General features: G+C 38.7%; 1 protein-coding gene and 1 pseudogene across 1 annotated transcript; both read right to left on the bottom strand.

Moving 5' to 3' along the window:
• Positions 1-61,347: 61,347 nt before the first annotated feature.
• ERCC4 (ERCC excision repair 4, endonuclease catalytic subunit) lies at positions 61,348-102,869 on the bottom strand. The gene is made up of 11 exons (XM_036738738.1): positions 102,407-102,869; positions 100,466-100,646; positions 97,970-98,165; positions 97,006-97,213; positions 86,584-86,764; positions 85,456-85,584; positions 80,583-80,693; positions 78,093-78,672; positions 74,926-75,018; positions 65,822-65,934; positions 61,348-65,337 (listed from the first exon to the last, which is right to left on the bottom strand). Exons 1-11 carry the CDS (start codon positions 102,578-102,580, stop codon positions 64,604-64,606), a joined length of 2,700 nt encoding a protein of 899 aa, XP_036594633.1. The 5' UTR covers positions 102,581-102,869; the 3' UTR covers positions 61,348-64,603.
• Positions 102,870-135,940: 33,071 nt separating this feature from the next.
• LOC118831887 lies at positions 135,941-137,144 on the bottom strand (annotated as a pseudogene).
• Positions 137,145-144,179: the final 7,035 nt, after the last annotated feature.

Raw genomic sequence — 144,179 nt, 5'->3', positions numbered from 1 at the left:
ACCCACTATTTAAGATGATCGGGATAGGATAAAATCGAATTGTGATTCCACTCAAAAGGGAATTTTTTCTACCAGTGTGAGCCAGCATCAATAACCCTCTCTATGATTTATAACACTAGAAAGGTACCTAGAGCACTGAGAACGTGTGACTGACCCAGTGTCACACAGCCAGTAAGTCAGAGTCAGAATTTGAACCCACGGCTTCTATAACTCTCTCAGGAGTTACCTGCTTCTACCTCTCAACCCATTCTAATCTAGCTTCTGATCTCACCCAAAACAGTTCACTTAAAAGTTACCTTTCCATCTCTTAGTTACCAAATCTGATGTTGTTTTTTCATCCATCTTTTGGGGTACATTTGCATTATTTGACATCATTGACTACTCTGTCTTCCAGAACATTCTCTCTTTTCTAGGTATTCCTGACACTTATCCCTCCTGGTTCTCCTCCTACCTGTCTGACTGCTCCTTCTCCATCTCCTTTGCAAAGGCTTTTCACTCATATCCTTCTCTCTAGCTGTGTGTGTTTCACAAGTTTCTGTTATGGGTCATTTTTGGTTTTTACACTTAATAGTATTTGTTTTTCTCCAAGTATATGTCAACACAGTTTTCAACATTCATTTTTGTAAGATTTTGAGTTCTAAATTTTTCTCTCTCCCTCCCTTCTCTCCTCCTCCCCAAGACAGAAAGCAATCTGATATAGGTCCTACACGTACAATCATGTTAAACATACTTTTGCATTACTCGTGTTGTGAAAGAAGAATCAGAACAAAAGAGAAAAGCCACAGGAAAGAAAAAACAAAAAGAAAGTGAAAATAGTCTGCTTCAATCTGCATTCAGACTCCATAGTTCTTTCTCTGGAAGTGGACAGCATTTTCCATCATGAGTCTTCTGGAATTGTCTTAGATCCTTGTATTGCTGAGAAGAGCTAAGTCTATCAAAGTTGGTCATTATACAGTGTTGCTGTTATTATAATTGTTATTACAATGTCTTCCTGGTTCTGCTCACTTTACTTAGTATCAATTCATGTAAATTTTTCCAGGTTTTTTCTGAAATAAGCCTGTTCATCATTTCTCATAGAACAATAGTATTCCATTACATTCATATACCACAACTTGTCCAGCCATTCCCCAACTGAGGGGCATCCCCACAATTCTCAGCTCTTTGCCACCACAAAAAGAGCTGCTATAAATATTTTTTTTACATGTGGGTCTTTTCCCCTTTTTTATGATGTCTTTGGGATACAGAGCTAGTAGTGGTATTGCTGGATCAAAGGATATGCACAGTTTTATAGCTCTTTGGACATAGTTCCAAACTGTTTCCCAGAATGGCTGGATCAGTTCACAATTCTACCAACAATGCATTAGTGTTTATGAGCCCTTTTCTATTTCTTCTTTGTAATCTTCTCAGTTCTCATGGGTTTAATTGTCACCTCTGTGCAGGTGACTCCCAGATCTATATATTCAACTCTAATCTCTCTCCTGAACTTCCCATATCACCAATTGCATATTGGATGTTTTAAACTTCATTTCCCAAATACATCTCATCACCTAGTCATGTCGATTTTGAGACTTGTCCCTCAGTTCTGTTAACCTTCACATTTTTCTCAACTCCTCAATCTCCCCTCACCCCCCAAATGCAATTTATTGCCAAACGTTGCTGTTTCTACCTCTATAACATCTTCCTAATCTGAACCTTTCTCTTTTCTCATTTGGCTATCACCTTGGTTTGGGGCCTCATCACTTCTCCCCTAAATTATTACAAAGTCTCCTACTGCCTCCAGAATAAAATATAAACTTGTCTCTTTAGCTTTCGAATCACTTCACAACCTGGCCTGAGCCCATCTTTCTGGCTTCGTTATATATTACTGCCCTTCTTGTATTTAGGGTTCAATCCCCTCATTTTGTAAATGAGGAACTGTGGCCTAAAATAAGTAACTTTTGCATAGTCATAGAGGAATTAAGTGGCAGAGCCAGGATTCAAACAAAGTGCTCGTTGCACTCAATTAAGTATCGTTTCTACCATACCATACTTTGAGGACAGGTCGGGTGAAAGACCAGAGAGGACTGAGCCCCTACCTTCCAAACCCCATAAGAACATTCCCCTAGGCTGTGGGCCTGAAAACTGACAATGATCATCCTGGGATCTGTGCTTTGGCAGATAACCCAGTTGCAGTGAAAAGGAAGTAGTTAAAACCAAATATTTCCTATTGGTCTTTAGGACATTGGCCTTAGTTTCCCTTCCCCTTCTTCCTTATGGAGCCAGAATTATCGCAGCATAATTTTGTCAGTTGAATGCACACTACCTCGTAACCCAATCCTATTAACATAGGTGGCTATTGGTCTGGCCAGTTGATATCTCAGGGGTACTGTGGGAGACACAGAAAACCTGGATCTGATGGCGTTAGCTATAAGACAAATGGGTTTCACTGGGATCCAATGGGAACATGAGAGTGATGCAAGGTCCTAGTGGGAAGAGAGTAGACAATGAAAGGCAGGGCCACCAATAAGAGAGGTGGGTGGGAGGGTAGAAGAACTGACCAGCAGAAGATCCTCTGAGAAACTTAACATCACGTAAGAGAATAGCCTCCAGAGCCTTGCCCCACAAGGGTAACTCTGGCCCCCAGACTGTAGGGAAATATGCTCTGAGTAGGGCCCCACCCTTAGATGACTCCTTGCCCCTGCCTTTCGTTGGCAACTTCCCCCAATATCCTATTCTGACAAACTAGGAAAAAGAACTATTAGGGAGGAATCTGTGGGTGGGGAGTGAATTGAGGCCATTGTACCCTGGAACTAGGCTACCAGCAGAAGGAAGGAAGAACATTGCTCACCACTCCCAAAGCTGTGAGTCTGGGATAGGCCTAGTCAGAGGCAAAATTAGGAAGTGAGCCCAATGCTTCTCATGTGCTGGGACTTTTTTTTTTTGTCTTTACATCCCCCATGCCCTGCACTAACTAGTCACTGACTGATGGTTGAATTGAAATCCCTTCTTTGATGCCACATTATCCCCAGTCAGAACTTGCTTCCCTAGAAAGAGCTGACATCCCTCTTCTAATTCATTCTCCTCCTGGCTCTGCTTCTGACTTTCCTGACTTTGCCACCATGCCTCAGCTACAGTCTCATCCTGGGATTTCCCTCAATCCCTAGGAACGCCTTACCTTGGAATAGCCACCTTCCTCTTAGAGCTTCTCATCTTGGAACATCCATCTGTCATGCTTACCTCCTTTTCCCATTGCTGTATTCCTTCTGAGGCCTCCATTGGGGGAGCCCCGCCCCCCACCCAGTCAACCTTCACTTCCCTCCTGACTCTGCTACTCACTTTCTATAGTTTCTCACCATGTGTGCCCACAACACTGTTACCTTCCCCATTACCCTTTTCCAGTTCTTTTTGTATGCTATCTTCCTCCATTAGAATATAAACTCCTTGAGGCAGGGTTCTTTTTCTTTCTGCCAGTATTTGTATCAGGCACAGTGCCTGAAACACAGAAAATATTTAATAAATGCTTGTTTCCTTGATGCCTAATTCAACTGAACACAGCGATCAAAGTCCAGACTTCTGTGGCAGGCCTCCACTCAGTCCTCCTCTGACATCTAATCAGGACCTGGAGGTAACCTTGGATTACACCACTGAAGCCCAGATTATGGCAAGTCCCACCAAGATAAAAAGGTCTCCTGCAAGGGTCCAGTAACTACTTTTGTAGTTTCAAAACCAGCTCAGCTAAGTTTGCAGTGGGTTGGCCACAGAGTGATGGATTGTCTGGCTACAGAACCTTAATTCTTTTTTATTATAAATTAAATCACCATTAACAAAAGCAAATAAGTGAATGAATGGACAAAAACAAGGATGTAAATCTTATCCTCTCCACCTAAAATACCTGGACTTTAGCAAAGCAGAACCAAAAAACAAACAAAGAAAATGTTTTTATTCAACTCAAACACAGAGAAACAGTATCTCAGGGTGGATAGAGAGCTGGCCTTGGAGCCAAGGAAAAGAAAAGAATTTCATATAGGACATACTATGCAGCGAGCATTGTGCTAAGCACTTTATAAATATTGTCTCATTTGATCCTCACAACAACCCTGAAAAGTAGTTGCTGTTACTACCCCCATCTTACAGTTGAGTAAACTGAGGTAAACAGACATAAAATGATTTGCCCAGAACTTACAGCTACTAAGAGCTACTAAATGCCTAAGGTTGGATTTGAACTCGGGTCTGTCTGACTCCAGGCCCAGCAGCCTATGTACTTCACCACCTAGCTTCCTCAAGGACATCTAAAGTTCTCCTTAAGTATACATATGCCTCTGACATATGCTGGCTGTGTGACCTGGGACAAGACCCTTACCCTCTCATTGCTCCAGGCAGTTCTCTAAGACTTTGAATTTGGGACAAAGAATATCCCAACCTGCATTGGTAGAGGACTTTTTTTCATCCTGATGTTCATTATACCAATAAATTCTTGAAGTCTAATCCCTACCCCAATCCTGAAGGCATTTTATTGAGAGGATTAAGAGGTTGTGATCTTCATTGGTGGAAGAAGAAACCAGAGGATAGAAGTCATAAAGATCTGTCAAATGCTGAAATGTATACAAGATCAGCAGTATAACCAGGGCAGGGCAGTCAAATCTTTGTGCCAAGTTTTGACATGGAAGAGAGGGGAAGCAGAGTTTCTATCCAGCTGGTAGAAAGAGGTGTGTTACAGGGCAGAGAGCACTGGATTATGAGTCAGAGGATCTGGGTTCAAACCTGTCTTGATGCTCACTTCCCCTGTGATGTTGGGCCAATCATTTAACTTCCCCGGGCCTCAGTTTCTTCATCTGTAAAGTGAAGATGTTCTACTAAATGGTTTGAGGTCCCTTCCATCTCTACATCTATGATCCCATGATATATGACCTCTGGAGGAGAGTTGTTGGAGCCAGCCTTCTCTTGAAGTGACTGCACACATGGTCCTACCATTCTATGTAGCTACTAGGTGCCCCACCTCTGTTGTGATCTAGGGGTTCTGGGGACCCCAAGATGCAAGGGAACCCGTGCAAGGCACGGGTCTGCCTTGAAAGAGTTCGACCACTCAAGCCTCCTTTCAGTCCAAGGAACAAGGTTTATTGTGTTACCATCAGATTTTAAGAATCTGAACAATTTAATGGGAGCAAGACGGACACTTTTATACAAAAAGATTGTGGGAAGATCTGGACTGATCAAGGAGCGGCCAATAGCCTGGGGTGGTCCAGAGGTAACAGACAATGAAGGGCTGGGAGGTGGGGGGGGGCACAATGAAAGGACAGTTGAAAGGATTGTTGAGTATCTAGGTGGGGATGTGTGGGAAGGTTCAGGAACTGGGCTGCATTTTGGGGGTCCAGGTCCCATACCCAATCTCCTCCACTCCAGATTAGGTAACACTGTCATCCCACCCCAATTGTTTTTGCCCTCAGGTGAAAAAATTCTGAGTTTGTGTCTATATCAAAGCATTATGCATTCATATTTATGTGTTACCTTTCTCTAGGGCAAGAGTTCTTAATTTTTTTGTGTGTCATGGACACCTTAAGCGGTCTGTTGAAACCTATGGATAGGTTTCAGAATAGTGATAATTTTGCATACATAAGATAAAATACAAAGGATTACAAAGGAAAAAATATTAAATGTTCCAAGTACTTAGACCCCAGGTTAAGAAGCCACTTCTCTAGGGTATTCTAGTCCCCATTTTGTTTTAGCTTTGCTGTGCTCAAGTAGTTTTGATGCTTTCAAAGTACTTTTAATGGGTAAGGCCTTCCAGTAAAAAGTTTTAATAGGGCCTTCTGGGGACACAATGCCTTACCCAAAGAAGTGAGAATTTCAGTCTCTGTGACAGGTCCATGGTGGTAAGCGTTTTGGGGCAAGAGAGAACCCTGTCATGCCCCTTAAATGACACCACAGAGGACTAAGTGTGAGACAACTCTTTTCCACAGGAAAAATAGAGAACTACGAAGGATACCAGAAAGGTATAGACATAGATTAACAAACTAAATCAGGCATCTACAATCCAAGAATGGCTCACATAGTCAGCACTTAAATAACAATAATAAGACTTCTGGTCCCAGGTCTGACACCAATCTTTTCAGCCATCCTCAGGGGACACTGGGAGGATGTTATCTCAACCATAACAAAACAATCCTGCCTGGCCTGGGGCCTAGTGACTGATAACCCACAGACCTAAAAGGCTTTCTCTTCCGAAGACTATCTCCAGAGGATCACATCCCTCAGTCAGCCCTAGGTTTCAGCAGTTTGGGTGATTTCCCTGAACTTTAGCACAATCTCACTCCCTAGCCCCCCACCCCCACCCCTACTGTTGGCATTTGAGTAGTGACTCATCGAGGCAGCCCTTTGGTCAGGAAGAATGAGGTGCCTACACCAGCTGGTGGTAAGAAGAATTGAGAATTATATAAAATCAGCCTGGTTTTTTTTACTCTTCTCCCAACAGCCAACATACCATTCTCAGCATCTACCCCTTTTATGACCTTTTTTTTCCCTTTCTAGGCTGCCTTATTGTTCATTTTAAACTTGATTTACCTGAGTAAAAATATTGTGGGGGAACCATACTGTGTGATTTATCGCAAGACCTGTACTCGACCTGGGTGTGTGTGTGTGTGTGTGTGTGTGTGTGTGTGTATAACTCCAAGGCACTTGGCAAACAATGCTGATATCCATCATAAATATGGAAAAGAATAAAGGGTTTGGGAAAGATTGAGAAATGGATGGAGAGAGGAATCCAATGGGGAGAGGTAGAAAAGGCTGATGTGAAAAAATTATCCAGTAAGTCAATGAGCACTCAAGTTTAGGCCTAAGGGTGAGTGCGAGGAGGGGAGGTTTTCCCTCCCCTTGTGCCCAAATACCGACCCAGTGAGCCCCATCAGAGCCCTGGGGGAGATCCGGTTCGATTTCAATCCTGGCATTATGTCAGCCAGGTCACTCTGCTAGCTGTTGCTTCCAGGAATGCCCAGCTCAGTTGCCTAGGCTCACAAACTGCATAGAACACTGGCCTCCCCCAGCACTGGGGAACATTAGACTCTTTTTACCTGGTAAGGTCACGTGACGCCAGAGAATGGGAGAGGGGAAAGAATGAATAGCTTTGGGGTTCTATCCATCCTCTTGTCCCAGCAATTAGATCCAATTCTACACTACCCTCTGGATAGGAGGCGGTAGCTATGGGTATCCCTTAAATCAGGGCTGTCCAAAATGTGGCCCTCAGGCACACAGCTCACAGTGTGATTTATGTGGCCCACCTCCAAGCATAGAAATTTAGAGCTCTCACTAAAATGGCAAATCAAAATATATTGTCTATTGTTTCAATAAAAACCTAAGGTTGGACAGCCCTGCCTTAAATGATTGTTATTATGATTATTGATAACAATAGTAATAATAAACCAATATGCTTATAGAGGCTTTAGCAAGAATTCCTAAACTGAGATCTTTGCATTTAAAACATGGATATATTTAATATAATTGCTTTCCTTTGTAATCCCATGCATTTATTTTATGATTTTAAAAACAGAATTCTAAGGAGTCCATTGGTTTCACCAGATCGCCAAAGGGATTGGGGATCCTAGGACTACAGGTTACAAAAAACCCAGTAGGGTTGGCGGTGCAGGCATTATTATCAGTATTACACAAACATATGAAGAAATCAAATCTTAGAGTGATTAAGAGACATGCTCAGGGTCACATGTTTAGCAAATAGTAGAGGTATTCCATTAAGCCTAAGTCTTCAGACTCTTAGAGAAACCTTGCTCCTGCTATACTATTCTGAGAGGCTGATCAAAGGACCCTCTGCCTAAAAGTATCTTCCCTGAAGGCTGGCCACAGAGTCAGAAATTACTGCCAAGGGAATCATTCTTGGCCTTTTACCTCAAAGGGCCCTATTGAAATGCACATGTTACCTGAGATTGGGTAACACATTAGCATATGTTATCACATTCTCCTGGGTTAGTTTGTAAAGGCCTTGAAGGAATGGAGAAATAAGCCTGGTAAACTCTGATGGGAGGCTGGGAAAGATTCAAAGCAAAAACCTGTGGGGCTCTCCTCGGGAGCAAAGGCCCAGGGTAGATAAGGCCTAGTGTGGAGACTCAGAGCAGGGTTTCCGGGACCAAAGTCCTTTACAGTTTTGCGTTGTGCAAGGAGGGTCCCTGGCTTTAGAGGGCTTTCTGGGCTGGGGGACCCTTTGTGACCTGGAGCTTGGGCCCTATTTGAATTGGTTGTCATCAAACAAGAGCTGAGCTTGAAAAGAACAATCCCTTATATCCTAGAATGGGGACTGGGGAGATAAACAGCACAGTTCTGCAAAGGGGTGTGCTTTCCTTCCTCTTCACTGGTTCCCCCAGCCTCTGGAGGAATTCAAAGCTATGTCCACACCCAACAAGCCCCTATTCTGCTATAGCACATTCTTGCAGACAGGTCATTTGGGTTCTCATGGAGCAGGTACTCTGCTCTCTGGGAGATTCTAGCACATGGCAAAGGGAGGTTGGCATGAGCAAGAGTGCCAGACTGGGTTCAGATTCCTCAGACCACAATTCTTTTTTTTCTTTGGAAAATAACATTCATTTTACTGAGTTACACCCAGTTGGGTTGTAAACATGATACCATGACAAGCTTTCCTGGGTACCCTCCCCAGCCCCTTTTGTGCACCTTGGGCAGGGACTGCCCTGGCTGTTATGAAATGGGTTGGCTTGGGAAAGGCAATGGGGAGTGGGGAGTGGCAGGCTCCACCAGGAAGGTGCCAAAATGGGCAAGATGGCTTGGGATCCAGAGGGGGTGAGAACCCATAGAGGCCAGCATCATCAAATCCATCTGCCTCATTCCCCTGCCCTCCTGGGCCTTCTCTCACATCATAGCTTCTGGCTGACCCTCCCTTACCTCCTGCTTCCATTTCTTCAGGCCCCGGCTTGCTTCACTCCAAGTCAGACTCTCCCCTGTCCTCCCTCCATCCTAGAAACTTCTTACCAAGGCAGCTGAAGATGGTGTTTGGCCTCCCAGGGACAGTGGCTGAGATGTGGGCAGAGTCCTGACTCTAGTCTTGGCTGCTATGGGCAGGGTCACTGGCTTTCCTGCCTGGGCAATGCCCTTCCCTCAGGAAACTGCTCTCCCTCAATCCTCCTGGTCAGGACTGGAGGCTTGGGCCTCCAGGATAGAGACAGGGCTCAAAAGCCAGGTAAGGGACACATGCAGATGATGGGGGCAGGGGTGGGCTGGAGCCCTAGGCTCTCCAAGTCTAGTTTCTGGGTGCCTCCCTCAAGTCAGATGACAATTCTTAGCTGTGTAAATGCAGGCAAATCACTTAACCTTTCTCGCCTCAGTTTCCTCACCAGTAAAATGGGAATAATACCAAAAATCTCCATCTCACAGAGTTGTTATGAGGATAAAAAGAGATCTAGTGTATACATGAATAAAAGCTACATAAATGTTATGGAACTGTATGTAGCATAATGATTTAACTTCTATTTCTAACTGGCATTGGGAAATTTAGATCAACTTTTTGCATTATCCAAGAAAAAGAAGTTGTTTCCTGACCCTTCTTCTGTTGAAGTCTAGGGGTACTGGGACCCTGAAATTCAAGGGCAACTGCTCTGATATTCTAGAACCAGAGGGTAAAATGGAAATTGAAAGAATCCACCAATCACCTTCTCAAAGAGATCCCAAAATGAAAACTCCCAGGAATATTATAGCCAAATTCCAGGGTTCTCAGGTCAAGGGGAAAATTCTACAAGCAGCCAGAAAGAAGCAATTTAAGTATAGTGGAGCCACAATCAGGATAACAGAAGATTTAGCAGCTTCTACATTAAAGGATTAGAGGGCTTGGAATATGATATTCTGGAGGGCAAAGGAGCCAGGATTAAAACCAAGAATCACCTACCCAGCAAAACTGAATATAATCCTTCAGGGGAAAAATGGACATTCATTGAGATAGAAGACTTTCAAGCACTCTTGATAAAAGACCAGAGCTAAATAGAAAATTGGACTTTCAAATACAAGACTCAAGAGAAGCATGAAAAGGTAAACAGGAAAGAGAAATCATAACGGACTTATTAAAGTTAAATTGTTTACATTCCTACATGGAAAGATGTTATTTGTAACCCATAAAGCCTTTCTCATTATTAGAGTAGTTAGAAGGAGTATATAGTGATAGAGAGCACAGGTGTGAATTGACTATGAAGGGATAATATCTAAAAAATAAAATTAAGGGTTGAGAGAGGAATGTACTGGGAGTAAGAGAAAGGGAGAGGTAGAATGGGGTAAATAATCTCACATAAAAGGAGCAAGAAAAAGCTTTTATGGTGGAGGGAAAGAGGGGGGAGGGGAGGGGGAGTGCGTAAACCTTACTCTCATCAGAATCGACTCAAAGAGGGAATAACATACACACTCAATTGGGTATAGAAATCAATCTTATCCTACAGGAAAGCAGGGGGAAAGGGGATGGGGGGGTGATAGAAGGGAGGGCAAATTCGAGAAGGAGATAGTCAGAAGCAAAACACTTTTAAGGAGGGACAGGGTGAAAGGAGACAGAATAGGATAAATGAGGGTGGGACAGGATGGAGGGAAATACAGTTAGTCTTTCACATCCTGGAGTACTATTGGAGTGTTCTGTGTGACCACACATGTGTAACCTATATCGAATTGTTTGTCTTTTCAATGAGGGGGGTGGGAAGGGAGGAAGAGAGAGAATTTGGAATTCAAAGTTTTAAAAATGAATGTTAAAATTGTTTTTACATGTAACTGGGAAAATGAAATACTAAATAAAAATTTTAAAAACCAGTGAAAAAATGGTCTTTGTCCTGTTAGCATTAAAGCACTGAACTATTGAGTTTCCTCCCCCTACCCATACATCCCAATCTCCCTCTTCTGATGTGCCTTTTGCACCTCCCTCTCCTCCCCCCATTAGGACAATCAGAATCATCTCCCACCTGGGAGTCTTTTCTTTCTCCCTAATCCCTTAGGAGTTAACCAGCCATCAGGGAGAGAGGCACTCATCTCTCCCTGCCAGGAACATGCCTGGTATTTCCATCTCCCTCTCCATTGTCCTGCCATGGCCAGCCCGGGCTGGTTTTGTATGATACCGGGTTTGGTGCACAGTGATTTTTCTTATAATTTAAACAGGCCCAGTGTGGTGGGTTCTATTTAATGGACGCGAGATGATGTTAGAGGTTTTTAAGTGATTAAATGTGCAGACTATGCAAAAAAAAAAGTAGAAATATAAAGCTTTACCTGATATAATTGGAGGATGGCTTGCCATTGGTTGATTAAAGATAAGCCACATCCCTGGTTGCTTGCTAACTTTAGAGATAGTTTTGGTAGCAAACAGCTTCAAGGCCAGTGACCCCTGGCAGCCTAGAAGAAAACTAGCTATGGAGGAAGAGCCTACCTTCTGAGAGGAGGTTCTTTAACCTCTTAAGAACGCACAGAGAGGATTTCTCTTTCTTTCCCCTTCATTAGTCATAACATCTTCCAGTGGAGCTCCTTGCAAATAATCAACCCAGCAAAGAGAGAGTCAAAAGATGCAACTTCCCTACCCCCCACCAGAGAAGAGATAACTATGGATTTAACACAGAATCAAGATTCCAGCTAAGGAAAGTATTAGTATTAGGTTCAGGGACTGAATTGAATGACTGATCCAATAGGGATGTTGTGCCCACTGTGGAACACCATGAGCACGCTACAAGAAGCCAAGGGACACTGGAGCCCTGTAGTACCTGAGATGTGAATTGTCTCAAACAGAGGTGTTCTCTTTGTTTATGCTTCATTACTAGTATACTCTTCCCATAGATGCTTTGTGTAGTTATGGTAGGTTTTTGTTGGGGGCCAGGGGATGTTTGTTATTATTGTTTCTATAATGCCATTTTGGTAAATGCCTTTTCTGTGGGTTAGTTCTATCTACTGAATATTATAAATTTGATGACTTGTGATCTCCAATTTTAGAAGTACATGCCCAAAAAGTACCTTTAAACCTCTAACACCCTTCCTTGTAGCCGTAATATGCACTTGCACATTAGTGTACATGTGAATTGGGGAGATAGGTCCAAAGGGGGTGCTGAATAAATGGACAGATAAATGAATGTACAATATAATAATATCTTTTTGAAATAAAATCTCCTATTTTTCTTGACGTATATCTAGAAGAATATTCTGAATTTATTACAGTATGTATGCAACAACCCCTCTCTTGCTTGGTATTCCCACTCATATTAGTGGGTCTAGACAGACCCCAGAAGGTAAATACTTCTCTTCTCAAGACATTCTGGGAGTAATTCTAGAATGTTGAGGATCATTTTCATTCTGATGCTCACAAAACTCCATAAAGTATGCTCTCTTATTGAATCCCAGTGAGTCAGACCTAATTAACTTTCAGAAAGAAAGACTTCTTGTTGATGAGATCAATACCCCTGACCTGTATAAAGATTGGGGTGGAGTTGGAGAGAGAGGGAGAGGGAGAGAGAGAAAGAAAAGAGAAGAGAGCAGAAGAGAAAAGGGAGAAGGGGAAAGATAGGAGGAGAGAAAAGGAGAAAAAGAGGAAAGGAGAAGAGGAGAGAAGAAAGAGAAGAGAGGAGGTGAGAGGAGAGGGGAGGGGAAGACTTTGGGGAACTTTCCCTTGGGTGAGATCTAGAACTCTCTCTCTCTCTCTCTCAGTTAAGATGAATTACCTTGATATACCATTGGGAGAACTCTTTCACCCTGTATTGTCTGGTATATATTCTCATATGTATACTTTCTCTGATATCTATATTTTGATGATTTAGATAATGGGTTTATTTACCTGCTTTGTGTGCTCATTGTAGAATTGGTATTCAGTGGGCAAAGTGTCAAAAATTGAATATAAAGTTTGGGGTCCTGCTTCCCTCCATTAATGAAACAGTAATCAGAAGTTAACTTGAACTTGGAAACCACATCCCTTAGACTAATAAGATTTAAAGAAGCAGACAGATATAATTCTAGCCTGGTACCCTCTCTCAGAAGAGAACAAAGTAGCCATTCTTTTGGCCTCAACTTCCTGCTTCCCTTCCTGGTAGGGATTAAAGTCTCCCTTGGAGAAGGGTAGGGGGAGAAGAGGCTAGAGATTTCTCTTTTGCCTCCCTTTGAGCCACACAGTGACATCTGCATACTATATGTGGGGGAATAGTCCTTGCAACATTGAAATGATATAGTACTGACAATTAGTATAAGAACATCCTTTCTCAAATTGGAGACACATTCTCCCTTTGCACAGTCAAGGTCCCTGGGGAGAGTGGACTCAAATTTAGCTCATATGTCCAAGAAGTGATTTTAAAGCTCCTGATTATTGGAAGTCCTTTCCCCCCCTAACCCCCACCCCCACTTTTGGAATACCTGTTTTTAAATATTTTGATGATTCATTGCTCCTCTGAGTTGGGTGTAACTCTCTACTTGGCTCTGGGTGTCAGTGTCCTTGTATAGTCCTCAATGTCGAGTTGTCTTTTAGCTCCTGAAGCAGATACTGCTATCAGACTACTACTACTAATGTTCCTGGCACAACACTACCTGACACTCATGAGAAAATCCAAATCTTTCAAGTTTCAGGTCAATGGGGATGGGGGTGGCGAGAGGTGACATACTCTCTCCTCTGCACCCCTACCCCATGTGATTCCCTTTTAGGGACTCGGCTGGAACTGCTCCATTACTAGGCTAGCCTAAACTGGCATTCTCGACAGTGTAGGATTTATTCTACTAAACCAACCAGGAAACATTTTTTGCTTCTGCTTTCATTCAATTTGTACCTAGTTTACACCTTTGGTTGATTTAATATGTATACATGTCTATGAAATGTTCAAACATAGTTTGCACCTTTGATTGAATGATTCTAAAATTCATTCAAGAAGACCTTCTTTCCTGATAAAGGTATGGGGGGGAAAGTATATCTTGATAGTTACCTTAATTGGAGTTGTTGGGTCTAGAATACAGCTCTTGTGTATGAATCCCAAGGTCTGTGAAATGCCTATTTATTATATATGAACTCAACTCACTCATCGAAATCACTAGATCTCTTTTTTATTTGCCCTCGATGACAATGGTAGTTAATTTAATTTTCCCATCCATGCCAGGGCATATACTTTCTGAAGTACATGACAGAGCAATGGACTTGGAGTTGGGAAGCCCAGGTGTTACTCCAGGCTTTTTCACCAAATCTTTGGGTGGCTTTGAAAAAGCGGCTTAACTTCTCTGAATTGTTTTAATCACTGGTAAAAGTGGGGACAATAATACCTGCCCCATGACCTCAAAGAGTTGTCAGAAAGATGAAGTTAAGAGAATATATTGGAAAGCACTAGACGATGTATCTGGAAATTGCTATACATATGCGATATTATTATGAAGAAAGGCAATTTGGTCTATTTCTGAAGATAATTAGGGAAAAAGGAAAAGAACCTATATGTTCTAAAATATTTATAGCAGCTCTCTTTGTGATGGCAAAGAACTGGAAATTGCAGGGATGTCCATCAACTGGGGAATTTCTGAACAAGTTGTGGTATATGATTGCAGCCTTTGACAAGGTCATCATCCTCTTCTCAATACCCTCTTCTTTCTAGGTTTTCATGATATTGTTCTATCCTGGTTCTCGTTTTACTTGCCTGAGTGCTACTCAGTCTCCTTTGCTGGATTTTTGTCCAGGTCACACCTCCTAAGGACACTTGTCCCCTAAGGTTCTGACCTAGGCTCTCCTCTTCTCCCTTTACACAATTTCACTTGGTGATATCATCAGTGATCATATCTGTGCTGATGAATCTCAGATCTACTTTAGCATCTCTAACCTTCTTCCGAATTTCTACACTTGCTTCTCCAACTTCCTATTAGACATCTTGAAGTCCTGTAGACACCTTAAATTCAATCTGTCAAAAACTGAACTCATTCTCTTTCTCCCCTAAACTGTCCTCCCTTCCAAAATTCCCTATTACAGCCAAAAGTACCACCATCCTCCCAGTCACCCAAGCTCAAAACTTAGGTGTTGTTCTTGATAACTCACTCTCTCTCACCTCCCAAATCTAATCTGTTACCAAGTCCTGTGGTTTTTACCTTCATCACATCTCTTGTATGCACCCCCTCTGACATTCTTCTGACACTGGCAGCACTAAGATGCAGGCCTTCATTACCATGTGCCTGGACTACCGCAATAGCCAGCAAGATTGGCCTCCCTGCCATATATTTCTCCTCATTCCAGTCTACCTCCACTCAGCTGTCAAACTGATCTTCCCAAAGCACAGGTCTGATCATGTCAACTCTGCTTTTCAGTAAATTCTAGTGGTACCCTATTACATCCAGGATTAAATATAAAATCCTCTGTTTGGCATTCAGAATGCCACAACCTGGCCCCTTCCTACCTTTCCAATCTTCTCATAACTTACTACCCCTGCGTACTTTAATCCTGTGATACTGGCCTCCTGGCTGCTCATTGGCCACTCCCTCCATGCCTGGAATTCAGTCTCTTTTCATCTCAGTGTCCTGGCTTCCTTCAAGTCACAGATAAAATCCTATCTTCTACAAGAAGCCTTTTTTGATCCACCGAAATGCTAGTGTCTTACCTCTGTTGATTAGCTCCAATTTATCCTGTATATATCTTGTTTATATGACTGTTTCCCTCATTAGACTGTGAGCTTCTTGAGAACAGGGACTATGTTTGCCTTTCTTTATAAACACAGTGCATAGCACAGTGCCAGGCACATTGTAGGCATTTAATAAATGCTTGGCAGCTAGGTGTTTCAGTGGATAGAGTGCTGGGCCTGGAGTCAAGAAGACTTATCTTCCTGAGTTCAAATTTGGCCTCAGATACTTAATAGATGTGTGAATCTGGGCAAGTCACTTAACTCTGTTTGCCTCGTTTCTTCATCTGTCCAATCAGCTGAAGGAAATGGCAAACCAATACAGTACCTTTGCCAAGATGACCCCAAATGGGGTCATGAAGAGCCAGACACGACTGAAACAACTGGACAGCAACAACAACAAATATATGCTTATTTACTTATTTACAAATAAATGCTTATTAAATCTAACATTTACTAGCTGTAAACAACTCGGGCAACTCATTTAACCTGTTTCTTCATATATATTTATATCAATATGATTTATCTGTCTGTCTGTCTGTCTTTCTGTCTATGAAGGGATGGGCTAGGTGTTCTCTGAGATCCCTTCTAGCGCTAAACATATGCCCCTCTGACCCTCACATAGTTCAGACATCTGCCTGAATATTGAAGACACAGACAAAAGTAAAAATACAGATCAATGTTTCAAAATTAAGGATCAAGTAGAAAGAGGCTCATTGAAATTATGGCTTATTACCTTCTTCATGACTACCTTCCTATCAATTTGCTGTTCTACATACACAACATTCCATCTCTTCCCTCCTTGACTTTGCACCACCCCCAACCCGGAATGAAATCCCACCTCAGCTCCACTTGTTGGAATCTGTAGCTCCCTCCAAAGGTCAGTTTGAGTGCCATTTCTTTTCTTTTTAAAATTTTTCTAATAATTAATTAATTAATTAGTTTTTAGTTTTTGACATTCACTTGCATAAGATTTTGAGTTTTAAATTCCCTCCCCCTTTTTTCCTCCTCCCCTCCCCCCCACCCAGAGGGCATGCAATCTGATATTGTGGTGGTGTTGTTACTGTTGTGTTTGTCCTTCGTCCTCAAAGAGGACCATGACATCAGGGAAATGATGTCATGACTTGAAGCTGACTTTGATTTGACTCAGGGAGGGCTGTGCAAGGTCACCAGCCTCACTTTCTCCTCCAGAGCCATCTGGGTCCAATGGTCTGATGTTAACCAGGATGACTGGAGATGGCCCAGGATGCAATGGGAGACCCTGGCCCTTTTAGGCTAAGGTCTTTTCAGGTGCTCACTGTGAGTAAGGTAAAGCCCATTCAGTGAATAGGCTTCTTTTTTTTCAATCTGATATAGACAAAACTTATATATTCATATTAAACATATTTTCACATTAGTCATGATGTAGAGAAGAATTAGAACTAATGGGAGGAACCACAAGAAAGAAGAGACAAAACAAAGTGACAAAAGACAAGGAGAGCAAATAGCATGCTTCCATCTGTATTCAGATTCTATCAGTTCTTTCTCTGGATGTGGATAGCATTTTCCATCATGAGGCTTTTGGAGTTGTCTTGGATCCTTGCATTGCTGAGAAGAGCCAAGTCTATAAAAGTTAGTCATCACACAATGTGGCTGTTACTGTGTGAAGTGCCATTTCTTGTGTGTGTGTGTGTGTGTGTGTGTGTGTGTGTGTGTGTGTATGTGGTCTTTCCTGACCATCCCATCTCACCCCAAACTGCTAGTGCTCACACTCTCCCTGGAAATGGCTTTGTGTTTACTGTGTATGTTGTTGTTCATTTGTTTAGTTGTGTCCAACTGTGTCCTCATAGACCATAGCATACCAGGCCCTTCAGTCCTCCACTATCTCCTGAAATCTGTCCAACCTCATGTTCTTTGCTCTCATGCCACTATCTATCCATTTCATCCTCTGCCTTTCCCTTCTCCTTTTCCCTTCAATCTTTCATCAGGATCTTTTCCAATGAGTCCCATCTTCTCATTATGTGGCCAAAGTACTTAAGCTTGAGCTTCAATATCTGTCCTTCCAATGAGTAGTCTGAATTAACCGAACTGTGTATATAGTTTGCATTTACTTGTATGTGTATGCATGGTTTCTCCAAATAGAGGTCTGTGAGGTCTGGAACTATTTCACTTTAATTTGTGCATTTTCCAGAGCCTAGTCCAGTCCCTGAAATCTAGTAGGGGTTTAATAAATACTTGTCAATTGATTGACAGTTTGTAGACTGTTGATATGTGGATATCAAACTATCAGCAGGATACTAAGAAGGGCTATTGACCAAGAGGGCCTACAATGTACAACACTTGAAATATCAAAGGCAATTTGTGACAAAATAAAATGAAAAAAGAAAACAAACTCAGCCAGAAACACCACACCTTGCTTTCTAGTCTGGTAAGCCCTGCTCAGGTGGAGACATTTGTAGGCAAATGGATAACAACATCAACTAAGATTTCAGGCAGTGAGTCTCTGAGTATCCTTTATATGTACCTTTCGGGATGTATTTAACTTATCCAATAATTTTCATATGTACTATCTCATCCAATTTGGTCCTCACAATAATCCTGTGATTTAGATGGGTCAGCCATCACTACCTGCATTTGACAGCAGAGGAAGATAAGGCAGGCAAAAACACTGTCATACATTTAGTTTAGGGCAGGAGTGACACTGGAATCCAGGTCTCCTGCTGCCTCTCATGGCTTTCTCACTAAGAGAAGCAGGGTAAGCCCCAAAATGAGACCCAGGTGGTTGAGGTGGGGATTTTATTTAAAAAAAAAAAAGATGTCAAGGAAGTCTGCATTTTTAATGATCATGCGAACCATGTTTTAATTATTAACTTGCTGCATTATTGATGGGTTGGCTGTTACTGAAAACAAAGTGTCAGAACTATGCAGTAATCCCTTCCTTGGGAGTCTGGGGGAGGGGGGGTGCTGTGTTCCAAGAAAAGTCTGGGGATCTGATGCTATTCAACAGCAATTACATGCAACTAAATTTGTTAGGCTTGAACTTTGAGTAGCAGTTACCTCCACCCAATCTGAGCTCAAAATGGCGAGTTGAGTCCTCAAGTGGGTGACTGCTACTCAAAGTTCAAAGGATTCGTCAGGTTAGCACTTCAGAAACTACTGCTCCTAAGTTCCCACAGATATGCTTATGTTTAATTAGCTGAAAGTAATTTTTTTTGCCTTTTTTGGGGGGGGCAGGGCAATTGGGGTTAAGTGACTTGCCCAAGGTCACACAGCTAGTACATGTGTCAAGTGTCTGAGATCGGATTCGAACTCAGGTCCTCCTGACTCCAGGGCTGGTGCTTTACTCACTGCGCCACCTAGCTGCCCTGTAAAGTTATTTTCTAAGATGGTATCATAAAAATAATAGTAATAAGACATTCCCTCCCATAGACCACTCTTCCAGAACCACAGGAACAGTCTCAGTGAGAAGAGTGGGTATCTAAAAAGGGTACACTGATAGAGAAGCACACATGGTACTTCAGTGCCCTGATGTCCTTTCTCTTCTCATCGCTTTCTCACACTACTCTCCCCTAGACTTAGAGTCTTTGCTGGGTATCTCACTTATCTGGGCTATCTGAGCTTGCTTCTCTTTGCAGTTCAAATCCTAAATGCCAAGGCTAATTCTCTCTTGAATCCGCAGCTAGCTTTCTTATCCACTGTCAGGTGCCATACTCCTCACTGCTATTTCCTATCTCTATTCTTTTCCCATTCCCGGCTGAATGCAGGCAGTGTCTCCTCAGTGGGGAATAGCTGCACTACAGTTAGTGCTGTGACTAACAAAAGAGAGAAAACCCTCCCCTCCTTCCAAAAGGCAAGAAATAATTTCCCCTCAGGGTCTGAATTCTCCTTCCCTAGCTGGCTGTCTCCTCCTCTGCTGCCAGGGATTATACTGCTTGGAGCTGACTGTTTAGCCAGCCTGTCTTAATTTTTTATTTTTATTTTTGAGAGTTTTAATTTTTTTTAAAGGGCTATTTGAATCTGGTTGGTAAGGAAGAATCTCCTTACAATTAATGCTCTGCAAAAGACAAATAGGCTGCTTTGTAAAGTAGTGAGTTCCCTGTTGGGGCAGAGGTTGGAAGACTGCTTTGTCTAAAATACTGCAGAAGAATATTTTACATAGTCACTTTATATAGGTATTTTTCTATATCTGGAATGCACTCCTTTCTAACCTCTACCTGAGGGATTAGCAAGCTTTTGCTCTCAGCATTATTCTGTATTTATTTACTTGTGCACACTTTGTATTCCTACAGTAGAATGTAAGCTCCTTGAGGACAGGGACTGTTTTATTTTTGCATCTGTATGCTGAACACCTACCATAGTGCCTTGCACATTGTTGGATCCTCACTGTTTGTTGAATTGGATTGAATTGAACTGCAGAAAAGAAGTACAGATTATGGTGCAAGGGATAAGGAGAGCATTTCTAACTTGGGAATAATTAGGGAATGTTTTATGACAGAGAGTATTTGAACTGGACCTTGAAAATATAAATGGGAGGAGGAAAGAACATTCCAGGCATAGGGAAATGCATGAGCAAAAGTCACCCTGGCACTAAGTTAATAGTGCCTCAGCTCTGAAGTCTCACCTGATCTCTGTTGAGAAATAACTCCTTATAGGGTCCCTGGGGGAGTATCAGACCTGTAGGCTCTACAGATTTGACAGCTTTTTGGAGGGATGTGGGGGGAAAGAGCTGTCTTGTAAAGGTCTCTGTGCCAAGTTTGATTTCCCAAGAAGCAAGCCAGACTCCAAACATACCAGGTATTCCCAATGACGTCACAGGCCTGAACCAAGATCAGAAAGCAGTCTTTTCTCAGAGTGGGTGGGTGAGACCTGAATTTGCAATAGAACACTGATGTTTAGCTTCACATTCTCAGGGATTTCAGAATGGGAGGGTGGGAGCTAGGAGTGGGAAAGTGGTCGGCAGATGAAGCTGATATCCTGCCGTAATTTGAGGGATACTACAGAGACTTGCCCCTTGCCCCTGATTCAATCAGAAAGCAAAGCAGATGTTGTCTTAATAGTTTTCCAGTACAATAGCCAAGAGAAAACAAAATATGTCATACATGTGGTTGTGTTTAAAGGAAAGATTACAACACATGCCCAGCAAATGTTGCTTGTTGCAAAGGATTGATTCTATTAGTAATCCTAGCTAAGTTAATTGAATTAACTGCAATAGAAAAGGACTGTTTTCAAGTTCCACCAATATGGTCCCAAGGAATACCCGATATCATAATGGCTTTTAGATGGGAAGCCTGCCCATTCCACTGTTGGAAGGCTAAGGGTGAGGAAAATGCCATTTGTGTCATTTTGTCTGTTGAGTCAAAGGTTAAATTTCCTTCTGTGAGGAAATCATTTTAAAAGAAAGTATTACCTTTGCTTTCTGTTATAACCAGTCCATACCATCTGTAACACTAAAGTCTTCTATCAGCAGGCACAAACTACCAAGTTAACTCTCCTGCCAGGGGACATCCTTTGTACTCCTTCCTTCCAATACCAGCATTGCATTCCTGGTCCTACGGCTGAGCCATAGTCAAGGACTGAGGGTTTTTGCTGTCAAGGCCCTTATACATAAGATACAGAGTAAAACACAGCCCTCTAAAACCTCAGCTGATGTCTCAAGCCAAAAATCAGCCCCTCTTTATCCTAGCAATTCTCAAGGGAGTAGCAGTATGGGATGGGGGAGGGTAGGTTATGAAAGAACCTTAGTTGTGCTGGGTTTTTGATGATCTTGAGTCATCTTTTTTTTTTTTTGAAACTAGAACTACTGGGGGTGTATGGTGGATTAAATTCATTCCATTTAAAAGAGCTCATTCCATATAAGGAGGGACCCACATGTTTTGATGTTCTGTCTAGTGTATTACCCCATACCCCAATTTTCTAATGCATTTGAAGTATTAATCTTATTCAGATCCATATCTTCTTTTCACTACTGACACATTTTCTGGGATATATGAAATAACTACATGTGGAGTACCTGTGTGGCAGTTGGGGGAAATTGAGGCACGAAGTGTCTCCAGTGGTGTGTTAATTTAACAACAACTCTATGGGGGGAAAAGCTGTACCCACAACATACTTATAAATTTCACTGGCATTATCAACATTTTCTCCATCATTTACTTAAGTCTGGACAATCAACAAAGCCATAAATCAACGCCTGATTTGTAACATTTTCTGATTTCCATTGAAAATGTAATAATCTGCTTGCTCTTAGAGCCTGTTTTAGTTTGCTCCAGCACACTCCTGCCTAAATCTTATCTTAGAGATTTTCCTGGACTGAGAATTCCAAGAGAAGGATATGAACCACAAATAAGAAACTCACCCTTTGGGATTTAGTTCCTGATATCTGATCCAGTTCATGTGAGCCCCAAATCTTTGGAGGGGTGGGGCCCTGGGTCACTTGTCACTTCCATTTCTTCAGATCTGATTTTATTCCCTTTGTCCTACCAACACTTCATAGTGCTCATGGCCCCCTGAACTTGAAATAATTAATGTTTTTATTCCTCTCTAGCCCTGCTTTTTCCAAATCCTTTTTCTTTAAACCTTTGTGTGAGTAAAGCCTTCAGGAAAAGTGACCAGTCCCAAAATGAGAGCATGAGGGAAAGTAGAGGACAAAACACCTTACATTTGGATGGCATTTTGCAGCTTAGCAAGGCACCTTCAATAGTATCTCATTTTATCCTCATAACAACATCGTGAGGTAAATGGGGCAGGTATTATTGTAACTACTTTACAGATGAGAAAACTGAGGACCAGAGCAGTAATTCTGTAACTTAGATCTTCAGACCCCCAATACGATGCTTTTCCCACTACACCATAAACAAATAGTTGCTTCAATTCTCTCTTGCTTGGACACAATTCATATACTTCCTTTTAAGGGGCTTGCTTATTCAGACTGGAAGCCCACCTCTCCAACATGGGGAATATCTCTTACTCTTTCTCCCTCATTTTCAGACACAAAAGGTCACATGTAGCTCTACAGTCCCAACCAGGTTGCTTCTTTAGCGTCTCTGAACAACACTTGCCAATCTGGGTTAAACAATCTGGGGTTGTTTATTTTTGGGGGGAAGCGGGGCAAGGACCTCAATAGCTTTTCTATGGGTACAGGAAGAAGCCCTGGGGAAACTCAAATGCCCTAAGTCACATTGTCAAAATAAGACCAACAATAACCGCTGAAACCATTTCCCGCCAGGAGAGAGTTTGAGTGTCAATTAGCTGCTAATTATCTCTGCTCTTCTTTCCCAACTGGCATGAATCAGCTCCAGTCTATTGGTCCAGGCTCTTTGCTCCCTCTCCACAATACCTGGTCCTGCTCTCCTCAGATAAGAAGCCCATAAAAGCCCTCTAGACTTAACTCTTTTTTTTTTTGCATAATTCCATCAAGGGCATTAGCAGGGTTCAGAGACCTGACCTGTTTCTATCCTCTCTGACTGCCCTTCTTTATTCTATGTCCTCTCAATAAAGCTGGCTTTTCTTTTTCAGGCTTGTGGTTTGCTCTGTTTCCTTGTATCGGATTTATTAAACCTGTACTAAGATTGGGGGAGGGGGAAGAGGAAGGGATGAGATTAAAAACCTCCCCCACCCCCAATAATTCCTGTCTTTTTAGGAACATTTGTTCCCTACCGATAGTACCAACTCATTCACTATTCACATTCAGCCTCACCTCACTGACGAACTCCTGGCTAAAACTCCCTTAAACTAAATTTGAACTCCCTTCATTACCTCTTCTTCTGATCTCTTTGAAAAGAGAGTAAAGAGTTTACCAATGATTTTTCTCCCTTTACTGAGCTAAAAAAAGGAAATAAATAAAAAAACCACAGCTGTCATTTTCTGGTTTTATTTATTATTATTTAATATTCCCAGCTGTTGCCCATCAACTCCAGGCGACTCAAAGCATAAAGCTAGGCCACAGAAAGGGCTCAGGGTCCAGAGGGAAAGGGAGAACAAGAGGAAAATCTCTCAATGCAGCCCACTTGCCCCACATTTTTCTTCACACACTATAGTTGGACTTTCTTGCCAGGGTCCTGGCAGATTAGACTCAGGTGCAGGTTAGGTCTTTCTCTCTTGCCAAATGAGGGACTGATATTGCAAGGACAGTTTAGAGAAGAGGTAGTTAAGGCTTTGGGAACAGTGGGCACTCCTGTACACATACAGCACACACAGGCAGTTGGATTAGATTTATGTTTGTGTTGGTAGCCAACCAAGGTAGATGGAAACTGGCTCTCACCTGCATTTGTTGGTGGGGGGAGTTGCTCTCATGGAGAGTAATTATGGTTGTTGAAATGAGGAACACAGGCAGGAAGTAGATTTCTTGGGGGTTCGGGACTTGACATTGTCTACAAATGCCAATTCTCTTCCAGATCTCCAAATGAAACCAGTTATTCCATAATTTTTGTGCTGTGGTGGGGAGGGTATTGGTGTTTTTGGTTTCTTTTCTTTTCTTTTTTGAACCAATGCATTCATTATCTCTGTAGAGTCTTCATCTTGTGTCTTGTTGCCATCTAAGTCTGGGTTATTATTGGGGATTGGGAGAAGAGAAAGAAAGTCTCAGGGCAAGTAATTCATTCCTGAGTCCTCAAAGTTCCTCTTTGAAACTGTGATCTATGCAAGAAAAATGAGAAATGTTTTGAATAAGATGCATATAACTCCACCTGAACAGGAAAAATGTGGCTCAGGTTGCTACAGGCATTCACTCCACTTAAAGTGACAGATTAATCACAACTGTTGGTCCCTCCTTTAATCTAGAAAGCTACACATCAATTTAAAAGATGATTGTCTCTAGAGAGGCTTGTAGTCACATGTCCAGAACTGATTCGTTAACCTCTGACCTTTCTGATCAGGGTTGGGAGGGGCTTTGTTTGAGAGGGGAGCTATGGTAGGCTTATTGTCATTGACTCAATTATTTTCCAGATCCTCATTTGTACGATGTTATTATCTGCAGGACTCTAACTCTAGGTAAGAGTAGTTCCCAACCCACCCAAATGAGTCCTATAGCAAAGGGTCCCAACTCTACCTGAGCATATCATAAGGCTAGGAAAAGAAGTTCAGGATAGAGTTCATATTCTCACATAGTCCAAGCTTCCTGTCCATCCAGTTCCTCTGCTTAGAGAACCAGAGCTTTTCTTGTCATGAGACTAATAAGGATTTACTCCCAGAATTTAGATGGCTGTGCTCTATGTTAGATACCTGGGTGTTACCAGTGGGCCCTAAACTGACTCCTTCCACAGGAATCACAATTATTGAGGGGACCGTACCCTAATTTCAAACCAAGTCTTGGAGATTGGGGTTGTAGGAGGGTAGAAAAATGAGGAGAGAAGGGGAACAAGGGAGAAAGTCAAAAGAGGAGGAGGGAGGGAAGTGGAGAGAGGGAAGAGGCGTGCTGCTTGGCAACGGCACAAGAAAAATGAGAGAATGATTGTACCACTTCTCACTTACTGTGTCAAGTAGAGGAGTTTTAACCCCTGCAACCCCCTCCATGATGTTGATCTTGGAATGAGGACACCTGATTTTCTGGTAGAAAAACCCAGTGATCCTCCTTATACCTCATACATAGCAAAGTGGCCGCTGTCGATGGACTAAGATAGAAGGTGGACCCAGAGCTAAGTACAAAAGGAATTCATTCTCAACGGGTCAGCTGAAAGCATTTTAAAATACTTACTGTCCTTAGAAAGGGGTGTTTCACTGTTAGAGGTCATTTAAGAATATAGTTCAGCTCATGACCTGCTTTCCCCTATGAATATACTCCAGCCCTCTGATGATCAGTTAGTCAATAAACATTTAAGTGCCTACTATGTGCCAGGCACCATACTAAGGGTTTCAAAGACAGTTGCTGCTCTCAAGGAGTTAAAAGTCTACTGGGAGACAATATACAAATAACTATATACTAACAAGCTATATACAAGATAAATTAAAGACAATCCAAGAAGGAAGGCACTAGCATTAAGGGGAATTGGGATCAACTTCTTTCTCCCAAAGAATGAAGTCCAGTCCCTGATTAGGTTCTCTCTCCTCTAAGACTACAATCTAACCCCCTGATCTGTCCTTTTCCTTTCTCCCATCTACTTACCCACCCATCCCTTTCCCCATTTTCCTTCCCAGGACTTTGGATATCCAAATACCAGAAAGGAAAAGGTATCTTGGGACCCTCTCATTTCATTCTGCCTTTAGCCCAAGCTCCTCCAATAGCTGTACCCTACACAGTTCCTTCCCACCAAGAGTTCCACATTGCTTTTCTTTCTTAATTTGATTTTCTCTGGCCCAGGATCAAGATCAAAAGATGAAATTCCATTCAGTCTTTTAGGAATTATTCCCAGACTCTCTCACACTAGAATTGTATATTAAATTACTATAATTATACCAAAACAACACATTGCCTTTGTTGTTTTAGCCACTTTTTCACCTTCATTTGGGGATGGAGCAGGAGCTGAAGGAAAAAGAAAGGGTCCTTAGTAGCACTTTTAAGACTTTGGAGTCCTCACAATGCACCCATTTCTTTGTGGCCAAGAGAACATGGTAGTCTCTTAAGACCATGAAACGTAACACTTGGCAAACCCTAGCTTACACACACACACACACACACACACACACACACACACACACACACACACAATCACACACACAAACATACACACGCAGAGAGCTGTTAGAACCAAGTGCTGACCACAGTACCAGGTCTTTAACAGGTAAGAGGCTATATAAGATTACTTCCTTCCTATGCATGATGGGGAGCTCTGAGGGCCTAGTTGGTTGAGCATCAGACTTTTAACCTGACAGGCCAGAGTTTAGGTGAGTCATTTTGTAGCTGACTAGTTCAGTTGGTTACAGCTTGGTAAGAACCGAAGTCAAGATTAGGAATTTTATCATTAAGTAGGCTTGGTAGCTTTTTCTCTATTCCCAAGTCACAGACCTTGAGAGGAGGGTTTTTCACTTTTTTTTTTTTTGTCATCGTCTCCTTTGGCAGTCTGGTAAATCCTACAGACCTCTTCTCAGAATAAGGTTTTTAAATAAATAAAGTAAAAGCTAAATTTCAGTTAGAGGTTAGTCAAAGTAGAGATGTAATGTTCTTCTCACTCAAGTTGCTGGACTCCCTTAGATTTATCCCATAGACAGAAAAATCTGAGGTAGGATTTGAATTCAGGTCCTCCTGATGACAACTCCAGTACCAAAGCCTGGTTGTGCTCTTTTCACCCCATCAAAACGTCTTTCCATGACCAAGAATCTTTTTTTGAATTTTATCATTTCTATTTAATATTTTAGTTTTCAACATTGATTTCCACAAGATTCTGAGTTACAAATTTTCTCCCCATTTCTACCTTCCCCCCATTCCAAGATGGCACATATTCTGATTGCCTCATTCCCCAGTCAGCCCTCCCTTCTGTCACCCCACTCCCCTCACCCCCATCCTTTTTCCCCTTACTTTCTTGTAGGGCAGGATAGATTTCTATGCGCAATTCCCTATATATCTTGTTTCCCAGCTGCATGCAAAACCAACTTTTTTTTTGAGCATAGGCTTTTAAAACTTTGCATTCCAAATTCTCTCCTCTCTTCCCTTCCCACCCACCCTCCCTAGGAAGGCAAGCAGTTCAACATAGATCACACATGTATTATTATGTAAAACACTTCAACAATACTCATGTTCCTTCCATCCTATCCTGTCCCCCTTTATTCAATTTTCTCCCTTGACCCTATCCCTTTTCAAAAGTGTTTGCTTTTGATTACCTCCTCCCCCTATCTGCCCTCCCTTCTATTGTCCCCCCCTTTTTATCCCCTTCCCCCTACTTTCCTGTGGTGTAAGATACCCGATTAAGCGTGTATGTTATTCCCTCCTCAAGTTGAATCCGATGAGAGCAAGATTCACTCACTCTCTGCCCCCTCTTCCCTTCCCACAGAACTGCTTTTGCTTGCCACTTTTATGTGAGATAATTTACCCCATTCTATTTCTCCCTTTCTCCCTCTCTCAGTACATTCCTCTCTCACTCCTTAAATTTGTTTTATTTTTTTAGATATCATCCCTTCATATTCAACTCACTCTGTGCCCTCTGTCTATATATATATATATATATATATATATATATATATATATGTATATTCCCTTCAACTACCCTGATACTAAGAAAGGTCTTATGAATTACACACATCATCTTTCCACGTAGGAATGTAAACAAAACAGTTCAACTTTAGTAAGTCCCTTATGATTTCTCTTTCTTGTTTACCTTTTCATGCTTCTCTTGATTCTTGTATTTGAAAGTCAAATTTTCTATTCAGCTCTGGTCTTTTCACTGAGAAAGCTTGAAAGTCCTCTTTTATATTGAAAATCCATATTTTGCCTTGGAGCATGATACTCAGTTTTGCTGGGTAGGTGATTCTTGGTTTTAATTCTAGATCCTTTGACCTCCAGAATATCGTATTCCAAGCCCTTCAATCCCTTAATGTAGAAGCTGCTAGATCTTGTGTTATTTTGATTGTGTTTCCACAATATTCAAATTGTTTCTTTCTGGCTGCTTGCAATATTTTCTCCTTGATTTGGGAGCTCTGGAATTTGGCGACAATATTTCTAGGAGTTTTCTTTTTGGGATGTCTTTCAGGAGGGGATCAGTGGATTCTTTCAATTTCTATTTTATCCTCTGGCTCTAGAATATCAGGGCAGTTTTCCTTGATAATTTATTGAAAGGTGATGTCTAGGCTCTTTTTTTGATCATGGCTTTCAGGTAGTCCAATAATTTTTAAATTATCTCTTCTGGATCTATTTTACATGTCAGTGGTTTTTCCAATGAGATATTTGACATTTTCTTCCATTTTTTCATTCCTTTGGTTCTGTTTTATAATATCTTGATTTCTCATAAAGTCACTAGCTTCCACTTGCTCCAATCTAATTTTTAAGGTAGTATTTTCTTCAGTGGTCTTTTGGACCTCCTTTTCCATTTGGCTAATTCTGCCTTTCAAGGCATTCTTCTCCTCATTGGCTTTTTGGAGCTTTTTTGCCATTTGAGTTAGTCTATTTTTTAAGGTATTATTTTCTTCAGTATTTTTTTGGGTTTCCTTTAGCAAGTTGTTGACTTGTTTTTCATGGTTTTCTTGCACCTCTCTCATTTCTCTTCCCAATTTTTCCTCTACTTCTCTTACTTGCTTTTCCAAATCCTTTTTGAGCTTTTCCATGGCCTGAGACCAGTTCATATTTTTCTTGGAGGCTTTTGATGTAGGCTCTTTGACTTTGTTGACTTCTTCTGACTGTATGGTTAGATCTTCTTTGTCACCAAAAAAGGAATCTAGAGTTTGAGTTTGAGTCTGATTTTGAGTCTGAGTTCATTTTCGCTTCCTGTTCATGTTCCCAGCCAACTACTTGACCCTTGAGCTTTTTGTTGGGATATGACTGCTTGTAGAGTAGAGAGTACTTTGTCCCAAGCTTTAGGATCCAAGCATTGCTGTTTTTAGAGCTACTTCTACTCCACTGTCATCCCAGGCCCTGTCACAGCAGCGCTCCTCCTCCCCCAAGAACCGCCAACCAGGACCGCAGTCCAGATACAAGCAGGGCACAGCAAGAGAATCTGCCTTTGTGCCCACAAAGCACTCCTTGAATTCCTGCTCTGATCTGCTGCTAGATTCCTCCCACTGTGTGAGCTGATGCTGGAGCTCAGGAAGCAGCCTCAGGAGCTTCCTGCTGCTGCCACCACTACCGCTGGACCACCTCTGCCACCCCCAGGGCTGGTGGCCAGACTCCTCTGAACTCGATCCCACAGTTTCCCACTAACCTGGTCTTTGGTGTTTGTAGGTTGAGAAGTCTGGTAACTGCCACAGCTCAATGATTCATGGCCCTAGGGCCTGTTCTGCCGGCTGACTCCAGGTCTGGTCTGTCCTGGCAAGGCCCATGCGGGGCTGCGGTCTGCTCCCAGCACCATGCAATAGACCTTTCCTGGTGACCATCCGGGCTCTCCTGGGCTGGAAACCTGCGTCCTTCTGCTATTTTGTGGGTTCTGCACCTCTAGAATTTGTTCAGAGCCATTTTTTACAAGTGTTTGGAAGGATTTGGGGGAGAGCTTAAGCAAGTCCCTGCTTTCCAGCTCCCATCTTGGCTCCGCCCCCCATGACCAAGAATCTTACAAGTGCCTATGTCACAAGGTGGGTATCAGCACTATTAAAGTTCATAGGATTCTGGGCTGAAAGGAACCTTAGATGATCATCTGGTCCAAGTTAGCTCCAGTTCATGTTCGATAGCGCCCCCACTGAATATGAGGAGATTTCAAGGGATGTGTAGCAGCGATTTTTTCAGGAATATTTGATTTGGTTATCGTAGATAAAAGAAAATTTAAAAACAATTTTGCTTAGTACATGTTTTTCTTACCTAACACATGTACTCTAGTATTCACAAAATAAACAAAGCTTGCCTCTTGCATGCATGCCCTAACCTCAAAACATGTCAGCCCTTGAACTCGAAAATAATAAAACCAGCTGCTCTTATTGAAGGAAAACTTCACATGTGAAGAGTATCCCCACTCTCCTGTAGGACTGCCAACTGAAATGTTCAGTGCACTGTGGTTTCTCACAGCAAAGACACTGCTGTGACCAAAAACAGTTTAAGACTGAATTGTGTATAGGTGACTAAAGTTCCTGCAAACTCAGGAGAAGTGAGGAGTGGTGGTGAGAGATGCCTCCTCCCAAGGGTTCCACTCTGGGCTCACATATGGACAAGGATCAGTCTTAGAAGAGTCTGGTCTCAAGAGAAATGTCAGGCTCTTTTTCTTGGGCTCTAGTTCTCTATACTCTCATTCCTGAGTGTCAAGGAAAATCTCTTAAAATTAGCTTAAGTTTCATTTGTATAGGCCTCACCCAAAAGGTGGTAAGAAGGTAGGCAATATACAAGTTAGGTCAGGTATAGGACACTTATTTCTTCCACACAAAGGAAATGTTCAAAACAAAAAAAACTCACACATTTGCACTGACAGACTGAAAATATGAGACAGCTATGATTCCTCTTATACTCTTTGAGAGGTTATTTAAAAGAGAAACATGAAACAGTTTTAGGACTGTTGAACATCTATCTAGTTCACCTTCACCTCTGTTCTGCATTGTTGCAACTCCCTTAAATACAAGTTTTCTGGAAAGCCAGGCCATAGCTTGCTTTCATCCTCCAGGTGGCCATCAACTTTGAGAAGGATGTAATTACTTCTTGCTGCCAGTTAGCCCTGAGAACCCAAGTGTCCCCAACCGCTTAGACTCACATGGTTTCCTCCAAGTCTGGAAACATTCATCTCAGGTTTGCTGATTGATCACCTATGCTCAGGAAAAGAAACCCAAAGCAGAAGAAGGTAGTCAGGCAATTGAGGTCGAGGCTTAGGTATGCCAAGGCAGCACATGAGCCTGATTTTATGTGTGAGTAGCTACCATAATTGCCTGGTGGGAGAAAAGTGTCTTCAAAGAGTCCCCATGTGCTCAGCAGATAGGATAAGAAAGAGTATCAAAGTGGAGTCATTTCTTTTAGTCTCCTGAAGAGGTTTTTCTTCTTGACTTGGTGGTCAGTCCTCTTTGACAAAGTGTCCCAGCATGGGCCATGAGGAAAACATGTGAGGGACTAATCAGGGGATCACTTTGTTGTCCCAAAGTTCAAATCCTTCAGCAGTGGTATACACGGTTCCAGGGCAGCTCTGTGCATGCTCCATAGGATGGTTGTTCAGCCTTGTTGTCATATGATGAGCTCAGGCTCCATGAGGTTTGATGAATCCTTCTTATATCTGTGAATGCCATTACATTAAAACCTTACATACGCTCATGCTTTCATTCCCAGTTTTCACTTCTCAGACATTTCACAACACTGGTGGGCTGCCTGCTGGGTGCAAAGTCTTGTACTAAATACTGTGTGTGTGTGTGTGTGTGTGTGTGTGTGTAAATACGAGATACATTTTAGAGCTAGAAAGGGACCTGGGAGATCACTTCTCCAAATAATCTCCTATCTCTCTCTTTCATCTTCCATTTTCCCATCGGCTCCTTTCTGCAGCCTACAAACACGCCCAGGCCTTCTCCATCTTTAAACCACTTTTGCTTTATCCTGCTGTTCTCTAGAGACATCACTAGCCTAGCTCTCTCCAGGATGTGGGTTAAAATCTCACCTCTGCTGCATACTACCTATCTGACTTTGGACAAGGCATTTAACTTTTCTGGGCTTTGGACTCCTTATCTATATAAAGAGCACAGTAGACTAGGTGACTTTTAAGGTTCTTTCCAGATCCAAATCTATAACTTACGGTCCTATTCTTTCTCACTTTAACAGCCAAACTCTCATGACAGCCTCTGTGCCACTGACTCCTAACTCTCGTCTATATCTATATATAGCTCTATATCTATCTTTATACCTATATTTATGTCTATATGATATTGATAATGCTATATACATATATAATACACATGCACATATACATACTTACATACACACAGTGCTAGTGTCTCTCCTAAGTTTCAGTTTCACAGCTCACCAGCTACTTGTTGGAGATTCCAACAGGGTGTCCTATAGACATCTCACCCAATATAGTTAAAATGGAACTCATTATTCCTGTCTATGCCCTCCCTGTCAAACCCTTTACATTTTCAGACTTTCCTATTTCTTTTGAGGGTATCACTATCCTTCCAGCCCTTCAGGTTTGCAACTTCAGAGTCCTACTTGATTATTCCCTTTTACTCTCCCTGCTCCCAACCCCATATCTAATCATATGCTAAGTCTTGTCAATTGCGCCTCCACAGGAAAATCTTACATCCATTCTCTCCTCTCCACTCATGAGGCCATCAGTCTAGTTCAGGTCTCTATTTCTTCTCATTTGGGATTATTACAACATCCTCCTAATTAGATTCTCAGCTTTTAATCTCATCCTCCTCCAATCATCTTCTGCTCAGCTGTCCAAATAGTCTTTCTAAGACACAAGTCTGACCATGCTCATTTCCTACCCAAGAATCTTCAGTGGCCTTCTATTGCCTCTAAATTAAAATGCAAACTTGGTCTGGCATTAAAAGGCCATCATAATCTGGCTACATTTGTGGTGTAATGGCTCTGGAGTCAGCAGAGATGGGTTCAAAACCCACTGATACTATCTGTGCGACCTTGGGCAAGTCTCTTAACATCCTTGGGTCTCAGTTTCCTCATCAGTAGAAAAAGGACATTGGATTGGATGCCTTCTGAGTTCCCTTCCAATCAGTCAACCAGAATTTAAGTCCCTGTTCCACACCAGGCACTGTGCTAGGCATTAGGATACAAAAACAAAAGAGAAATAGTCCCTCCCCTCCAGAAACTTACATTCTTCCAGATCTTTTCAGGTTTATTGCACATTACTCTTTTCTGGAGCTTTCTGTTCTATACAAATTGGCTACTTTTTGTTCGCCTAATTTGGTACTCTATCACACCTCTGTGCTGTAGCACGGCCGCTCTCCCAAACCTGAGTCAGAACAAACAGAGATGAAGGGGCCCTGGACTCCAAATAGGAGCTGAGCAACTCTTCGGGGAGAGAGCAGGGACCAGCCCACCTGGAATGACCTAGCCACCTTTGCCACACCCTCCACAAAGACTACCCTTAGGGCTCATCATAAGAAATACTTGAAACCTGCTTTGCTGATTGTCTGTGACCAATGTGTGTCAGTCTTTTTGAGGCTATAAATGCACACAGTTCAGGCTTTTCCATCATTTGACTGAACTGCCTTTGGGGATAAAGTTGTTATTTCCAGCTCCTAAAATAGGTATTTCCTTCCATTGACACATTCAGCCCAAATTGGGCAAGTTGATGAGCGAGTCATCCCGTTGCTATCAATTTTCTGCCTTCTTTGTGAGACAGTTTAATGAGCTGGGGACTTACAGAGGTCTTCCTGATGACAATATCAGATGAAAAGTTTCACAGGAAAAAATTTCAGGTTTTCACTGAGATACTGCTGTGGTGTAGGCAGAATAAGCACTGGATTGGGTACCAGGGGGACCTGTGTTTGAACGCCTGTCACTTATGACTGCCTGCATGACTTTGGTCCTGCCTCTGATGTTTACAACTTCTGTAACTGTAGGCAAGTCACTCCATCTTCTTGGGGCCTCAGTTTTCCTCATCTGTAGAATGAGGGCACTAGATGGCCCAGTAGGTACCTTTCAGCTCTAGATCTATGGCCCTGTCCCTTAACCTCTGCGTGCTTGACTTTCCTTCTCTAAAAAAAGATGACAGTAATATCTAATTCAGTAAATGTTTATTATCTAGCCAGTAGAGTTGAGCTACTTACATTATTTAACTCACAATACACTAAAAGCAAGGGTTTTTATGATTTTTCTTTTTGAGGGGGGAAGGCAGGGCAATTGGGGTTAAGTGACTTGCCCAAAGTCACGCAACTAGTAAACGTGTCAAGTGTCTGAGGCTGGATTTGAACTCAGGTCCTCCTGATTCCAGGGGCGGTGCTCTACTCACTGCATGACCTAGCTGCCCCAAAGCAAGGGTTTTTAACTTCAGGTACATAGATACCTGATCTCTGGATAGATTTCAGGAGGTCTGTAAACTTGGATTGGAAAAAAATAACACCTTTATTTCAAGGTAATTGGTTTCTTCTCTAATCCTATGTATTTTTATTTTATGCACTTAAAAGAAGAAGCGATCTAGAAGTTTCACCAAATTGCCAAAGGCATTCATGATACAAAAAGGTTAAGAACTCCCGCACTGAAGCCGTATATAAGTTGTTGTTAATTTAATATTACAATAATTGCATATATGACATATTTGTATATGTGGTTTTTTAAACCAGTTATAGTCCAAATCACGGGCTCAGAATCCTGGGGGCCGATATAAGTTTTGAGAAGTCACCTTGACAATCGCCTGCCTTCCATCAGTGACGTCTAAATGCTCTCAGCAAATTTTTCATGCTTTTGGAGATTCTAAGGGCAATTGGATTTGACTTATGTGAATGTTTTCAGGAATATGAAACTACTGCATGAAGCAAAGTACCCTGGTACTTTTAAAAACATGACCTTCGAAGCAAAGTCCCCTTTCACCCTGGGTCTCTCATAAGGTGGGCTTTTTGTAGCAACCATCTGAGGCTAGGGATAAGGATCATAATGCTCTACTGGGCTGGGCTGGATGAGGTGTAGACAGGTGATGACCAGATGTATTTACTCCCTTGCCTGCCTGTGGGGCCTGAAAGGGAGGAAGTACAAGCAATGACCTGAAAGGAACCTTTCAGCCCCTGGAGCAGAGATGGAGATAAGAGTTGTGAAGCGGGTGCTGCTACAGCCACTTGGGAGTTTATTTTTACCATGTTATCTCCATCCTGAAATGTCAAGATTGGATCCTCCCCTCTCTCCCTGCGCTTGTTGAACGTGGCAAGGCAGCCTGGAGACCAACCCTCCCTCCCTTTCTCTGATTTCTTTGTGTTTCCCTGTTATCATTCTTACACGTCACAGCACTATGGTGACAGAAGCCATAGAAACAGTGAAATCAAGAGTTGAGAGCTGAGACATTTTATTTAGGCCCCAAACAGTCTCACTGCTTTTTGGAGATTCAGGGGAACCACAGAGGGAAAGCTTCAGAACTGCCAAGTACCTGCCACTCAAGAAGGGGTCTATGTGGAACGAAGCCAATTTATTCATTGTTTTCTCTCCTCACTGGCCAGGACAAATGGACAGAAAAGAGTTCAGAGAGAGTAGACAATGGCCATTACTTACTCAGCTGTCTCTCAGCTGTTGAGGCAAAGTGGTACAGTATGTAGAAAGAACACTGGCCTTAGATTTAGAAAGCCTGGATTAAAGTCACAGTTCTAATATTTATGAATGATATGACTCTGTGCAAGTCACTCATCTGAGCCTCAATCTCATGTAAAATGGCGAAAACACTTGGACCACCTACTTCATAAAGTATTCCCCTAGTAGAATGCAAGCTCCTTGAGGATAGGAACCGGTCACTGAATTATCCTTGTATTCCCAATGCCTAATATAATAGGCTCTTAATAAATGTATTGATTGAATTAATTGATTGCACTGGGGTCATGAGAGTGCTTGGTAAACCTTGAATTCCCATATAAACATTATTGATAATGTGAGTTATTCTCAGTATTGATATTTTGATTATCACTGAATGCTAATGGACAGAAGTTGCTGAGAGACACTGACACAAATGACGGAGTGCCACAGAGTTGGCATTTTTCAGGGATGATAGAACCACAGTTCCAGGTCAACAGAAGTTCATCTATTGAACAAACAAAACCTCCTCAGCTAAATCTTAGTGATGGCTCATATTTATGTAACTTTGACTTTCTAGCCACATTATACATTACTGCCTTTCATGCATTCTTTGGTTCAGTCAAAATGACCTTCATGTTGCACAGACGCAACACTCTATGTCCTGTTCCTGTGTCTTTGTACAGCTCCTCATTCCTGGAAATCACTCTCTTCTCGTATCTGCCCCTTAGAATCCCTAATTTCCTTCAAAACTCAGCTCAAATGACACCTCCTACAAAAAGGCCTTCCTAATCTCCCCAGATACTGATGCCTTCCTCCTCCTCCAAATACCTTATATTTATTTTGTATGAATTTGTTTTGTATATAGTTACATTAAAAAAGGGTATACCATATCCCAGTCCCAACTAGCAACATGCTATATGCCCTGCTAACTTTATCAGGTGATAGTGTTTCTTTAATTAAGTTACAAATCAATCCATCAGAGGCATAAATTTGGTGTGAACAATGTAATAGTCCTAGTGGATTGAATTGGAAAAGAATGAAATGCTTTTATCTAATGAAATTGGATGATAAAATATGTTGGGATTGGTTCACATAATCAGAAACATCTGAGGATATATACACACATATACACACACACATATATGTACATATGTGTGTATACACATGTGTTTATGTATGTTTATATAAATATATAGATCTAGATACAGATCTACAGAGAGAGATCTAAATCTCTTTTTATAAAAATCATAGATCCAGATGAATAGCTATAGTTCTATAGATTTAGATCTCTCTCTAGATAGATCTATAGGTCTATATATAGATCTAAATCTAGATCTTGAAGGAGATGCCAGCAGGAACATTCCAGTAAGCTTTCTAGAAGTTAAGCTTTGGGAGTGCTCTGAGATGGTAGGGGGAATGGATTGAGCCCAGAAGGAGTGTCATATTCATCCTTACCTTCCTCCTTCTGCATTCACCATTTGAAAGATGGACCAGTAATAAAAAATGCATCCAGCTGAGATCTGACAGAAGACAAACTAGGCATGTTGAGCTAAGGCAGCTTCAGGGAGCATTACTTCTTCAGATTGGAGGAAAGTGCAGCTTTAGGCCTCTACAAGGGCCCTGACCTTTAGAGCCCAATGAAAGAAAGCTACACACAATTCAAGGGAACTTCATGAAAATCCTAGGAGGAGAGATAACAATTTCTATCCAGCTAGGAACTATGAATTACTCAATAACACATATGCTCTCTAAACCTCAGATTACTTTCCCCTTGACTCTGCATATATTTGTGGGAATCCCAGACTTTTGGAGGGATATTTTTGTATCGACTATTCTTACTAACCAAATTAGTAAATACCCCTTTCTAAAAGCTAATTATCTCTGGCTAGTTAACTGCTCACCACTAGGGTGAGCTCCACTAATAGGGACTCATGGGTGACAGCACCAGAAAACACCTACAACCCCTAAAGATTGTCCTTAGACCGTGAAGGGTGAAGTAGTTAGTTACTGTCTGGGCCCACCAATGTGGGACTTGGGAAAGAGCCTAGAGGGAGTGTTACATTAGACATTGTCTTCCCCTCTATAGAAAGCTAACAAGCAGTTATTACTTGTGCCAGTGGGCTAAGTGCTGAGACCACAAAGAAAGGCAGAAGAAATGGTACCTGATCTTAAGGAGATCATATTCTAATGGATAAGAAAAAAATGTATATAAATAGATACATAAAAGATACATGCTGAGTAAGCTGAAAGTAATGTTATTGGGAAAAACTCTAAGAAAAGGCTTCCTGCAGACAGTAGCATTTGAACTTAGTGTTAAAGGAAGTTTGGGATTCTAAAAAGCAGAGATGAGGAGATGGTTCAAGGTACCAGAGACAGCCAATATAAAGGCATGGAGGTGGGAGATGGAGTGTTGTATATGAGGAGTAGCAAATAGGCCAGTAGTTGGATTATAGAATGTATGAAGAGGAACAAAGTATACGAAGCCTGGAAAGGTAGAGGGATTTTTTCATTTTTTGTCTTTATATTCCCTGTGCCTAGCACAGTATCTGGCCTACAGTAAGTGCTAAATAAATGCTCACTGATTAATAATTAGGTGCTTTCCTTAATTCCACGGGGTAGGTAATGCAAATATAATTATCCACATTTTACAAATGAAGAAAATGTTTCAGAGAGGATAATGGAGTTAGTGAGTGGCAAAGGCCAGACTAGGAACAGACTTGTTTGATTGGTAAAGACTGAGTACCCTTATGCCTTAAAGGAATGGAGCTATATTTAAACAATCAGAGGGTAGGGTACTCTTGGAATTTTTTTGGTATGATGTCCCGAGATATTTCACTTACAATTGTTTAAAAAGACTTTTCATGACAAGTTTATTCCAAAGCTCAACTCAAACGTCATTTCCTCCATGAGGCCTTTCTTGATTTCAATTGCTAGACCCCATGTCTCCAAAATTATCTTGTATTTACTTCGTGTGTACTTATTTTGTATTTACTTCGATGTATGCATGTTGTCTCCCCAATAGATTGTAACTTCCTTGAGGGTAGGGACTGTTTTGTTTTTGTCTTTGTATCTCTAGCACCTCCCACAGACTCTGGTACTTGGTAAGTGCTTATTAAATGCCTGTTTATTGACTGATTGAATGATGAGACAGCTGTACTGCTTGGGACTGAGGAAGTCTCAGTGGACACCCATAAGCAAAAGTTGAAATCCTCACCAGTCCCAGTGGTAAAGCCTGTCATTAGAAAACTCCAACAAGAAACTGTCTCTTCTTGTCTCTGTAAATAGCCCAGGAGCAGACCGAAACAATATATTACTCACGGGATTTACTTTCAAGCCGACTCACTTCCTGAGAGCATCATTATTTCAGGCAGCCTGGGTCAGCTCGCTCAGTTGGTTAGTTTAATGAGGCCATAGGTTACATCCCTACATGAACCAGCTTCCCAGGAACAAAAGCAAATGAAAACTTCTTCAGTGACCACCACCTGCACCTAGGTATCTTGCGAATAGACATCACACAAGGACCAGGGGAAGGGGTAGTGGATAAATCAAAGAAACCTGTCCCTGTGAATTTCAAAGCACATATCCTATGGAAAATGTAACAGAAGTGTCATGTTTGCATCCAAAGAACAGAAAGTTATCACTTCAGGGAGATGGGGAAGTCTTAACCTTTGCTGCCCCCCGTGGTGTTTGGTATAGACTGGCAGAGTGATTGCTCAGAGGTGGGAAGGGGGGGCATTACTATATCTGACACTGAAGATTGGAGATTTCTTTGTCTAAAAAGGCTAGTTGCCTGAGGAATTTCTCAAACCTTAAAGTGCTACATTAATGTTAGCTAGCATCATTATAATTACCAGCATCATCAATGAAGTCACTTAGGTTTTGATAGGGCAATTAATCAAACAATTCTTATGAAGAACTAGCCTAGTTTCAGGGGTCGATGAATCTGATCTGACCTAACAGGTCAGCAGAATGAAAGTTTAAAACCCCTAGAAGACTGCTACTACTAAGGGAATGTCCCACTATGCCTGGTGTCAGGTGTTCATTGCCCAGACAGCTGAGGTTTTTTATCTCTTAGGATCACAGATTTAGAGCTGGAAGGGATCTTAGTGGCCATTGATTTCTACTCCCTCTCTTTACAGATAAGGACACTGAGGCACAGAGAGGTTAAGTGACGTGACTAAGTCACATAGCTAGTAAGTGTCTGAAGTAGGGGTTTGAACCCAGATGCTTCCTAACTCCAACTCCAGGGCTCTATCCATTGTACCACACTGCTTCTCACTTAATTACAGATTTAGAGTTGGAAGGAACCTTAAAGGCAATCTAATTCAACATCTTCATTTTAGAAACAAGTGAAATGAGGCCTAGATTGTTCATCTCACCATGGCTCTCACTTCTCACCAAGTTCCCTGAGAATAAACCATAGGGAAGGGTACAGTACCTTGCGAAATAATTTGGTTGGTGTCTCTGCTAACAGGTCTGGAGGCTATTAAGAAGAAAGGGATTTTTCTTCTCCATGAGCCACACCCTCCTTCCTGAGGGACGGCTAGGTCCTAAGGAAGTCCTTCTGCATCTGAAGCTCCAGGCTTCTGTTGTACCAACCAAGAGCCAGAACCTCTGTCCCTTGTGTTTCCTTTGGACAGTGGTCAGTAGATCTGTTCTCCACTCCCCAAAACAAAACGTCAAGCCCCCAATCTTCTCGAAACCCAAATCCCAAACATTTTCAAATTAAAAAACCACCTGTCCCAGCAAAATTGAAAATAAATGGTGGCTCTATAAAGAGAAGCAAAGTGAAAGGGGTTTATGTGGGGACTTGCAGGAGGGCTCAGAATTGTTCACTCCCACCGCTGTCATCAGAATGAGTTCATTATTTATTCTTAGTGCAGGTCTCAAATTAAACAGTGTCTAAAAATAGAATTTGGATGGACTCAGCTCAGTGTCTCTGAAAGGTCCTTTTCTCAGGACGGATGCTCTAAATGGATGGGCTCAGGTTACCCTGCTGGTAGTTCATAGGATGAAGTTATGCTGTTTCTTTTTAAAGGGGTGAGTGTGTGTGTGTGTGTGTGTGTGTGTGTGTGTGTGTGTGAACAGAGATGGGAAAGGGGCAAAAAAGAGGGGTTTGGATTGGTCAGTGTCTGGGGATATTTGGATTTATTTCCTCCATCCCCTCTTTTGGATTCTGAATCACATGAATGGAGAAAGTGCTGTTTGAGCATGTGCCATTCTTCATTATCATCCTTACTGAACTACCTTGGTATTCCTTCAGGGTATGATTCCTAGTCTAGTCTACCAGACACTGGACCATAAACTCCCTGAGGGCGGAGCACACTTCTTCTGTCTCCTTTTATCCTTTCCCTTCACGGTACAGAAGCAGGGAATGTATAAATAGCTGCTGTTGACTAACTGGCTGACAGAAGGCCTGTGGCACCCAGAGAACATACTCTCACCACTTAGAACAAGAATTCCTTCCTTTTCTTTGCTGACTAAACAGAATGGCATTTATCCTGGGGGTTCAAATGACTTTAGCCTTAATTAAAAGAGAGGCAGGATGGAGCTCTGGACTTGGAGTGAGCGGAAAACCTGGATAAGGGTGTCACCTCAAACACCTACCGGTTGTATGTTCCTGGGCAAGTCATTTACCTTCTCTATGTTCCCTCATCTGTAAAATAAGGGATTTGCACTCACTGGCTTCTAAGGTCCTTTCTAACTCTAAATCTACATCCTATGTTAGCTTCAATGATCTCATTCTTTGGGAAGAAGTAGGAATGGAAAGCATGACCACAGGAGCAAAAAAAAATGGGACCTCCTGTCAACAACATTAAGTGAACAACTGTACTGAATTCTAAGGGGAGGTGAGAGGAGATAGAAGAAATAAAATCTTACAATGGAAGGTCAAAAAGGGAAAGATCACCTCAAATCATGCTTCCCAACCCATTCAACCATCTACCAGACCACCAAGATTTCCCCAGCACAAGCATTTTGCTAGTCTGTCCTATTATCATCTCCTCTCCACTCCCTTTATCCCACCAGGCCCACCAACTCTCCAGACTGACCTTCCTTTAGAAATCATGTTACCTCACCATGGAAGTTAATTCACCTAACTTTGAGACTCTAATCTGGAAATAAGCTGTTCAGACGGGTGAATGAATGAAACGTCACCTCAAACTGATATATTTAGCTGGGCCCAGGCCATGTTCCATATCAAGTCAGCAATCTGCCAAGATACCAGGGCCTACCGATCATAGGTATTTTACCTGCCAACAAGCCAACTTCTCTTGTTTTACCTCTTGCTTTTCTATGCCTGGAACTCTCTGCTTCCTCATCTCTGCCTCCTAGCTTCCCTGGTTGCCTTCAAATCTCAGCTAAAGTCCTACTTTCTGTAAGAAGCCTTTTCTACTCCATAAACTTTGTGCCTTCATTCTGAGACTATCCTTGATTTAATCTGTATGTACAGTATATCCATAGTTGTTTGCATGCTGTTTCCTCCATTAGACCGTGAACTCCTCGGGTGCACAGATTGGGGTTTTTTTTTTTTTTTGCCTTTTTTTGTATCCCCAGCCTTTAGGATAGTGTCTGGGACATACTAGGCACTTAATAAATGCTAATTGGCTGACTGATTGTTCTGGGAACCTTAATCAAATCAATAATGCCATTGTTACTGGAAAGGAAATCACGATTTGTCTTACGTTTTCATCTAAAATCCCTGCCTATACCCAATCTCTTTTTTCTTGGCACCACTCTCCTCTAAATATGTGTTGTATCCTCATATTAGAATATAAATTCCTTGAGGACAGAGATTGTCTTAACATTTACATTGTATCCCCAGCTCCTAGTGCAGTGTATGCCATGTAGTAGACACTGAGTAAATGACTAATTACATGATCCAGCCTGTAGGCTGGAGAATATCTAAACAACTCAGGATACCTGGGAGGATGCTTTTTCTTTCTAAAGATTTCCAGGGACATGGCTTTGTAACCTTGTTCTGTGTGGCATTCAAAGCTCTTCATAACCTAGCTCCTTCCTATCTTTCTGGTCTGCTTACACTTTACTCCCCAACATGTACTCTTGAATCCGGTGACACTGGCCTCCTATTTCACGAACTCCTCTCTACATACTTTGCCATCTATTGATACTGGCCATATCATACAATACTTTCTTGAGTTCATGCCTGAAATTCTCTCTTCTTGCCTCTGCTTCATGGTTTCCCTGGTTTCTTTCAAGTCTCAGGAAAAATTCTACTTCTGCAAGAATCAGTTCTTAGTCACCCTTAATTCTAGTACCTTCCCTTTGAGATCATCTCCAATTTATCCTTTAAATATCTTGCATATAGTTGTTGTATAGTTATATATAGCTGTTTGCATATTGTCTCTGTCATTAGATTGTGAACTCCTTGTGGTCATGAATTTTTTTTTTTTTGCCTTTCTTTGTGCCCTAGTGTTTAGCACAGGTAGGTGCTTAATAAATGTTTGCTGACTTGATTTAGTAATGCCTTTCAGACAAACCCTTCATATACATGAAGACAGTAGACACAATTCCAAAGTTCAGAATAGGTTGTCTTCCAAAGGTCCATTTATAAGTTACTTATTTGGAATTCAGAGAGAACTTATCTATAGGAACAATATTTAGAACATAGTACTACAGTCTTCAAGAAATCAAAATTGCAGGTCACCAATAGGGCAAAAGAGAATCATGGGGTAGGCATGAGTAGGCTATAGTTTATCAACAAAGTAAAACATGTAGCAAAGAGCATCTTATCAATAGAGATACACAGCCAGAAAAGGAGTTGTAGATCAACAGATAACGGGCAGTCTGTATGCTATGTTGGTACTAAGGTAAGATCAGGAAACCTGGAGGAAGGACCCTGGGATCTTGAGAGGACAACTTGTGTAGGATTTATAGGAAGATACAGACAAAAGTTACATAGGATGTGAAGACATGGAATAGCTTGTAATTTGTACCCGTGGAAGGATTGCTGTGGATAGAGAAAGCATTTATTAAGTGCTCCTGTGTTTACTGCATGCCACTGCACTAAGCACTACGGATACAAAGAACAAATAAAAAATGATATTCTCTACTCTTTAGGAGCTTACATTCTAATGGGGAAAATAAAAGATAAAGAGCTGCTGGTAGGGGAGGGATTGGGGAAGACATACCTTCTGGGGCAAGCTGTTAGTAAAGGGGTGGATAACACCAGAGAGTGAGGAGCAGAGCTGGGGGTGGAGTGGGCATGGTCTGAGCCAAGGACTCAAAAATTAGATTAAAAGGTCAAAGGGTGGAGGCATTTCCAGTGAGAGAATGTTGCTTGTAGGGAGGTGAAGTCTCTAAAGTGAGGAGGTAAACTTGGAGATCACAGATCCATTTAGCTACTGAAGTTAAGATGTCCATGGCCGTCCACAACAGCCTATTTAACCAAGAATGGAGATGACATATAGTAATACTATTTATAAAGAGCTCATATTTATAGAGCACTTTAAGGCTTACTGTAGGTAAAGATTGGTAGACACAATGGACTTGTTCCATGGTATGTATATTTGCTGGACCAGGTGCCCAAAGTTTTTTGAGGAATGCTATTCCAATAAATGGCTTTATTCTAAAGTAATTATGTCTCTGTTTATTGAAAGGTTAAAACATCTGTCGGTACTTAAGAGGCAGAGTTTTAAGAGTGAGAACGCAATGAGTAATTTGAACCTGGGGTAGTCATCCTTCCGGGGAGGGGAGGAAGGGTTGCCCAAGGTATGCTGCCCTGATAACCACCTTGTTAGGTAGGGTAGTAAGAGGTTTTTTTAAACCCACTTCATGTGTAAATATGAAGAAATAAACTCAGAGGTATTTAGTAACTCTCCCATTTACTCAGCTAGTGTCAGAACTGAGACTTAAACTTGGCTCTTAGTGCAAGTTCAGTGCCCTTTCTAGACTGTACCACAGTGTATTATTATTCCAACTATATCTAACCACCTTTGATAACATTGTTTCTACTGGAAAATGAATTCTAGTTCTAACTCAAGACGACAACTTCTTTTCTTCCAAAGCCCTAATGGTAAATTTCTTCTCCCTTCCTCTCTTTCTGGCTCTCCCTTCAACGAGAATTAAGTGTTACAAGGTGGCAGGTGAGAGGCGGCCTGTGAACATGCATTTATGTCCTTTTTTCCATACAAAACTGTCTCTCGTGACCCTGGGCTTAACCTCACAGTATCCAAGGCAACTCTGTAAGACTAAAAGTAACTCAGCAGTTGTTGATCTGCCTGGCCTGTGTGTTAGGATTCAAGGGGTGGCGGGGGAGAGAAGGGAGTTTGCTAGACTCAGTGGATGGAGAGCTGGGTCTGGAGTTAGGAACACTCATCTTCTTGAGTTCAAATTTGGCCCCAGACACCAGCTGTGTGACCATGGGCAAGTCACTTAACCCTGTTTGTTTCAGTTTTCCTCATCTATAAAATGAGCTGGAGAAGGAAATGGCAAATCATTTCACTGTCTTTGCCAAGAAAACTCCAAATGGGGTCATAAAAAGTTGGACTGAACAACAACTAGGGAGTGGGAGTTTCCTTCCGGGCAGCTCTGGATGCCCTGGAGATACACAGACCAAAACAAAACCTCTAAGAGTTCCAATCTTCAGGGAGCTTCCATTTTGTTGCATTTGATTTAGGAAAAAGGTACCTTAGTTCATTTTTATGAGAGTACTTTGACAGAGGTAGGCTAATTATTCCCTAATTAGAGTCAGGAAATCTAAATTCAACTAAGGAGTCCCTGTCTGGGCTTTGAAGCAAGGAGTGAAAATTTTATGTGTGTATTTTATCTTTCAATCTATCACCTATCTACATATATACATATCAATGTATTAATGTATACATATATACAATGTATATATATAATGTATTAATATATATAACATATATTTTAAAAGATATATTGCTTGATATTTTAAAAAGTTATGAACATAGTCGAGCGATTACTTTTTTGTGTCTGTTGTGAACTAAGAACCTGATGCTTGGTTTTAGCATGTTTCTGTAGCAGATTCCATTGATCCTCTAAGTGGGCATCTATTATCTTTGATGGCAGGTTTGGATTCTAGGGACGTGTGAAAATGTTCATTCACAACAGGACTCTCACTCTTGCTGAGACCCATTTTAAACCAACCAGCAGTTTTGATGAGCTTAATGTAATAGCATTACTACCAGTGTAGAAAGGAAAACCACCTAACCAGTTGTTAGATAAAATCTCAGAAAAATCTGAACTATTTTGCTACACTTAAGCTTATGTGTATTGGGTTAATAAAACTATCCTAGTTTATTTTTATTAAAAAGAGTATACACAAAGGCCACACGTTTCTCCATTCCTTTCTTAGATATTTCAAATTGGGGCATGAAGCAGCTAAGGGGAGGGAATCTTGAGACAGGGTTAGGTTTAGTACTGGTGTGTGTCTCCCACTCACTCACATGTTCCCAAGGCATTCCTAAATGAAAATGTAAGCTAATTTCCCCTTGTAGTATCTATTTCTATCCCTTTGGTAATTCCACTTGCTCTCTTTTGTGTCATTTTTTTCTTGTGAAATGAAAAAATTTAACTGGGGGACTGGAAACATACATAAAGTGATTTTCTTTCCAAAGCTACATGTAAACCAATTTCAGGAAACTGAAAAATACAACATCAGACCTGAAAGAGATCTCAGAAACCGAGTGCCCACATAAACTAGGTTCTAGTCCAATCTTCTCGTTGTGCAGATTAGGAAACTGAGGCCCAAAGAGATGATGTTATTGGCTCAGGATCACGAAATAATAAAATTTAAGTACAGCACACATACGTGTGAAGAGCGTGTAAGACTGAGAGTGGGTAGGTTAATCCTGAAGTTCTCCTGCATGAGTTCTCCGCTGGGGATCATTAGGCATCCATCTGGAGACCTTCTTCTGCCTGCACTAACTGAACATTTCAATTCATCAAACATCTACAAAGTACATGGCAGTGTGCTGGGAACTGCTCTATCTCTGAACTCACCGATCACTGAGGACAGACAAAAGGAAAACTAAATAAACTATCAAGAACTCCCCCAACATCTTAGCACAAGTTTGGGCCAGAACCATCCTTTTCCTGGTAGCTCATCCAAACACACCTTGAAAACCCCCTATACGTTCTTTACAAAGCAAACTGTTTTTCTTTTTTTGGTGGGGTTTATATTGCCTACATTTCCCAATGTATCCCTCTCCCTTCCCCTCCCAGAGGGGCATCCTTTACAACAAAGTATAAACAAAAAGTTCAACAAAACTGAGAGGAATCTCACATCACGGGGGCAACTAGGTGGTGCAATGGATAGCACTGGACCTGAAATCAGGAAGATCTGAGTTCAAATGTGGCCTCAGGTATTTATTAGCTCTGCGAACCTGGGCAAGTCACTTAACCCTTATTTGTCTCAGTTCCTCATCTGTAAAAGGGGGATACACCGGAGAAGGAAATTGCAAACTGCAGTATCTTTGCAAAGAAAACCCCATGGACAAAGTCCATGGGATCACCTAGAGTCAGCCATGACTGAACAACAAAACAAAGCCCTCCCAGACCCGACCCCAATCCCAAAGAAAGAAGGAGTGCTTCTCATATTTTTACTTTGGGGCAAAGTTTGAACATTACAGTTTCAAGGCTTTCTACTTTTGTTGTTGCTGCTGTTGGTTCCAGTTACATTGCTGCAGTCATTGCGTACGCGTATTGTTTTCCTTACAGCAAAGTGCTCACCTCATTCTGCATCAATTCATGTCTTCTCATGCTTTTCAGGGTTCTTCCTATTCATCATTTCTTACAACATAGTAACATCCACTAAATTCCTGTGCCACTGGGCTGCGAGGTGGCATAGCAAATGGAGTGCTGGTCCTGCAGTCAGGAGGACCTGACAAAGCCGGCCTTAGACACTTGCTGGCTGTGACTCTGGACAGGTCTCTTAGCCTTGACTGCCCTCTCCCAACAACAAAAAATATTCTTATGCCACAAACTTATTTAGCCATGCTCCAAATGATGGGCATCTACTTTGTTTCTAGTTATTTGATACCACAAAAAGTGCTGCTATAAATATTTTGATGTATATACCTCTGCTTTTATCATTGACTTTTTCGCACTGGATTCTATTAGCAGTGGGATCTCTGGGGTAATGGACATTTTAGTAATCCTCTTTGCATAACTCCAAATTACTTTCCAGAATGATTGGGCCAATTCCCAGCTGTACCAACAGTGCATTAATGTGCCTGTGTTTATACAATTCTTCCAACAGCTTAATAAATATTCACTGAATTGAATATTCTACAGGACATTCTACTCAAATTATTTTATTGTCCCTGAAATGGGCTACAACAAATATATTGTTAGAAATATTCTTCACAATCTATGCATAATGACCCAGAGATAAACAGAGATGAAGCTTTGATTTTTTCCCCCATTTCTTTGTAACCCCAGTGCTTGGCACAAGGTAGGTGCTTAAGAAATGTTTGCGGACTGAATGGTCAATTTAATAAGGGAAAATACTTGAAACTCTATATAGAGAGGCATCACACACACGCGACCAATTCCTTGCAATCTTTATTTGCCAGTGCCTCTCCATTTATCAATTTTTTGCCTTAGTTCCTAGGTTTTTTTCCCTATGTACACGTGACTTTTGGGGAAGAGGTGTGGCTTGGGCGTTCTTTTTACAGGGCTAGGCAGTTTAAATTATGAAGCAGTAAGGCTAAAGGAATCTTGATGGCTGGGCCATAAGAATTCAGCTATAGTTCAGACCTTTTCTTCCCATCTGTAGTAAAGTGCAAACAGCACAAAATCAAATTCTACTACAACATAGCAATTATTTAGAGGGATTAAATAAAACATTTGTTGTATAGGGCCATTAATTCTATTGATAGTTGCTAGGTCAGCAAAGCATTGTTTTCATGTGCCAATCACTTATCTTAGAAACAGCTAACTTACCCAAAACCCTTTTATATATTTGCTGTAATTGGAGTTTATATCTGATATTGTGGGCTCTTAGAAAACCTCATCTGTTAAAGACTCAAGTTTATAGTCTCTTCTTCTACTTACTATTTCAACCCCCCAAATTTATTAAACAGCATGTTCCAACCTCCAAGGGCCACATACAAATGATTATGACCTTGGAAAAGCCTTCACTCACTACTCCAGTTCAGGTTGGGGCCCCCAAAACCAGAGAAACAATGTATATTTGAAAGACATTTTAAAAAGCACTGGGTGGATTTAATTGCCTTTCTTCACTGGAACTCCTTCCTTACACGACTGCCTGATAAAGTTTCAAGAAGTTCATGCGTGAGGGAAAGGGATAACTCTGATTACCCTGGAAAACTACCCAGAAATTAATGAAACTAGAGTGGAGAAACTGTAGGTAAGAAAAAAGAATCCAGAATCATTTTAGTGAAGGGTCCTTTAGAGATCCTTTGGTCCAATCTCTTCATTTCAAAAAAGAGGAAATTGAGGTCCAGAGACATTAAGTGACTTGCCTAAGGCTATGCTGCTTAGCTAGCAAAAAAGCCAAGTTCTCATGATTTCCTGTCTTGAGTATTTTTTTCTATAGCACATCTATTAACTCAAGGTTATTCAGGAAGTCTGCTTACATGGGTATTGGAACTCTCCATTCAGGCTAATGATTTAGCTTATCCCTCAGGTCTCAGCTAGGTGGCACAGCGAGTAGAGCACAGGCATGGAGTCAGGAAGACCTGAGTTCAAATTTAGCTGCAGACGCTTACTAGCTGAGTGACCACGGGTAAGTCACTTAACCTCACTTTCCTCATCTGTAAAATGGGGAAAATCATTGCACCTACCTCTCAGGGTTGTGAGATCAAATGAGATAATAATTGCAAAGCCCTTAGCACAGTGCCTGGCACATAGTAAACACTATATAAAATTAGCTTTTATTATTATTACTATGCTAATTAAGAGCATTTCATCAACCTTGCCCCCTAGGTACCAAAATACGGAAGCAAACCAGGGGAACAGGAATAGATTTACTACCAGTTGTTCATCGAGATTATTAAAGCACACATGTAAAATAATATTAAAAAAAGAAAAAAGAAAAACATAGGGAGATTATGTGAAGGAAGAAGGGCATGATAGTAAATTCTGTTTAAGTAATGTTATAAGATATATGAGAAGTTGGAACTACAACTAAAGACTAAAAACTCATTTTGAAAGGCCACACTGATGGTTTCATGTGTAACAAGAAGTTGTTTCACACACATGCCTTCAAAATTCTTTTAAGAAACAAAACAAAACAAAAACCTACCTGGAGAATGTTTTCCCTAGGAGAGAGATCTTCCATTTCAAAATCTTACTGTTTTCTTGCCTAATGGAGTGAATGCACAGCCTAGGGATCTTGAAAAATAACTGAAGACATCAATTCTATTGCTTTAAACACATCTAATCCTTCTTGTCAAGTATGGAGACTCATTTCATGCTATCTTACTGTTACACGGCATTAAATGTGAAATCAGTCCCTGTCTGGCAACTTGCCACAATGAGTCTACACTTACCACTTCTGTTACCTATGCTCAGAACCCCTCAGAACTCTGTAATGCATACCAGAATGCTTTGAAAGTTTGATCATTTCCAGGCAGTGAGTATTTTATACAAACGGTTTACTGTAATTCTATTATTATACATATAGAAGCTCATTCTGATTTTCCACATCTTTTCAAATAGAAAAAAAGCAACAATCCATAATTCTAATGTTTAGGCTTTTGAAAATTAGCATTACTTTACAAATGACACCTTTAAGACCCTGGATTTCAAGAGGAAACATATGTTCTGTTGTCAAAGGTCTCCCCCTTTATATGCCACCATAATTGAGATTAGCCACTTTTACAGACACACTAAAAGTCAGATAACAACATATACAGATATCCAGAGACAAAAGGGCACCATGGAATAGATATAGAGATAATGCTAGGGACAGAATAACACAGAATGTTCTAACACCAGTGACCCTTTAGGTTGGATCATGGTGAAATTTCCAAGCTGTTTTCATTTGCAAAAGGATCTAGCTGCCAGCAAGTAGTGGTGGGAACATATGCCTATCCTGGCATGGGACTGAAGGGGAACTGAAGGGAAGTAATAAATGAGACCATTCCAAAATGGCTAGAAAACTGAGGACAATAGAAACAATATGATCTCTTCAGAAAGGGGAGGAAAAAAATAAGCCACTCAACTCACATTTAAGCACTTACTAAATGCCATGTACTAAGCTAAGTACTGGAGCTTTTGTTGTTTGGTTGTTTCAGTCATCTCTGACTCTTTGTGACCCCACTGGGGGTTTTCTTGGCAAAGATACTAGAGAGGTTTGCTATTTCCTTCTCCAGCTCATTTTACGGATGAGGAAACTGAGGCAAACAGGGTTAAGTGACTTGCCCAGGGTCACACAGGTAGTATCTGAAGCTGGATTTGAATTCAGGTCTTCCTGACTCCAGGCCCAGCACTCTAATTACTGCATCCCCTAGCTGCCCCAGGACTGGAACTAGAAAAGGCAAAAAACCCGTATCTGTCCTCAAGGAGCTTGGGGCAGGGGGAGAAGTGTAAATATGTGTGTGTGTGCGCGCGCGCGCGTGTGTACACACACACCATACATTTTCTCTTTATGTATATACATATATATGTATGTACGTATATAGAGATATAGATATCCTAGGAAAACAGACACAGCATGGGAATGTACTCAAAGTCTCTTCAGTGTGATAAAATCTGCCAGAACTTACACTCCAGTGGAATGGCATCTGAAAACTGTTTCACCTGGATTCTCTCTCTCTCTCTCCCCCCTCTACACATGTGTATATATTTATATATATATATATATATATATATATATATATATATATATATATATATATGTACACACACATACATAATTATATACCTTATACATGTATATATATAGTATAGCAAACACACACACATATGTACAAATGTATATATGTGTAGATAGATCTCTAGGTTGTATATATATATGTTTGTATACATAAGGAAGAAAGTACATGATACCCTTAGAATGGAAGGCATTAGCAGCTGGGCACTCTGGGAAAGGCCTCCTGTAAAAAGTGACATTTGAGCTGTCTGGAAAGAAATGAGAAATACTAAAAGGCAGGGGTGAGGAAGTAGGGCATTCTATGCAAGAGCGGTCCCAAGAGAGGTATCCGAGAGATGTGGAGGTAAAAAGAACAAGATTTGGCAACTTATTGGTGATATGGAGCCAAAATGAGAAGCTGAGGATGATATCACTATTCAGAACCTGGATGACTGGACAGATGATGTCCTCAAAAATAATAGGGAAGTTTAAGAGAGGAGTAGGTTTTTGGAGAAAGAAAATTACTTCTGTTTTGGACATTTTGAATTTAAAATGTTTATGGGATACCCAGTCAAAATTTCTAACAAGCAGCTGTTGATGTTGGTCTAAAGCCTAGGAGAGAGAATAGAGCAGGTTATATCGATCTGGGAATCATCAACATAGAGATGGAAATTAAATCCATGGGTGCTAATATTACCAAATGAAATAAGAGTACAAGGAAAAAAGAACAGAGCCCAAAGACTTAAGAGTAAAGGTCTGGGGAGTATGCTTAACTAAACAAGGATTAGATGTAATCATAAAAGCTAAAATGGGCAGTTATGATGAAATAAAATAAAAAATCTTTTGCACAAACAAAATAAATGCAGCTAAAATGAGAAGAGAAACAGTTAATGGGAGGGGGAACTTTGAAACAAAAATTTATGACAAAGGCCTGTTATATAAGATACCTAGGGAATGCTACAAATATATAAAAAAGAACTATTCCCTGATAGAGAAGTAGGCAAAGGCCATAAATAGTTCTCAAAAGAAGAAATTAAGACTATCAATAGTCACACGGAAGAATGCTCTAAATCACTAATAGGAGAAATGAAAATCAAAGCAACTATAGCATATCCATCAGAATGACAGACAATAAAAGACTTCCTTCTTCAGCAGGAAGAGAAGAAAGAGAAGTTCCATTTATAATAGCCACAGAATATATAAACTACATAGCAAGATAAACATAAGAACTATATAAATATAATTATGAATCACCGTTTACAGAAACAAAGACAAACCTAAATGGAGGAATAAACAGGCAGTTTTTAGACAAAGAAATCAAAGCTATCTATAGTTATATGAAAAAATGCTCCAAAACACTATTGATTAGAGAATCGCAAATTAAAACAATTCTGCAGTACCACTCCACACCTATCAAATTGGCTAATGTGACAAAAAAGGAAAATGATGGCTGTTGGAGGAGAAGTGGGAAAACTGGGACACTAATGCACTACTGGTGGAGTTGTGAACTGATCCAACCATTCTGGAGAACAATTTGAAACTATGCCCAAAGGACTACAAAACTGTGCATATCCTTTGACCCAGCAAGACCATTACTAGGTCTTTGTCCCAAAGACATAAAAAAAAGAAAAAGGGCTTATTTGTACAAAAATATTTATAGCAGCTTTTTGTGGTGGCTAAGAATTGGAAATCAAAAGGATGCTCATCAATTGGGGAATGGCTAAACAAGCTGTGGCACGTGATTGTGATGGAATATTAATTCGTGTTGTAAGAAATGACAAGCAAGATGATTTCAGAAAAACCTGAAAAGACTTACATGAACTGATGCATAGTGAACAGAAGCAGGAGAACATTGTACACAAGTAACAGCAATGGTGTTCAATGAAGAACTATGAATTACTTAGCTATTCTCAGCAACACAATGATCCAAGACAATCTTAAAGAACTAATGATGAAGTATATTATCTGCCTCCAGAGAAAGAACTGATATTCTTTGAATAGAGACTCAAGCATGCTATTTTTTCATTTTCTTTCTTTCATTCTTTTTCTTTTATTCTAGTCTTCTTGTACAAAATGACTAATATTGAAAATGTTTTACATGATTGCATGTGCATAACCTATATCTGATTGCTTACCATCTCAGGGGAGGGGAAGGGAGGAAAGAAGGGAGGGATAGAATTTGGAACTCAAAATTTAAAAAAGAAACCAAATGTAAAAAAAAATTGTTTTAACATGTAATTGGGGGAAAATTTTAAAAAAATATAAAAATATTTTAAAAAGAAATAAAAAATGTATTTTCATAAAATAATTGGAGAAATACTAATTCTTCATGGGCTGAGAAAATACAATAAAAATGAAAATAAAGGATTACTCTATAGAACTAGAAAAAATAATAAAATTCATATGCTGGCACAAAAGGTCAAGAATATAAAGGGAAATGATTGAAAAATAGGGATGAAGGGGACTTAGCAATCCCCATCTCAAATAATGTCATAAAGCAATTTGGTACTGGTTAAAAAGTACAGAGATAATTCAGTTGATCAATATGTAGAAACAAATGAATCTAGTAGAGAGTGTTCAGAAATCATAAAGACACCAACTACTGGGATAAAGATTCACTATTTGATAAACTTCTGGTAAAATTAAACCTCAGTATGTAGGAAATTAGGTTTAGACCAACACTTCATACCTTTTATTCAAGAGAAGTTCCAAGTAGATCTGTGATCTAGACATAAATGTTAACATAACATCATAGACAAATTAGAGAAACATGGAAAAATGCCTATCAGATTTATGGATAGAGGGAAACATTTATGACCAAACAAGGGATAGAGAGGATAACAGAAACTAGATGGATAATTTCAATTATGTAAAATTAAAGTTTTTGCAAAACAAATCCAACATAGCTATGATTGAAAGGGGAGCTGGGAAAAAAAATCTTTGCAGCAGGAATCTCTGACAACAGTCTCATTTCCAAGATATATAAGAAACAGATCCAAATTTATAAGAAAAAGAACCACTCCCCAATTGATAAATGGTCTAAGGATATGAAAAGGCATTTCTTGAGGAAAGAAACCTAGGTATCTATAGCAGATGAAAAAATATTCTAAATCACTAATAAGTAGAGAAATGCAAATTAAAGTAATTCTGAGGTTTATTGTCACACTCACGAGATTGATAATGGCAAAAGAAAATAAGCAAAGTCATAATGGAAGGACTAGGGGAGAATAGATTGATGCACTATTATTGGTGGAATCGTGAATGAGTTTAACTATTCTGGAAAGCAATTTGGAATACAAAAGTTACTAAACAATGTATGTTTTGTTTTGCATCTATACCATTGGTAGGCCTATATCCCTAACAGATCAAAGAAAGAGGAAACCTTTCTATATGTGCAAAAATATTTATAGTACCTCTTTTTGTGGTGGCAAAAAACCTTGGAAACTAAAGGGATGTTCATCAGTCAGGGAATAGCTGAACAAACTGGTATACAAATGTAATGAAATACTATTGTATTGCAAGAAATGATGAAGATGACAATTTCAAATAGACATGGAAAGACTTGTATGAACTGATACAGAATGAAGTGAGCAGATCCAGAAGCACAATTTATACTACAACATTAATATTAAAAAAGACCTAAGAACTCTAATTAATCCATTATTTCAAAGGACTAATGAAGAACAATACCTATCTCATGACAGAAAGAAAACGGACTAATATATAAAATAAGAAATTAATTTTTGGTTACGACCATATGGGAATGTTTTATTTGACTGTACTTATGTAATACAGAGGGTCTATATTTAAAAAAAAGATAATAAAAGCCTCAATTTATAAATGTTGGAGGGGTTGTGGGAAGACAAGCATACTAGTATGCTTTTGGTGGAACTGTAAACTGGTCTCACTGTTCTAGAAAACAATTTGGAACTAAACTGAGAAAGTCATTAAATTATATATGTATGTACATACACAGATATACACAAATACATAAATGCATAAAACAGATATGTAGAATATGTTTACAAATACACGTACACACATTATATTCATATATATATGTACATATACACATGCATATACACTCATATACTTTTATTCAGTAATACCACTACTAGGCATATAGTCCAAAAAAGTCAATGACAGATGGAAAGGTCCAATAAACACAAAAACTCTCTACATTGGCGCTTTTTTGGTAGTAGCAAATAACCGGAAGGGAAGTGGATGTCAATCATTTGGGAAATGGTTGAACAAGTTGTGCTATGTGAATTTAATAGAATATTATTGAACCACCATCTAATGAGGCTAGGTGGGAGTACTTCCCCCTTATTTTTCCTCTGCTCCACTCGGGCTATCTGGAGCTGCTTAGACCTCATTCAGGGTAGCTGGATGGAAAGAGACATCAATGGTATTACTACCCTTTCCACTTTTCTTCCCTCATCCTGAGTTCAGTCTGCCCAGACACTATTAGAGCTACTGAATGGGAAGGGCAACATGGCTCCTCTTACTGTTTGGATTAGTTGTGAGTCAACAAGCATAATCCTTTTGGTAAGATGGCAGACCACTAAGGTCTTCCATTTGCTCTATCATTACATTTTAATGGCCTCTGGCCCTTACCATTTGCCTTGCTGCTACACATTCAGACTCTCAGCCATTCCAACGACCTCTGGACTTTTTCATCCACCCTGAAGCTGAACTCATATGTTGTTTTCTCCAGTTAGAGTGTGAGTCCATTGAGGTCAGAGACTGTTTCACTGATTCTGTTTGTATCCCTAGGCTTTTCATAGTGCTTAGCACATAGTTAAGTGCTTAATAAATGCATTTTATTCACTTATTTACCATAAGAAATAATAAATGTGAATAATTGTGTTCATTTTCTGGACCACTTCTAATTTAATCCACTTAGGTTGTTCCTGGTGAGGAATCTCTCCACCAAAATAGACCAGCACCTGTTCTGGAACTTACTGTTTTAGAGAATTACCTGGGACACTGAGAGGTTAGAGAAGACTTGAACCCAAGCCTTCCTGATTCTGATGACAATCTTATCACATCTGCCTCTGGAATATGAAGAATCCAGAGAAATTTGGGAACACTTCTATTAACTAATGGAGTAAAGTAAGCAGAATCAGAAGGACCACAATCACATAAAGAAAAACAACACTAAAAGACTTCAGAACTCTGGACCAATCATTACTTTAGATGACTTGATGGTGAAGGATGGCTCATCCCACAATAGAGAAGTGGTAGATAAGAGGTGTTAAATAATATATTTTCAGGTATGATCAATGCGTTATTTTGGTTTGCGTGACTGGACAGAATGTCCCACAAATGTTAATGCAGTTTTAAACTTAAGTAGCTTGAAACTGCACTAATTAATTTAACAGATTTAAACTTTAATAGCTCAAAACTGTGCTAGGACTTTTGGGACACCCTATATTTACTGATTTCAAGAGAGGGTTCTACTGGGGCTGAGGTGAAGGCAAGGATGGTGTAGAGGCAGCAGGAGGTGACAGTGATATTTAAAACCTCAATAAAACTTTTTAAAAAAGGGAAAAAAAAGTTTGGTTCCAGCAAAAGATTTTTATCAGTTGTCTAAGGATTAGTCTAAGTTTTAAAAGATTAATTACTACCTGGTGTCTTTTGGGTCATAGCAACTCACATCTACTAAGAAATGGAGGGATTGTAAGAAGCAAACTTCCACAAAGGCAGGCTGTGCATTTATGAAAACACGTTTCTTTTAAAATATCAAAGCATTTACCTGTTTTCATGGTACTTTGTAAACGTTAAGCCATTAACCATGAATGTAATAAATCTACAACTCCTTCAGTACAGGGGACTATCTTTTTCCTGTTTTCTATATCTCCCCAAAGCACTCAGTACAGGGCTCTGGTAATAAAGGCAGTTGACTTGACCTGACTTGAACACAATTAAATATGCAGCAACATTTGTGCACTCACATACACTTACACTGTATTGGACACAGCTTGAGAAACACCCAAACTGCTTACTTCTCACATCTACATAATGTTTCCTTCCTTATTTCCCTTCTCCACCTCTCCCCCTGCTCCCCAACCATCTTTTATACGCTGTTACTGCTTTTACTAGACTCATTCAGTAGCCAGGGAAGTAACAACATTTGCGCTCCGTATCTCCTAGTTTCCTAACCCTAGTCCCTTTCCCCCTAATATACATGGTCCTACGGATTTGGGGACAACATCTGAGTATGAAACTGAGGCCCTTCCAAGTAATGTAGCCACAGCTGCAGTCACATAATCTAATTTTCATCTCGGCTACACATATAAATATAACCATACGTAATAAATTGATATGAACTGGAAAACGAAAAGCATTTTTTTGGGTTTGATGGTAGAGATGCTTTAATGATGGGTAGGGACCAATTTCTATTTGATCTGGGAGGGCTTCTGGAAAGGGGAGAGATACTTGTTTTGTAGCCTCACCTTATGTTCACCATGAGATCATAGTCAGTATTTATTTGGAAATCAAATCGAGGCATTCCAAACAAAGCAAAACTACCCCTAAAGAAATCCACCTCTGCTTTGAGAAAAACAAAAAAGCTCATAAACCAAAACGAGACTTGTGACTTCTATCCTGACTCATTCTCAGCCCAAGAGCATATAGACATGCTTTGATAAGAGGCACTGAAATTGCCCTGGTTTGTTTATAGTGAGTCATGCTGGAAATCACACAGTATTTCTTTCTCTTGTATCATGCATGGCTAGGCAAGAATCAGAGGCAGATGTACTCTCAATCAATGTGTAAATGTCTTCAGATTGTCCAGCTCAATTTAAGCAGACAATTTATGTGACTCAATAGTGACCCCTATTGGTGAGGGCATTGAGCTCCTTAGACAGGGTGCCCCACCCCCAAGCATAAGTATGGTGGACTGTAGAACCCAAAAAAAGATTTACAAGAGGGATGGAAGGAACAAGCTGCTTTTTTGTGTCTATTTCTACTGGCTCATCACAAGACCTAACAGTTAGAGAGTGAGGCATGAGTCATAATTCTTAGGATATGCCCATACTGGAGCAATTAGCCATATAATTGCTGCAATGATCAACCCTTTCCCAGCTGCAATACTTCTCCAGTTTAAATACTAATTCTGTGAGCCAACTCTTGTTATTTATATGCACAGCAAAGGTTTAATTCTAAAAGTTAAAACAGACCCTTTAGCTAATGCCCCTTTCAGTCTCAATTTAAAATTTGTACACTCATCTGCTAATGGAAGTATAGAGGGTTTTCAACAATTATTAATGTCATATTCAAATCTACATAAAATAGATTTATCTGTTGCTTTGACACATTGTGGCAAAGTGTTCTGTTTTGACAATAATAAATCACCATAGCAACTCTGCTGCCCCAATTACAGTAAGTTCAGTACAACCCAGAAAAAGAAAGAAAAATCTCTATGAAGGTTTAGCATTGCTTGTCTAAAACTGCCGAACATTTACTTTCAGTTTCCAAGACAACATTACTGAGCACATTTTTTGCTTCATAAATTGATGGCAGAGAAGCCTGTAAAACAGTCACATCCAGATCCAAATTCCAAAGCAGAGGGGGCTAGGCCAATCCCTATTGCCAATTTACACTTAAGCAGACCTCACAATGGGACTGCCAATACTCTGTAACCAAAACAGAAGGCTATGAAAGGCCACTCCAGCTTTCTAGTTCTATAAGGTATCAGAATGCTTCAGACTTCATAATTCAGCTGACCGCTTCAAGGTTACCAGTGATCTCTTAATTGCCAAATCAAATGCATTCATTGCCTCTTTTCAGGTTTTTTAAAAATACTTTGCAATATATAATACTTTCTTCTTGGATGCTCTCTCCCCTCCAGGGTTTTTTTTTTTAAATTGCTTTTTTTGGTCATTCTCCTCTTTGTCTGATGGCTCCTTCTTGTTTCTTGCTGGATCATTCATATTGTAACCCTTAACTGTGTACCATATGGCTTTGTCCTGGCTTCTCCTCTCTCTACATTTTTTCTTGGGGACCTCCCCCAAGTAATGGGCTCAAATCTCTGTGCAAATGACTCCCAGATCTATAGATTGAGCCTTAGCCTGTCGAGTCCTAGTCCCATATCACCAACTCCTTAACGGACATTTTAAATTGTATGTTCTGTATGTATGCAACTCATCATGTGCCAAATACAATTTATTAACCTGACTCTTCCAAATTTCCCTTTCTGTTGAGGGCATCAATATATTTTAGTCATCCAAGTTTGCAACCTTGGAGGATTTGTAGACTCCCTATTTTCCCTCATTTCATACACGTAGTTATCACTCCCGTGATGTCATTGGTCTTCTTTGAGAAGAAAGGATGAACAATAATTTGTGCATAACAGTAGCTGTTGTCTGGACACTCAACCTGCCAGTTCAAGTTGGGCAATGCTGTTAATTCTTCTTTTTCCTTCTTCCTTCATTACACATGATCTCTCTGTCCACCTGGGGTCATATCTTTACATGTCGTTGCTTACATTTTGTAAGATATCTTGGGGCTTGGGGTCTAGATTTTTTCAATTTATTATTTATCTAATTATTTTAATTATATTAATTATAAACGTATTAATTTATCTAGTTATTTTATTAAAAAAAGCTGGGACAATTAATTGTCTATTGCAATTGTCCTTTGTGATTTCTTGAAATATAGCTCTGAAAAAACAGGTTTTGAAAAGCCCATTGTGATTCAAATTGAGCTACTTGACCATACTTTTAAACCCAAATCACTCTGGTTTTCATTAAATGGCCAACAATGGGTCCAAGCCTCTCTTGATTCCAGTTCTTTACTACTACAAAAGTAATGCTATGAATATATATGTGCACATGACCTATGTTTGAACTCCTGGAGACATCTATGTGTGTCCATATAAAAAACATAGATACACATATGTATATCTGCATACATGTGTATTTACCTAGCACATATTACCATTCATTTACCTATTTTTTAAATTAATCTCCTGGAACTTTGTCTTGATGTGGATTTTGTTTGGCCTACTATGATATCATTTTCTCTTTTGCCCCACTGAGAGCTGTGCTGTTAAATTTAAGCTTTTATGAAGCAGAAATGGATCCTGTGGAATATCTGAAACATCTATTTACTCATTCACAAATCTACCCCTTACAGAGTAGGCCACAGTTTGCTGATAGTTCATGGATGTTGGGTATGCTGATAAGGAATTCTGATTAAAGGGTAATAAGGAGCCTTACTATGGTTTCGTAAAGAGAAAGGAGAAGTAAAGCATCACTAAAACAATAGGACAAGAATCTTAGTATCAAATTACTATTCCTCAGTGTCTTTTTTAAAAAATAAGTAATAGCAGCCACCTTTCACATTCACAACCTCTAATTTTAGAATGGAATATGAAGCTTTAGCAACACGTAACATCAAAAATGCCAGTCTAAGTTGGCAGTGCTGCTGTATATGGAAATACAAAAGCATTCAAACATCTAATTTTCCTGAGGTTTAACAATAACAGCAACAGCCCTCCTCTTTTTCTGAGTGCAGATGACAATACAAACGAGAGAATTTATTCTATTTCTTCATGGGCAGTTTCTAAGAAAGGGCTCATTTATTTTTATTGATCTCTCATTTTTAAATGACATTCATTTTCAATGCATTCCTTACTCCCCTTTGTGGTGAGTCATCACTTGTAATAAGAATAAAAAAGGAAAAAAGTAGTTTAGCAAAAACTAACCAAATTATGGATCACGTCTGACCATGTACTAAATATTCCACACCCACAGTCAGCGCCAACCCCTCCCTGCCATGAGAGTGAAGTGCATTTTCTCAGTTATCCAGCTTGGTCACTGTAATTATGCAGAACTGTTTGTTTTTGTCATCTTGTTTCACTTTACCTTATTGTAGTCACTGTTTACCTGGTTCAACTTGATTCATTCTGCACCAGTTTATATAAATCTTTAAAGGATTTTTTTATATAAGCTCTGCTCCAGGGCAGGACCCGGCTTTGCTTTTGTATTTGTATACCCCAGCACTTGGCATATCATGAGCACTATTTTTCCTCTTTCATTCATTCATAACAAAATATTCTACTATTATTTTTTGAATGTAGGAACTAATTTGTTTCCCATTTTGCTAAAAAGAGACATTGAACAAATGGCAATGTAAAATGGATAATTCTTGCACTCTAAACTTCATATGAAGAAAAGTAGAGCATGGTCCAAATGATGTAATGAGAATTAAGTGCAGGAAAAGATTGGAGTTTTTATTTTAGACAAACAGGTTTAAAAATGAAAACTAGAAAATGAAACTGACCAAAGTGAAAGTTTACTGATTTAATTAAACAAGTGAAACTGTAAAAATAAAAAGCAGTAAAAAACCCATTATTTTAGTTTTTCAATAATTCATTTGTGTCTTGCGGTGTTTTTTTTCTTCCCCGATTAGGGTTTTCATACATTGGGTTTTGTTTAATGTCTAAAATGTATTTCTATACTCCACAAGTGCTTCTATCTTGAGATGTTAAAAAATCTTGCTGTATATCTTGTTAGCTTCTGCTTAGCATAGATATAAATTAATTATATTCTGACACTCCTCCCCTCATTTCTGCTTAAATAGCCTTAAATTCAAATACAACAGCACTTCATAGGCTATCCTAATGTCTGGCCTACTATGATGTATACATCAGGTATCTGAAGTTCAGCATCACAGTAAATATGAACTAAATACAATGAAAAAAAAAAACTTCTTGTGTTATTGATTGCTAAAACCCAGCTAAATTTCAGTCAAGATATTTAAATCTGTGAAAAGGCTCCTTCCTCTCTAAAATGTCACATTTCTAAATAAGTTTCTTCATGCTAAAAAGAATACACATACATAAAACAATTTTTCTCAAAAGGTTTTGAACCAAAGTCACATTAAATAATTTAAAAGCTCCCCCCACATCTTGTCACCAATCTGTAGCCTTCCTGAATTGTTCTGGAACATTCATTTTTATTTTTATGCTTTTATGACCTTTTATAAATTCTATACTCAGATGTTAAGTCATTTTTTGCACCATGACTTAATCTTCTACCTTTTCTTGGACTAGTAGAGAACATATAGTTTGTATTTAAATATCTCGTAATCCTAAGGATTAAGGAATACTCAAATCCATTGTTAAAGCAAACCTTGGATTTTTTTTTTATACTAAGAAAAACAAATGGGAAATATTTCTTGTTCTATTTTATCTATTCCAGAGTTAGGGTTTAGATACAGTGAAAAGTTTAAAATTAAAAATATATGCTTAGTTAAAAAAAAGGTCCTGGAAAAAATGAATATAAACTCATAAATATTCAAATAAAAAACTAAAAATATGAACATAATTATTCATTATTTAAGCCTAAAATTATATACATTTCCATCACTCCAAGCTCAGGAGTCCAATACTATTCAAGAAAACCATGATAAAGTATAATTATATGTGAATATATATTCACATACACTTTTATTTAGTGGTAGAGAACTTTAGCTAACCTGACTGGCAATGAGTCAGTAATAACTGCCATTTTAAGGTTCTTTGATTATAAATCTTTTACACCTCAAATATCCAGGAAAGAGAGATCTATAGCCCCTAAATATCTATCATATATAATAGCAATTAATAGTATTAGAGTGCTAAGAGACAAGAATATTAATAAACTCTAAGACTACTATCTCTGATAGTTTAAAACTTGGCATCTTTAAAAAGAGCTTGTTCTATTTTAATGAATATTCAATGGTTTTGAACTCTCTTCCAAAAATAAAGTGAATATAAATATAAATGTAAGATGTTTACTTAGGAAAATCCCAATGCTTCACGTTAACCATTTTTATCTGGAAAATTTATAGCAAGTAAATTTTTTAAAATGGAGCAAAAAAGTTTAGAATTTTATGCTTGTTTTAAAATGATTTTCTTACATTGCCCTTGCCCTACCACTCCAAATCACCTCTCAATTTTATAATCACAGCTAATGTAATTAATGATAATCACTGAATTCAACTTAAAAATACGCTATTATAGTCTTTATATTATAGCACATTTAAATTTCAGCAACAGATTAAAAGTATTGTTGAAATAATACATAAATGGCATTTACAAATACATTTATACAGTTGTGTGCAATGCTTGCTTATTCCAGGTTGTGTGACAAAAAAACAGGCTCCCACAAACAAGAATGTAAACTCTGTCACATGGACTGCCTTTTAATTTTGTAGAAGTCAGTCAGTTCATATCAGCTATGAGCAGAAAATTCACTGCCAACAACCAGATTATTATAGATTGTTTCTCTTATGGACAATTTAAGTAACAGAATTTAAGCCTTTTATGTATTTTAGTAGAATGCTAAGCCAGATTACTCACAAAAGAGGCATGAATCTGACTCTTTTTTTCTATAAAAGTTTATGATTTTAAAAAATGTATTAAGCCTAGAACTATGATTACTTTCCTATTTACTGATTCTTGTCCAGTATTTTTTGGATAAAACTCAACCACAAAAAATAAAACCTCATCAATTTAGTTAGTCATTCATTTGCATTTAATCCAGATCTCACAGCAGGATGTGGATTTAGCACTGTAATCCCAGAACTGCACAAAATATGGAAGTGAACGGAACAGAAATGAGCTCAAAAAGTATTTCAGGGTGCTACAGAGATAGTGATCTTAAGGCATATGTAAGAAGGTGAAAGAAAGAAAAAGCTTTTACAGACTAGAACTTAGGGCTCTGATAGCCCAGGAGTCCAGGGGACTAGGGATCTCCAAAGAAACAAAATTCTAAAGCTTCATCAACACTGTTAAATCCTGCAAATAGGCAATTCATTTTATATTACAAAAAGTTATTAGCCAAACGGTATTACATCACATATATCTCCTAATTAAAAATTCATCGGGCTAATAATTCTCCTACCTGTTGCACTCTTCAATCAGTTGAGGTAAATCCTCCAATGCTTTTACACTGAGGGTAGGAAATTGGACAGGAATGGTGGTTTCGTTACTTCTGGAGCTCTTTGTGATACACTGGTATATTTTGTACAGCCAACAGAAGAAAAGTGGACTATGTGCATTTCCTCAAACTTTTAGAAGCACAAATACCAATTCATTAAAAAATTCCTTCATCCATAAACAGTTAAAGAAATTTAAATGGACACCATGACATACTTCATTTTTTAATTGTGCTAGTATCTCAAAGGAGGAAGAGGGAGCAAAATTGGCAGCTTTAAAAAGACTCCCATGATGAATCAGAAGGATATCAAGGTGGTATAACTGACAGAACATTGGCCTTCAAGTCAGGAGATTTGAATTCTGGTTCTAGCTCTGGCTACTAACTAGCTGTTTGACCCTGGATAGGTCACTTTCCCTCTCTGGGCATCTGTATCCTCATAGGTAAATTGAGGGGCCTACACTAGATCATTTCCAGCTTTGAAATTCTAAGATTTCTGTTCCACCGACTATAATGGAAAACAATGAAAGGCTGAGTTAAAGAAATGAGAGTGTGAAGGCTATTATGATAAAAGACAACAAAGAGTATGGCCATGTGATCAAAATAAGCCACCTTTCAAATTTCACTTCTTAACTTTTCCCTGAGCTGTAACTTCCGCATAGGATGTATGAATGAAATCATAGAGCTGCTTTGCATTTGCAGCATTTCCGAGAATCCCTGTGAGGTCATCTTGTGACAAAGTTGTTAATTCTGCAATGCTCTTAACGTGATTCATTAAAGAACAACAGTTTTTGGCATTGACACCTGGCATTTTTAATAAGAAGTCTTGGGGTCCGGGATTGTATTTTTCTGCATCAGGAAGGGTTTCCGCATCTGCTGTGATTGCCACAGCTGCTGTTGCATCAGGCTGTGGCCTGTTCTGTTTCAACTCCTCAAACAACTCGGCAGTTGCATGTGGTGAGGGGCACCAAAGGATACGGAGTTTTGGGAAATGAAGAGTAAGAAGAGTAAGTTTGGAACTAATATCATTGCTGGAAATCTCCTGATGTAGAGAGCCTCGAGAAGTAAGAGAGAAAGGTTTACTGGGATCAAACTCTATCAGAAGTACTGGTCGCCTATAGTATCGAGACATGGAGATGCACTGACTATAGAGACGACCATTATTTAAGGAACCGATCAAATCGCTAATACTTTTCCTCTCCACACATATTTCTGGAGTAAGGATGTAATCTCCAACTTCTAAAGTGACTGGTTCAATGTCGATGCCTCGACGATGAATCAGAGATGGAAGTTCACTTCGAAACTCTCGCATGTCCACAATTATACTTTGTTGCAAATTAGTCTTTTCCTGGCCACCTATGGAATGAATATAGGTATTTAGAATGATGTCATTAAAGAAAGATATATGCTTAAATAAGGATTAAAAGTTAAGACCAACGTTTCTTTTGTTCATCTACAGTTAACATCTGGAAAGAGTTCTTACCAATGTCTATTAATAAACTACCAGCATTTAAAAAAAATACATTATAGTTTCCCAAATTAGGTGCATGGCATTATGACATTTCTTACATAAAACTTTTTTGGAAATAAAGCTACATTGCATATCTCTGCTGTACTTCTCAACAGTTAACCTAATTTAATTTTACTGCCAGACATAATGGGGCTTGATTGTCAAAAATGACTGCAAGAGAGAATCCCAGAACTTTGAAATTGGAAAGAACTTTAGAGATCACGTACACATAATTTCAACTTACAAACAAAGGGCTTATAGATGACAAATGCACACAAATAAGCTTGTCTGAAGGCATAAGACACTGAACTGGAGAGGGCAGGAACTCACCTGCTTTGCGAGTGTCAGTGGTAGCATGTGCCGATTTAGCTTCCCTTACCAGGTCTAAGTTTGTTTCATCTCTGCCTTCTCTTTCTTCAGGGATAACCATGCTTGCCTTTTCTCTGAAATATTACGAAATTAGGGCAAAAAATTTAATTGAACAATGTAAATTTTACATTTATTTTTTCGCTTATTTTTCAAATATAAAACAACCCAAATAATTTGATGTATGCCAAAATGATATATTAAAGCCAAAAATATACAAATGATAGCTAGAAGAAGTAGAAAAACTTGTATACTCCTTCCTGGTCCTCCAATAGAAGACAGGGTGTATTTTTCACACTACTGGCTCTTCAAGGATTTGACAATTCAAAATTTCATTAATTAGGATGGCACAAAAAAAGACTGTAAGGGAATGTCTATTATAGCAAATTATTTCTAAGCATTTAGAAACATTTACATGTAAACAATTGCTATGCTACTTGTAAAAGGAGTGGATAAAAATCAATGTATTTTTTTTAAAACTAAACAAATATTAGATTTAAAATAATTTCTTTTTGAAAATGATTTTTTTCTTGCAGAATGAAAAACATAAAATAAAACTCTGATGAGCTAGATCTCTTAATTGGAATTTTGAAAATATATTAAACTTTAAGGGAAAAAGACAATGAGAACAATTATAAATACAGAATTATAACATTTAAAAACAACTTCAAGGTTATGCAGATTTCAGCACACATTTAACTCTTCAGGTCAATATAGCTTATAATTTCTCAGTTCAAAATTCAACAAGCCTTTATTGAGTACCCCATAAATGCATGACATTGTGCTAGGTGATGGTACATAAAAATTTTAAAAAGTACTCTCATGGAACTTGGATTCTATTGGGGAGTCTATAATACTTAAACATAAATAACTACAACATAATTTGAGGCAAGAACATGAATAGGGGAAATAGGAAAGGCTTCCGATGGGAGGTGCCACCTGAGTGAGGTAAAACCTTGAAGAAAACTAAGAATTCTAAAAACTGGAGGTTAGGACAGAGTGCAACCCAGGCTTGGGGGAAAGCCTGTGCAAAGGCCTATACATGGGAGATAAAATGCAAGGTTAGGGAAAGAAAAACATGGAGTGTATGAAGGGGAGTAATGTGAACTCAATTCAGAAAAGTAGTCTGAGCCAGACTGTGAAAGACTTTAAATGTCAAAATGACTTTATTTTATCCTAGAGGCAATTAAAAAAAGTGACCTATGATTTAAAAGGTTATTTCAGAAAATGTAGAGGAGTCAAACCCACAGTCTTCAGAATTCCCAACTGTGGCATGGATTGTTTGTAATTGGGAAATGTAAAACAAACTCAATAAAAATACAATACAACACAGACAATGTTAACTTGTGTTTTCTAAGTATGAGGCCACTGGGATTTATTTCTATCTGAGCTTGACACCAATGACAGGAAAGAGACTAAAAATTGGGAGGTTCAATTAGAAAACCACCGCAACAGACCAAAGCTTGAGAGGCAGAGCCAAGGTGGCAGAGTAAAGACAGGGACTCACCCAAGCTCTCCCCCAAACTCCTCCAACTACCTTTAAAAAATGACTCTAAACAAACTATAGAGCAGCAGTATCCACAAAAAGACTGACTGAAGCAAATTTCTAGCCTAAGGCAACTTGGAAAGTTGGCAGGAAAGGTCTGTTGCACCAGAGTGAGAGAGAAGCATAGTGCAGTGCAGACTGCCCCAGTACAGAGCTGGCACCAGTAAATTAGGAGCAGGCCTCAGAGCAACTGAATCACTGGCAGCAGTGGTGGTTTTCAGAGCACTCAGCCCACAGATGGTAAGGGGGTCGAATGATTGGTAAAAGGAAATTACAGGGGTCTTGTTGACAGCACTGAGGCAGGACTCTGCTGCTTCCCATACTCAGATCTGGGTGGCAGTCCCAGGGTGAGGAGGAGCATTAGCATAGCAGAGCTTGTAGCCATAGTGAATGGAGGATCCTCCTCATAGTTCCAGGGCAGAAAGGAGTGCTTGTGGTCCCTCATAGACCAGAGCACAGGCCAGGAAAGTAGTAAACACCTCTCCTTAGAGCGTAACACCTTGGACAAACTGAAAACTTACAGGTCCCTAGAAATATCTCTGAAAACAGCTGCACAAAACCCCTGAAACTTGAGACAGTGTGCCCTCCACCCTGGAAGCAGAGCCTTACTTTAACATAAAGTTAAAAGTCATGTAATAGGCTGAGAAAATGAGGAAACAACAGAGAAAAAAACTTCGACTATAGAAACTTACTTTGGTGACAAGGAAGATCAAAACATATACTCAGAAGACAACAAAGTCAAAGCTCCTACATCCAAAGCCTCCAAGAAAAATATGAATTGGTTACCTAAATTAATTTACTTATTCAGTGCCATACCAATCAAACTACCAAAAAATGATTTTATAGAAAAAATAATAACAAAATTCATCTGGAAGAACAAAAGATTGAGAATATCAAGGGAATTAATGAAAAGAAATGCTAGGGAAGGTGGCCTAGCCATACCAGATCTTAAACTGTATTATAAAGCAGCAATCATCAAAACTATTTGGTACTGGCTAAGAAACAGAGTAGTGGATCAGTAGAATAGGTTAGGTACACAAGATGCAGCAGTCAATGACTGTAGCAATCTACTATTTGATAAACCCAAAGACCCCAGCTTCTCGGATAAGAACTCACTATCTGACAAAAACTTCTGGGAAAACCGGAAAATTGTATGGCAAAAACTGGCCAAATGGAAAGAGAGGTCCAAAAGCTCACTAAAGAAAATAATTCCTTCAAAATTAGAATGGAGCAAATGGAAGCTAATGACTTTATGAAAAATCAATAAACAATAAAACAAAACCAAAAGAACGAAGAAATAGAAGACAATGTGAAGTATCTCACTGCAAAAACAAGTGACCTGGAGAACAGATCCAGGAAAGATAATTTAAAAATTATTGGACTACCTTAAAGCCATGATCAAAAAAGGAGCCTAGAAAACTACTGCAATAGCCCAGGGAAGACTGATGAGGATTTAAACTGGGGTGGTGGCTATGTTAATGTAGATAAAGGGGCTAATATGAGATACATTGTGGAGGTAGGACTCAATAAGATCTGGCAACTGACTGGAAATTGGGAAGAGGGATGAAGTAAGACTGACTGAAGTTTTGAACCTGGGTGGCATGAAGGATAATGGTGCCCTCAAAAGAATTTTATAAATCTATATAAAAATCAAACTGGGGTTCTATACGAGTACATGGAATTGCCACAAAATTCTCAATAATCAAAGTAAGATTAAATTATATTCTTCTAATTATTCTAATAATTCTAATTATTTATAAAGGGAAGTTTAAAAAAAACTGAGTATCTACAATATGCACAACACTGTGCTATGTGGCATATAAAATGAGAAGACTAGTAGCTGGAGTTTATGATCTAGTTGACATAAAACAATTAGGGAGCAAATGAGGATTGGTATGCCAGATTACTAAATGCTATATTAAAGAGAAGTCAGCATGGGCTGCAGTGTCAGAGAATTCTGCCATACTATTATAGCTATGAAAGACTTTAAAATAAGGTTGAAACAAAAAGAGGTTTCTGATTAACCAGAAAACTTGCCACCTAATTCCTTGAGGAATTGTCCTTTGGACATGTCAGGCTTCATTTTAGTTTAAATGTGCTATAGGCTAAAACTCAAGATACATAATTTTGGAATACAAATTATGGCTCTTAGTCATACATCTTTTGAGATAACATATATACAAATACGAAGTTATCATTGGGATAATAAAGAGAAGTTGGTCACAACACAATAGTCAGGAACTATTTTCAGCTCAATTTCTTTCTAATACCAATATTTATGAGGGCCAAGCCTTAAATGCTGAAGAACAGAAGTTAACTATGACACTGGCATCCAGTAATTACTACTCTAGAATAGAGTAATAGTTCTTAGGCAAAGGGTAAACCACTTAAGAAACAGAAATTTGCTTATAAGATGTGAAAGAAAAGTATTCTAAATTTTCTCGCGTAGGTCACTCGTACATTTATCAGAAGCTACATGATATGTGGAGTAAGAAAGTCCATGTCTGAGTCTCGGTTCTGTCACTGTGGGTCCCTGAGCACATCACTGAATGTCTAACCTTCACTTTCCTCATTTCAAAATAAGGGTAATATTAACTCCATAGAATTGTGGTGATGATCAGATGAAATCATGTAACTAGAGATCCTTGGTGAGCTGTGACGTATGACACAATGGAAGGTTGCTACTAGTAACACACTAAAGGGATAATATAACATTTAGGATAGATACAAACTCTTTGCTTTGGCCCTTCACAATCTGGCTCTAAGTCCATCTTTCTAGGTTGGCTACACATTACTTTTTCTGTCATGTACTGTTAAGTTCCATCCAAATTTGCTTTTCTCCACACACGACCCTTCGTCTCTACAGCCTCTATGCCTTTGCAATTTATTTTCCAAGCTAGGAAAATTCTCCTTTCTCATCTCTGCTTTTTGGAACCCCTCTCTTTTAGGGCTCATGAGACTTAGTGCCACCTCCTAAAAAAGGGTCTCTTTCGATGTCTGAGTTGTTGGTGTAAGTTCCTTGTGGGCAGAGGTTGTCTTTGTATCTTTGTGGCCTAGTACAGTAACTGGCATATATTAAGTTCTTAATAAATGCTTGATCCACTGGTTTGAATGAACAATGGCAGCTTCTTTTGCAGATGAGATGCAACATTCTGGAGTAGAAAGAGAAGTGAGCTAAAACCTAGAATACTTAAGTTCTGGCCTGAGTAATGCCACTTGCCAGCCAATACTAATTAATAAACGTTGACCACTTAACTTCCCCAATTCTTAATTTTCCTCATCTATAAAATGAGGTTAATACCGCCTGCCCTCCTTACTTCATTTAGCTGTTCAATAGCTCAGAGTTTTGTAAATGCTAAAGTATGTACTACTTGGATTTTAGGCAGTGTTTCATAGCTCTAGGTTCAGGATTCTATAAGCCTATTATTTTTTTAAAAAAAATGTATTGATGTCTTTTGTTTCTAAAATGATTTCTTAGGTAGACAGGCCCCCTCCCAGATTGAACACTCCTTTGTAACAAGAAAAAGCAATTAAACAAAAACTGACACAGTAACTCTATGCAACGATGTACATGCAAGTAGATGTGATGTACTGTTCGAGGAGCTCCCCCTCCCTCTACTATGAGGAGGGATGTGTTTCATTATGTGTTCTCTTGGACACAGACTGGTATCATTGTTTTTCAAAGTCTTCTTTTATGCTAATTAACATCAAACTGGGAATTGAAAAATTCAGGGGGTTTGTCTTTTTTCCATAAAAGGGAAAGGGGAAAGTAAGGGTTGAACTTGCTGTGTAACTAAATGTTTAAGCTTTTAATACTAACCTGGAATAAATGGGTTATATGTAATTTTTGTTTCAAAAAGTTAATATTTTTTAACTAAAATAGTTAAACATTAAAAACATATACTCTTGCTTAGTTAAAAGAAGTGAAAATTACTGTAAAAATACTGGATATTGTTTTGAGGATGATTGCGGTCTTCTTAATACAATACAGCAACCATATATACCTATAATTTTTTGATACTCCTAATATCCATGATTAATACTTGTTACACTGAAAATTTGCTTCTGAATGATTTTACAATTCTTGCAACTAGTTTTACTAAGCAAGTTAAACAAATAATGGCTGCAAAACTAAACTATAAACAATAAAAATAACTACTTAAAAAATGCAAAATATAGACCTTCAAAAAATGAAAATTGCTATAATCAATTTCTAAGTACAGTAATATTTATATAAAAATGACAATTCTTACAAAAAAAGTTGAACTTTTTTTTGAAGCGAGTCTTCTGAATTAATCACTTAAATTAACTTGACTGAACTCAAATTACAACTATCCATGATCCTTTTTTTTAATACTTTCCACACTTTCTTAGGTTAGTGCAGTTGGCTGTATAAACTCAAAAAATTTCATTAATTTAAAAGTATTTTATCATCCTGATTTGCTTTTCATTCTCTAGTAGTGAGGATTTATTATATTTACTTCAATGACATCTAGAAAATCTAGAGAAGGATTAATGATAGGATGGCCTAGGATCCTGGAAAGAAAAAAAGTTTCTGAACCAAGCTCTATCACTAATCCACTTTGTATCATGGGACATTTATGGTACCAGTGTTTCACTTTCCTAATTGGTAAAATATGAATAATAATACTTGACCAACAATGGAAGCTGAGACTACTGTTTACTACTATTCTCTAATAGGTACAATCCTACTGCTAGTTCTACTGCCAAAGAAATTGTTCCTTTCTTTATAAGTGACTGGTCTTTTTATGCTATTCCAATGACTACAAACAGTTCTACTGCTAGCTCCACTGTTCCATATTATTACACATTAAAATATTTTAAATAGTAATATTTGCATTCCTTAGAACTTGGCATATGCAGGTTGTGGTAGAGGTCATACTCTAAGTCTGTCTCTAATATAAATGATTCCCACAGTACAATTCCTTAAACAATTTTTGCCTTTTAAAGAACTTCTCAAAGTTCAAAAATTTAACTGAGGAAAAAAATATTATGAGGAAACCTCAACAATACAGATGATTGGATACTTGGAAAGATTTATTTATTAAAACAGAAAATTAGCTGTATGAGAGGTTTAGATTTATCATGGCAGGTAACAGGCAAAACTATTTAGTTTTATGGGAAAGTACTATATAAACTAATGTTCAGAAGACTCTTTATGTTCCAAGATCTGCCGTTATTAGATTCAAATATTTGTTGTGTCAACTGATCTATCACTGATCCCTATGGGACACAAATCTACTTGTAAGGAAATGTGGTGAGGTAGGTGCTATATAGCTACAAAGTAATAGTAATGCAATGCTACTGAATTACTTCAATATGCTTCAAAATAATAAATAATTCAATGTATTTTTACTACTTGTTGACCTAGCTGGGCTGTCGGGGGGCTGGAAAGGGATTGGTTAATTATTTTGAGCTAAGTATTAGTTTTGAGATTTTTTTTTAGAGTATAAGTATTAGTTTGGCTTTTGCATGGAGAATGAGAATTTTGATTCAACAAACATTTATCAAGCACCTACTAAGTATGAGGCATTGTACTAGATGCCATGTATGCAAAGAAAAAAACAAAATGGTCCCTGTCCTCAAAGAACTTACATTTTACAGTGAGAAGACAAAAGTAAAAAAAACTCAAGGTAATATGAAGAGGGAAGCAATAACAACAGGAGGGGGCGGGGGAAGGGTAGCGAAGCCTTGTGGGAAGATAAGAGGTGAGGGAGGGAAGGTAGGGGTGAATTGACTAGATCAATCGAATTATGATAAAATGCTGTAATCTGGTACCAACCAGGTAGGATAGCACCTTGAATGAATCAAAGTGATCAAAGGCATTCCAATTAAGTATGAAAAGGTCTTGGTCAATTTAGATGTTTCTTATGAGCCACTAGATAAATTGGAAGTAACTGTATAGGAAGAGTATCCAAATTGATCTGGGGAAATTTGGACTCATCCCAGGGGTCATCTATAAAATATCAAGCCAGTTCAGGCCTCAGGAGAGATAAAGAGTGGAGTGAGTATCTGGCAGCAAATAGGAGAGAGAACCAGGAAATGAGTGGGCAAGGGAGAGGAGGTTGAGAAGTAGAGTGCCTTGGTTTCAGCTCCCCTTTCTGCTTCCCCTCTGCCTTAGCCAGATAAAGACCTTCTGAACTTTGGAGGTCCAAAGAACTTCTCATTCCCATAGGCACCCCAGCAGACTGGATCTGGGTTTACAGTCCTACAAAGATCAAAGAAGAATATACCACATACCTAAGGGCACCATACTGAAGATTCCCAAATCTTCAAATCCCAAAGTCCCAAAGGGACTTTCAAAAACTGTGACTACTCCTTTGCCTCATATTTTTTAAGCTTCAGCCTACTTTCCCCTGGACTCTGAATGTGCTTGTGGGAAAGAAAACTGACTTTTTTTTTTTTGGCAGGGCGGGGCGGGGCAGGGAGGGAAGATGTTTTATATCAACTATTTTTTAAAACTTTCTTTCTTTTTTCAACATTTCCTTTTATAGTATTTTGAATTCCAAATTTTTTTCTCCCTCCCTCTCTTCAAGACAGCAAGCAATCTGTATATTAACTATTCTTACTGTACGACCTTAGTAAATACTCTTTCCTAAAAGCTATTTAAGTCTGGATGACTAATGGATATCAACTATGATCATGGTGGAAAGCACAGTGGTTGGGCCTCATGATCTATACTAACAGACAAACAACTCCTCAACCCCTCAGGACTACATCTAGACCTTTGAAGGAAGGTGTGGCCATGCTCTGGACGCCTGATTTATCAGTCCAAGTAGGAGTCTGAATAATTGTTTTAGAGCTTATGTTACATAAGGATCCTGAGAAGGAGATGAAGCTAGAGTGCTTTATAATTATGGAAATTGTGTAAATATAATTGTATAAACGCATGGATGCAAAAAAAAAATGAGTTCTGGGGTGAGCTTGGCATTGGAGGAAGGAGAGCAGGATGCATGTAGTAGATACTGGTGAGGCAAGGCTGGAGGATAGGGAAAGCTGGAAAAAGAACTGTTTACTTTTCACTTCTGCCTAGGACCTTAGTGGCAGGTAGTATAACACTGAAAACCATCTATTTTCTACATCTGGCAGCTGTGTGTTGCCACAGGTTGTCAGTGCTTAAATTGGCAAACCAGGAGTGTTTTGGAAGGCTGAAAACTTCAAACTACTTTAGTAGTTTAGTAGTATTCTCATTGCCTTTTCAGTTCTGGCTTTACCTTCTCAATTCTGGGAAAGACTGGGGAGGAGAGAAAGAGAAAGAAATAGGCGTATCAGATGCCACTAAGAAAAAAAAAAAGGCCAGATTTATACTCTCAACAGAGCCTTTCCCCACTACCTTTCTCTCTATCTTTTTTCATTATCTAAGAAACTTAAAGCAAAACAAAACAATTTAAACATAGCAGTTTCTTCAAACTTAAATGTGCATTATAGGTTTTCCTTCTGGAATCTACCCTTGATCACTTAAGGGACTTCTTCTATAGTCTGCTAATGCTCTATATATTACCTAATGAGTTTTTCAAAAGCTTCTTTTTCTTTTCGTAAAGCAGTAAGATAGCGTTGCTCTTCAGTTGAACCTCCGTATATAAGAAAATAAACCCTGCAAGTCAAGACAAAAGATTTTTTTAGGCCACAAAAACACAGTCCTTAATCCCTATAGGGAATAGCATAACACTCGAATTTAGCAACTCAAAGGACTCAAATGATAAATATTTGACTAAGCATAAAAAGTTCCATTAATCACACTCTTACTAAAATTAAGCTGCTAAACGCTACCTATTAAAGGTTTTATTACCTAACTTTTTTTCCTTTGTCAAAAGAAGGAATCAAGTTTGGGTAAACATTGAAATACTAGAGAAGATGAGTGATTATTTCCTCAGAATATAAAGGAGTCCAAAACCACCCCCCACCAACCCACAGAGATTATATTCTCTTTTCATTTTCGCTCTGCATTCCTGCCAAAAAACTGTTTTAAATGTTAGATTGTTTAGTTATAGAAACCAATCTATAAAAGATCATGTTAGTGGAAAATAAACAATAAGTGAAATCTATACAATTTTTATCTTTCCAAGTGATGCCTCAGGTCTTTTGCATTGGTAAATGTCTTAACAGAATAGAGACATGACACATATTATATAAACACACTGACGTACAACACACATGGATTTTATCAATCTCCTCAAAATTAATTATACATGTATCTTCTTTTTGGGGTGGTGGTGGAGGGGAAAGGACTGCTATTTGTTTCTCTTTTTTTTCTTTCTTTTGAAATGTTTCACTGATGCCCTTTTCTTCTTTACATCATAGTCACTTCCTAATGCCTCTCCCCTCCTCCATCCCAAATCCTCCCTTGTAACAAATGGTTACAGAGGATCTGTCTCTTTTCTATTTTGTTTATAGTGGAAACTGCTGGGAGGTGGAATCAACTATATCCCTTTTGCCCCCCTTTTCTCCAACCTCTTAAGGTTTTCCTCTTATTCCTACCTTAAAAAAAATCTCTCCAACTTTTCTACTCTTTCCTTATAAACCCCTTTTTTAAGAATGTTACTAACTGTTCTATTCCCAGGCAACAGAAATCTTCTTCGGAGTATATATGCTATCACTAAGAACAATGAGAACTAAGAATGAAACATTTAATCATTCCCTGATTACTTTTGTTCATCTCACTATCCAAACTTCTAATCCTGTATTACTTTTGATTCATTTGTACTGGTCTGATATGCCAGCATGTGTTTATCTGAAAGTCCGCTAGAAAGTTTTCTTTTGGCTCTGTCTATTGGTTCAGACTGAGTTCAAGATAATCATTTTGCTGTTTATTTTTCTCAAAATTGGACATCCATACTTATAGGCTCAAAGACTCTAAGGAGTTGAAAAATACCTCATGGGCTGTCTAGTACAAGTCCTTACCAAATATATATGCCCCTTCCATAATGCTTCCCAAAAGTGACCATCCAGCCTCTACTTGGACACTCCTCCAGTTATGGGAAAATCACATCATGAAGCAACTTAATTTTAATCTGTTGTTGACAGCTCAGTTTATTAGAAAGTTCTTTATGAGTGGGAGATAATTCTTGTGAAGACTTCACAGAGAGAGAAAATATAAAAATTACTTTTTTTATTTCTGGAATAAGCAGGGGCAATGAAAAGATGGAATGGACTTGAGATTTCACCTTGTAGGAATGTGATTACGTAATGCTTAGGAATTTGAGGCCTGGGGCAATAAGCGCTTATGGGTTGTTCCTTCCTTGCTCCAGGAAGCCCCCTCCCTCTTTCCTCATTCATCCTTTTTACCTTAGCCATATTATTGCCACATAAGCAACTAGTTACTAAATAAGGAGATATGTTTCAGATTGGCTATACTCAATTTCCTGGTTCTTTGTCTAGCTTTTTGTGCCTAGATTGTAAGCTCTCCTCCCAGCCAATGGAGAGAAGGGATAGTGGTGGGTGGGAGTTCTGTTGTGATAGGACACATGTTGGTGTTTTGCCTTTGTGAGCCGCCTCCTTCCACTAGTCCGTCCTAGTGGAGGTGATGCCCAAATCTCTTGAGATTTGTCAAATAAAGATTAATTCCTTTTCTGTCCCTACCTGAGAAGCCTCTGTGAATTACTGGGGTACTCGGGTGGTCTCGCCACCCACACATTTATATTGAGGTAAAATCTGTCTCCCTAAGGCTTCCACTCACTAGTCTAAATTCTGCTATTTGGAATCACAGAATGAGTACAATATCCCATATAACAGTTCTTTAAGTACTAGAAGATAAATGTAATGCCTTCCCTCTTTCTTAGCTCTTTTTAGAAAATACAGACATTTAAAAACACTGAAACTATCATCAAAGCTAAGACTGAATGTAAATTGTATAGTTTTTTGTAATAGTACAGGATTTACTGACATGATTTTACATCTTAAACTTCAACACAAATACAAGATGATAATAGAGTAACAGAAAAAATTAGAAGTAATTCGCTAGGATGAGATCTAGAAAGGGCATTGGATTTAGAATCAGAAAATATGGCTTTTAATTTCAGGTTCTGCTATTTACTATGTTTGATCTTGGGCAAGCCACTTCCCATCAGTGAGTCACTGTTTCCTCATTTTTAAGATGAGAGAACTAAACTTTTTCTACTGGGACCCTTTTGTACTTTGGCAGCTTTCATAGATGCTGCATGGCCTGAGGGTATGTGCAGTGCAAAGTATGCATGCTTTATGTTCAGAACCAAGGCCCAGTAAAGTTGCAAGATGCAACACAGGCAAGTGCTGCCAGAAATACCTCAGATTCATTACATGTTTGATTTTGTATTAATTTTTGGTCATTGTGCATTTAGAAACCTTTTATTGTTGCCAAATTTTTCATGACCCCATATAGGGTTGTGATTCACAGTTTAAGAAATGCTGGACTAAAGGATCTCACCTCAAGTCCCTTGTAGCTCTTCCTATTTGTGAGTACTCAGCCCAGTGTGGCATTTTTAGATACCTTCTTATAAAAACTTCCAAAATTCATGATTATATAGGTTAGCAAATTTTCTAATGACTTAAATATGGTAATACCTATAACTCAGAATAATAATAATTTAAAGGAAAAATGAACCAATAGTGATTTTGGGTTAATGTCAAAGAAGAGTAAAACTAATATTAAAAAACCCTATAATTATACTCACAATAACTTAATACACTTGCCTCATAGGCTTCCCAGGCCTACTTGCCCTATAAATTTCAAGCTGACGAACAAATGTTAGTTCTGCATCATATAAGACAACATATCTTGGCTCCACTTCATGTAATACCCTGGTCAGAGCGTAGGGGTCGCCACAACCCAGAAGTGGATGGATGACAGTGAGGGGTTCTTTCAGGATGCCATATGCAGCATCAGATGATAAATTCATATCAAACACTTCAGGTTCGGTTTCCTTGAAGCAGCTTTCTTGGTTGTTGCTTGTTTCTTTATAATCGACTTCTTCAGCTTCATCCTCAATTTTTGTTACCATTTGAGTTAAAGTCAATTCTTGCTTCTTCTTTGGAGGTCTTTGTTTTATAGAAGTCCTGACCTTGGCTTTTGAGACTTTGGATTCTTTGCCAGATTTCAGGTTTCCCTTAGAACTGTCTTCTTTTTTGAATTTTGTCTTTACTTCTCCAGCTTTGTTATCCTTTCCAAAGGTTTTTGTATATAGTTTCAATAAGAAAGCCTTTGCTCCAACAGTGAGATATTCTCTAAGCTGTGCACATGTTCGATCATCACTTGCACAAATAAGTATTTGCCCTGAAGTCAAGAAAATTTAAAAAAAATTTTCATATCTCACTTTTCAAAAAATAAAAAAGGCTACATCATGCCCCCTGAGTAAAGACACATAATTTATAAATTATTTAATTGTTCCCAAAAGTTTGTCATATCCTTTCATCTTAAATCTTTTCGTTAAAAGTCTAAGTTGGATATTTTTAGTGTTTTATGAAATAATACTAATATTACAAATAAGATAAAAATACCTTTATAAGTAAATTTAAAAAAATTTAAATTCTTGCTTCCTATAATATCAAATAAGACTGCTTTAATCACTCGTCTACTTTGGTAAACAATAAAAAGAAAAATATACATTAAGCCACATTTAAGAGCCTGTCTCATTTAAATTATTGTTATCTGCTATAAAACAATATTAGATAAAGTGATAGTTACAACTTGTACTTTTATGTTAATTACCTATAAATGTAAAGTTACTTTTAAACTTTTACTTTTACATTTAAATGACACACATATTTTTATTTTCTGAAGAATGAATGAACGAAAATGCATATGTAAAATGCCTTACTATGTACTAAGCACTGTGCTCTGTGGGTACAAACACAAACTCAAAACAATCACTGCTCTCAAGGAGTTCACATTCTAACTGTGCTAATAAAATGCATAAAGAAAAGTCTGTCTTCAGAAAAGATGGAAAGATCCAGTGGTTCTTAGGGTTTGGTGGTAGCACAGATGGCAAGGCCCAGGAGTCTGGATGATAACAGTGGCTGGGCAGATGGAAAAGCCCAGTGGGACACAATCATTAAATGACACGGCTACAGTTACAGATTTAGTCACAGATTTAGTGGCTAAACTAAGGAACAAGTGGGTGTTTGATTCCCAGTCTGCTGCTTTATTCACTTGAACAAACTGATAATCTACAGGAATTGCCTCACATAATCCAAACACATTTAAGAAAACAAACAAATATTAGGACAGAAACTGCTCACAGATATGACTTGCTGCTAGTTAAGCTAAGGCAAACCTGACAAAATTAATGTTTTACAATGTTTCTTCTATGTAATAAACAAGGATATGAATTTTGGAAATAGGCTCTGGGAAGGAAACCAAAAGGCCTTCTAGGGAAGATTGCCTTTCTTTATTACATTAGGTTTTAAATCATAACACAATTAATATTTGAAGCAATATTATCTCACTGTTCAGAGATCTTAGGAATTTAAGACTGTCTATTTTGATCTATAGGAATTACAAAGCTGAAGAGGTACAAAGAAGGGAAAAAAGTGATTATTTAATTATTTTCTTTAAGGAAACCATACCAAAAATATTTCAGAAATGAGAAACTGTTAACATACTAGACTAAATACACTTAAAGACAACAGGATCTAGTAAGAAACTACATTTTCATACTCATATATTACATTTACATGTACTACATTCCTACTGTATTTTGCCAAAAGCTCTCCTTTAAATCCAGTAATGTAAATTATTTGAGAAAAGAACCTCATAAATGTGATTTTAAAGAGTATGTCCACCTTTTTAGACAGACAACTGATAGTCTGTGATGCAAGCCTATTCCTATTAATCAAACAGAAGCTTAAATTAAGAACATAAAGATAGCAGCCACTAAAATAAAGTTTGATTCTTACTTGACTTTTCTTCTGGAAAATGGGCTAGATCTTTTTAAAAGAAGTTCAAAAGTCCTGAAATATCTAAAAAAATAAAGCACTCCCTTAGGCAAAAAGTCAGGTAAAACAGATAATTAAGCTATGAAAGCAGTAAACAAATTGCTAGTAGGCAGGCTCTTCATGTATTACATTTGGTATTTATCAACTTATTTTTCAGAAGAATAACTGGGAGTCACTTCTAAGCAGTTTTCCAAAAAGGAACGTTTAATTTATTGTTACTGCTTAATATACTGTTTACGTCATTCTTACCTGGACCACCAAGAACTTCACTATTGTTATTTTCCATTTCAATTTCTTTCAATACTTCAGTTAGGGCTTCCCATTTAGGATTGCTTTCTAGGACCAGTTCTCTTTTAATTTCTGCAAAATAATATATGATAAGCTTCACTTCATGTAGAAACTGCCATTTGTAAGATATTCAATATTATAATTCAACAAATGAATTATTAAATATTATTAAATTTTCTATTAAATAGATAATTAAATATGTACCGCATAGAGAGCACTGTGCCAAACACTGGAGAAGACAGAAACCATAGATTGAACATGGTCCCTGTTTTCATGGAGCTTAAGGTCTAGTGGGGAAAAAGATAAACCCAGATAACTGTAATATATACTATTTCATGATAAGTGCATCAGAAAGGTGCAAAACAAAGTATTATATGATGGCTGAGGGGGAAGGTCACTTGAAGAAGTGATAAGAAGTCTTCATGAGAAGATGGCACTTGGTTTGAGCTTTAAAGATGGGTAGGAATTCAAGAGATGAAGCTGGGAAAAGCATTCAAGGCTTGGCACTGGTAGGGATGTGAAAAAGCACTAGTCTGTTTGCTCACAGAGGAAAGTGATGTCCATTAAGACTAAAAAGGCAGGGTGGCATCAGATCGTGGAGGGCTTTTAAATACTAAGCAAAGGAGGCTGAATTTCATCTCGTAAGCCACAGAAAACCACTGAAAATTTCTGAGTAAAGGAGTGACATGACAGATCTTTGTAGGAAGAAGATTAGTCAGATGGGAAGAATAGAAGGAAAAGAGAGTGAAGACAGAAATACATCACAGAAGGGAGACAGGGGTTCATAATTCTTCCCACCTTCCACTTCTGCCCAGAGAGTCCTGTGAAGGACAGGGGCCAGAACCAACACCTTTCCAGTACCCTCTGCCTGCTGGAGGGTGGGGCAGGCAAAGCCTTGGAACCTGGTTCTTGCCTGGTAAGCACACCTCTTTGAGACTGCAAGCAACTTGATCCATCTGCTATTCACTACTAACAAACTCCCACCACCAGTTTTTCTCACTGTCCCTATATTAATCACTGACTGCCTACGAGGAAAACTATCTCCCCTGTCAACTCTGTCACCTCCTGTACTCTCACTTCTATCTTTCTCAACCTTACTCCATTCGTATCCCTTTCAAACTTTCCTCATCCTTTCCAGTGTGCTCTCTTGAATTTTCATTTTCCACAGCAAACTAACTTCCCTTTGTCCTGGAGCTCCTTCTCTCATGTTCCATGCATATACTTGCCTTCACTGAGATCTGGCTTCCCCTAGGCGACACTGCACACCCTCCAGCACCGGATGTACTTTCACTCTAACCCACTGGTCTTGGAGGGAGATGGAATATTCCCAGCCCCGAATGCCATTTCAGGTACTCATTTGCTGTTACCACTTAGCAACCTTATTTCCTTTGAAGTTCACAGTATCAAAATATTCTACACTATTTGAATCGAGGTGGCTGTTGTATACTGGCCCCCAGATCACATTCTCTCATTTTTCAAGTTTTTCACCTAGCTTATTATCTTTTTCTCCTCCCCAACTCCTGCCCTTTGGGATTTCAACATCCATAATGATATTCCCTCAACCCCCCCAGCCTCCCAATTCCTCAATCACCTTAAATATTACGACCTTCTCTACTTCATCTCAACTATCAGGAATGGTCACAACCTGGATCTCACCACTAACCACAAATGTTCCATTGGTTTAATCAAAACCTGTAACATTCCTTTATCTAATCTTCCATTATTCCATTCCCCTCACCATCCTAAACCCATCCTTTGTCCCTATTGTGACTTAAAATAATCCTTCAACCCCTCAGAATTTTTCAGGCCATTTCCCCCGCTATATCTTCACTTTCATCCCTTCCCTAATGCGACACTCCACTGTCATCAACGCTTGAATCCCTACTGCCACTCACCCCTTATCAAACCCTAGCCCTAAGTTACTGTCACTATTTGCCTCTTCTGCTCCTACTCAAGTGCTGCTGAATTGAATTGAACTGAAGGAAATCACACAACCACGCTGACTGATACACTATAAATTCATGGTATCTCATTTCAACTGAGCTTTCCCTGCAGCAAGGCAATTATTCCCTATCTCATTCTCCACAGAAGCTATTCCAAATCTCTTCTTTCCTTGGGCCTCCCACACTTCCACCTTCCTCCATTCTTTCAGATGAGGACCTTGCTTTGAAAAAATGGAAACCATTTGATGGGAGCTCCCTTTTCTCTCCTCTACACATCTCCTTTATCCTAGGCTGATGAGGTGGCTCTTATCCTTCCATAGATTCTTCTCCTTTTACACTTGCCTGTCATCTCATCTCCTTTTGTTTTCTCCAGAAGAATGTCCTTTCAATCATCTCTCTACCTCCAATCCTTAACCTTTCTCTATTGGTTCTTTCCTTACTGTTTTCAAATACGCCCAAATTTTCCCGATCCTTAAAAAAAAAAAACAAAAAAAACCAAACCACAAACCTTCACTAGATCCTAGCACTTTCTCAAGCTATCTTAGATGAGGAGGTTGGGAGAAGGAGTTTTCAGCCAAAGGCCTCAAGTCTTTCAGTACAACAAGAGGCAAGGTTCTCAGTGTGAGTGGGCAGTCCCCCATACCTAGAACGCACTCTGTTCTTACCTGTGCCCCATAAAAATAACTCTCTTCCTTCATTACAAAGCTCAAGCACTATTTTCTAGAAAAAGTCTTTCCTGATCCTCTCAAGCACTAGTGCCAAACTATCTGGTTTTATTTGCATTTATTTTCTATATAACTATCTATGTACCTGTCTCCCCATTAGAATATATGCTTGAGAACAGAAATTGTTTCATTCTTTATATTTGTAACCAACAAATGATTAGCACAATGATGAACACATCTATGCTTTAATCTATGCTAGGACTGGTTAGAAGGCCACTGCAATGGTTCTGGGGTATAGGAGTGAGGGCCTGTACCGCCGTGCTGTCAGGAGAAACATACAGGAGAAGATGGATGTGCTATGTTAAGGAGATCGAATTGATAGGAACGTGATAATTGACTAGATAAGAGGTGAAGGAAAAAGTCAAAGGAAGCACCAATGTTTTGAACGAAATAGAACTGATGAACACTGGAAAGCAGAAATAGTGAAATCACGAAGAGAAACAGATTTGGAGGAAAGAAAGCATTTAAACTAACACAGAGAGCATAAATATCATTCTACAACCCCGTTATTTGTGGCTTCAACTATATGCTTTTTTTATAGTGATAGAATCTACTCCTTAAAGGTACAATTATGACAGAATAAAATATATTTTGGATAAATACTTATAGAGGCTTTATAACTCAAAGTCATAAAGATTTAGTCAAATGCACTGTATATAACTTGCATTTAATAATTGGGAGATGCTATGAGGCATCACACCTGCTTACAAGGTACATAGTTCTATCTATCTAGAAAACACAAATTCTTTTATTACTATTTTTATCATACTGAATATACAGGATAGGATAAAGGAACAGACCTTTGGAGCCTTACAGAGTGTTGAGTTTTGCTCTTCTCACACACACACACGCCATGTACTATTTTATAACTTTTTGTTCATGTGTTCTATCTTCATAGTAGATTCTAAGCTCCATCAAGAGAGAGCTTATGTTTCATATAAACTTGGCTAGCATTGTGCTTTGCATAGATTAGGTGCTTAATTAATGATTTCTACATGCAACTAATAACACATAGGTGATAAAGTGAAACAGCTAGGTGGCATGGTGGATAGACAGCTGAACTTGGAGTCAGGAATATCTGGGTTCAAATCCTGCCTCAAGAGACTACTAGATGTGTGACCCTTTTCTTGGCCTCAGTTTCTGTACCTATAAAATGAGGGAGTTGGATTGAATGGCCTCTAAGATCCCTTACTTGTAAGCTTTAAATATGTGATCCTGTAACCTTTCCTTGTATTTTTAAAGTTCTGTTAATGATTTTGCTTTTGACAATCATTTCCTGATATGATCCCTTCTTGAACCTTTCCTTGCAACAAAGAAAAACAGTTAACAAAATTAACTGACAAAATTACCAAAACTGTCAAAGTACTATTATGTAATACTCTTTCTTTTTTTTCTTCTTTTTATAAATACTTAAGGAACACTATGGTTCTGTGAATTAGGCAAGGGGAAGTATTATACTTATTTCATATCCTGGAAAACTGGTGACTAATCTAAGATGTCTGAAAATAAGTTGTGGAAATAAAATATCTCTTCGGTTCCCCTAAAATACTCATGCTCTGAGACTCTTAAGAAGCTAAAAAGAATTTTAAAGACCCTGACATACAAGCTTCACATATGGCAGCCATGACAAAAGTGCTAAAAACTGTGAGGCCCTGGATAGACCACAAGTTGTTCAGATCAAGCACAGCATTGCTATCTTCCCTATCTCACAGATCTTTGTGAGGGAAGTACTTTGGAAACCCTGAAGTAATAAAATAGGCATCGAGGTAGTCTACTGGATAAAGTACTGGCCTGAGAGTCAGGACTTGAATTGGAATCCTGCCTCAGACATTTACTAGTTGTGTCACTTGACACAACTTGACACAACTTGAAAGTCACTTGACCTTTCTCAGGTTAATCTGGAAAATGGGGATAATAATAGCATCTACCTCATAGACTCGTTGTGAAGATCAAATGAAATTATATAAATAAAACAGTGTTTTACAAACTTAAAAACACTATTGTCATTATTATTATTGTTAACATGGATGAAATACATCTTAAATAAGATATTTGCAAAAAAAAATTCATATTGATTTAAATTTTCAGCAAACAACACATGTAAATAAAGCCCAATTTTGATTTTAACAGAGAAGTCACTATTTTTTTTAGAAGCATATACAATACCTTGGCCTTCTTTTATGTCTGTTTTTTCAGTCATTTTGCACTTTTTATTCATTCTGGTATCTGGAACATGATAAACTCTTGCTCGAGCATTTACAAACATTGAAGTACTAGAGTCAAGAAACAGCCATCCTAAAAGAAGAAAGACTTACATTTTAGGTTTATATCGTACACTTACAAGACATTTATAGTCTTCAATGATTTGCTTACCATAATCTTCTTTAGTTTTATGATATACAATTAACCCCTAATTTGGAATACACAGTTGCCATTCCACTCTCTTTCATGCCAATCAGTCTTCAACACTCAATCAGCCCCATCTTGGTATTTCTATGGTCAGAGCCTCACTTCCTCTACACCAAAGTATCACTGCAAACAGGCTCACGACCTGTCTCACAGCATGTGGTACTAGTTCCTGCCTCCTAGTGAGTGAAGGTGCCAAAGCAGAAGCCAGAGTAAGGACAGACCTATTCCATAGTGTTCTAGGTTTGAATTTGTAATGTTTTCCCATAAAAAAATACTAGGAACAAAAGAGATATCATATGTTTATGTACATATATATGTTTATCTTAACTACACATGCACCCATCTTAACTACATATTACACACACACACACACCCCTTAACTACAAAGCAATGTATAAATATTGCCATAGAAGTATTATTAGGTTCTATAACATTACTAACTTTAAAGCTACCTTATTAGTTATACAGACTGTTGGGGGCTGGTATGAGAACTGAACTACCCTTTACAAATATTATTCCTATTCAAAAATTCACTGTACTAAAAAACAAAAAGACTACTTATAAAAAAATTCTGGGAACAAAACTACTTTGTAAGTTGGGGACTGCTTGTACTATACTCACATAGTCTTTTCTGGGAATAAAATGTCAGATTCTAATGGGAATATTTAGTATTGCGCAGAACAGAAGTTAAGTAGGAGGAAACATCAGCCATCAACAAAACCTACATCCTTATGCTATGAATCTAATTTGAAGTCTTAGGACAGTATGTGGGTTCACTATAACATTCCCTGCTTTTTCCCCTCCATTCCTGGAATAGGCAAAGCTCAATTATGTTCTATTCTCAAAACAACCTAAAGAATAACACTCATAGCTGTCATTTCCCACCTGAATTCTGGCCAAAGGCTTTCTCAGTTGCCCTCAAAGATTCCAGAAGATTAAGAAATGTGACACAGTCGTATTGAGAGAGATATTGCAGCAAAGTCCGTAGTATCTTCAAATCCTGTACCAAAGATTTAGTCTTTGCTCCCAGCTGATGCCACAGAGGATCTAAATAGTGACGAATTGTCTAAAAAGAAAAGTGAAAATTTGCTTTGTTGCTGAAGTATGTTCAACATAGCTTTTAGAAAACACTACTGCCAAGGAAGCACAAGTACATGTTAGTTCATATGCTTCTATGAAAACTTTTTTTTTTTAGTTTCAAAAGTAATACATGGCATCATTGACCCTGGTTATTTATCTCACAGTCCAAATCCATGATTCTATAGGGTAAATCCTTAAACATGCATACTAATGAAGGGGAGGAGAGGCATCAAATAATCTAAAAATCATTATTTAGATTAGAATATAGTAAAAGGAAAAGTTAGTCAAGACATATACACTTCTGATGCTTATACACTGACAACTGTAGCATGGACCTTCTTAGCTTGGCCATCCTACTGAAGATCTGGAACCTGGCTAGGTAATAAAAAATAGAAAAATGAAGATAGGCTAAAAGGTAAACGATTTACTTGAGCAATTTGGTTGTCGTATTTATTGTACTTCTAGTTAAAATTATATTTTTATATTTCATTTATATAAAATATCTTACATATTTCATACATATTTTAGATAAAATTAGATTTTTTATGTAATATGGGTGACTTGTACTGGAAAGTGTTAACTTAAAAACAAGCAATTTGGAAAAGTAAAATTCTACAAACTCTAAAGAGCTCTTTCTTTCAAAATGATTTCCTTTGGGAAGATAGGATCATAGATTCAGAGCTGGAAGTAACCCTAGAGGAAATATAATACAACGCCCTGATTTTACAGATGTGGATACTGAGGCCAAGGCCATGGGCTCTGGGGCCTCCATTTAAAGAGGGGACTCAGTAGGTCCCCCACTCCCCCATTTTCCATCAGTTACATTGCTTTTGGATTTCTTTGGAACTCTCTATGTGTCTCAGTGTCAAATACCTTCTCTTCCCCTCGCCTTCCCTCACCCTGCTTTTCAGTTTCCTTTTGTCTGTGGTCTCACCTCCATTAGATTGTAAGTTCCCTGAAGGCAGGTACTGTCTTGGTTTTTATTTGTTTTTGTATTCCCAGTGCTTAGCCCAGTGCCTGGCACATAATAAGTGCTTAATGTTTATTGACTGATTGAGGGTCTGAATACTGAGGGCCAGAAAGTTTAAATGACTTGACCAAGGTAATACAGGCAGTAAGTGGCAAAGCCATTATTCAAACACAGATCCTCTAACTATAAATCTAGTGCTTTTTCTAACATGACCCTATAAAATAAAGCATAGCTCTTTCTCCTGGTAACTTTAAAGTAATGGAGAAGAAACACTACAGGTCTCTAGGTGAAGTAAAGGTAGCAGTAATGGCATCAGCCTTTTCTCCTTTCCTGACCTCCATGTGGCTATGAACACATGGCATCTCTGATAGTATATAAGTACTGGACCTTGTAAACTTTGAAAGGTTGGAAGAGCCATCCATGGTCCTCTTAACAATAGAGATTAGTAGCATCAGTAGCTGAGTCTAGTGAGGAACCAGCCCTAAGGACTAGCCTGCTAGACCCATTCCAGCAGTGAACTGACCTGACAGTATAAATACAACATCCTGTAACCGAGGGAATGACCGTGGCTGTGCCATACATGGAAATAAACTTGGTGGGGAGGAATGTTTTTTAATAACTCCTTTAAGTTTGACTGGTCTCTTACAGGTCTCTTACAGGTGAGATGTGAACTGAGTTTTACAAGAAGCCATGGAAACAAAGAAGTAGAGGTAAGAAGGAAGACCATTCTAGGAATGGAGATAGCCTTAATTTTGATCCTGCATGACTAGGAAGATAGTGGTATACCTGACAGCAGGGAAAGTAGAAAAATGAGACAGCTTTAGGGAGAAAGGTTTTGCTTTGGACATGCTGAATTTGAGATATCTATAGGATATTTAATTAGACATATGTAAAAAGCAATTAGTGATCAGGACTTGAGCTCAAGAAAGAGACTAGGGGTGGATATATAATTCTGCCTAGATATCATATGCATAAATAACTGATGATAGCTGAACCCATAGGAGCTGATCACCAACTGAGCTAGTAAAAGGGAGAAGACTAAGAACAGAACCTTGGGGGGATGCCCACAGTTAGGAAGCATGTCACAGATGAATACAAAGGAAAGAAGACTGAGAGAGAGCTGTCAGATAGGTAAGAGGAGAACTAACAGAGAAGAGTGTGTTATAAAACTAGAGAGGATACAGTGGGTGGTGATCACTGGCATCACTGAAGAAAAGAGATCAAAATGGATGAGGATTGAGAAAAGGCTTTCAATTAGATTTGGCAATTTTTGGATGGAGGAGTTTCAATGGAGGTCACAAGCCAGGCTGCAGAGGGTTCAGAACAGAGCGGGATGGCAAGAAGTGGAGGCATTTACTATAGATGGCTTTCTCAAAGAGTTTAGGGATGGTTGGCTTAAGTGAGAGTTTTTAAGAATGGGGGAGACATGGATGTATTTATAGGCAGTAGGGGAAAGGGCAAAAACATAATAAGGAAGAGGGAGGGGGAGAGAAAATTAGAGAATAGAAATGATTGTGAAGGAAATTTGCTGGAGAAAGGGTACGTATAGAGGACAAGGCAAAGGGCTACCTCTTCAGGCATTTCCTATTCTACCACCAGAGTGAATCCTCCCTTTTAACAAAGAAAAATGATTACACAACACATCCAATACAAACATTGTGTGTGACAACATATATGTCCTGGTAATCCTCCACCTCTCTGCCATGAGGATAAAGTATAATTAATTATCTCTTTTCTAGAACCTTCACTTGTTTTTCAATTACTCAAAATTCACTTCCAGTGGTTTTTTTCATTTACATTGTTTTAGTCATGCTGTACCTTCTTCTGGTTCTGATTATGTTGTTTTATATCAATGCATAGAAATCTTCCTGTATTTCTCTGAATTTCTCATATCTTTGTGTACAACAGTATTTGATTACCATAGGTTTTTTCCCCCAAATGATGGGCAACTAATTTGTTTCCAGCTCTTTGACAGCACATAATATGCTGTTATGAAATTTTGCTATATAGTGGACCACTGTTTCTCTTTTTGACCTTGAAGTATACACCCAATGGTGGGATTTTTAGGTTAGAGGTTACTTTTCTTCCATAATTCTAAATCGAAACTCAGAACTAATGTACTATTTCTCCACAACCTCTCCAATACTGAATGTTTCCATCTTTTTTCATTTTTGTTAATTTGCATAGAATGAGATTAAACTATAGGTTCCCAAAGTGGGCAATACAGCCCCTTGGGGAGGGAGGTGCTAGAAGGATTGGGGGGTGGGTGGGTGTGGGTGGCAGTAGCCTCAGGTGCAATTGGGGGGTGTTAAATAAAAATAAAAGGTGGTAAGAATAAGAAAAGAAGAAAATTTGGAAAACCTGTTTGTGCATGTTTCATCTATTGTATAACAGTTAAAGTTGTAGTGATTACATTATTTTCCAAATAAACATATAAAATTCAAATTATAACCAATCAGTGGTCAAGTCTGCTGACAGGACTTAACAAGCAAGTGTTGGCAGGTGAGTGTGTCATGCATTGTGGGGACATCTATCATGCATCAGCAGGCATATGTCCATGTAAAGACTTGTTTACAATATGATACTATATGGTTACAAGACACAATATTGTGTCATCAAAATTCCAACGCAGGAAAAAACCCTACAAATTAACAATAAATTATTAAATTTAAGATATCATTAAAAACATTTTATATTTTTTGAAATGATGCAAATAAAAAAAAAAACCACTAAAGGATTAAAGAAAGTAGACTTCTGGGAGGGTGTGGGGGGTGTCCCACTGAATAGTTTTCTTTTGAAAAGGAGGTGGTAGGCCAAATAAGTTTGGGAACCTCTGGTCGAAATCTAATTGATGAAAAACCACCTTCCAGTTTTTCCAGTAGTTTTTATCAAACAGGTGATCTGTTCCCCAGATTTATTTTTGTAATTTATGTTCCTGGTTTTATCAAATGTTAGACTACTGTTTCCAACTGCTTCTTTGTCCTACTTATCTAATTTGTTCCACCAATCTATTAAAAAAAAAAACCACTAACATAGTTTTGATGACTTTATAATATAGTGCGAAGACTGGTCTAGGCTCCTTTCAGTACTTTCTCATCATTTCCTTTGACATTCCAGTCCACTGGTTATTTTAAATGAATTTCATTAGTCAGTTTAGTTCAAAAAGGTACCTTCTTGGTAATCTGATTGTTACAACACTATTAATAAAAATTAATTTAGGTAGTATTTTCATTTTTACAAAGTCTAATCACAAGCTAAGACTATTTCTTCAATATGTAACTTCTTTACTTCTGTCTGTAAGTTTTATAGTTAATATTATATAAACATTGTATGTGGGTTAACTCAGAAATTTTATTAATTTTAGTTATTTTGAATTTATCCCTAGTATTATATAGAAACATTCATGATTTCTGTAGATTTGTTTTGTATTCTGCAACTCTGATGTAGCTATTAATCATTTCAATTAGTTCTTTCACTGATCCTCCCATATTTTCTAAGTTTAATCATCATGTCATTTGTAAATAGGGATAGCTCTGCCTCCTTGTTGCTGAAGCCTATCCATTTGGTTCTGTTTTCATCTTACTGCTATAGTTAGTGTTTCTAGAAATAGATTTAATCATAATGGGGAAAGGGGGTGCTCCTGCTTTATTCCTGCTCTCACTGGGAAATATTCTAGTGTTTCTTTGTTGCAAACAATGCTAACTCTTGGTCTTAAACATGCTTTTAATTAATCATACAAAAGAATGGCCTATCCGTTACTATGCTTTTAGGGTTTTTGACATAAGTCATGTATTTTGTCAAAGCCTTTTTATGAATCTACAGATATAATCATGTACTTTTTGTTACCTTTATTGTTTATATGATTATGCTGCTGATTATCTTTCTAATAATGAATCATCCTTGCATTCTTGCTATAATTTAGTCATAGGGAATTATTTTCAAAATATAATTCTGTAGTCTCCTTGCAAGACTTTATTTAAAATTTTTGGCATAAAAATTCATTAGTGAATTTCGTATACAGATTTCTTTTTCTGATTTGTCAATTTGAATATCAGGACTATATTCTTCTCATAAAAAAGAATTTGGTAGAATGACCTCATCTATTTTTGAGAATAATTTTGTAGTACAGATATTAATTGCTCTTTAAATAACTGATAGAATTAACTTGTATGTATATCTGGTCTAGAATTATTTTCTTTTGGCATTTTTGGCATTTCTTTTGGCTTCTTCAATTTCTTATTCTTATGTTAGATTAAGATCTTTGTGTTTTATTTAGGTATTCTGATTTTTGTAAATATTAATTTCCTTAGACTTCTCAGTTTTGCTTGCATATAATTAATTGTGCTATTAGCTTCTTATACTTTTCAATTTCATCTTTGTTGTGAAATTACATTGTTTATCTTTTATTCTGATAATCTGATTTTTTCCCTCTTTTTCTTGATTAGGTAGGCTAGTGGTTTACTAATTTGGCTAATCCTAAAAAAAAAAAAAAACAAACAGCTTAGCTTGGAGCCAAGATGGCAGATTAGGGGCAGCAACTCAGCTGTGCTCTCTCAACATTCCCCTTCCAACAAATTTAAAATGACACCTCAAATCAAATTTTGGAGTGGCAGAGCCAACAAAAGGTTGGGAAGTGACATTTTTTGGATTAAGAAAACTTAGGTTGGCAGGTGACGTCTGTGGCACTAGAGTAGAACTTTGTCGGGAGCCCACATACGCAGTGGCGACAACAGTAGCTGCAGCAGCTTTTGGAGCCCTCAGCCCATATATGGTAAGGAGATCAAGGGTCAGACAATTGGCCAGAAAGAGATTACAGGGGTCTCTTGCTGTCATTGGCTACAGCTGGTGCTGAATCGCAACTCCCTTGCCAATATGCAGTTCTGGGTTGCAGTTCCAAGGCGTAGAGAGTTCTAGCATTGTGGCTGCAGGGGACCAGGGGCCCTTTTTAGGTAAAGGCCAGAGAACAGAGCAAGAGAGTAGTGACCATACCTTTCCCAGGACCATACCACCTTGAAAGCATGAAAAACTTGAAGACTCCCTGAACTAGTTCTAAGAACAGCATCATGAAAAAACCTGAAGCTTGGAACAGTGTCTCCTCATCCTTAGGTGAGTAAAGCCCAACTTAAACATAAAGTTCAAAGTCAAGAAATAGGCTAGAAAAATGAACAAGCAACAAAAAAAGAATTTGAACATAAAAAGCTACTTCGGAGGCAGGGAAGACCAAGATATAAACTCAGAAGATAACAATGTGAAAACAGCAACAAAGCCTCAAAGAAAAATGCTAATTGTACCCAAACCCAACAAGGATTCCTAGAAAAGTTAAAGAAACAGATAAGAGTGGCAGAAGAAAAACTGGAAAAAGAAATGAGAAAGACACAAGAAAGTCATGAAGAGAATTAACAGCTTGGTAAAAGAGGCACAAAAATCCACTGAGGAGAGCAACTCTGTAAAAAGCAGAATTGGCCAAGTGGAAAAAGAGGTACAAAAATTCACTAAAGAACTCCTTAAAAAACAGAATTGGTGAAATGGAAAAAGAGGCAGAAAATCTTACTGAAGAAAGTAATGGCTGAAAAATTAGAACTGGGCAAGTAGAAGCTAATAACTCCATGAGACATCAAGAAATAATAAAGTCAAAAGATGAAAAAAAATAGAAGAAAATGTTAAATATCTCATCAGAAAAACAACTGACCTAGAAAACAGAATGAAGAGAGATAATTTAAGAATTATTGGTCTAACTGAAAGCCATTATCAAAGGAGTCTAGAAATCATATTTCAAGAAATTATCCAGGAAAAGTACCCTGATATCCTAGAACCTTTGCAGTAGTCGTGGGGAGGGGGTGGGAGAACATTTGCAACTCAAAATTTAAAAAGAAAAGGATACTAAAAACAATTAAATTGTAAACAAAAAATGACTATTTTTTTTCTATTGGCTCTACAGTCATTTTTGTTTCCATTTTTTCCACTTCTCTAATTTTCAAGATTCCTTTTTTAAATATTTGTTTTTAAGGTTGTTTATTTTCTAGTCTTTTAAAATTGCATACTCTGTGCATAGATCCTTTCTTTTTCTATTATGTTAATATGGACTTTGAGAGATGTGAATTTTCCTGAGGCCTGCTACAGTTTTGTCTTAAAAGTTGTAGTATGTGGTTTTACTGTTATTACTTTTTATTATTATTTACCGTTTCTATGTTTAGTTATTTGAGTTAATTATTCAGGAAGTCATTACTCTCCACTTAGGTCTGTATGTTTTGCTCATATTTTCTTTCTAAAAAATTACTCATTTATTGTGCTTTGAGTTGTAAAGGATATGTTTACTATAGCTGTAGATTTATGATTAATCTGTGCTCTGGTACATGATCAATTTATACACAGACACCACAGCATGCTAAGACATGTGTCTTCTTTAATATTTCCATTCACAAGTTTCCAAAATTTAGACAAATCTAGTTTATTCAATTATAATATGGCTCAATCCAAGGATAATATTGATTTGATCAGATTTGTATTATCTTCCTTGTTTAACTTTCTGTTGGGTTTACCCAGTTTTGAAGGAAGAACATTAAGATTCTATTATTGTGTTACTATCAGAATCTTCTTGCAATTCTCTTAATTTTTCTTTTATGAATACATCTGTTATATCATTTAGTGCATATACATTTAACAGAGTTACTTTAAAATTGCCTTTGTGGCCTTTAAACATAATGTAGTCTCTCTTGATTTAAATTTTTTGTTATTTCCTAATCTGAGATTATTATGACAAATCCTTCATTTTTAAGAGTCAATTAAGCAGAGCAGATTTTGTTCTACCCCCCCACCCTTGTTTTCAATGTATGTTTTCAATGTTTCTTCTATAAAATAAATTCTTGCTTTTTTCCCCTTACTTCTTCTAATCTCTCATATTTCTTGGTAAATTTACTCCATTAACATTTAGGGTTATAATTGTTAAATATGTTTTCTTACACTACGTACTTATATAAATATATATGCAACATGGCATATTGGATAGAGTTGGCCTTAGAGCCAGGAAGATCCGGGTTCAAGTCCTGTCTGACCCATAATGGCTGTTTGACTGGACAAATTATTTATCCTCTTGGTGCCCCCCAGGCTGCTAAGACTTCCTAAGGTACAGACCTTTATTGGAAGAGAAAATTCCATATCAGCAATTTACCATACCTTTGAAATCATAGGTCCAAAAAATACCAAATTATACACACACACACACACACGCACACTACAAATTTATCTCCTCTTTCAAGGTAGCATTTAGTTTCTGCCATTTGTTTCGCTTATACTAATTTGAATCCAGTCTCTTCCTAGTTCCCAGCTAAAATCTCACCTTGTTCAAGAAACTTTTCCCTATCCTTCTTAATGCTAGTGCCTTCGATTAGAGGGAAGACAATCTTAGAGAGTATCTTCACTATATATATATAGATACATATATCTATATATCTATATATCTATATATATAAACACCTATATATACCTTGTTTGTACATAGTTCTTTGTATGTTGTTTCTCCCATTAGACTGAGTTTCTTGAGAGCAGGGACTGTTTTTTGCCTTTCTTCCCGTTCTTTGTGCTTACCACAGTGCTTGGCACATAATATGTGCTTAATAAATGCTTGTTGCTTCCTCTTCCCAATTCTCCCTCCCTCTTTCCCCCCTCCCTTCCAAAGCTCCTTGGGTTTACTTTTATTACTATTATTCTGTCTCTTATGTTTGTTTAACCCTTCCCTTTCCTTATTGAGATAAATACCTAATCTTCTTTCCCTGACTTATCACATCTATTATTATGTTTCAGTGACATCAATTTCTAATGCTTCACCCTTTTATGAGTTATAAAGAAAACAAATGTGTTATTTGTTGTAGAAGAGGGTAAATGCATTCCTAAGTAACCCCTTATTCTGGTTTCTTCCTGGGATTCTCTTTAAATATTTTATAGAAAGTCACTTTATAAAAATGATTACCTATGTTCCGTTCCTAAATACTTATTTTAAAGGATGTAAAGGTTTAGTTTAGTGTATATTGATAAAAAGAATTCATAATATAAAAACAAATTCTTTTAATGTTGCTAAAAATGTTTAACATAACTTTTACAAAAAACATTACCACTACTGTCACTACATGGCATTATTTTAGCTTTTAAACAAATGAACACTGGGCAGGAATAACGTTTCAGTTATACGCCTCTTTTGAAGAACTCCAAAAGACAAGTTATGGCCATATATAGACTTGGTTACAAAAAGGCTCCCTAAAACAGCACTTCAGCTTTTCCAAGTCTGAGGGATGATAAAAAGCAACTCAGCCCACAATAGAGAGATACATCAATTGTGTTTTTCCATATTTTCCACAACTTGAATGAAAATGCATGTATTTTTATTAGCATGTACCAAATAATAAAGAAGCACATGGAAATAGAACATATGTACTATAAACATCCCAGTTAAGTGACTCTCTATGAAATACTCTGAAAGAGAGGAATATTAAATTGAAGCTGCTTTACTAAAACATTTACTTCTAATAGTAAATAGATTATTCAAATAAAGGAATTAAAAGTAATTTTCCCTACCAACATATAAGAAAAACATAGTAATCAGGAAATAAAAAGTCAGCTTAATATTCTGAAACTCATGTTTTAGTTAAAATTAACCTATGATTAAAATAAACTACAAAAGTTATACCTGAAAGGTGTAAAAATATTACACTCACTTCTATGTTTTCACAAAAGATTACTAGATAAAAGAAATATTCCTGCAACTATTACTTTCTCACCAAGTCATAAAATCATTTTAAGAGAACCTCTCACTTTTTTCCATACTAAAACTCACCAATCCTATTTATCCTTAAGAGAAAAGAGAAACAGAGATGAATATAGTGTTATAAAGTTGCCCTAATGTAATATTCTCCCCACATGTCCTGCACATATTTAAACTATGCAGGGTTTTTTTTTTAAAAGCAAATACCACATTGTTAAACAACAAAACACCATAATTTCTTCTTTTAATTAGACTTAAACTGGAGGACAAACAAATCATTAGTATTCTTGCCAAGAAACAAACTGCTATATATATATGGATTTCAGTATATTGTTACTTTGTTTTGTTTACAAATAAATCAAAAGAGCTACATTTTAAATAGCTTCTAAATTAATTCTGGAATGATAACAACACATGCCTGAAAGGAACAACTCAAGCATTAAAATATCTTGCATTCTTTAAAATGACAATACAACATAATCTGTAAGTAAAAATAAAGTACCTTGTCAAAAGGTTTTCCAATAGCATTTTCTAAAGATAAATCTTCCACTTCAAGAGATGGATTGTGGCACTTTAATTCCTTCAGACATGCATTTAGAATGTCCAGAATAGCTGTCTGGATAGCAAGCATGGCAGGAGTCATGGCAACGTGTATTTCAACTACTTCAGGCTTGTGTTGTTCTAAAAACGAGTTAACTGATACATGAAACCTAAGGAGAGTAATATTTTATAAAGTATGAACTAGTATTTTAATAGTTACAACATTTAGATCATGGGTTCCAGTTTTAATACTCAATAATGTTCTAAAAAATAAAAGTAAAGAAAAAAAGAAAGTATTTCAAGAGAAATACTTAGCACAGTGCCTGGCACAAGGTAGGCACTTAATAAATGCTAGCTGATGCTAATGTATAAAATGATTATGAATGCAGGTAGAATATATCATAATTAAGGAAAGAGAAAATTATAGGACTTTTCTGTAAATATCATACTGAACAGTTAAAATACACATCAGTATTAGCTCTGAAAGTGCTTGAAATTGGAACCCTTGTTCAAGTGCCTCAAGTGCACTTTATGTAAGTTTTTCAAAATGTTCTTGCCTGTTAAGCCTTGTTGAATAACCTCTAAATTTGGAGAGAAGTATATTTCTTTGCTTAGAATTTCCTCTATCTCGGCCTTCAGATATCTGAAGGTCCCATGCAAGGTTTTAAAGAAAATTTTAAAAGAGGCTCTCAAGTCACCTGTAGTATAATTTTGGTGGAAAATGGAAGGGACCTGACAACCAAACCCTTTCTATGTTACCAAAGTGTTATAACTGTATAGACCACAGATTCATATGTCTCTGTTCTAGTTGGCACATTTAACAGTGTTATTATCATGCAAAACTAACATGTAAAATGATTATTATACAATTGATTATGACAGACAGTAGTAATCATAAAAATATTCCGTATAACATGGTAATTTACCTTGGCCACAGGTACAACTTCCTTACAAAAAGATTTCTCATTACTCTCTCCACATGACAAAAGCCAGTATCAAAGGCAACTGCATTATCTGAGAAAGCTTTAATAAAACCGTGCTTATTTTTTTGACGAAAGAGACGCAAGATAAAGGCTTCCTGACAAGAGTCAATGATTTTGTGAGCTTTATAGACCAAGATGCCTAAGAGGAAAAATAAAGATTTTATAGCTCAATATAAAAAATTGAGATTGGAAAGCTCATTTCTATCCCCCCGCTAAATGTATTTCATAATCAGGAAATAAGAAAAGTAAATCGTTTCCAATCCTTTTGTGGTATGTTATGCTAGCGAGGAATAAATACAATGTAGAAATCCTTACTGATGCCATCTTTATTACAACAACCCAATTATTAAGACATTTTGAAGTGAGAGTTTAATTACATTGTTTTAACATTTGAATAGCTTTTGCTATGTGTATTTTGGGACAGCTAGGTGGTGCAGTGGATAGGGGGTGCTGGGCCTGCAGTCTGGAAGATCTGAGTTCCAATCTGGCCTCAGACACTAACTAGATGTGTGCCCCTGGGCAAGTCGCTTAACCCTATTTGCCTCAGTTTCCTCATCTATAAAATGAGCTGGAGAAGGAAACGGCAAGCCATTCCAATATCTTTCCCAAGAAAACCTCAAATGGGGTCACAGAGAGTTGGACATGACTAAACAACAACATTTAATGAATGGGTTAAAAAAAAAAGACAGGGTAGCTAGGTAGTGTAGTAGATAGAACACTGGGCTTGAAATCTGGCCTGACATTTGCCAGCTGTGTGACCTTGGGCAAGTCACTTAACTGTTTATCTCAGTTTCCTTTTCTGTAAAATAAGCTGGAGAAGGAATTGGTAAACTACTCCAGTATCTTTGGCAAGAAAACCCCAAAAGACATCACGAGGAGTCTGACACGACTGAAAAACAACTTAAAAAAAAGATATACCACCTTGTATTTACTGTTTCCAAAGCATTTCTAAACATTCTATCTCATTTGATTTTCCCAATAACCTCGTGAAATAGACACAGCAGGTATTATGATCTGTATTTTATAGCTGAGGAAACTGAGGCTTAGAGAGGATAAATGGCTTGCTCAAATTTGAGCTAAGACTAGAATCTATGTTTTCAGAATCCTAGCCCAATACTCTTTTCACTATTTTCTGCACCCTCAAAACATTTGTAAATCTAGATTATACATAAACTGTAATAAATACCACCCTTTCTTGTGAAGAACAATATATTTTATGTGTAATATACCTAAACTCTTGGGATGTCCCTGATTTTCTCATTTCTACAAGTTTAATAAAACTGAATCAATTCAGATCTCACAAATTTGGAAAGGGACTCCATTATACAATCCCTTTGTCATGAAGTGGGTGGTGGGATGAGTTAAGACTTATAGGAGACTCCTTTTGGAACTGACTGAAACTCCCTCATCAATTCAGACTCAAAACTCCTGGGTAATTTATAGCCCTGTGGGGTTAAGTGACTTGCCTAGTCACCAAGCTACTGTGTGTGTCCAAGACAAGACTTGAAGCCAGGTCTTCCTAACAGAAAAAAGGCAGCTCTATATCAACTAACCAACAGGGCCCCTCTGTGATAGGTAATGTCAAATTAAGCAAAATGAGACTAAGAGAACATTAAAAATATACCTTTAATATTACAGTATCCCCAATATATATGCAAAGTTATTATGCTGATTACAAATTATTCTTAGTTATTAATTAAACAGATTTCTTAAGGACTCTACTAACAACTTATAGTATTAAGGTACTGTAAAAAAAAAAAGGAGCCATGGTCTTGGGATTTCATTAATTCAGACTGGTTGTCTCAAATTGGTTCAAATCAGATTTTATCAATGAAAGTCACTGTCAGAATAATACTGACATCTAGTGGTAATATAAACAAAATCACTTTTATTTTTGAATCCAAAATCAGAAAAAAAAATTAAACAAAAGAAAAAAAAACTTTTGAAATAGCAGTAAATGATGTTAGATTTTATGATGAATCCATCATAGTTGTTACAAAAAATTATTGTTTGTTTTATTTAGAGGGCAATAAATGCTCAAATTTAGCACCTATGCTTTCAGCAAACACTGACTCCTAAGTTCGAGGAGTTACAATGTATAACATGTGGCTCCTCGACTCCTACTTCTAAATCTACTTAAGACCTAGATGATTTAGTGAACAATAAACTTTGAAATATACATTCTAGTTTAAAAGCAAAACTTGTTATTCTCAAAATCAATTAAGCCAACCAATTAGTTTAATCCCTAGTTTATTAAGCAGGAAATATATTTTTCTTAAGAAAACAGGTAGAAATTTCATTTGACAAGTGAAGCTGAGAATTTTTAAATGATAAAAATCTGGTTAGCATACAAAAGTCAATATGATTCTAAAAGCCAAATGATTCTATTTATCGTATACCTAAAATGTAAGGAAAAGAACACTTAAAATACATTCTTACCAGTAATCAAATCTGAAGGAATTCTGTCAGTCAAGAAATCTACCACAAGAATTCGACTTGTTACAAAGAGGACGCCACCTTGGGTATAAACGTCATATCTACTTGCACTTGCAATTTCATTTGTCACCCGCCGAGGAAGGTGTTCAACTTCCTCTAACTTCAGCTGATTGATAAAATACTCCTAAACCAAATCAGATTTCATTAGACTATTTAATTTGACAATTCTGTAAATGGCTACAGATAATAAAATTATAAGGTACCTTTTGTAGGGACAAGTGATTAAACTTCAACGTATAAGCAAAGGTACAGCCCCATACTACTCTCCTAAGGAAGCTGTTTCAGTGATCCCTTATGGCCTCTAAAATAAAATAAAAATTCCTGTTTGGCATTTAAAGCCCTTCATGATCTGGCTCCAACCTACTTTTCCAAACTTATTTCGCCTTATTCCCCTTTACACACTATGTGTCCAAGAATAAGTGTTTCCTTGCCAAGGTAAACCTCACTACATGAATCACTGATCCTATTCTATCTCGACTTCTCCAGTAGTTTGCCCCCTCTATCATCCCCACTAATGTTCAATCTCTCCCCAAATACTGGCTGCTTCCATGCTGCCTATAATATGTTCCTCTCCCCCACAGGTTTAAAAAACCCTCACCTGACCCAAGTATCATCCTATATCTCTCCTTTTATTGGCTAAACTTCTTGAGAAGGTCATTTACACCAAGTTCCTCAACTTCCTCTCTTCTAAATCTGCTGTAGTCTGGCTTCATTCAACTTAAACTTCTTCAAAGTTACCAATGATTTCTTAATTGTCATATCTAATGGCCTTTTCTCAGTCCTTATCCTTCTTCACCTGTCTGAAAACCTTTAACACTGATCACTTTCCTAGTCTTTTATACCTAGATTTTCAGGATGCACTGATCTCCACATCTTACATACCCAGTCCTAGTCTGTCTCCTGAGCTACAGTCCCACATCACCAAGTGTCTATTGGACATCTTACCTCCCCTCACCTCAAACACTCTCTTCTTCAAAATATCTGTATTATTGTGCAAGGCACCGCCATTAGCTCAGTGTCCCTGGCTCGCATCTTTGGTATCAATCATCCTAGACTTCATCTGAGCTTACTCCCCATAGCAGGTGTTGCCAAATCCTGTTGTTTCTATATAACACCTCTCATCTTATTTTCTCTCTACTCACATCCCTTCATGCTTCAACTACTGAATTCGCCTTCTGTTTGTTTTCTCTGCTTCAAGTGTCTCCCCCTTCTGATCCATCTTCCACTCAGCACAATGATTTTCCTCGTGCAGGTTTGACCACGTCACCCTCCTATTCAATAAACTCTGGTGGCTCCCTATGACCTCCAAGATCAAATACGAAATCCTGTTCACCATTTAAAGCCCTTCACAGCCTGGCCCCTTCCTAGCTTTCTTATACTTTACTTCCCTTCACATCCTCTACAATCTAGCAAACCCGCTGTTCCTCTTCCAGGACACTCCGTCTTCCTGACTGGAATGCTCTAGCTCCTCACCTCAGCCTTCCTGGCTTCCCTGAAATTCCATCTTCTACCAGAGTCCTTTCCCTTAATGCTAGTGCCTTCCCTCTGGGACGATCAACTGTTTATATCTTATTGTGTAGAGCTGTTTGTACCTCCATTCGGAGCCCTCACGTCCCCAAAAGTCTCCTCTCCCCCTTTGCGTCCCCATGAGTGTTCCCACCCCCCTCGCACCCACAAGGGTTTCTTGATCTTCCTCACACCCCATGGGCCTCCCCACTCCGCCCCTCACATCCTCAAGGATCTCCACGTCCCCATGGGACTCCCCTTCCCCGGCTCTCCCCGTCCCTCTCACGCCCCCCTGGGTCCTGCCGCGGAGCCTTCTTCCCCCACCCCCTACCCCGGCTTTCCTGTCCCCCAGTTCAGGACCCGGGCCCCCGGCCGCACCTCCTCGGCCTGCTGGGTGTTGAGCACCAGCACCAAGCACCCCGGGTGGCAGTGCAGCCGGATGAAGTGGTAGAGGAGCCGATCGGCACCGAGCCCGCGGGCACACACCACCAGTCCATCCGTTTCTAACAGCTCCAGCACCAGCTGTCGCTCGTACTCCAGAAGCGGCGCCATGGCCGCCCCCAGCAGCCGGCACCGGAACTCCCGGGTAACTCTTCCGGGTCCAAGGGCGAGCCAGAGCCGAGCGCCCACGAAGCTGAGCCGTCCGGAGCCGAAGTTTACTGGAGAGGTTTCGCCGAATCTGAGACGAAGGGAGCCGAAATCGAGCCGAAGCAGAACCGATAGGTGCAGACAAAGCTCCGCAGACCCCGAGCCAGAGAACCTGGGCGCAAGCTCAGCGAGCCGAGGGGAGGAGGCGGAGCCAGGGCCTGTGGTGCGGGCCTTCGCCTCCTCCCCTCCCCCCCCCCCCCCAGCCTCCCTGCCGCCCCGCACGGCGGAATTCTACGGAAGGTTCCAAGCGATGCTCCATTCCACTTATTACCAATTAATATTAAGGTGCCCCCCGCACCCCCGTCTTTTACTCATTGGAAATCTGGCCTGCCCTGTTTTAGGAGAGATGTCTACCAAGATTTGTTTATTTTTCATGTAAAGAAGTCAATTACCCTTGCTCCTGACATCGGTATTTGACAGTCAATGTTGTGAAACCGCATGGTCCATGCAACGACGCTAGAATTAGTGGTTCTCTCTAGTTTGTCTGCCTGGGTGATGGGTCGCTTAACCTTCCTTCCTTCCTTCTTTCCCTCCTTTCCTTCCTTCCTTCCTTCCTTCCTTCCTTCCTTCCTTCCTTCCTTCCTTCCTTCCTTCCTTCCTTCCTTCCTTCCTTCCTTCCTTCCTTCCTTCCTTTTTCCATTTTTAATTAACAGAACAGTTTAGGATGTTGTCCTGAGTCTCTCCCCATCAATGATGCATTCAGATGAGTGATTAAAAGAAAAAAATGAACAAATGTGTGCTAACTCATATCCTTACCACAAGAGGGACATCTTTGGTAATATTTGAGCTCAAGAGGTTTAGAAAATGTAAGTTCTAGATCTACAATTTTTTTTTTCTTCACTTACTCCTGCATTGGAAGTTTAAAGTAAGTTATTAGTACTGCCTATCACAGACGACTTTTAAAGATAATTCAGAGACAAGATTTAAACCAAAGACTTCCCAACTTCAAGGGTCCACAACGAATGGCAAAATACATACATACATACATACACAATACACATGTCTATGTGTGTACATATGTACATATATGGATGTATATATGAAGAGGGGTATATATGTACATATGCGATATATGTATATATATTCATATGTGTATATATGTATATGTTTGTCTATTGGAGGGAGGGCACAGAGTAGTAACAGCTGGGATGAGATGGAGGTGAGGATCAGATAGGGCTTCATCTGTTGATTCTACCAACAGAATTTCAAAGCGAACAGAGGTTCTAAGAGGTTGAGGAGCCTGGAGAAAAGGTAGTCAACAGTATCACGTGCTGCACAGTTGAGAAAGAATGAAAAAAAGGCTATCAGATTTGGCGACTAAGGGAGAGAGAGCAGTTTTGGTTGATAATGAGATCAGAAGCTAGATTGCAAAGGGTTAAAAAATGAGTTTGAGGAGAGGAAGTGAAGGCAATGGATAGAGCTTTCTTTAGGGGTCTGGCTGTGAAAAGAAAGAGTAATATTGAACTAGAGCTTGAAGTAGGGTCTAATGATAGTGGGTTTTTTTTTTAAAGAATCTGGAAGACCTGGACATATTTATAGGCATCTGATAAGGAACCAGCAGATAGAGATGAATGATGCATGACAGACAGACAGACACATAGAGACAGAGGGGGGCAAAGAGAGACAGAGGCTGAGACAGGAAGAGACAGAAAGAGAATGATTATGGTGGCAATATGCTAGAGAAAATAGGGAATGATATCAAGGAGACAAGTAGATTGGCCTTGGGGAAGAGAAGGGTCATCTCATCTGAGACTAGACCAAAGGAGTAGAGAATGGGGGATAATTTTGTACGGGGGTAGTTGGTTTTTAATCATTGTATTCCCTTTCACCAGGTCTGTGATATAGTTATAGAAAGTAAAGAGCAGATAACAGGTAGTGAAGTTTAAATATACTAACCAGGTGGTTTTAATGTAAAAAATGTGATTGATTTCTTTATTAAGTTCAAACAAGTGGACAAATTCCTTCACTGATTTAGAAAGGCAACCTGACTATTAGGAAGAAATGTATGGGGGAATAATTGGCCATATCCCAGGAGACTTTTACTTGACTGAACATTCCAGCTCTGAAGTCAGTCCAGGTTGGAAGTGTTAGAGTAGGGGAAGGGCATTTTTCTCTCCTAGGTCTTCCATCTGCCTTGGAGTCTTGCATGGGAGCTTCATCTAGTGTTTCAAAAGTTCACCTGTTTAATAGAGTTCAGGGCACAGTTGAGGAAGGAGAGGCACACATTCTTCAGGTTAACACAGATACAGAGAGATAGTCACTCCAAGTCAAGAAACAGCTTCAAGGAAAAGGACCTCTGGCTGTCTTATCTATTCTGATTTATCTGTTAGCTATTAAGCATCTTCAATCTGTTAAGAATGGGATACAAATACAAAAGAGAGACAGTCCTTGCCCTCAAGAAACTTATATTCCTGATTGCAGGGTATAATACATATGTGGGAGTAGTGACTAGGAAAAGGAGATTTGGTCTAGTAGAAATTCAGTCAGTTAGTCAATAAACATTTTTTAAGGGTTTACTATGTATGGGCCAAGCACTGTGATAGGCTCTGGGGATACAAAGAAAGACAGACAAAAGCACAATCCTCACGCTCAAGTAGCCCACTCTAATGGAAGAGACAACAGGCAAGCAACCACGTACATACAAAGAATATATAATACATATTTTCATCCATATAATATACATACATACATATATTGTTCATCCTTTGTTTTCAAAGGGGACCAATGATATCATGGGTGATGTTTTGACTTGGTGTAAATTGGATTTAAGTGAGGCAGAGTTGTCCATTGTTAGCTTCACTCTTCCAGAATCATTGAAATCCAGTGCCAAGACAAAAGTCAGGACAATTGGCCCTGGTTGCAGTGGCACCTTGGCATCTTTGACATCTGACAGAGCTCTAAGCACTTCATAGCACCTGCCTTTAGCCATCTTCATGACTGTTGGAACAAATTGTTTTCATGTGCCCATTCTGCCAAGGGAAGCCTTCACATGCTTGGGGTAGACATTCTATAACTCGCTGGCCCATTGGTTACTCTCAACCCTGTTTAGCCCATCTGACATATTGATTTTATGGGGTTTTACAGGCTTCTTGGAGCCACAGGTGAAAAGCTAGGTGGACGCCAAAGGTGGATGGGCAGCCCTGAAAAGGGCTCAGCAAGCCCTCACACCAGAGGTGTTAGTCCTCCCTGAACATCCCATATACCCTATGCACACACGTACACACACACACACACACGTATATATATGTATACATACAATACACATACACAAGCACACATATATATGTGCGTGTATATGCATATATATACATATATGTATATATATAGAAACATGTAGAATGGAAAGAAAGTAATCTTGGAAGGCACAACAGTTGGCAAGACTGAGAAAAGCTCTCATAGACAGTAGGATTTGAACTGAGTCCGGAAAGGAAGTCCCAGAAGCCAGGAGACAAGGTGGGAAGAGAGCATTGTAGGCAGCCAGTGAACAGGCATAGAATGGTGGGAAGAAGGAATGCCACATGAAAGGAAAAAGGCCAGTGCTTCTGGCTCCTAGAGTGTGTGGAAGAGAAGATTAAAATGTAAGAAGAATGGATAGGTATGTTGGGGAATTCTCTTGACCTCTTGGAAGAGGCATACCTATCAGTGAGGGACCAATGACTGTAGGTCAAAGATAAGACTGAAATTAAAGAGATTTATTAGGATGCTAAGGAATCTGCTCTTGCTAATAGCAAATTGAGATTCCTGGGGTACAGATTTAGTTTTTATAACCTTTCAGTCCTGTTCAGAGTATAAGCCAATCATCAGCATTCTGCAGCAACTTAGGATAGATTAAGTAAAGCTTTTCCCAAGAGAGGGAGTGGCAGAAGGAGGGCTCAGCCAAGGGAGAAAAAGGGGAGTATTTGGAATGCAATTAGTAGAATTTATTACCAGAGTAAGAATGCATTCCCTGTCCAAGGCCAGGAGACAAGAGAAAGAGATCAAATGCTTTTTTACAATTGTAAAAGAAATCCTTTCAGACAAAATTGCAGGGTCTCTTATCCAAGGATGTCAAGTAGTTGTTATAACAGTGGCTGAACCCTTTCTCTCTACCATGTCCTTGCATGAGGTTGAGAACATTCTAATATTAGGCCACCAAATGGTTGGGGGAATTTCTATACTGTTAATACATCAAGATGTCTCAGAACTGTTGTGATTACTATGGTAAGAAGGGGCCAAGGTAGTAAAGGGTTTTAAATGCCAAGCAGAGGATTTTCTATTTGATTGTAGAGGCAGTAGGGAGAAACGGGATTATTGAGTGGGGGTGATGGGGAAAGGGGAGAGGGTGACTTTGTCAGACTTTTGCTTTAGGAAGATCAATTTAACAGCTGAGTAAAGGATGTATTGGAGTGAGGAAAGTCTTGAGGCAGGAAGACCAATGAGAAGTCCATTACAATAGTCCAGGCATGAGGCAATGAGGCAAAGGAAGTGGTTGTGTTAGTGGAGAGAAGGGGAAATATAAAAGAGATAGAAGGTAGAAATGACAAAATTTGGCAGTGGACTGGATAGTTAAGTCATTGTGAGAGAGAAGTTGAGGATGAGACCAAGGTTGCTGATGTGACTAGGTGTGGATGGTAGCACTCTGGACAGTAATAGGGAAATTTGGAAGAAGGGATGTCCAAGTTGTTTATGAAGCACTGTAATTCAAGAGAAAAATGGGCTAGATGTATAGATCTGGAAATTATCTTCTTAGAAATGATAACCGAATGCATGGAATAGTGAGAGGGATTGTGAATGCAGCCATGAGGCAATTAATTTTTTTATCCCCCTTCCTGTCGAGGTGGAGAGTGGCATCATACCTGGTTTCTTGTTGCATTGGTGAATGGGATATGAAGTATAGTCTAGATAGTCCTTATAATTCTTCAAGTATTTGATAGTGTTGACCATCTCCTGGATACTTTCCTCTTTCAGTGTTTTGCAGAAATTGTTTTCCCCTGTCTTGGTTCCCCTCCAATGTCTCAGACCATTTCTTCTCAAGTGCCTTTGCTGGATCATAATCCACATCCCATCCCTTAATGTAGGTTATTACTGAAGGCCCTGTGCCAGGAACTCTTTATTTCTTTCTCTAAATATCCTTTGTCTTGGCTAACTCATATGCTCTCATGGACTCAATTATTATCTTTATGCAGATGACTTCAATGTCTATACGTCTAGTCTCTCATTGCCAACTGCTTATTGAATATCTCCAGTTAGATATGTTGCAAAATGAGCATCATAAAAGCACCTACCTCTTAGGAATATTATGAAGATCAAATAAGATAATATTTATAAAGTATTTACCCTGGTGCATGGCACATGCTTAATAAATGTTTGTTCCCTTACCCTCAATTTCAGTGTGTCAGAATGGAACTCATTGTCTTCTCTAAACAACCTACTCCTCTAAATTTCCTTGTTTCTGTTAAGGACTTGTGATTCTTCCACTTGCCTGGGATCACAACCTGGGAGTCATTCTTGATTCTCCCTTACCTTTCTACATCTATTCAGTTGCCAAGGGCTGTCAATTTTACCTTCATAACTTCTCTCCCATCTGTTCCCTTTACTCTGCCTACATAGCCACCACCCTAGTCAGGCTTTCATTATCTCTCACCTCTAGAATTGTGATGCTTTACTAATCGGACTACTAGTTTTCAGTCTCTGCTTTCCAGTCCATCCTCCATACAATTGTCAAAATAGTCCTATTAAAATCCCTTTGACCATTTCACTGCCCTGCTTAAGAATCATAGGTACCTCTCTAATGCCTCTAGGATAAAATGCAAATCCCTCAGTTTAGTTATGAAATCTTCACAATCTAGCTTTAACCTTATATTTCTTTCTTTCTTTTGAAATATGTTTTATTGATGCCTTTTGCTTTTACAACACAGTCATTTTTGGATATTCTCCATTGCCACTCCCTGCCCTATAATGAACCTTCCTTTGTAATGAAGCAGAAATTAAAGAAACCTAAAGACATAATGATCGCTTCTGATATTGTATTGTATTGTATTATATTATATTCTGCACCCAAAGTCCTCCAGCTCTCCAAGAACATTTTGTCATATTTTTTCCGGAGGCCAAGATTGATCATTGCAATTATGCAGTATTTGGCTTGTTTTTGATGTTCTTTTTATTTATGTTATTGTAGATTGTGTGTTTTTTCATGGTTTTGCATGATTTTACTCTGTATCAATTTATACACACCTCTTCATATTTATCTGAAATGCTCATATATTCCCTTGTTTTTATGATACAAAAATATCCTATTACATTCATATACCACAATTATTTTTCAACCATTGCCCAGTTGATTGGCACCCACTTTGCTTCCAGATCTTTGCTTTCATAAAAAGTCCTGCTGTGACTCAGTAGAAGGAACTTGGGGTTAGAGGGAGTCCAGCCTACCTTTCTATGCTTATTGTAAATTGCTTCCCTTCATGAATTAGCAAAATTGGCCTCTGCTACATCTTGAACCTGGTTCTCTGTCTCTGTGCCTTTGCCCAGATTATCGTGCATTCCTGGAGCATATTCATATCTCCCCTCTTAGAATTCTTAACTACCTTTAAGGCTTACCTCATGTGCCATTCCATATGGAAAATCATTAATAATTACTTATCCTGATCTGCTTTGTGATCAGTGTTTTCACACCTCTTAAAATTATCATCTCTAGAATAATATGTTTACATGTTGTCTTCCCTCCAGTAGAATACAAGCTCCTTGAATTTGTGTATGTTTTAAAAATTTTTTTGTCTTGTAATTCCCGTTATCAAACATAGTACCTTATATAGAATGAATGATTAATAATACTTGTTGGATTAAATTGATGTCAGGATGCTTAAATCATCCTAGAAAAGAGAATACACAATTATTTCTCCAACCCCAAATCTATGATAGCTTCCATTTTCTCTCCTTCTATTCCTGCAACTTCCCTATATACACAACATAGACAGACAGACACACAAATCACATGGAGTTGGAAGAAAACCCAGTTCATCCCGATTTCCATTTCTAATCCTCAATTATAGTTACTTATCTCATTTTCCTCCTTTATTAGAGAACAAAGTGTTTTTCTTTGGGGGCTTCAGGTTTACCCCTTGCTCATAGGTCAAAACTATTCTCCTTGAAGTTGTGAATTTTGTGGTTCTCTGGGGTTCACCCACAGAATTACCTGAGCTAGTTTTTCCATTTTCTGGGCATCTAGGCTCTTGGTTAGCTAGCCTAAGCTTCTTTTGCTCTAGAACTTTCTTTGTTCCTATCTTACCCTCTTGTCTGGTGAAGTCAGAGTGATTTTTTTAGATCCAAATTTCTTTACAACTCCTTTTCCCCCTTCCTCACTGCTGTAGTCAGCCCAAATGGACGACATGGAACTCAGTCCTACATTTCTATATCATGTCTTTCTTGGGATCATTAACATAAACATTAGCTTGTCCAATTTTTTTCCTCAGAAAAATGCAATGACTGGTATTCTGATGAAAAAAGAGAAGACGATAATCAATAATTTTAAGTGTTTTGAAATACTTTTCAAAAATGGGCAACATGGCATGATGGATAGAGAACCGGCCCTTCCTATAACACCTACTAGCTGTGTCACTTAACTTCTCTGTACCAGACAACTCTCTAAGATTATAATAGTACCTAGCCTTTATATAGCATTTTAAAAGTTTGCAAATTACTTTGTGAAATTATCTCAGTTGATCCTCACAACAAACTTGGGAAGTAGGTGCTATTTTTATCCCTATTTTACATTTGGGGAAACTGAGGCAGACAGACATTATGTGACTTCCTCAGGATCACACAGTTAGTAAGCGTCTGAAGTTAGATTTGAACTCAGGTCTTCCTGACTTCAGATCCACTGCTCTATCTGTTGCATCAGCAGCTGCCTCAAATATAAGTTATAAGTTTATACTTGATTCTAAATTGCCAAGAGTATATTGATCTGTATCAGCAGAGGAAGTTCCTTACCAGAAGCTCCCTATAACAATGAAAACAGAGTACTGGTAAAAAACAAAACAAAACAAACACTCTAGGGACAGAGGATGAGAAAAAATATGCTTTTATGCAATTCTAGACATTCATTGTTTGCTGGTATCTATACAACTAAAAATAGCCACAAGGGAATTGCATTTCTCTTAGGAACTGGGAGGGGCAAGTCTTATGTATTTGTGAATCTGTTCAAAACCTTATTGGAGTAACCTGAGACTGTGTACTAATAATATCTGACTTGAGTATATCCCTAGTTTGTATTCCTAGGTTCCCTTGAACAATAGTTACTGAATTCAATTCAAATTCATTACATGCCTGCAATGTTGAAAGCATTGTAAAGTGGTTTAATAGTAAAATAATTGGTTCAATTAAAATGCTGACTATTTTGATGGGAAGGGCAAATTTTAGGGATGAGAGTGAAGGGCAGAGGAAGAGCTACTACAGTGGTTTTAGGAATAGAAACCTTTATTGGCTTGAGGTTGAGGTTGGGAGAAAGCGTAGGCAGAAAGCAACGTTGCAGACTTGGTGGGGAGGAGAACTTTTTGTTTGAGGTCTCCTCTGAGCTGCCATTTTGTTGGTCTTAGATTCTTGTATACTTGCCTTGGTTTAGAGCTTTTTTTTTTTTTAAACCAACTAATATGTAAGATTCAGTTGAAAAAAATGTGACAAACAGCATTTTTTCAATTTCTAAACAGGGTTGGTTGGGGGGACATCCCAAGGGTCACTGTAGAAATGAATTTTAAAACCTTTAATTTTTGCTTATATCATTTAAAAAATCTACTCTGTTAATCTTTTTGGTTCATTCTATTTCCTTGTGATTACTAAAATACACCACCTTTTTTTCCTCCTCTTTTCAAGAAAGATTTTTTTTTTAAATTGCCCAGATAGCAGATCACTTACATTAATCCTTTGAAAATGAAATCACCTGCATAGTAATGTTGCATTATGAGTCAATTGAGAGTAGACTTATTATCTGGATAAGTAATTATCAATCATAGAAGCAAAGGAAATTTTCATCTTTAAAACCAATCTTTCTCTTGGAAATATGTGAATTTGATAACGTGATTCTTTTTTTATTTCGACTTTTTGACAAGCTATTAATCTGTACCAGCAAAGAAAAAAAGATGCAAGCAAGAAATTGAGAATGAAAGTCAATTACTTACTTATCTGCGTCACCACAAAAGTCTTTCTTGAAAACTGATAACAATTCTTGTATGTGTTGCAATTAACCTTTTGTATCGATTTGTAGAAAGCTATGGGTCTTCCCATGGGAGAAATAATGCTTTAGTTAGATAAGCTTTGTTGAGTTTTTTCACATTCTTGCTGTATTCTTTCCAGTTTCCTACCTCGGGAAAATAACTGAGCACAGTACTGCCAATAGAGAGAAAGGGCTGAGTAGCTTTTTTTTTTTTTAATTAAAGACAGCTTCATATGTGTTATCTTGTCTAGCCTAGCAGTATGGATAATTTAATAGCTCAAAAATTTTTATTAGTTTTTATTATATAGGCAATACACTGTCATAGGTACAGGAGATATGAAAATGAGACTGGATATTCTCTATTCTCAAGTAGTTTATAATCTAGTAGAGAGGATAACACATATACCATGTAACCCTTTTGTCAGAGACTCCCTCCTAGTATGCAAGACCCAGGTGTACTCTGGGAACTTTTCACTTATTTGGCTTGTTCTTCCATACCCAGTTGGAACGGGGGAATGATAGAATCTTCATTTTAAAAAATGTTGTATTTTTATTTATTTTGTTAAACGTTTCCCAATTAAATATTTTCCCCCAGCTTTGAAAGTAACATGTTGAATTTGAATGATAGTATCTTACACTCTTCTCCATGGGTTGCCACCAGCTTCCCTTATAAACACTGAGGTTTACAAGGCTTCATACTGTAACAACAATGTTGCTAGCAACTGCTGTGGGGGTGTAAGACCAATAGCACTAGCATACAGGAGGGCTGCTAGCATAGGTTCTTTGATCTGATTTTCTAAGGAAAGCAACTTTAAGGGGTTAGCAATCTTACTTTAATTAAACATAAATATATTATTCACTTACTTCAGGGGGAAAAGCCAGCACCCTGAACTTCACAGAGAATACAAACAGAAATTACAAGCAGAAATTATATAAACAGAACAAATAAACACAAATCAATAGACAGGCTTCTAGCTGTCTGACCAAGACATTATTTACGTGGTTACCAGAGAGAGAAGCACCAACATCTGGGTTTTCAAAGCTGGAGGTGGGGGACTAGGGGGAGAGGGTGGTGCTCTGATGGCTACCCAGAATCTCATCTGGCCAAATCATATGAACACTCTTCCCGTAAATAAGCCCCCAAAGCAAAATGCCAACCTAAGAGCATATATACCCTGTTTAGGGCCCTGAGGCTTAGCGCCTACTTAGCAAAAGGGTGTAGGCCTGAGGCTTAGCATCTACTTAGCAAAAGAGTGTGGGAAAATCTTTAATCACCACTAGCACCAAGTCATATATATTATTTCCAGTCAACGACTCTTGATTCAAACAAAGGCAGAACTCATCAAAGGCACTTGCCTGAGTGCTGAGAAGCACTCCAAAACAAAAGACAACAAAAAGTCCCACCCTGCTTGCCACTACAAATACATACTTAAAAAAAAAGCAAAACCAAACAAACAAATTAATGGACACATAAAGTAACTGAATCCAAGCACAAAAAGAGTCATGGACAATCTGCACCTAACACTCCCCACCAGAGGCCTGTATAAGTGTCCTTAATTTATAAACTAATGGAACATTAATAAGGGAAAAGTTGATGTTTGCTGCTCTCCATTGTTGTCTACTTTCTACTTCCATTATCTACTTTCAGCTCTCAGCAGGCAGTGGTCACTCCCCACAGGCCCTGTTTGCTGTTGCATATATTTCTATCTCCTATGGATCAGCTCCCTATACTGGTTTAGCTCTACCTTCTATGATTTGTTTCTTTTGCTGTTCATAGACTCACTGGAATATGATTCTTAACACCTTCCCCAAGGGATAAATCCTCTAGCTGTGGGCCCATATGGAGCGATCACTCTTAAGCTCCTGCCTTACCCAACCTTGGTTCCAGTTTGAAAACACTTCAGAGTCAGAATGACAATCTTCTTTTGTATGCCTGGGTCACACAGTCTCTTGTTCTCTCTTCTAAAAGACTTTCAGGGCCCTCTGGAAATGCTCCCTTTTCGTGATGTCCATATGAATTTCTATTTTTGACCCTATATAGGATAAATAGTAAGTTAGTAATATTCACTTCCTTCCTTCCCCCACCCCCGTACACATTTAGTATGTTACTTGGTCACATCAGCATTTGCCTAGCTACTAAGTCATGTTGTTATCCTTTGTCCTTCATTTTTGAAGAGGACCATGACATCAGGGAGGTGATTCTATGACATGCAAGTGAATTGGATTTAAGTGAGGGAGGGCTGCGCAAAGTCACTAGCCTCACCTTTTCCTCTGGAGCCATGTGGGTCTGGTGGCAAGGTATAGATCAGGATGACTGGAGATAGCCCTGGATGCAATGGGAGACCTTGGTCTTTTTATGCTAAGGTTTTTAACGTATCTCAGTTTGACTGAGGCATACCCATCCAGAGATTGTAAGAAATGAGGCAGAGATTGGGCCCTTTTACCTAGTCAAAAAATCAATTTGGCATGAGAGGTTTGAGGACAGAAAGATAACTTTTAGCTGAGGAGGTCAGTGAAGGTTTCATAGAAGTAACACCTAAATTCAGATTTGGAGGGGGTACCTCCCTCCACATACCATATGTAGGGGGATCGTATGGGCAAAGGTACAGAGGTATGGTAGGACAGGACAAAATTGATTGTGAATAGGGAAGATTTCATGGAAGAAGTGGCATTGGTTGTGGGCTTCAAAGGATGGGTAGGAATATTTTTTTTGAAAATTATTTCATTTTTCTCAATTACATGTAAATTTTTTTAATTTTTTTAATATTCATTTAAAAATTTTTAGTTTCAAATTTTCTTCCTAGGCCTCCCCCTTTGAGAAGGCAAGCAATTTGATATAGATTATACATGTTAAGGCATGCAAAACATATTCCATATTAGCCATGTTGCAAAAGAAAACACAGAACCCCCCCTCCAAAAAAGCAACCCAAGAAAAACAAAGTAGTTTTTAAAAAGTGTGCTTCGATCCACATTCAGACTCTATCAATTCTTTCTCTGAAGGTGGATAGCATTTTTCATCATAAGTCCTTTGGAAATGTTCTTGGATCATTGTTTTGCTCAGAATAGCTAAGTTGTTCATAGTTGATCACAGTACAATATTGTACAATGTTCTCCTGGTTCTGCTCACTTCATTTTGCATCAGTTCATGTAAGTCTTCTCAGACTTTTCTGAAACCATCCTGCTCATCATTTCTTTTCTTTTTTTAATGTGTTAACATCATGTTGCTAATTTTATTTCAAATTTCTTGCTTATATATACAATTTAAAAAGTTGTTTTCAACTTTAAAAATTATTTATTTATTTTTAGTTTACAATGTTCAGTTCCACAAGCTTTTGAATTCCAAATTTTCTCCCTTTCCCTCCCCTCCTCTCTCTCCAAGATGGCATGCAATCTGATATAGGTTCTACATACACATTCACATTAAACGTATTTTCACATTAGTCATGTTGCAAAGAAGAATTATAACCAATGGCATGAACCATGAGAAAGAAGAAACAAAAGAGAGAGAGCAAAGAGTATGATTGGATCTGTTTTCAGACTCCACAATTCTTTCTCTGTATATAGATAGCATTTTCCATCAATTCATAATTTCTTGTAGAACAATAGTTTTCCACACAACCACATACTACAATTTGTTTAGCCATTCAAAGGGTAGGAATTTAACAGAGGAGAAAAGAAGACATTATGGGCATGGAATGCCAGAATAAGGAGCTTGTACTTTTTTTTCAGTTGGCTATGGGGAGATCCTAAAAGTTTTTGAGGAGAGTGGTACAATTGGATCTTTCTATTAAGAGAAATGCTTCCTTCTTCTGATATTAAGAGGAATACTTTGGCAATGGTAGGAATGATAAGAGAAAGAAAAACTAAAAGAGGGAACTCTTGTGTAGGATGGATCAACTCAACACTAGCACTTTCATTTCTGGTTAGATGTTGGAAAGAAATGAGGCATTCACAGGTCACTAAACATTTAACAAAAAAATATGTTACAATTTTCTTTTTTAAAAGACATAAATTCAGTATGTTAGTTTTAAAACTCTCCAGCTCAACTCTGTATCCCTTCAAACCTTGATCTGTTTTTAAATGCTCAATGACTCTCTTTTCTTTTTTTTCTGTTATCCAACTCCTCTCTACCCCAAGTCCTCCCCTGCTCCAAATTTAAAACAATAACAACAGCAAAACTCCACAAAACTCCCTTGTGACAAAGAAGCATAATCAAGGAAAACAAATTGACATTTTGGCCATATTTGACAACATATATCTCATTCTGCATCTCCCATTCATGACCTCTCTGTCAGGAGATGGGTAGCATGATTCATCCCTGATCTTCGAGAATTATAGCTGGTCATTGCATCGATTAGAGTGAAGCTGAGCTGGTGAAGGATATTATAGTGGCAGAAGAACTCAGAGAGGGCAGTATGTTGGGGAATCTAAGATTGCACCTGGGTCTTGCCCTTTATTGGCCTGAGTTAGTGAATTTGATTTTCGATTTGAATTTACCACTGGCCAGCACTGTAATCTACGCTCTCTGTCCTAGGTCATCTTTAGATTATTTTCTTCTTCAGTAATGTTATGGAGTAAAGATTATTTTTCATAAAAAATGATCTCATAAAGTGAGAGCTGTCACATTTCCAATGTAAGAGAGAATAGTGTTTAAGATACAGACATTATTCATCTTTCCCTCCCCAGGGGTCTGTGGCACGTAACACTGACATTTACAACAGATATTATAGTTAGAAGCAAAGAACCTAAAGCGAGAGAAAGGAGAAAGTGGGATGATAGTTTGTGTATCATTTCAGCTGGAGAAATAAGGGGGCGGAATGACTTATCCCTGGGATCAAGTCTTTTAGACAAATATGCCAAAAGGCCAAAGGAAGGTTTTAGATTTTCCCGAAAAGAAACCACCTCCTTAAAAAGAAAAAGAAAAAAGAGAACTTCTTGCAAAAGAAGAAAGAAAAGACTTCTTATAGAAAAGAATGCTCATCCTTTTCACTTTCCCCTTCCCTCTATTGTTTCTGCCATTCTAAGTCTTGAATATAGAAAAAAACCCCTGTCTGTTATTTTAATGGTTAATGTTAAAAAAAGCTCTACTGGTGAATTAGTCATTTTGATCAACAACACTGAGAATACATTGCAGTAAATGTAGGGAGCTAATTACTCAAGTCATAAAGACTTGAATAACTTGTCCCAACCCTTAACAAACTGCTTATATTTTAAGAAAATGATTTTTATTTAATTAACTTTATATTTAAAAAGTGAAACATATATACAAACATCAATGACAACTTAATAATGTATACTATAACCCCTTCTGATCTATGGTGATTTTGCATCCATGTATTAGAATGTAAAGGCCTGGAGAACAAGGCCTGGAATCAGGAAGATTCATCACTCTGAGTTCAAATTCAGCCTCAGACACTTAATAGCTCTATGATTTTGGGCAAATCGCTTAACCCTGTTTGCCTTGGTTTCTTCATCCGTCAAATGAGATGGAGAAGGAAATGACAAATCACTGTAGTGTCTCTGCCAAGAAAATGGGGCCATGAAGAGTTGGACATGACTGAAAACAGCTGAGCAGCAATATAAGGATGTAAGTTCCTTGAGGGCAGGTATTGTGGCTTTTTCTTTGTTTCTCCAGCGTTGGCAAAGTGTTTGGCACATAGTGTTTAATGAATGCTTGTTGATTGACTGATATAAATATATTGAACATATATTCTATATAGGCAGAATGACAGAGGAGATAGAGAGCTGGCCTTTGAATCAGGCAGGCTTGGGTTTAAAGTCCCCCTCTGACACCTATTAGCTATGTGACCATAGGTAAGTCACTCAATCTCTCAGTGCTCCAGGTAATTTTCTAAGATCATAAGTTGCAGAATAAGTGTAGGTCTGCATTGGTAGAAGGAGTCCCTCACCTAGAGCTAGCTACACCAATGAAATCACAGGTCTGGTTAAAAAAAAAGAAATTATATACACACACACACACACATTCATATACATGTAAATATATACATATGCACATAGACACTAATATATCTCTATATCTATGGCCATATATCTTTATCTATCTATCTATCTATCTATCTATCTATCTATCTATCTATCTATCTATCTATCTATCATCTATCCATCTACCCATCTAGCTATCTACCCAGGGTATCCCCAAAAGCCTTTAAGTCTTTAAGCTTTAGTAGCCTAAAACTGTACTAAGACTTTTGGGATGAGTGTGTATGTGTATGTGCCCACATTTTTATATGTGCATATATTTAGTTATATCTACATATATACATGTATATACATATAGGCATATATACACATTTCAGCTTAGCTAGGTTCATAGAGGCTTATCACCAAGTTGGCTGCAGGGAAATGAATTTTTCAACTGTCACATCTCTTGAGGACCCTCTACTAGGTCAGAGAGGGGTGAGAGCTTCATAGGTAGAAGGAATACCCATATCCAAAAAAAAATTACAGCCCTTTATGATATTGGAGTATGTGTATTTACATAGTCATAGTCAAGACGCATAGATGCTGTGAAGGAATTATGGAAAGGTCCAAGAATCAACAGGATATGAAGGTGTGGCTGGTTTGTGATCTGAACAGGAGGAGGGAGTGCCCTGACCGATGACCCCTGTAAGTATTGTGGCATGGGCCAAACGCATGTTGAGTAGTTCCAGATCTTCATTTTTTTATGTTGCATTTTCTCATGTAGATCTTGCCATGTTCCTGCATTTTTGTCATTTTCACAGGGCTATAGTTTCATGGTTGTACCATAGCCTGGTTAGCCATTCTCTAGTTGTTGGGAATTTAGTTTGTTTTTAGGTTTTTTTGCCATTATATATAATGCAGTTATAGACAGCTTTGTACAAGAAGTTCTCCACTCCCCCTTCCCCTCTCCCTTTTTGATTATTTCTCCAAGGAGCTTCTTAAACGAAGGTGAGCAGCTGTGATATCTGTAGACTAAACTGATTTCCTTGTGAAAATTGCTGATCCAGATGACGAGCAGAAAAATCTGGAGACTAGAGTCACCAAAGTACAGTACCTGGGTAATTTTGTTATTGTGAAACGCAGCCTTCCAGGGTCATATTTCACACTAAGTTGTCATTGTTCTGAGAGAACACTTCCTTTCTTTATCTTTTTTTCTGTCACATATTGCTTTCCTTCTACCAGATGCATATATTAAAGTGATAGCACATTATTAAGAGCAAAGAAAATACTTGTGGAAAAGACCTTTTTCTTTTCTTTCTCTGGGAGAATAAAAATGACTCTGAAGAAAGTAAAGAAAATGCAATGAAATAAATGGAAGTTGCTTAAGAAAATTTACTTTTTGGAAATGTTGGTAAATTCAAAGGAAAGAATTAAAGATTATGCAAATACATTTTCAACTCAACTGTTAGATATAAATGCATTAGAAAAAGAAGATGAAAATCACATGTAGATAACTTTTTCCCCTTTTTTACATAGCAATATAAATTTCATGCAACCACAGATAGAAAATAATGTTATTTGGAATTGTATATGGATAGGTACAATACAATAGAGCTGGTCTCAGTCTAAGAAGACCTGGGTTCAGATTTCCCCTCTGACACATATGACTGTGGCTGTAAGACCACACCCCCCACCAGGAAATCATTTAACTTCTGAATGTCCTTGGCAAATCTCTAAGCTTGTACATTTCAGAGAAGGTGGTCATCTGCATTGGGAGAGGGAGTTTGCTTATGTGGGATTTCTCTAGACCAATGGAATCCCATCTGTTTCCTGTCTCATCAAAACAATCATTTATGTGCATCATTAGTTTTGGTGGAGAGACAGCATAGTGGATGGAGTTGGGGAGGCCACAAGTGGCCAGGTCTCCCATCCTTGGCTTAGAAGATCTGCCTCAAAGTCAGAAGGAAGTGAGTTTAAATCCTGCCTCTGACTGACACTATGGCCAAGGACAAGTCATTTAATTTTGCAGTGCCCCAGGCCACTCTTTAAGACTACAAATGATTGATCTGCATCATTGGAAGGTATTATTAATCTAAGACTTTAAATTACAGATAAATTGCTGATCTGTGTTGTTGGAGTTTCCATGCCAAAATTTATCTATACTGATAAAAATCACAGATACGCATTAAAACCTGCCCCAATCAACAAGTATTTATTAAGTGCCTACTAAGTTTTCTTGTAATAGGTTCCCTACACTGATGAAAGAACAGATCTAGCCTCTTCTCCCCTCATGGAAGTGGGGTGGAGGGAGCTATTCATTTTAGATGTATAAATATAGATCTCTAGCTTGATGTAGTCAGCTCTAGGATGCTGCTTAGTTTTTCATCCTTTCTTTTTCAACTACAGAACATAGCTCCCTGAAGATAGATTGTTTATCTTTACCATTTATCTAGTGTGAGAAATTGCTTGTTTATTTTGATGAAGAAAATAAATTACCTTTCCATAATCTTCACGTTAGCATCTAATTTCATTAGACAAAGGATTTAAAGGAACCCAAAGCGACTGGTTAATAGCATCTTAATTATCTCACATCATTATAAGTGAAAGCTGAACGTTCCTCTGGAGAGCATTTTGTCTCAGTAGGAATGATGACCAATTGGAGCCCAGAGAATCACTATTTATTCATATTACAAATTATTATGGGATAAGAGAAAAATTATCACTGCTTAAAGGTTAGAACTACATTGTCGGGCTAGTCTCTCTATAGATTTCTAAAGCTAATTATTGGTATTCCCTGACCATTCTGGGCAGGCTGTTAATGCTGACAGTCTTTACTTGCTCTAAAGATTTGGAAGCCTCCTATTGACTTATTTTGAAGTTGATTGAAGGGAAATAATGTAAAAAGAATAAAAGTAAAGGATAGGGAATAAATAATGATGGGGGGGAGTGAGGGAGGAAAATGGGGGGGGGGGAGAGAGAGAGAGAGAGAGAGAGAGAGAGAGAGAGAGAGAGAGAGAGAGAAAGAATTTGTTTTTCACAGTAGATAAGAGGTTTGGCCTTGGAGTTAGGAAGACCTGGTTGCATAGCTGGCTGATTGCAGTACTTTCAGGCAAATCTCTAAGACTTTAAATTACAAATAAATTGCTGATCTGCATTATCTCAGAGAATGTCCATGTCAAAGAGTTATCTATACTGATAAAATCACAGATACATGTAAAAAAGACCAATTAACAAGTATTTATTAAGTGTGTAAGTGCCAGGCAGTTCCAGTGTCTTTAAAACTATCAGACTAGTATTCTTTCTGTTTTTGTCTCTGTTTCTATCTTTGTCTGTCTCAGTCTCTTCCACCACCTCCTTCTCCTCCCATTTCTCTCTCTCTCTCTCTCTCTCTCTCTCTCTCTCTCTCTCTCTCTCTCTCTCTCTCTCTTTCTCCCTCCCTTACCTCTCCCCCAACTCCCAACTAACTGTCCATTTTAGTTTCAGTAGAGATACAAGGTAATTTTTGGTGGAGAAATGTACTGGGATGTACCTCTGCACAGGTAGGTCCATAGCCCTACAAGGTAATTTTTGGTGGGGAGGTGTGCTGGGATGGACCTCTACATGGGTAGGTCCATAGCCCACTGCAGGATGTTATTCAAGGATAGACATTGAGGACACCTCAAGTTAATTCAACAGAGCAAAGCTCCCTTGCAGGAGGTACACATTGTAGCCTACCAAACAAGCATCAGAAGCCCCTATGGATCCTTGTTCCTGCTTTGTACTCAGGGATATGAACAATCTGACCTTTTAGTCTCTTTAGCCCACCAATATTGGAGGACAGTCTCAATGCCTTTCAAGGAAAAATAAGCTTAAGCTGCATGGGGGAGAGCGGTTAGGATATTGCTTCTACCATAGGAGGGCACTAGCAATTGGGGAGAATGAAAATAAAGGGACAGCATATTTCTTGAGGTATTTCTTGAGTAGAGCCTTAAAAAAAATTAGAAATTTCAAGGGGCAGAGGTGGAGAGTAGTGTGTTTCAAGAATGAGTTACAACCAATGTGAAGGTGTGGAGATGGGAGATATTACTGTGTATAACAAATAGAAAGGTCAGACTGACAGGACTATAGAACACATGAAGGGGAATACCATGTAACAAAGCTGGAAAGGTAGATTGAGACTGGTGCTAAGTTATGCAGGGTTTTAAATGCAATACAGAGGAGTTTGTACTGGATACTGGACAGAAGAAGCCACTGCAGTTTGGGGTGTAGGAAGGTCACTTTTAATCTCTGCTGTGGCTTCCAGAGAGGAGGATACATTGTTGACATAGTTTTTCTAATGATGTAGTAGTGGCTAGGATTTGTAGTCCACCAATGGGTGGTACAGAGTTTAGTCCAGAGGAACAGCTGCGCAGAATGAATTCTTTATTCATAGTAATCAACCAACAAGCGTTTATTAAGTACCTACTTGTTACACACTGTACAAGCTTTTGGGGATACAAACATAAAAATGAGACAGTCCCTCAAGGAGCTTATTCTCTTTGTGGGGAAACAATACACACACCTATGTATGTATACACACATATACATATATGCACATATTTACACATATATACACATAGATAAAATGAATACAAGGTCAATTTTGAGGGGAAGAGAAAAGCTGTAGCAGCTAGGCATCACAAAAGGCTTTCTATAGAAAATGTAGCTTGAGCAGAGTTTGGAAAGTAACAAAATTTTAAGAGGCAAAGATGAGGTGAGAGTGCATTCCAGACTTGGGAGACAACCAGCCAGTGAAAATTTGTGGAGAAGGGAGATGAAACAGTAAGATCAATTTGGCTGTCCTATAGAGTATAGGAAAGGGAGTAATATATATAATAAGGTCGAAATGGTATGCTGGGTTCAAGTTGCAAAAGGCTTTAAAAGCAAAACAGAGAAGCTTATCTCTGATCCCAAAGGCACAAGGGAGTCACTGGAGTTTATCGAGTAGGGAGTGATATGGTGAGACTTGAACTTTAGAAAAATCACTTAGGGAGTTATATGGAGGATGGATTGGAGAGAAGAGAGACCAATTAGGAAGTTATTTCAGTAGTCCAGAAAAGGGGTGATGACTCTAGGGAAATCACTTAATCTCTAAGTGCCTCAAGCAACATTTAAAACTAAATTGTAGAGCAACTGTTGATTTTCAGTATAGGGAATTCTCTCATAGGAAGTTCCCTATGCCAATAAAATCCCAGTTAGGACCAAAATTAAAAAGGAAAGTCCCTTTTCTAATAATTTCAGAGACTGAACTCTGAACAGATCATAAGGCTAAATTTTAGTGAGCAAAGGTGGCAAATACAGCAATCTACTTCCCATATTACTCATTGTACATATAACAAAGGCTTCATGTCTCATTCTTCCAACCTCTATCCACATTGGTAGGAATGTTCTTAGAGTACAATTGGCTGAATCTCACTCTAGGGTTCTAGTGATAGAGATGGAGTATACTTTCTTTTGAATATTAGGGCATTGTAGCCATAATGGCTTTTGTTTTCTTTGAATGGCTCAGCTTGCCTCATTGAGCCTCTGGACACTGTGGCTTGCTCTTCCGGGGCAGGAGGCCCGGGGAGCATGCCGGGAGGCAGACGGCTTCCTGTGTGGGGAGTCATGGGGCTGGCTGAGGGGAGGTGTTGGCTCCAGAACCTGGTCTACCCTAGGGGGAGGAGCCAACTCAAGAACCAATCAGCCCTGGTCATTCGGGCGGAGCTTGATGATGTCAGAAACCCTATAAGAGGGGAGAGGACAGCTTGAAGATTCTCTCTTTCCTTTTCCGGTTGGAGCCAGAGGCAGTTACGACAGTTACATCGTCAGTTACAGTTGCAGCTTCAGTTTCAGAAACAGACACAGCTGAGGCAGGAGCTGCCAGCAGCAGAGCTGATCTACGGGAGGAAGCTGAACAAAGACTTCAGTCCAGTGGGTAATCTTATTACCATCAAGGGGGAAACATGATTTTGCTTTACGCAATCATGTTTCTCTGTAGCCTCCTGGTTACTCTTTCAAGGCGTACTTATTGGGCCTGGAAGATTATGACCAACATATCAAAATGGGGTTGCTGGTTCATGGGTTGGTTACTGTTGAGCCTAAATAAATGTTTTGATTCTTCTGCCTTCTACTTTGAGAGTTTCTTCTATCCGGCGATTCCGAACCTTTCAGACATGTTTATGATCCTCTTTGAGATTATAAACTCTGCCCTCCTGATACATTTGGCGTCACGAACAGGATCGCTAGGTATAAGATCTCTATTTAGAAGCAGAACAATTTCAGAGGAAGAGATAAATATCCCAGGATGGGAGGATCCATTTTATTCCTCCCTAGCAAAAGAATTGGCTAAAAAAGCTGGACCCTGTGAAAACTGGGAACCAAGGCTACGGAAAGGAGATCCTAGGGATTTGGAAAAGTGTTTACGAGAAGTTGGGATTCAGTCAGGGGCATCACTATCTAGGCAAAGCTGGATAGTGTTATCAGCCTACCGGCTAGTATACGAAAGATTGAGATTAAGTGAAAGACATGGGGGCACTCCTACCCCACAGGAAGAAGGGAAATCTCAGATAGCAGAAGACCAAACTGACTCAAATGAGAACTTTTCTATTAATGTGGCTAAGAGCAACAGGAGACCAAAAAAGCCCAGAGTGCATTTCAACCCAGCCCAGAAAGAGCCGGCTGAGGCACAAAACACTACTGGGGTTCAGGATGTGCCTCACATAGAGAATAGGAGATGGTTAAATGATCAGACAAGGGCTCGACCCATACAAAGGAGGAAGACAGAAACCCGAGGTGAAGATTCAGTTACAAGGGAAATTCAGGAAGATTTCTCACCGCAAGAGGTCACAGATATTTTGAGTAGATTCAGCCAAAGAATAGGAGAACCATTGATATCTTGGATGGTAAGACTCAGTGATCAAGGGGCCGGTGGAATATCAGTAGATGGGACAGACTGCATGAGATTCATAGGTATCAGCCATGATCCTCTAGTTCAACAAGCTTTTAGGGAACATCATCAGCAAGGAGATGGTGATAGCAGGACTACTCTGTTGGCATTAGCCGCTGTGGGATGCAATAAGAGATATGCTACTGATTCTATGTGGCCCACTGAGCACAGACCCTGGTATTCACTTAGAGATTGTATCATGAGACTAAAGGAGGAGGTAATGAAGACTGCCATTATGACAGGAACTGCAGACAAATATTACAATGATCCAATGGGACTGTCTCATAGGAATTTAATAATTAGGACAGCTCCCCCTGCTTATAAACAACTAATTTTGAATTTATTACTTGGAGAAGTAGGGAGCCGTCTTACAACAGTGATAAATAAGATTTTACAGTTATATGACTTAGGTGACTGGGGAAGGGATAGATCTCCTCAAGAGAGAAGGGTGAATAACCAGCAAACTTGGCACCAAAGGAGAGTAACAAGGAAAGAAATGTTTACTACTTTATTGAGAGCAGGGGTAGGTTTTGAAATGATAGATGGAATTCCAACCAATGAATTATACAGAATGTATAGAGGACTTGATAACACGAGAGATAGGGAAATCAGAACTGCTCCTGCAAGCCTACAAGCCACTCAGACTGAAGATGACCTTTAATTAATTAATAGATTCACAGACTATTCTTTTTGTCCTTTGTTTTGGCTAACCTTGTTGCTAGTTTTGTTTCCTTCAGGCTTAAGCACCCTGCACTTTCCGGTGACTGCCTAAGCATGTAGCATTCTTGGAATTCCTGCCAGCTTGTTAAAGAAATGACCTCTGGAATGGGACTTTTTGGGGGCAGGGCCATCTCTACATCCAATTTCAGCATGAAGAAGCTATGGAAAATGAGACCTTCACCCCTCACCCCAAGATTTTGAGCCCCAATCGTTCAAGGGGGGTGGAAATGATGATAGTGTTCTGTTTACTTATTTTGTGTTATCCTTGCTGTGTTGTTTTATTGTTATGATATTATTGATCCTATGTAATGGATACAAGGATTTAGGGGTGGACATTTGAATTATTAATAATTATTTTGGGGATGATTGATTGAAGAGATTATTTTGCTGGGATCTAGGGGTGGATCACATTTGAATCGTTAACCAATGTTTGGGAATGTCACTGAATGATATGTTTTGCTTTATAATGAATGATATGTTTTAGTTTCCTTTGTAATTGAATCACAATGTATGTTCTAGGATACATGGCTGATTAGATTATGTATCCTATAACAAGGGGTGGAATGTAGCCATAATGGCTTTTGTTTTCTTTGAATGGCTCAGCTTGCCTCATTGAGCCTCTGGACACTGTGGCTTGCTCTTCCGGGGCAGGAGGCCCGGGGAGCATGCCGGGAGGCAGACGGCTTCCTGTGTGGGGAGTCATGGGGCTGGCTGAGGGGAGGTGTTGGCTCCAGAACCTGGTCTACCCTAGGGGGAGGAGCCAACTCAAGAACCAATCAGCCCTGGTCATTCGGGCGGAGCTTGATGATGTCAGAAACCCTATAAGAGGGGAGAGGACAGCTTGAAGATTCTCTCTTTCCTTTTCCGGTTGGAGCCAGAGGCAGTTACGACAGTTACATCGTCAGTTACAGTTGCAGCTTCAGTTTCAGAAACAGACACAGCTGAGGCAGGAGCTGCCAGCAGCAGAGCTGATCTACGGGAGGAAGCTGAACAAAGACTTCAGTCCAGTGGGTAATCTTATTACCATCAAGGGGGAAACATGATTTTGCTTTACGCAATCATGTTTCTCTGTAGCCTCCTGGTTACTCTTTCAAGGCGTACTTATTGGGCCTGGAAGATTATGACCAACATATCAAAATGGGGTTGCTGGTTCATGGGTTGGTTACTGTTGAGCCTAAATAAATGTTTTGATTCTTCTGCCTTCTACTTTGAGAGTTTCTTCTATCCGGCGATTCCGAACCTTTCAGACATGTTTATGATCCTCTTTGAGATTATAAACTCTGCCCTCCTGATACAGGCATGTAAGCCCCCATCGGTGTACTCCTTCCACTGATTAGCAAGCTAAACTTAACTAGCTTTTAGGAGGAGGTATTTACTAAGGTGTTATAAGGATAGTTGGTACAAAACATCCCCCTAAACTAGTGGCATACTTTCCCACTCATACAGAGGCTAGGGAAAAGTGGTCTTAGTTTATTTACTTATTTTTAAAAATTTATTATTTTATTTTCCCCCAGTTACATATAAAAACAATTTTTAACATTCATTTTAAAAACTTTCAGTTTCAAATTCTCTCCCTTCCTTCCTCTCCACTCCCCCTGCCCAACCTCCCCCGCCCATATTGAGAAAGCAAGCAATTCCATATAGGCTATACATGTGTAGTCATAGAAAACATTTCCATATTAGTCATGTTGTAAAACAAAACATAGGTGGTCTTAGTTTAGAGAGCACATATGGCAAAGGGGTCATTCATAGCTCCTGCTTGTTAGAAGTCTCCTTATCAAGTTCCTCATAGGTACAGTACATATTTCTGTTGGGCTCTTTATAGCATCCTCAAGCTGACTTTCTTTAGTGTGTCTAGTTTTTCCTGATACAGCCACTGCTGTTCCCAGAATATTGCTAGAATGCCAGTGAGAAGTCTAAAATTTCCAATCTTTTGAAGTTCTTTTTTTTTAAAATTTAATTTATTTAATATATTTAGTTTTCAGCATTGATTTTCACAAGAGTTTGAATTACAAAATTTCTCCCCATTTCTACCTTCCCCCCCACTCCAAGATGGCATATATTCTGGTTGCCCTGTTCCCCAGTCAGCCCTCCCTTCTGTCACCCTACTCCCCTCCCATCTCCTTTTCCCTTCCTTTCTTGTAGGGCAAGATAAATTTCTACACCCCGTTGCTTGTGTATCTTATTTTCTAGTTGCATGCAAAAACTTTTTTTTTTTGTTTTTGAACATCTGTTTTTAAAACTTTGAGTTCCAGATTCTCTCCCCTCTTCCCTTCCCACCCACCCTCCCTAAGAAGTCAAGCAATTCAACATAGGCCACATGTGTATCATTATGCATAACCCTTCCACAATACTCATGTTGTGAAAGACTAACTGTATTTCGCTCCCTCCTAACCTATCCCCCTTTATCCAGTTCTCCCTTGACCCTGTCCCTTTTCGAAAGTGTTTGTTTTTGATTACCTCCTCCCCTGTCTGCCCTCCCTTCTATCATCCCCCCTTTTTTATCTTCTTCCTCCTTCTTTCCTATGGGGTAAGATACCCAATTGAGTGTGTATAGTATTCCCTCCTCAGGTCAGTTCTGATGACAGCAAGATTCACTCATTCCCCCTCACCTGCCTTCTCTTCTCTTCCTACAGAACTGCTTTTTCTTGCCACTTTTATGTGAGATAATTTATCCCGTTCTATCTCTCCCTTTCTCCCTCTCTCAATATATTCCTCTCTCATTCCTTAATTTGATTTTATTTCTTTTAGATATCATCCCTTCATCTTCAGCTCACCCTGTGCCCTCTCTCTCTCTCTCTATATATATATATATATATATACACATATACATATATACATACATGCACACATATACATATATATATACATACACACACACATATATATATATATATATGCATATTCCCTTCAACTACCCTAATACTGAGGTCTCATGAATCATACACATCATCTTTCCATGTAGGAATGTAAACCAAACAGTTCAACTTTAGTAAGTCCCTTGGGATTTCTTTTTCTTGTTCCTTTTCTTGATTACCTTTTCATGCTTCTCTTGCTTCTTGTATTTGAAAGTCAAATTTTCTATTCAGCTCTGGTCTTTTCACTGAGAAAGCTTGAAAGTCCTCTATTTTATTGAAAATCCATATTTTGCCTTGGAGCATGATACTCAGTTTTGCTGGGTAGGTGATTCTTGGTTTTAATCCTAGCTCCATTGACCTCCGGAATATCATATTCCAAGCCCTTCGATCTCTTAATGTAGAAGCTGCTAGATCTTAGGTTATTCCGATTGTGTTTCCACAATACTCAAATTGTTTCTTTCTGGCTGCTTGCAGTATTTTCTCCTTGATCTGGGAGCTCTGGAATTTGGCAACAATATTCCTAGGAGATTTCTTTTTGGGATCTATTTGAGGAGGTGATCGATGGATTCTTTCAATTTCTATTTTGCCCTGTGGCTCTAGAATAACAGGGCAGTTCTCCTTGATAATTTCTTGAAAGATGATATCTAGGCTCTTTTTTTGATCATGGCTTTCAGGTAGTCCAATAATTTTTAAATAATCTCTCCTGGATCTATTTTCCAGGTCAGTGGTTTTTCCAAGGAGATATTTCACATTGTCTTCCACTTTTTCATTCCATTGGTTCTGTTTTATAATATCTTGATTTCTCGTCAAGTCACTAGCTTCCACTTGCTCCAATCTAATTTTTAAGGTATTATTTTCTTTAGTGGTCTTTTGGACCTCCTTTTCCATTTGGGTAGTTCTGCCTTTTAAGGCATTCTTCTCCTCATTGGCTTTTTGGAGCTCTTTTGACATTTGAGTTGGTCTATTTTTTAAGGTGTTGTTTTCTTCAGTATATTTTTCAGTATTTTTTTGGGTCTCCTTTAGCAAGTCATTGACTTGTTTTTCATGGTTTTCTCGCATCCTTCTCATTTCTCTTCCCAATTTTTCCTCTACTTCTCTAACTTGCTTTTCCAAATCCTTTTTGAGCTCTTCCATGGCCTGAGACCAGATCATGTTTTTCTTGGAGGCATTTGTTGTAGGCTCTTTGACTTTGTTGACTTCTTCTGGCTGTATGTTTTGGTCTTCTTTGTCACCAAAGAAAGATTCCAAAGTCTGAGACTGAATCTGGGTGCGTTTTCACTGCCTGGCCATGTTCCCAGCCAACTTACTTGGCCCTTGAGTTTTCAGCGGGGTATGACTGCTTGTAGAGTAAAGAGTACTATGTTCCAAGCTTGGGGGGATGCACTGTTGATTTCAGAGCTATTACAGCCAGCTCTGCCACACCAGCACTCTTCCTTCCCCAAGAACCGCCAACCCGGACTGGGCTTAGATCTTCAGCAGGCTCCTGCTGTACTCCTGCTCTGATCCGCCACTTAATTCCTCCTACCAGGTGGGCCTGGGGCTGGAAACAACTGCAGCTGTAGTTCTGTAGCTGCCACACCTCCACTGCCCCCTGGGCAGTGGCTGAACCTCAAACTCTATGCTCCTGTCCCCAGCAGCTTTTCCCACTAACCTTCTCTGTTGTCTTTGGTGTTTGTGGATTGAGACATCTGGTAACTGCTGCAGCTCACTGATTCAGGGCACTAGGGCACGCTCTGCCCGGCTCCTGGTCTGGTTGGTCTGCCCCGCACATGCTGGGCTCCGCTGCCAGCTCCCTGCAGGATAGACCTTACCAGAGACCATCCAGGCTGTCCTGGGATAGAGCCCTGCTTCCCTCCGCTATTTTGTGGGTTCTGCAGTTCTCCTCTGTTGTCTTTGGCGTTTGTGGGTTGAGAAGTCTGGCAACTGCCACAGCTCACTGATTCAGGGCGCTACGGCCCACTCCGCCCAGCTCCTGGTCTGGTTGGTCCATGTGGCCCATGCTGGGCTCTGCTCTGCTCTGCTCCACTCCCAGCTCCGTTTGCGAAAGAGCTCACCCAGCAACCATCCAGGCTGTCCTGGGCTGGAGCCCTGCTTCCTTCTGATATTTTGTGGGTTCTGCAGTTCTAGAATTGGTTCAGAGCCATTTTTTTATAGGCTTTTGGAGGGACTAGGCAGGGAGCTCACACTAGTCCCTGCTTTCTAGCTGCCATCTTGGTTCCGCCCCCCCCAATCTTTTGAAGTTCTTGAGGTCATTCTCTGACAAGCACGGGGTAAGAAACAGAAAACTTCTCCTATTCCCTCCTTGCCTCTCTCCCTAGCAAGTGATTTTCTCTCAGGAACTTATGTAGAACTGCTCTATTCCTGCTATTAAAAAGCCACATTCTGAATTTACTTCTTGTTTTTTATCCAAGCTTCTCAGGGTGAAACAGATTATTCAACCAGTCCTACTACATTTCCTGTATTGTATCATCTCATTTTATACAATGGCTTTCACTCCTTCCAAAATGACTAAGGACCCTTCCTGCTCTTCCTGCCCCCTCTCCCCCTGCAACACTTCCCCCCCAACACCCCTCCACCATATAGTTTAATGCTTTTGACTGATTGATTGATTGTTTCAACAGAGTTATTCTCATCTGATAAAGCTATCAAGGTGTAGGATATATTAGTTACTTTAATAGGAGTGGAATTATTGATCGATTCAATTGGTGCCCACTCTTATATATGAATTATGACATTAAGGAGGTTTATTATTACAGCTCCTAATTAAATACTTAAATGAGAATATTGTTTATATACAATAATGGACTTCATGAAGTTTTATGGTGGTAGATTGTGGGTTCCCAGGTTTCAGCATATTAAAAAGGAAGTCTCCTTGAGACATTTAAAATAGTTTCAAGATGAAAGATATAAGTATTTATCCATAGTGGAAATGCATAATGATATAGTGGCTAAAGTGGGGATAAAGTGGGTTCCAATCCAATTAGTTTGGTGATTCCTGAAGGCTCCATGCCCCTAGTTAGATATTTTTTACTTATTTGGGAATTGTTGGGCTTTTAAAAATTACATAGCAATTTGATAGTCAGATTTGCAGTCAGTTTCTTAAAGAACATTTGAAAAAAAGGTTTTCATAAGTAGTTCCTTTGTATATCTTAAGCACAGGGCAACAAACAAATTTTAAGAGACTTATCCCTAAGGATTTATGAGTTTACAAATATCTATACTTATACACTAGGCATCTCAAATTTCTCGTAAACCTCTAGGAATGTCATGTAAGATGTATGCAGCTCTCCAAATGTAGCTTGCATACAATAATTCCTACGGAGTTGTACATGGGGATGCCTAATTTATAGTTCTTGAGGGCATATATATGTTATGTGTGGTCAAGATGAGAAAGCATTTGTTTGGAGACTAAAATACTTACGCTTCAAATTCCAGGTGGCCATTGATATTCTTTACCAGGACAGGCTGCTAATTAGTGTATCTACCCTCTAGCAGCTCTGCTTAGTGGTCTGGCATAATAAAAATGTGCCCAGTCTGCTCTAGTCTCTGCCCACAGCATGCACTCACTCTGTGGGTATTCTGTTTACTGAAGTTAAGTCCTGAATGTTATCTTTATATATCATACAAAGAAATTCTACTCATGTGAGCTGGGCAAAAATGTTACCCCTAAAGTGTTATTTCTCTTCTAGGCTCAGAATAGCCAAATATCTAATTTCTCCTTAAACATTTTCAGGGCAAAGGTATTCTTGATGAGAGAGGCTCAAGCCATACTCTCCAGTAGGACTAAGTTATGATAAACAACTAATGGTTGACTTTAAATAGCTTCTGTTGGCAGAAGCTGTCAATGTTGAATTCTTCCACTGTCCTTTGGGAGGTTTTCCTTTTTGGACATGCCTTTGTATGCCTTTCACTTAATGAGAAGACATATGGTTAACTCTGCCTACTCAATAAGTAGGGTAACACCTTTGTGTTAGGAAGACCAGAAGGCAGTCTTGGAATAGCGATTAGAAAGCTGTCCTTGGAACCAGTAAGACCTGGGTTCAAGTCTGCCCTCTGACATATACTGGCTATGTAAGACTAGGCAAGTTACTTAACCTTTCAGTGCCCCAAGAAGTTCTCTAAGACTGTAAGTTGAAGAGAAGGTATACCTGAATTGATAGGGGGAGTTTCCTCATCTGGGAGTATCCTATAGTAATAAAAATCACAGGCTCAATCCTTATACCGGTCTTCCAATAGTGGGTCATGATTATAACTTCTTGATCCATTGGTAAAGCTACAAGCCATGCCATACAAAGAGCAATTTTGTATTCCTAATTTTGAAGGGTCAAGAGGATTGCCTAGAATAGAACATGGCAATTTAATCAGATGGGTGTTTGTGGCTGATCAAATCAGTTTACATCTTTATACGATGCTAATGAGGTCAATATTATGAATCTGAATCCTTCCTACTTCCCCAACTTCATACTATTATATGGCCACTACATTTAGTCCTGGTAACTATCTTAAAATGCTTTTGGTCATAAAAAGATCACAAGAGTGTGATGGATCAGTTTAAATCAATCAGTCTACACATGTTTTAGGCAGGTTGGCTTGTGTTGACATGTATATAACACAAGATAGAAACAAAGCTAGGAGGGAGGAAGACAACAGCCTTGCCCTCTGGGTCTATTCAACCTAGCGTTGTACCAGCAGACTAAGAAGTCAGTTTCAGAACTAGAAATCAATTGAAAGCAGTCTCCTAATATTTACATTTCTTTCTTCCTATCACTGGACTACTGTCCCCCATAAAAATCACTGCATGCACTTCAGATCAATGGTTTTTGCTACCTAAGTCTGTTAAGTAATAATATATAGTAAGCCCCATTTACTTAGAGCCATTGGAATTCCAAAACCCTAATTCCTTTCCACTAAACAAAAGTTTCAGATGCTAGACTCATGCTGATAGACATGGCATTGCCAGGTTGCTAGATATTCATTGCCCAATGACATTACATTGGCTTTAAGACCAGTTTACAGTAGAGAGAGAGGAAAGAAAAATGTTAAGCCTCTAAAAACATGTTGACTATGTGCAAGCATTAGGATTAAGTAAACCCAAACATTCATTCCCCAAAGGAACAAGTTTTTCCTTTGCCTCATGCCTGATGCATGGAAGAAAACTTTGGGCAGGGATCTTCCTTGATCTGGCTCTTGTCTGCTGGCAGAATTTCTTAATGTTTTGCTGGGTGCTTGTCTCAATGAATTTGGAGGATGAACTGCTTTTCATCTTCACTGCGTTTATGATTGACAGTTCTGTGGTTTCTTTACACGCCTGTGCCCCAAATATTTTTGCATGTCCAATCTAGCCCTTTTGAACATGAACAAGTATTGGTAATTTTAAGATCGGTATAAAAAAGCAGATTTGTGAAAGCTGCTCAGTGCCAAGGTGTCATCTATACTTCCACAGTATAGGTTTCTACTGCCTTAATGAAATCCAAAAAGGGAGAATAAAGAAATTGGGAAAGTATAATTGAAATCTCACTTCAGTTTCTTTTTCAGCCAAGGCAAAACTGTTTTGTTAGGTAGGCACTCAACCAATCACTTGTAGTAAACCTTTTATCTTCACCGGTCCCCATTCAGTCCCTCATGTCCTCCTTCACTTTTCCAAGTCGCCCTCACTGCAGTATTCACCCCAAAAAGAGTCTCATTTTTCAAACTACTTTAATAGGTTATTTCTTTATAGGAAGAACTCGGCCTGGATAAAAATATCTCCTGAAATTTTATTTTTTTTAAAAAAAATTATTACTAATTATCTTGATTGGAAATCATCCCCTCTCCCCCAATACCCCACTGTGACAAACCTATGGTAAGACATAGACAAGAATACCACACGATTGACATACATGAATGGGTTGTGATCTGAATAATTGGAGGGACTGCCTATAGTAATGACATCTAATTGATGACATCAATGACATCCTAATTTTATGATAATTTATGTTAGTTTGGGCTTCAAGAAGCAAATAAACATTGACATTGACCATGTGTCAATTGGAGAATGGCTGTTATTCTTACAAATTTGAATCAGTTCTTTATAACCACAGACTATAATTGGAGCAATTGTCTTGATCAACCACCTGCAACTATTTTTTCTAATTGCCTGAACCTCAAAACATAATTTAGGAGGAAAAAAATTGGACGGCCTGGAATCCCTTTTATTACTTACCTGATTCATTTGTAAAACTTTTTAAAATTTCAGTACATTTCCAGAACATTAGGACAAATGACTTTTTCTTGCATTTCCCTTAGGTCTTGTTATCCTTTTAAAGGTCACTGCTATATAAGGTGTCAAATAATTTTCCTGTTACATATTATATTCAATTGCATCTAGTTAAATTGGATCCAGGTAGGTAGCCCAATTCAATCATTTATACTAGAAAATCTACTTTGGTGCCTGAATGATATGGGTTGGCTGGTTATATGTGTTATGAATAACCAGATAATTGTCAAATCTCCACATCATTTATTTATTAACAAACATTTATTAAGCACATACCACATTAGAAGCATCAAGCTAGGTACTAGGCAGGATACAGCAGACAGATAAGATAGGGTTTTTGCCCACAAAGACCTTATCTTCCCCCTCCCCCCAGATTCCAGTCCTCTACTTTCAAAAGCTATGAAGTCTTAAGGATGTATTTATATGGAATGAGTTCTCCAGATAATTGCTATCCTGTTTTATTTTGTCTGTATAGACATAGAAGAAAATGGGCCGCAGGGACCTTGAGTCATTCCAATTTTTGCCTTCTTTGTCCAAGAATTTCTCTTTCCTAGACTTATTGAACTGTACTTCTTCCCTCCTTTTCTTTGGCAGGGATCCATGTCTGCCTTTATAAGAACTCTTGCTGAGCTGCTAGATAACATGGACTTGCGATCCTGGCAAAGCTCCATGTAATTAATATAAGCTCACAAATCATGATCACCTTTCTATCTTGTACATTTAATCTTTCTCCTAGATGTCTTGTGCATATTATCACAGATCATAACTCATTTATATTCAAAATGCTTTTTTTGTATTTCAAAATATCTTATGCATTTTCTAAATTGCATAATATGTGTTGACTACCTTTGCAGTTAACCTTACGTTTACTTTGGGAGATTTTTCCTTCAATGTATGCATTTGAGGATTTATTTGCTTCTTGAAATTCAAACTAGCATAAATTATCATAAAATCATAACATAGAATATTTTTAACAGGGGGAAAAGGGAAGATAAGGGAATAAGCAATTTATATAGTGCCTATTATGTTTCAGGCACTATGCTAAGTTCTTTACAAATATCTCATTTGACAGAGTGAGCAAAGCTTCACTTTTCAAACTGTGTCTATTTCACCAAAATTTCTGGGTGAAGGTGAGTGGATTATTTCAGACATCTTGATGATTAATTCAAGTTGTCTCACAGCTCTTCTTCATCTATTTATTTATCCATTCATTCATTTATTTATCCTTTTTCCTCAAAAATTGACATTTATTCAAAGTCAAATAAAGGAGAAAATGACAGAGGTGTCCATCCCTTGTTCCCCACTCCTATCCAGCTCCCCCTCCCCCCATCCCAGAGAGCAGGCCCTGGATCAAATCAGGTGGGGAAGCCCCTCAGATGAGGTCAGCCACATTGAGAGGCATCTCCTCAATGGAGGTATTATAGACGGTCTCGAAGAATCCTCTTGTCTTCCTCTGTCACCATGTTGATGGCCATGCCTTTACGGCCGAAGCACCCACCATGGCCAATTCCATGAATATAATTCTCCCGGTTGGTGGGAGGGTCGTAATTGATAACCAAAGACACTTGCTGAACATCAATGCCTCTAGCCAATAGGTCAGTGGTAATAAGCACCTGACTGGAACCTGAGTGAAACTCCCTCATGATTATATCACGTTCTTTTTGGTCCATGACTCCATGCATTGCAGAGACAGTAAAGTCAGGGGCATGCATTTTCTCAGTGAGCCAATCCACCTTTCGGCGGGTATCGATGAAGATAACAACTTGGGTAATAGCGTTTCATACAGATCACACAAGGTATCTAGCTTCCACTCCTCTCGTTCCACATTTATGTAAAACTGATGAATGCCTTCCAATGTCAATTCCTCCTTCTTGACTAGAATCCTGATGGGATCCCTCATAAACTTCTTGGTCACTTCCAGCACATCTGAGGGCATGGTGGCTGACAGGAGTACCACCTGAGTATTGCCACTGAGTTTCTGGAATATGTCATAGATCTGGTCCTTGAAACCATGACTCGACATTTCATCTGCTTCATCCAGAACAAACATCTTGATATGTTTGGGAGATAAGTATCGCTGGTGCAGCATGTCAAAGACACAGCCTGGGGTGCTAACGATGATGTGGGGAGCTTCAATCTGCAACTTCTGAACCTCAGCCCTAACATTTGTTCCTCCAATACAGGCATGGCACGAGGCAACCATGTAGTCTCCCAGTGCCATCACTACCTTTCGGATCTGTTGACCTAGCTCTCTAGTGGGTGCCAAAACCAAGGCCTATGTGGCCTTTAAGTCCAGCTCAATCTGTTGTAAAATGGAAATGGGAAAGGTCTTCCCGGTCCCAGACTGGGCTTGAGCAATCACATCTTGATACAAGGAAGAATTGCATGTTGCTGAATGGCAGATGACTTCTCAAAACCATAGGCATATATACCACGAAGAAGAGACTTTGAGAGGTTCATATCATCATAACATCAAAGCTATCCACAATCTCATTCCAGTTACTCTCCATGACACCACCAGGGTCCATTCCATCAGGGCCACTGTCTCTGGATGGAGAGTCCTGACTCACAGACATGATCCTGGGAGCTAGCTTCTTTTTTTAAATAATTTTTTTCCCAAAGGAATATTCATCTCTCCTTCCCACCTCCCTCTGCCCCCACCCCCTGTGTTGAAAAAGAAAGAAAAACAAAATTATCCCTACAAGTGCCTGCATTGGCTATGTCCAAAAAATGTTTTAACCTGTTCTTTAAGTCCATCATCTCTTTATCAGGAAAGAAGTGGCCTCTGAAACCATGGTTGGTCGTTGTGTTCAACAGAATTCCTAAGACTTTCAAAGTTGGCTATCTTTACATTACTGCTGTTATTGTATAAATTGTTCTCCTGGTTCTGTCCATTTCACTCTGCATTAGTTCATACAAATCTTCCCAGACTTCCCAGAAACCATCCTCCTCATTTTTATAGCAAAATTATATATCATATTTATAGAAAATGACTTGTTATTTTTCCTTCTAGCTCCACAAAGTAATCCTTTGGTGTGTGTTTAGTATGGCCCTGGTTAGCTAAATTGATTTAGATAGATAGAATCATCACATTATATTGACTTGGCCTACCCATGAGAAATTAATATTCCTCCATTTATTTATATTTATTTGTATAAAGAGTGTTTTATAATTGTGTTCATGTAGTTCCTGTGTATCTTGGCAGATAGACACCCAAGTATTTTATATTTTCTGTAGTTATTTTAAATGATATTTATCTTTCTACCTTTTCCTTGTTGGATTTTGTTGGTAATATGCAGAAATGCTGCTAATTTATGTGGTTTTATTTTATATACTATAACTGCTGAAGTTGTTAACTGTTTCAATTAGTTTTTTAGTTGATTCTATAAGTAAACCACATATATCTGCAAAAAGTGGTAATTTTGTTTTCTCTTTGTATATTCTGTCAATTTCTTTTTCTTGTCTTATTGTTATATCTAGTGTTTTTAGCACTGTGTTGCATAGTTGTTGTTGTGTTTTTGTTGTTGCGTTTATCCTTCATTTTCAAAGAGGTCCATGACATCAGGAAAATGATGACAGGTTATCACTGCATAGTAATGGTGATGATAAACATCTCTGATATTATTGAAATCAGCTCTTCTCACTTATGCTGTGATAGGACACATCTTCCAAGGTTTCCTAAGACTCCCTCCTTCTCCAGCAACATGGATTAGTTTACCCTAAAAGGTAACAAAGCTTCACATGTATCTGACTGTCCTCTACCCTCACTGATGCATCTGTCTGGTAGCTTTTAGTTGAATGGAGTGTTTCCTGATCACTTAAGAGCAAAAAAAGGGTACTAACTTGTAATAGCAATGGGACTAGAAGCTGCTGTGGGAGTGTAAGACCAGTAACACCAGCACACAGGAGGGCTGCTAGCACAAGTTCTTTGATCTACTTTTCTAAGGAAAGCAACGTTAAGGGGTTTACAATTTCACTTTAATTAAACAGGGCCCCTCAGACTGGGTGGCTATCTGAAGACCATGAAAGTCATCACACTCTGCCCTGCTGATCAAACTCATCTCCATGTGGAAATGAGAGAGGTTGTGTCTATAGAAGCTAAGTGTCATTGTATTCTTGTTGCAAAGTCTTGCCGTTTTAAGGCTAAGTAAGCTACCTTTTGTTAACTGTTTAATGATAAATGCCTTATTTTATCCTAACATCAAAACTCAACTAATAGTATGCTGGTGTGGAACCTAATCCTAAAACAATGTATAATCTTTGGCTAAGAATATGGCCAAAACAAAAAACTAATTGCAGAAGAATTTGAAGTTTGGTCATTATGTAATAATGAAGTGAACCACAAATTTATGTGAGTTATGAACGTGATAATTTAATCCTGTAGCCATGGAATCACCATTAGATGTCACATTGGAACTTTACCATGGATACACACACACACACACATGTATACACACACACACAAATATACACACATATACACATATTATATATGTATGTATGTATGTATCTATATCTTGATTTAATTGTTTTCCATTGGTTATTTCTTTCCTAAGGGGTTGCTATTATTTAAAAATTTTATTGATGCTTTAAAAAAAAACTGTTATCACTTCCCAATACCACTTTCATTCCAACCCAAGAAAACTTTTTTCTTGTAGCAAAGAAGTACAGTTAAGCAAAACAAACTGCTTTATTGACTAAGTATGAAAGCAAATGTCTCCTTTTATCTCTGTGGTCCCATATTTCCTTATACCTTTCCAATCTCTGGAATTAAGACTGGTCATTTCATTGATATGACTTTTAATGACTTTTTTATTTAATGACTTTTAATCTTTTTTAAAACATATTTTGTTTTTTAAATAAAAGTTTTATTGATTTTTTTGGGAGGGATGCCACTGTTCCTTTTCAATCAACCTCCTTTCTCCCATTAAAACTCTCCTTTGGAACAAAGTATAGTTGAATGAAACAAACTAACACATCCTTTAAATTATTGTGCTTAGTTTTTTTCCCTTTGGTTCTAATTGCTTCACTCTGCATCAGTTCATGTAATTCTTCCCAAATTTCTCTGAAATCCTCCTATTCATTGTTTCTAACAGAGTAGTAGTTTTCTGTCTCATTCATATGCCACAATTTTTTCAGTCATTCTTCAATCCAAGGGGTTGTTCTGGGACAGTCAAATCCCATCACGGTATGCTATACAGCATTTGAAACCCACCACTGACTCCTGGTATTGAAAGTAGACATTATATGTTATTAAAATTACCTTTAGGGAATCTTTGTGTAGCAGGAGGTCGTTCCCCAATCTACTTGAAATTACAGGACATAAGGGGCAAGTAACAAATGATAAAATGTAAGATTTTGCTTATTTAAGAGTTTGAGCAACTACATTTTCAGAACATATGGGCCAGGTTAGCAGAAACAGAGACTGTGAGATGTAAGGTACATACTGTTTGTAGGGTGCAAATGAACCACTCAAAGTTTGAAAGGGGTACACTCTAATATATCATTGTCTCTTTTATCTGCTCCTTATGTTTTGCCAGTGCAATCCCTCAAAGCCTGAAAGATTCAAACCCACATACCTCATTGTCTTTTTGCCTGTAATTTCATCAAGTAGATTGGGGGACTCAATTGATCATGGATCCCCTGATTGACTCCAATACCCTACATTTATGGAATTTAAAGACAGAGCTTTAATGTTAATACTTCAATGAATATTATTATTATAATAATATTTTCTCTGACATCAATATGGATGTTACTTCTCCCAGTGCAGACTGCAACTCATTTATGTCTTTAAAAGAGCCATTTTCTTTTAACTTTAAAAATTAACAAGCATTTACTTTTTTCTCTTTCCCACTTTCGCTGTACCCGACTATGGGGGAAAATAAAAATAAAATCCTTGTAATACATACGTATTGTCAGGCAAAACAAACTCCTATATTGGCTGTGTCCAAAAATTTTCAAAGGTCTTATACTGCATCTTGAATCCATTACCTGTCCTTCAGGGGGTGAGTGATGTGTTTCATCACTGGTCCTTTAGAATTGTAGTTAGTTATTAGAGTTCTTAAATTTTGTAAGCTGGTTGTCTTCATAGTTTTGTTGTCTTTGCATAAATTGTTCTCCTGGTTCTGCTCACTTCACTTTGAATCAGTGTATACAAATCTTCCAAAGTTTGTCTAAAAATCTCTCTTTCATGACTTCTTACTGTACAAAAGTCTATTCATACCTTCTCCAACTGTATTACTCTTGTTAATGCCTTTCTGTAAATGCTCAGAGGATTTGCCAACATATTGAAGCCTTCTTCTATTTTATGGATAAGAGTACTTCAGTAATTCATCTGTTAGTCCTCATGGTGGCCTCACCTCTTTTTTTCTTGTTGTGTGTTTTCTTATGCTACTTTCTGTATATGGTAGTGATGGCAATAAGCATTTTTCCCCATTGTCCTTTGCCTTGAGTGTGATTCTACAATCTTGGGGTTCCATGATTAGCAACTAAATAATCAACAAATCAACAGGCATTTTTAAGTGCTTACTGTGTGCCAGACACTATACTAAGCACTTGGGATACAAAGAAAAGCAAAATCAGTCCCTGCTTTTAAATAGCTCACATTCTAATGGGGAAGACAACATGCAAACAATTAGGTACAAAAAAGATATATATCTATATCTATATCTATGTGTATATATATATAATGGGTAAATTGCAAATTATCTCAGAGGGATGGCATTTTCATTGAAAGTGAAAAGGAAAGGGATGTGAGGTGGAAAGCCAGGAGACAGAAAGGAGGAAGGAAAGTATTCCAGGTGTGGGGGACACAGCCAGGGAAAAGGCATAGAGTTATTAGGGAGATGGATTGTCATGTGGGAGAAATAATAAGGGAGGCCAAAGTAACTGGTAAAGAGGGTAAAGTAAAAAAAAAAGACTGGAAATGTTGTAATGGGCCAGGTTATGAAGGACGTTAAAAGCCAGAAGATTTTATATTTGATCCTAGAGGCAAAAGGGGCCACTAGAGTTTATTGAGTAGAAGGGTGACATGGTTAGGTCCATGCCCTAGGAAGATCACTTTGACAGTTGAGTCAGGGATGGACTGGAGAGAGAAATGACTTGAGATAGGGAGACCAGCCAGAACAGAAAGCTAGTGGTTACAAAAAGTCAGTTTTAGAGTGAAGGAAACCAACAAAGAATTACCTTTCCCACTGAAGGACAAGAAGGTAAATTGTCTTTTGAATCATTCTTGCCTATTTCATTTTCAGATCAGTCAAGAATACTTGGGATGTTTCAGTGAAATCTTGACCATTCAAGTAAGCAATTTTACTTTTCACTTCTGTGCAACTTGCAATAAAATTAGTCAAGTCCAATTTTATAACTGCTTAGCTGCTTTTTCAGAAGCATCACCTGTCTCACAGGATTTCCATCCAGTTACAGGCTCAGTTCTGTTTGCTCACTACTTCTCTAAATTGGATTTTTAGCAGCTGGAATTTGCTTCAGATTTATGGATACTACTTTGTTTTTGCCCATTTTCTTTTTCTTTTTGTTGTTCTAACTTTCACTTTGCCCTTGTATTCCTTTAAGGGAATGTTTTAGTTAAATTTTCACTCCGAGGTCCCTCAAACTGGAAGGCTCTCTGGCTAGTGTGGGAATGGACAGGCCTTTTGGTTACTGTGCGTCACTCACTAATGCTTATAACTCAAAGAATTCTCATTTCCATCAGATAAGGGCAATTTGATGTGACCTTCATTCTTTCTTACTCCGAGCAAGTGAAAAATTTAGTTAGTCATTTAGATGTTTCTTTCCTACATGATGTCAACTGTCTGTATATTTGGTTTGGTATAGTATAGATAAAGCATCTAGATAATGACTGGAATTTTAAAAACTTTTCCTGCAGACATTTTGTTATGATATGAATAGTCAGAAATATATGTAGTAATGCCACTGAAGTCCTCTTTTAAAAAGGTTTTATTGATATAAAAAATTACTGTCATTTTCAAGTACAAACCATCCAACAGAGTCCTCTCTTGTCCCAAAGTAAAGTTGAGCAAACCAAATGGACACATTAGCCATATCTGACAGCATATGCCTCATACCACACCCAGAGTGCACTACCACTACACCTCTTTAATAGAGAGAGTGGAGGTAACCTTATCATAAGCCCTCTGGAGTCAAGATTGGTCAATGCAGTGCTCTGAGTTCTGGTGTCTTTTAGTTTCTTTTATTTTATTTTTTAACAATATCTTCTGAATAGTTGTTTTCAAGAAATATCTCAAAGGGATTATTGATGCACTGTTTTGTAAATAAGTGATTGAGTAAGCATGAAAAATAGAGGACATATTATTTATAATAATGTTTTACAGCCTTTTAAAATGTTGCATGTGGTACACAAAAATATCGTTAAAGAATGCAATATTTAATAGTGCAATCAGTGAGCAGTCAAATGAATGAATGTATTTAAGCTACAACCAATAAAATATAAGAGTATAATACATGTGTAATATGCCTCCTTCCAAGCATGGTTATAAAATTAAAAACATTGAAAACTCCAAATTAAATTCAAAATTATAATAGCTCTATAATTTATGAATCTATTGTATCATGGCAATAAAAAAAGAAGGGGAAAAACAAAGGATATTGTTGGAAAGCATACGCCAAAAACTCAATAAAGGACATTTAATTTAAAGATACAGCTAACAGCATAAATATTCCTGCAGTTTTTATATCAATGAGTCTAGTATTCCTCAATACTCAAAACCCTTCCTTATAGAGAGGTTTAAAAGCATGAGGCATGCTGGTAAATATTTAATAACTGGCTCTTCAAAATGGCACGACATGCTTTTAAGTTTAATCTGCATTTATTAACATTTTCCACATTGTTTTCTTAAGCCTTATTGTTGTTTGTCCTTCTTTCTGGAAGAAGACCATGACCTCAGGAAGGTGATATCATGACTTGCAAGTGAACTGGATTTAAGTGAAGGAGGGCTTTGCAAAGTCACTAGCCTCACTTTCTCTTCCAGAGCCATCTGGGTCCACTGGCAAGATATACATCAGAATGACTGGAGATGCTCCGGGATGCAGTGGGAGGCCTCGGCCTTTTTAAGCTAAGGTTTCCCAGGTCACAGTTTGTCTGAGGCAACACCCATGCAGTAATTAAGACTAGGTAAGAAATGAGGCAAAAATGGCCTCTTTTGCCTATTTAAAAAATCAATCTGGCAGAGGAAGATCCTCAAGGTTTCTGGCCAAAACAGAAACAATTGCCATTTACGCTTACTCTGGGCCATCAGAGCCCAAACAATCACCAAGTGAGGCTTGGGCTGGGATGTACTGCTGAGCAATCAGTGAGAGCCCAAGTGATTTGGATTTAAGGCATGGTCCTTAAAAAAGAAATCTAGCTCATAAGCCCCAAGATATCTTGTGAGGTTTCAGTGATCAAAATTCATATTCCTTTGGGCAGAGCATCTTCAGGTAAGGGTATGATTCCATATGTGGACAGAGGGAGAGGAGGGAGGAAGAGAAGAGGGAGGAACCATCTTTTTCTCCTTTTGCTGGCTGTCATCTGAGAATCACTATACAATTCCAATCATCTGATCACCAAAGCGACACTCCACCCTATCCCAGGT

This window comes from Trichosurus vulpecula, chromosome 9, assembly GCF_011100635.1.
Source record: "Trichosurus vulpecula isolate mTriVul1 chromosome 9, mTriVul1.pri, whole genome shotgun sequence".
Lineage (NCBI taxonomy): Eukaryota > Metazoa > Chordata > Mammalia > Diprotodontia > Phalangeridae > Trichosurus > Trichosurus vulpecula.
The sequence above is the reverse complement of the archived record's forward strand: the minus strand, read 5'-3'. Positions and strand labels throughout refer to the sequence as shown.

What these genes read in the sequence shown, in the direction of transcription:
- ERCC4 (XM_036738738.1), bottom strand. Translation starts at nt 102,580, where the DNA reads ATGGCGCCGCTTCTGGAGTACGAGCGACAGCTGGTGCTGGAGCTGTTA. An exon ending in AGCCTTTGGCCAGAATTCAG is followed by an intron (nt 85,585 to 86,583) that starts GTGGGAAATGAC and finishes TTCTTCTTTTAG; the next exon opens with GATGGCTGTTTCTTGACTCT. An exon ending in GCTTTTGAAAAACTCATTAG is followed by an intron (nt 65,935 to 74,925) that starts GTAATATATAGA and finishes GTAATATTTCAG; the next exon opens with AGAAAAGGCAAGCATGGTTA.